At 43.8% G+C, this 126,580-nt stretch overlaps 2 protein-coding genes across 2 annotated transcripts; both read right to left on the reverse strand.

The window, feature by feature from the left end:
• Positions 1–11,489: 11,489 nt before the first annotated feature.
• On the reverse strand, positions 11,490–39,655 carry PSME1 (proteasome activator subunit 1). The gene is made up of 11 exons (XM_073575372.1): positions 39,502–39,655; positions 37,122–37,154; positions 36,953–37,015; positions 29,867–29,962; positions 27,823–27,868; positions 21,374–21,471; positions 21,167–21,235; positions 21,018–21,085; positions 20,216–20,270; positions 17,757–17,843; positions 11,490–11,718 (listed from the first exon to the last, which is right to left on the reverse strand). Exons 1-11 carry the CDS (start codon positions 39,538–39,540, stop codon positions 11,638–11,640), a joined length of 735 nt encoding a protein of 244 aa, XP_073431473.1. The 5' UTR covers positions 39,541–39,655; the 3' UTR covers positions 11,490–11,637.
• Positions 39,656–60,649: 20,994 nt separating this feature from the next.
• Positions 60,650–110,336, reverse strand: FITM1 (fat storage inducing transmembrane protein 1). Its single transcript, XM_073575373.1, has 2 exons — positions 104,979–110,336; positions 60,650–62,487 (listed from the first exon to the last, which is right to left on the reverse strand). Exons 1-2 carry the CDS (start codon positions 105,170–105,172, stop codon positions 61,869–61,871), a joined length of 813 nt encoding a protein of 270 aa, XP_073431474.1. The 5' UTR covers positions 105,173–110,336; the 3' UTR covers positions 60,650–61,868.
• Between the last annotated feature and the right edge of the window lie 16,244 nt (positions 110,337–126,580).

The following is a 126,580-nucleotide window of genomic DNA, read 5'->3' on the forward strand; positions in this document are numbered from 1 at the left end:
TTTTTTTTATAGAAAACTAGCTGAAGAGCCCGGCGTTTCCTGAGCATAGTAACCAACTGTGGTTAGTTATAACAAATTATGATTATATTGCATACAAAAACCGTGCATCTAATCCTATCCTGTGTGATGCTGACTGCTGAGCCGTGTATCTAATCCTATTCTGTGTGATACTGTCTGCTGAGCCATGTATCTAATACTATTCTGTGTGATAGTGTGCTGAGCTGTGCATCTAATCCTATCCTGTGTGATCCTGTCTGCTGAGCCGTGTATCTATTCCTATCCTGTGTGATACTGACTGCTGAGCTGTGTATCTAATCCTATCCTGTGTGATACTGACTGCTGAGCTGTGTATCTAATCCTATCCTGTGTGATACTGCCTGCTGAGCCATGTGTCTAATCCTCTCCTGTGTGATACTGACTGCTGAGCTGTGTTTCTAATCCTATCCTGTGTGTTACTGACTGCTGAGCCGTGTATCTAATGCTATCCTGTGTGATGCTGGGCTCCCCCTGCAGTCTGTGTCAGAGGGTGGTCTGTGTTGGCACGGTAATAAATTGTGTTATTTCTAGCTTTACAGAAGGACGCTAACACCATAGAAATGATAAGAATAATAGGCCTCAGTTACTACAACTGTCTACAAAGAAAACTGTTGCTGATAGCAACCAATCACAGCTAATTTTTCATCTTTTAAACAGCTCTGGGACAGTGTGGCGAGTTTTGAGTGGCGGATTTTGTGTTTCGACTTTTATATGGCGAGGTTGGTGTATGTGTGGTGAAATGTGTGCTGAGGGTGGTATATGTGTTGACGCACGTGGTAGTGTGTGGCGCATTTTGTGTGTGTGTGTTCATATCCCCATGTGTGGTGAGTATCCCATGTCAGGGCCCCACCTTAGCAATTGTTCGATATATACTCTTTGGCGCCATCGCTCTCATTCTAAGTCCCCCTTGTTCATATCTGGCAGCTGTCAATTTGCCTCCAACACTTTTCCTTTCACTTTTTCCCCATTATGTAGATAGGAGCAAAATTGTTTGGTGAATTGGAAAGTGTGGGGTTAAAATTTTGCCTCACAACATAGCCTATGACGCTCTTGGGGTCCAGACGTGTGACTGTGCAAAATTTTGTGGCTGTAGCTACGACGGTGCAGATGCCAATACATACATACACTTTTTCCCCATTATGTAGATAGGGGCAAAATTGTTTGGTGAATTGGAACGCGCGGGGTTACAATTTTGCCTCACAACATAGCCTATGACGCTCTCGGGGTCCAGACGTGTGACTCTGCCAAATTTTGTGGCTGGAGCTGCGACGGTGCGGATGCCAATCCCGGACATACACACTTACATACATACACACGCACATTGAGCTTTATATATTAGATGAAAAATTTTACTTTTTTCACAAAAAATTTACTTTAGACCCAATTTTTTTTTCACAAAGATAACCGGAAAATGGACCCAAAAATTTGTTGTACAGTTTCTCCTGAGCATGCCGATACTCTGTATGTGGAGGAAAACCACTGGGTGCATGACGGAGCTCGGAAGGGAAGGAGGGCCATTTGATTTTTTTAATTAAAAATTTGCTGGAACAGTTAGCGGATGCCATGTCGCATTTGGAGAGTCCCTGATCTGCCTAAACAGTAAAAATCCCTCACAAGTGACACCATTTTGGAAACTAGACCCCTCAGGAAACTTATCTAGATGTATGGTGAGCACATTGAACCCCCCCCAGATGTCTATAACATTGAGCCCTGAAAATTAAAAATGTTATTTTAGCCCCAATTTTTTTTATTTTCACAAGGGTAATAGGAGAGGTTGCACCATAAAATTTGTTGTGCAATTTCTCCTGAGTACACCAATACCCCATATATGGAGGAATACTACTTTTGAGGCACAATACAAAACTCAGAAGAAAAAAGGCGCCATATTGGAGTTCAGATTTTGCTGTAATGGTTTAAGGGTGCCATGTCACATTGGCAGAGTCTCTGAGGTGCCAGAACAACAGAAACCACCCATATGTGAACTCATTTTACAAACTGCACGCCTCAATGATTTCATCTAGGGGTCCAGTGATCATATTGACATCACTTGTGCCTCACAGAATTTTATACCATTGAGCTGTAAAGAAAGAATAAAGTACATTTTTACCAATAAAATTGTTTTAGTCCCAACTTTTTAATTTTTCTTAGGGCTAATAGGAAAAATGTTTACAACAATCTAAGGTCCATTTTTTCCTGACTGAATAATCTTTATATAGCGCCAGCATATTCCGCAGCGCTTTACAGTTGAACATTTTCAAACACAACAGTCATAAGTAATAACGTTAACAATACAATAATTAAAGCGAAATAAGACGACCCTGCTCGTGGGAGCTTACAATCTACAATCAGGTAGGGGAGATACAAAGCACAGGTTTGTATTTACAATGATGTATTTACAATGATGGTCCAGCCATCTTCAGGGGGTGAGGGATAGATGGAGATAGTGAATGGGCAACACACACACAAGCATAAAATGACTTTGATTACTGAATGTGATAGGCCGCTCTGAACAAATGTGTTTTGAGCGAGCGCCTAAAACTATGCAAATTGTGGATGGTCCTAATATCTTGGGGTAGAGCATTCCAGAGGATTGGCGCAGCACGGGAGAAGTCTTGGAGTCGGGAGTGGGCGGTACGAATTAGGGCAGAGGTTAGTCGAAAGTCATTTGCAGAGCGCAGTGGTCGGTTAGGCCGATAGACAGAAATGAGGGAGGAGATGTAAGGGAGTGCCGCACTGTGGATAGCTTTGTGGGTGAGAACAAGTACTTTGAATTGTATCCTGTAATGAATGGGCAGCCAGTGTAATGACTGGCGAAGAGCGGACGCGTCCGAGAAACGATTAGCCAGATGGACAACCCTGGCTGCTGCATTAAGGATGGACTGGAGAGGGGAGAGTCGAGTGAGGGGGAGGCCAATTAATAGAGCATTACAGTAGTCCAGGCGGGAGTGGATCAGGGCGACAGTGAGGGTTTTTGTTTCCATGGTGAGAAAAGGGCGGATTCTAGAGATGTTCTTTAGGTGTAAGCGGCACGAGCGGGCAAGAGATTGTATATGGGAGGTGAAGGAGAGATCAGAGTCAAACATAACGCCCAGACAGCGCGCCTGCTGTCGGGGTGTTATTATGGTGCCACCCACGGAGAGGGAAATGTCAGATTTAGGGAGGTTAGTAGATGGCGGGAGCAGAAGAAGTTCAGTTTTGGAGAGGTTGAGTTTCAGATAGAGAGCAGACATGATGTTGGAGACTGCAGACAGACAGTCAGTGGCGTTCTGTAGTACAGCGGGGATAAGGTCAGGGGATGATGTGTATAGTTGTGTGTCATCAGCATAAAGATGGTACTGAAAGCCAAATCTGCTGATGGTCTGTCCAATTGGGGCTGTGTAGAGAGAGAAGAGAAGGGGGCCAAGGACTGAGCCCTGAGGTACCCCGACAGTGAGAGGAAGAGGAGATGAAGTGGAGCCAGAGAACAGAACACTGAAGGAGCGGTCAGAAAGATAGGAGAACCAGGAGAGAGCAGTGTCCTTAATGCCTAGTGACTGGAGCCTAGAGAGTAGGAGGGTGGTCAACAGTGTCGAAAGCTGCAGAAAGGTCGAGAAGAATGAGCAGAGTGGTCACCGTTACGTTTTGCTGTCAGAATGTCATTGGTCACTTTGATGAGTGCAGTTTCTGTCGAATGTAGGGGGCGGAAACTGGACTGTGAAGGGTCTAGGAGGGAGTGAGTGGAGAGGTAACGGGTAAGGCGGGAGTATATCAGGCGCTCCAAGAGTTTAGAGATGAAGAGGAGATTGGAGACTGGTCTGTAGTTGTTTGTGCAGGATGGGTCGAGGGTGGGTTTCTTTAGTAATGGGAGTAATGATAGTGTTTGAAGGAGGAGGGGAAAATGCCAGAAGAGAGGGAGAGATTAAAGATTGTAATTAGGTGAGTTGTGACGACTGGAGAGAGAGACTGGAGGAGATGTGAGGGAATGGGGTCGGTTGTGCATGTAGTCGGACGAGAAGAGGAGAGGAGCCTGGAGACTTCTTCCGTGATGGGATCGAATGTGGAGAGTGAGCCAGGGGAAATGCAGGGAGGGATGGGAGTCACTGAACTTGGTGATTGGGAGCGGATTTCCTGGCGGATATTGTCTATTTTCTCTATAAAGTGGGAGGCCAGGTCATCAGCACAAATGTCTGTGATAGGGGCTTGTGCTTTTGGCCTGAGGAGGGAGTGAAAGGTGTCAAAAAGTTTCTTGGGGTTGTTGGATAGTGAGGAGATCAGGGTGGTGAAGTAGGTCTGTTTGGCGAGGTGAAGGGCAGAGTTATATGTCCTTAACATAAATTTGAAGTGTATGAAGTCTTCTGGTGTGCGTGTTTTCCTCCATAAGCGTTCAGCACACCTAGAGCATCACTGGAGAAATCGGGTTTGTGATGTGAGCCAGGGCTGTTTTACTCTGTTTGGAGGTTCTGAGGGTGAGGGGAGCTACTTGGCCAAGGGTGCTTCTAAGAGAGTCATTGAAGTGACGTACAGCTAGATCAGGACAGGACAAAGAAGAGATTGGGGACAATGATGAGTGTAGGGAGTCAAAGTGTATGAGGGTTAATGGCTTGTAGATTTCTGACTGAATGGTAGGTAGGAGAGTGCTGGGGTGAGCGAGGATTTGTGAGTGTAAAGGAGAGAATGTTGTGGTCAGAGAGGGGAAGCGGTGAGTTATCTAGGTAGGAGATTGACCAGAGCCGGGCGAAAACCAGGTCCAGGGTGTTACCGTCTTTGTGTGTTTCAGAGGTTGAGAGCTGTGAGAGGCCTAGAGAAGTGGTTAGTGATAGAAGCTGAGATGCAGATGTGGAAGTGGGGCTGTTAATGGGGATGTTGAAGTCTCCCAGGATAAGGGTTGGTAGTTCTGAGGACATGAAGTGCGGCAGCCAGGCAGAGAAATGGTCCAGGAAGTGGGTGGGTGAGCCTGGGGGCCGGTATATGACCGCTACTCTGAGGGAGAGGGGACGAAAGAGCCTGATGGTGTGGACTTCAAAAGAAGGGAATGAGAGTGATGGAACTGGGGGGATGACCTGGAAAGTGCATTGTGGGGACAGGAGTATGCCGACTCCACCACCAGGTCTGTTAGTCGGTCTCGGGGAATGGGAGAATTGTAAGCCACCATGGGAAATGGCAGCAGGAGAGACAGTGTCAGAATCCTGAATCCAGGTTTCCATGAGGGCAAACAGATTCAGAGTTTTTCAAAAAGTAATTGTGTAGGAAAGGAAGCTTGTTGCATACAGACCGTGGATTCCAAAGCGCACAATTAAAAGAAGGAGATGAAGGAGTGCAAATAATATTAGTAAGATTATTAAGGTTTCGATGTGAGGTAGGTTAGGGGTTGAGGTTGGGGGAGATGTCCCCTGAAATTAGTAGGAGCAGGAAGATAAAGAGCAAGTAGTTTTTGCAATTGTATGAAGATTGTGCAGTGTGTTTGGGCAAGATGGGCTGAGGTTTTTCAAGAAGGTGAGAAGTGCATGGGAGCTGTACATGGGAGAAGGAAAGAGAGAGGAGCTGATGTATATGAGTCGTGATGGAGGGGGGATTGGTCGGTGAAAGTGGATAGTAAGAGAACATAGGAGGATAGGAATAAAGCACATGGATAAAAGGGAGAGCAGAGTGTGGGTTACCTGACTCCTGCCCTGACTAACTGCCATGTAATAACTGCTGTATCACAACGCTTATCTTCGTGACGCTTTGCTTCTGTGATGCGTGCACCCCCACATGCGTGCACCCCTAAGGATCCTGACTGCGACAATACCCTACATGTAATCAGTAAATATTTTTCAGGCACAGACGTGAAGGAGCACCATACTGTAGTACAGATTTTACTGTTATGGTTTGCGGGTGCCATGACTGGGAGAGCTCCTGAGTTGCCAGAACAGCAGAAACCTCATTTTACAAACTACGCCTCTCAACGAATTCACCTAGGGGTGCAGTTTGTCATATTGACACCACGGGTGTGTCATAGAACTTCATATCATTGGGCAGTGAAGAAAAATTAACTACCGTATATAATTGAGTATAAGCCGACCCGAGTATAAGCCGAGGCACCTAATTTGACCTAAAAAAAAAAAGAGTGGGAAACCTTTTTGACTCGAGTATAAGCCGGGTATGCATTTTCCCCTCATCCCCATCCTGGTATGCACGGGTTCCTCATTCCCATCCTGGTATGCATGGGCTCCTCATCCCTATCATTGTATGCATGGCTTCTCATCCCTATCCGTGTATGTAAGGCTTCTCATCCCTGTCCTTGTATGCATGGCCTCATCCCTATCCTTGTAGGCATGGCCCCATCCCTATCCTTGAATACATGGCTCCATCCCTATTCTTGAATGTATGGCCCAAATCCATATCTTTGTATGCATGGCCCCATACCTATTCTTGTTTGCATGGCCCCATCCTTATCCTTGTAGGCATGGCCCCATCCCTATCTTTGTGTGCAAAGCTCCTCATCCCTATCATGGTATGCAAGGCTCCTCATCCCTATCCTGGTATGATTGTCACCCATCCCTATCCTTGTATGCATGGCTCCATCCCTATCCTTGTATGCATGGATCCTTCCCTATCCTGGTGTGCATGGCTCCATCCCCATCCTTGTATGCATGACTCCATCTCTATCCTTGTATGCATGGCCTCATCTCTGTCCCTGTATACATAACTCCATCCCTGTCTGTGTATGTATGACCCCAATCATATCCTGGTAAGATTGTCCCCCATCAAAAAATATAAAAAAAAATAAACCATTACACTTACCTTCCTGCGCTCCATCGCAGCGTCTTATTCTGGTGCCAGCAGCTGATTTATGCTTGTAAGCAGCGCATGGCAGGGACGTCCTGCTCTGCTTACAAGCAGAGCACAGCTACCGGAATACTCACTGCTCCCCACGCGGAACTATGTGTGTGGAGGGCAGTGAGTATTAAGTAGCTCGCAGTGTCAGCCGCTGGGTGGTCACGTGTGCCGCTACTTAAGATAAATGAATAGTCGCCTCTCTTAAGTAGCCAGCTGCTGTGGCTGACACTGTGTGCGCTATTACAGAGAAATGAATATTCATTGACAGTGCAGTGAATATTCATTTCTCTTTAGCAGCCATCACAGCTACAGCTGCTGGTTCCTGCATCCTGTGACCAGCTGCTTTTACCACCAAGTTTGTTTTAGCCCCAGGTTTTACATTCTCACACAAGAAGGTAAGAATGGCACCATAATTTGTCCCTCAATTTCTACTTAACGTGACAATACCCCATATGTGGCTGTACAGTATTGCTTGGCCATACGGAGGGACTCGGGAGGAACGGAGCTCTGCCTCCTGGAGCGCAGATTTTCCTAGATTAGTTTGAAGACTCCATATGCAGAGCCCCTAAGTGCTAGAAGAAGCGAATCCCTTCAAGTGACCCCATTTTGGAAATTATATCCCTTTGGAAATTTATCTACAGGTGTAGTGACTATTTTTATTCCACAGGTGTTTTCCGGAAACCAGTAACGATAAATGTTGCTGAGTGAAAATTGCAAATTGCCTTTGTAGTGACCAGTACGTTATGCCCAGTTCAGGCTTCTGGAGGCATGGTCCTATAAGTTAGGCAGGCTCTCATCACTACAGAAATGCCAAGCTTGTGGACGCTATATGTGGTTTAGGTACACTGTGGGGCTCAGAATGGAGGGGGGGCATTTGGATCTGTGAGCGCAGAATTTGCTGAATTTCTTTTGAGTCAAGAAGCCATTTTGCTTTTCAAGAGCCTTTGTGCTACCAGGAACGTGGAAGCACCTATATTTCCGTTAACAGATGATAGACCTGAGTGGTGACTTGCTTTTTTGTGGATTGAGTTGAAGCTTTTGTTAGGAACATTTTACATAACGTTTGGGATCACATTTATCCGGCACTCTACTCTGAGCACTTACATCGGGGTTTCCATCTACATTTTTTAATTTCGTTCCACGTGTGGTAAAATTGACAAGGCAGCTTTCTTCTTCGGGTCAGTACGATTACAGTGATACCACATTTAAATAGTTTTTTATGTTTTTGCTCTTTTACACAATCAAAACTATTTTATAGAAAAAATTGTTATTTTGCATCGCTTTATTCTGAGTGATAAAAAAATGTTAGTTTTCCACTGATGGAGCTGTAAGACGGCTTATTTTTTTGCAGGACATAATGGCACTTTCAGTGGTAATGTTTATTTATAATCGTCTTTTTGATCTAGTTTTATTCCACTTTTTGTTCGGCAGTATGATGATAAAGCATTATTTTTTCCCTTGTTTTTTAATTTTTTTATGGTGTTTACTAAAGGAGTTAACTAGTGGGACCGTTTTGTTTTATAGGTCGGGCGTTCCAGACACGGTGATACCAAATACGTGTACTTTTATTTTTTTTTTTCATCAAAATATTTATTCATGGGTACAATATATTTTTATTTATTTTTTTATATTTTTGAATTTTTTTAAAACTTTTTTACTTTGTCCCACTATGGGACTTTTGTTTTTTTGCAGACTGATCGCTTGAATAGCATGCAGGAGCATCACTGTGACAGATTTACAGCGACAGAGAGTAGCCAGAAGACCACAGCGTATGATTTCTCCTACTCCTGCACTGATTAGAAACACTTCACCTTCATATTAAATGGTGTAAGTTTCTTTTAGCAGTGCAAGGGTTAATCTTCTTGTTTGAGAGCTCCTGGAATCTTTTCTGATGGTAAGGCTCTCAGCTGTGCACTGTTAGCCTCTCCTATATAATCTGGGTTATGGCTAGCACTCATTGTCCATGCCAGCTTATGCTGCATAGCTGGAGGTTGTTGGTGGTTGTTATTAGAGAAAGCGTTTGGTGGATTTATCTGTGAGTATTGCTAGGTTTTGTGCGTGTGATAATGCCCTTTCTTCTCCTACTTTGTTTTAACCCCATCATCCACTTCCCGGTGTTTATCTCTGTTGTTTTACGTGTGTATATTTGTATGATTGGTATTTTCCTTTATCCCTGTTCGTATTACTTTGTTAGTTTTGTTGGTGTATTACGGTACACTACTACTCCCCTGTTCCCTACAGACTGAAGGCGGATATTCAGTAGGTAAGGCAAGGTTTGTGACCACGGCTTCTTCACCATGAGAAGTAATCTGGGGAACAGGGCGAGCTAGAGCACCCCAAGCGTTAGAGACAAGGAAAGAACCCCTGGTCCTCAGATACCCAACAATAGACTCATGACAGTGCCTATACTATTCAAGCTGTCAGCCCTTCACTGACTGACAAACTTGCTTATTATGCTTTGACCATGATCAAGAAACTTTGCTAGCTTCGGTGACCGAGATGTTGTCATGGCAACTTTAGGTCACCATAGCAAAGATCAGGACTCCGCGATGACGTTGTGGGGTCTCCCAATCTAAGCACAGAGGAGCTTTCTTCACTCTACTTGCTCCTGAAATGTTGCAATCGCAGCATTTAGGGAGTTAAAGTGCCGGGAGTCAGCTGACACCTGGCGGCAATTGCACGTGTACAGTCTTTGTGTGCGCAAAATCACCAGGGTGTATCCATACGTCCCAGGTCAATAAGTACCACATTACAGGGACGCATGGATACGTCTCGGGTGGGAAAGGGGACAGTAAAATGTAAAGTGAATGAACGTAAGAGAAATCTAAATCAATTTAATATTTGGAGTGACCATCCTTTACCTTCAAAACAGAATAAATTCTTCTAGGTACATGTTTCCACAGTTTCTGAAGAAACTCTGCAAGGATTTGGTTCCAAACATCTTGGAGAACTAACCACAGATCTCCACTGGATGTAGGCTGGTGCCAGTCCTATGTCTCTTCAAGTAATTCCAGACATACTGGACGATGTTGAGATCAGGGCTCAGTAGGGGCCATATAATCAATTCCTCGACTCCTTGTTCTTCTTTAGAATGAAGAAAGTTCTTAAAGAGATTATGCGGGCTTAAGGTTTTTGTTTTTTTCCTATTGGGTTAAGAATTTACAAGCGAACTACCTGCTTGTTCTGCCATGTGGATATCTATCATAGCTCTGTCGGTGATTCTCCTGCTTCTTTTGACCTCACATCAACAGAGCAGTTCTTCCTACTCTGCTCTATCGATGGGGCATCACTGCTGACTTCATGTTGATTGCTGATTCACTGCAGTTTGATAGCCGGCTGTCTGCTGCCTATCAGCATAACATCAGCAGAGACAGCTCTCAGAGTGGAAGACAAAAAGCTGCTCTGTCGAAGTGACGTCACCAGAAGGAGAATTGCAGGCAGGAGCAATCCATGACTGCATTTATCTTGAACAGATTGTTGCAGGTCAGAACAGGCAGGTAATTAGTAACTGCCTGCCTGTATTTTCTTAGTCCATTAGGAAAAAAAAACTAATTTCTGATACTGGTTGTATGTTTGGGGGGTTATAGTTCTACTCAGAATAAATTTGGAGCTAATCAGATGCCTCTCAGATTTTATTGCATGATGGAGAAATATCTGCCTGTATTATGCAGCAGATGAAAGACACATCCTGCTTACTTCTTTTTAAATTGGAAGATGTTAAGCTGACAATTGGCAGTAACCAAATACATCTATGTGCTGTTCAGAAAAATTTGAGTAGAAGTGTTCTTCACAGTAGATTTTCAGCTAAAAACCAGTTCTTCGACATGGAAATAAGGCCAAGTGACTCAACTCTACATGAAAACATAGGAACTGGGGTGCATAAAAATGTCTTCAGGTGCTATGGACTGATGAGTCAAAATGTGAAATATTTAGCTGTAACACAAGACAGTTTGTTCTCCAAAGGGATGGAGAGTAATACAATGAGTGTCTACAAACAACAGTGAAATAAGAAAACACCGTATGCACTACTTGGAGAAGTGCACAAGTAGGGTCCCACACCTTGTGTAAAGTAAGAAAAACTTGGCACTCAATTTAATACAGCTGCATTAAATACAACTGCATTCATTCAGAAGTTGAGTGCCAAGTTTCTCTCTTACAGACAACAGTGAGGCATGTTGGAGGCTTGCAAGTTTGGAGGCGCATTTAAGCAAATTGAGTTGAGGATTTGATCAAGATTAATGGAGTCAATAACGAAAAATTCGGGCAGATGCTTGTACACCATGCAGTACCATCAGGGAGGCTCAACATTTATTCTGCAGCAAAACAATGACCCCCTAACAAACATCCAATGTTATTAAGAACTATGATAGCATAGAGAGCAACAACATGCCCTGGAAATGATGATCCCCCCGAGTCCTTATCTCAACATAATCAACTCTGTGTACGATTACATGCACAGACAGAAGAATTTGTGCAACCTTCCATCCACAGAAGATCTGTGGTTAGTATTCCCAAGATATTTACAGCAACCTGCCTTTGAAAACTGTGTGCCTGTGTACCTAGGAATATTGATACTTTGATGCTGTCTTGAAGGCAGAAGGTGGTCACACAATGTGAAATTTTATCTATTGGAACGGATCATATTGACACCTCGGTTCTCAAACCATTGATGTATTTATTGATTTTTGCTTCCAAGCATTTCACTTCATATGAATTGTGAAATCAAAAAAATGCAAATCTACATCTTATGCAAATATTTTATGGGACAAATGTCATGTCTACACAGATACGCAGAAAATGTGTTTAGTAGACGAGTCTCTTGCTGTCTCCACGAGGTTTTTTAATCTTGCTGTAATTTTTGAAAATGATATCACATAGCGTAGCCTGAAAAAAAGAAAGAAATCATGTCAGTAAAAAAGAAACGTACAACACCAAGTAATCTGCCTAGGTAGTGGATTGACATTAATGCTAAGAAAATACAAGCAAAAGGGGACTGAGATTCCTCAGTGACCTGGATGCGTGGGAAAATCTTTTTTATATACATATGGAATAGGAGAATTGTGTATATTTTTATACCTGTTCTTTATTTGTGCAGCTTTCAATTTTGGAAGCGTTGTGAATGTCCATGTTGTTTGCTTGGTCAGAGGGTGCAGTAATAGATAATATGGAGGGAGGAGGAGGATTTAAAATTGTGCACTGCGAATGTATATTGTAATCTCTTTACTTTGTTGTTGGCATTGAAATGTTTCATGTAATGGTGGCGGGAGGCGAGAAGGGATAATTAACTACAGGAGAGTGTTTGCAATGGGCAGAGGAGCCCCGCTCTCAATGAGAGGAAGAAGCTTTAGATATGGAGGGGACAGGGGAGGGAGTTGGGATTTAAAAGGGTGGGGGGTAGGGGGATTAGACAGCTAGTATTAAGGGGAGAGGATATTCTGAAGAATGATGAGCGGTGTGATGGGGGACCGTATTAAAATATTGAGTTGGAATGTAAGAGGCCTATCAGATAGGACCAGACGAGCGGCGGTTTTACAGTATGCTCGAGATCAGAGGGCCTCAATGATATGCCTGCTTGAGACACACTTGGTGCACGAGAAGGTTGACGTTTTACGTAGGAACTGGATACAAAAAGCGTATCATTCTACCTTCTCTAGGTATTCGAGGGGAGTGTCAGTACTGATCTCTGCGGGGGCACAATATGAGGAAGTGGGAGTGCATGTGGACGGACAATATCTTGGGGTGAATTGTAAAGTGTTTGGTGTGCTGATGTGTGTGGCAGCCATGTACATTCCGCCTCCCTATTCCAGCAGGAAAATTAGGGAAGTGTCAGAGCTGGTCAGACGTGGGGGGGGGGGGTCGATGCCACTCTTAATTATTGGGGACCTTAGTAATATTTGTGATGATTTCTGGGACAAGAACAAAAACACTCAGAATAGGACCGAAGGTCACGCTACTGCATTTGGTACATATGTTTGGGAAATTGGCATGATTGATTTAAGGAGAGTGTGACATGTTGGAGAGAGGGGATATTTTTGTTATTCGCCTGCCCATGATGCCCTATCTAGAATAGATAAGGCGCTCGGCAACGGAATGATGGACACGTTGGTGGGGGATGTGAGGTACCTGCCACGGGCTGTTTCAGATCACAGTCCGATAGAGGTGGAGCTGCGGCCAGCGGGGACACATGCCATGTGCAGGGGAGAGTGGAAAATACACCCTAATTGGCTGCATAGTGTGGATTTAGAGAGTATACAGCGGGAGGTAGAGGAGATTTTTTAATTTAATGATGGGAGTGCAGATATATCCACTATATGGGAGGCCATAAAAGTGTATTTGAGATGTTTGCTGTTTAAGGATATCAGTAGGTGTAAGAGGCAGGTAAAACAGGCAGAGAAAGTAGTGGCGGAAAGGCTGAGAGCAGCGGAAGATGAGATGGCTTTACTTGGTACCCCAGAGGCAAGGAAACGGTTAAAGGAAGCTCAGAACAATATGGATAAAACTCTTTTGGAAAGGGCGGAGAGGAAAAGAAAGTTTCAGCAACTGGCTTATTACCAAGAAGGGGAGAAGGTGGGCCATATGCTGTCGCTGATTGCTTCTGCCCAGAGGGGTACTTCGTTTGTGCATTCATTGGTTTCAGGAAATGGCACGAAGGTGTCAGAGACCCCTGACATTTTAAAGGTCTTCACGGGTTTTTATGCGGATTTATACTCCTCTCGGGTGGGAGTGTCGGTGGGAGACACTGTGGCATTCTTGGAGGGACTTAGGCTGCCTAAACTAGGAGATGCTGACAGCTTTGAGGCAGCTATCACTGACGAGGAGCTGAGCCGGGCACTAGGGTCAATGTCAAGGGGGAAGGCGCCAGGAGTAGACGGGTTACCAGCTGAAATTTAGAAAGGTATGGAGGAAGTGTTAGTGCCCAGATTGAGAGTGGTATTGGAGGATGCTAAGTGTAGAGGGACTTTGCCAGCTTCAATGAGAGAAGCCATAATACTGGTAATACCGAAAGAGAATATAGATCTACAGCAGCCTGAGTCATATCGCCCAATCTCTTTGCTCACAACGGATGTTAAGCTTCTGGCCAAGATATTAGCGAACCGGCTGACGGATTTTGTCTCGAAGTTGATACATCCGGCTTTATGCCCGACAGATCTACGGCTGTTAACCTAAGAAGGCTTTTTATGAATGTGCAGTTGCAGGCCGACAACTGCGGTCAGAGGGTTATTACATCCTTAGATGCTCACAAGGCTTTTGATAGCGTGGAGTGGGAATATTTATGGCAGGTTCTGCGCTGTTTGGGCTTTGATCCGCAATTTCTGTAATGGATTCAACTGCTGTATGCTCAACTGTTAGCAAAAATCAGGATGAATGGGGACCTATCCCAAACTATAAAGTTGCAGAAAGGGATGAGACAGGGGTGTCCATTCTCCCCTCTTTTGTTTGCTTTGGCGGTGGAACCGCTGGCCGCAAAGATTCGACAGTCTACCGAGGTGTCTGGGTTCAGGTATGGATCAACAGAGGAAAAGATAGCGCTCTATGCAGACGATATACTATTGTTCTTGGGTGATCCACACACTTCTCTGGGAAATGCCATGTGGCTTATTGAGGAATTTGGATCCTGGTCGGGGCTGGTGATAAACTGGAATAAATCAATTCTGTTTAAGGTTGATAGGGGATGATGTGGGGTGGGACGCAATAGGCGAGGGCAGAATAAAGTGGCAGATCAATGTAAATACTTAGGGATATGGGTCTCTATGCCGGTTACAGACTATCTGCATAAGAATCTGACTCCTGCACTGGGGGTTTTCAAGGCGAAGATGGGGTGCCTGGACTAAGCTACACTTGTCGGTGGTTGGCCGGGTCAATCTCATCAAAATGATTCAGATGCCTAAGATACTATATATACTTCACAATGCACCTATTTGGATACCCCGTGGGAAATTTAAACATATCAACTCTTTATTTAGGAGTTTGGTATGGGGGAAGCAGCATCCGCGTATTAGGTTGGAGACGCTTCAGGGGGGGATTGGCTTTGCCTAATCTTGAAATTTATTTTATTGCGGCCCAGTGCCAGCATCTCAGGGGTTGGGCGGATAAGGAGACCTCCAGCGTGGTACAGCATTTGATAGAGGGGCTGACGAAGAGAAGACCAGCGGTACAGTGCTTGGAAGATGGGTCCCTGGGGGCACTTGGGAAAATCTACCCAACATTATTTCTGATACATAAAATATGGGGAAGGATCAAACAAATTTGGGGGGTCACCTCACTAGGTCCTCTCCGTTATGGCATAATAACAATCTTCCGGAGTTTATGACGTTAGGATGTTTGTTGGAATGGCTGGCCAGGGGGATACGGTATGTCTTTCAGATATTAGAGCAGCGGGAGTTGAAATTTTTTTCCAGGCTGCAGTCGGAATATGGTCTTAAGCCCTCCGGGGAATATCAATATGCTCAGATGAGGCATGCGTACAGAGCTCAAAACAGAGATGATTGCCTTAAAATCCAGGGCGACCTTGTGTTGGAGTATGTGTGTGTGTGTGGGGGGTCTACAAGGGGGGTCATCTCCGTTATATATAGAGACCTAATACATACTCATTTACTTGGATATCCGATCAATGCGAGGGCTAAGTGGGAAAGAGAGCTGGGTCACTTGGATGATGAAACGTGGGAGTCGATTCCGGAGTGGATACCAAAACTGTAACTGAGTGAGCCGTATAGGCTCTCTCAGCTTTATATTTACATAGAGCATATACTGTAGGTCTCCGGAAGTTATGTATAGGGCTGGATTATGGTCTAACTCTGAGTGTCCCCGGTGTAAGAACGAAAATGCTGGATTATTTTGTATGTTGTGGATGTGTCCAAGATTGGCTGCTTTTAGATTAGTGATCCTGAGTCGTGTGGGAGTGGCTTATAGGTATGTGGTCCCAAGAGAGCCAGTGGTTTGCTTGCTGGGATATGTGGAGGAGATAAAAGTCAAAAACAATCTGAAGGTGGCAATTGCTAGATTACTATATAAGGCTTGAAAGGTAATAGCGAGGAATTGGATAAAGGAGAATCCACCTTCAAGGGGAGAATACCTTGCCTATGTGAACCATGTCATTAAGCTGGAGAAGGGGGTCTACAAGAAAAGGGGAAAACTGGTGGTGTATGACAAACTGTGGACACCTTGGATGGAATTGGGATGAGTGGATAGGTGAATGAACAGTCTCGGGGGTATGTATATGTGGGTTGTTTGTCTACACTGCTATAACAGATGATGTTGTATAATGCAATTCTATATACATGTACAGGTGGTGTTAAAGGGATAATACGAGCTGCCTAAAGGGGGAAGGGCTGTGGGTGGGGTGAGTTTGCATTGTTGAGGGGGGGTTGTTTATGGGAAAATCAAAAATGCTTGTACCACTTGTTGTATGAATACTGTGTTGTTCTTCTTAATAAAAATCTATTTGAGTTAAAAAAAAAAGTAATCTGCCTAGGTAAAGTTTTCAGTTTTAGTTAGAGTTGAACAATTGTCACACTGGTTAAGGACAGCATAGTATATATACAAATACAAATGCTCTGTACTATTAGTGCAGCCAGTAAAAAAGAAAAAGTATCCTGCTGTTTGACTAATAGGACCTAGTAAACAGTACAGCGTTCTCAAAATTAGCTGAATTAATGAGGGACTGATGATTTGCTTGTCTACATGGCAGCCATCAAACATTAGTGAGAAGTGCATGGGGAGACAGGTGCGGCACCTACCCACTATTTCTTTGTCTCAATAGTAGAGCACACCTATCATTTATTCCTATAAATGCACTTATAGGAACGCAAAACCTAGAAACTAATGTTTATGGCATTTTCTGCATGATCTTGAAGTAGTCAATCAGGTTGAAATCCTGTAGAGTACAAAAGATTTAGGGCCCGACTGGCATTGATCACACTGGTCTTGCTCATGGGGGGAGTCAGTCGCTCCCAATTCATGAAGAGGTGCACGACTCTTCATGAATCTGGAGCATCTGCAGAGTGGCGTGCACCTCCATGGGTTGCGTCACAAATCTGACTTCAGTCAGGTAATTCAAGACGAGCTGTGGTGCCTACCCCACCACTCCCCCAGCTCCACCCATTTCAGCGAAGCTAGGAGAAGACACCAAAAGTCGCAAAATTTAGGCGCAACTCTTAAGTTGTGCCTAAATTTTGCACCTACAAAGCTTTTACATCAGAATTCTGGTCTGATAGCTTTGATGAATTGGGCACTTCTCCTGACTTCACTGGTGGAGGACTGAAGCACCACTTTCCTTAGCAATGTTTTTGTCGTAAAGCAGATAGAGCACAGACTGACAGCCGGCTCTATTATAGCCACCGCTCACTGTGCATAGAGCTGTGACTGAAGCCAGACCCCTATGACTGAAGGCCAAAGGCTGTCAAGTGGAATAAAGGTAATTTCTTCCCGGCACCAGGGTCTAAGCACCGCTGCTGGGAAGGTTCAGGATGCCATTATCCTGCGAATTAATCCCATATTTGTGTATTAATAAGAGGTTTTTACATGACAGGTTCTCTTTACGCTTTACTATGTAACGCTTTTTCTATGCAAAAAAATAAATGATTGTGTCAGTATTTATTCCTGAGAAACTATCACTAGAACCGTCAACTCTAACAAACCCAAACGTTTAAGATTTAACCATGTGTCCCACATTTATTTAAAAAAAAAATTGAGAATTCTCTTTTTTTTCGATAGACAAATAGCACTATCAATTTGTTACTTGCCCTTTTCATCTCTTTGTAGTCCATAGTTCTATTGTAGGGATATTAGGAGCAGAGAAAGCTATTAGTTGTTCATCAGCTGTTACTTTTACATGCTGCGAGCATTAGCTGCTTGGTCCCATGCCAAATTGCCAACACGTTGTCTCCTACTGACAGACAAAAACCCACCCCTGCAATACTCACATAAAAGTTCCTTATTTCCAAAGCTGTGATTCGGAGCTCAGAATACTGGGATTCATCCAGCTGCTGAACTAGAGCTCGATAATCACCCTAAAAAAGACAAAAGAATCTTCCGTCGTTATTTGGACCAAGACAACTGTTATGGTGATACAGTGCTGTGCAAATTAATTGGGACTAAGCATTTTTTAAGTAAAATCGTAAGTTGGTTACCAGTCAGTGATACAAACCAGTTTTATCTGGTTAATTTAGAATTTAAAATTACTTAGAGGGGTTCTCCATTAATAGAATCGAAATAAATAACAGTGTCAAGACCAATCATTATAAATAATTTCCATGATACCTTTAATTAGAAAATCACATTTGTTTTGTCTACGAAGGTAATCACTATAGAATTAAAATGACTGTTGTCTTTTTACACTGACAGAAATATGTCCTAGATTTGTAAAGGTGCCTGTGAGCATACAATGCTGTGATGACCTGGAGATAGCTTATGAATACATGGTATAAGTTACAGTATCTCCAAGTCAGTCATTCAGCATTCAGAAAGTCAGGGTGAACAGCCTCTCTTTAACTCACCACCTCTGGTATCTACAGTACTAAATCAGAAAGACAAGGTGGACAGCAGTGTAAGCAACTGTTTCTTACCTCAGCACCCAAGTTTCTGCAGTATTAAATCAGAAAGACAAGGTGGACAGCAGTGTGAACAGCTTCTTCTCATCTCTGCACCACTGGTATCTTCAATATTATATCAAAACAACAGGGTTGTCAGCACTGTGAACAGACTCTTCCAACCCCAGCATACCTGCTATCTCCAGTATAGGATCAGAATGACATAGTAGTATACCTGCAATCTCCATTATTAGATCAGAATGACAGAGTAGACAGCAGTGTCAGCAGTCTCTTCTTTCCTGTGCACCCCTGGTATCTTTAGTATTACATCAGACAGGGTGTGAGCAGCTTCTTCCTACCTCAGCATCCCTAGTATCTCAAGGGATCAGATCAGATTGACAGGGTAGACAGCAGTCTGAGCAGCCTCTTCTTACCTCAGCATCCCTGCCTATATCTCCACTATTAAATCATAAAGACAGTGTGAACTAGGTGTGAGCAGCTTCTTACCTCGGGACCCCTGCTTTCTTCAATATTAGACCAGATTATTTATGGTGAGCAAAAAAGAGAACACAACACAAACATAACAGAGCGGGGGGCAGAGCTCACAGGCAACTATAAACTCACAGGCACATGCTCACAGGCAACTATAAACCAGTGATCCCCCAACCTTTCTTACCTCGAAAGCCACATTCGTTTATGATGGAGGGTCATACACAACTTCCAGAAGCTCCTGAGTAATTGCCTACAGCTCCTTCTTTCACAGTAGTGACACCCAAAGCCCCAATTATCAATATAATGATAACCAAAGCTTTCCCACAGAAATCACAAAGAGTCTGTATATTTACATCTAGACTCTCATTTGGTATTCTCGCATGAAGCATTTGCAGCAAACTTCGCCTCTTGTGACTGGCAGTATCATCCCATTTTCATCCCACCGTACTTACCGTAATTTATCTCTAATCCCCCCAGACCAGCATTTGCTCATTCAGATCTGCACTTCTGTGTGGGGCTACTCACAAAAGTCACCATCTGGAGACCTGCTCTTCATAACTGTTAGAACTGGTGGTAATATAACAAGCTGGCATACATCTGTGAGTCACACATCACGGGCCTGCGAGCCACAGGTTGGGGACAGCTGTTATAAGCATTCTAGGACAGATTCCAGTCAGTGGTAACAAAACGGCGAACATTTTAATTGCTGATTAAAGGTATTAAGGAATTTATTTATAATGATATTTCCTTTAGTTATTTTTTTCTATTCCCTTTAAAAGGAAGCTATTATCAGAAAACACATTTTTATTTTGTAATTATTTTTTACAATGTTTTTTTTTCCCATTTCACAATCGGTATTAAAAAATAGAAATCATGCAGTTTTCACACTGGCCACTGTGGCGGTGTAGATGTTCATTTTTTGTTGTTTCAGGAAACAACGCATGTACATAGCTACAATCGTCAGACCCTTACCCTATACTTTGTATTCAAGCGTCTAAAGGTTATTATGAAGTGAAGGGATTGGGGACAGGTGTGACATTGCCAATTGTGAGTGGTGGATGCTTTGTTACCAGCTGTGTGATATTACCTATAATTAATTCTGCCTCTAATAATATGTAGCCTTGCTGAAAACGCTTCCTGAAAGAACAGGAAGTATGAAAATTACGTAGTGACAAGTATAAGAAAAAAAATCCCCAATAACAATTGCAAAATTACTAATTTAGTTTTTCTTCAACAAATATTGTAATGTGAAAAAAATATAGCCAGTTATTTTAAAAATGCATGAAAAGCAAAACCAGATTAAAACGTTAAAATGTTCCTATGACAGCTTCCCTTTAAGGACAAGCAATGCTTTGGCTTACCACATGAGGGCTTTTTGACGCTTTGGCCACTGCATCTCCTCGATCAGAAAGATATCTGAAGAAGGCAATAATGAAATGATTTGAAGTCTGTCATGCTTATTCTATTCGCCATAGGAGCAGTTAAGATAAAAAAAAAAAATGCACTCCTCACCGCATTCAGAAATACAAACACACACCTTGGCATGCTATCAATAAGGTTATTATTAGTGTGCAGCTATGCTGGATGTACTTGTGTGCGCAAATCATCAAGATCCTCTGTTGGCAGCTCCCTTTGCAGTTGCCAGCCAGTGATGTCACAGATGTGCTCGATTGGAGACTAGTCCTGAGCCCTGTCTATTCAGGCCAGTGGGAGGGGAGAAACCGCTGGTGACCTGCCTGTCTGGCTAGTCTCCAGTGCAACTTTTAAAATAAGTTTTTATCTGAAAACGCCGCAGCATTTTGAGTCAAGCACATATCTGGCTTAGAAAACACAGCCAAGGCAGAAAGGCAGAATGCGAAACTGCTCAGGTTTATAGCTCAATGGTAAAAATTGATATAAATGGAAGAAAAAAGTAATTTAATTTCTAGAAATAGTGTTATTCTTTATATTTTCACACGACAGCTAATCCTGAAAAGTTACCTAAAAGTGCAGTTATTCTTTAAGTCTACCAGCTAATTGAAGGGGACCCAAAGCAGGAACCCCATCTATATTATCCCCATGATCTATGACTGTATGAGGACAGGATTGTCTGCATGAGATAACCTGTATGTGATATCAAGGTTAAGTTGGTGCTTGCGCTTGCCATTTAGAAATGTCACTTACTTTGATATCTGAGTATGAGATGCATCTATCTTGGTCCTCACACTTGTCATTAGTTCAAATACTTTTTCCTAAGAACAGAAAAACACTAATTTGGTAACATTCAATATAAATTACAGTGTTACATCATGTACGAGGATCACATGGCTCACCTGAACTGCAACGCCAAAGTTATTCCCGTCCTCGATCTGTGGAATCTGAAGCTGCAGCCAAAGAGTAATCTGAGAAGGACATAACATACAGAGTATAGAAGTGCTTATCCGACTGGTTGCCATTTTTCATTTTTAGCTAATACATTTTCTCATCTTCCAGCCTATACCCTCAGTGCTATTGTGTTCCAGTTTGCCACTATCTCTTACCATAGCCAAATTTTCCTTTAATTGTTGAATTTCTATCTTGATCTTCCTTTGCAAACTTGTGATTTTGTCATTGCAGGAAATTGGACCACAGGGAGGGCCTGAAGAAAGAAGTATAATACATTGATTGGTAACTTTTAGGATGGCTCCTAATGACCAATAAACTACTATATAAAAATAGGTCATACATTTTTGGTATTTATTGTTAAATATTTATTGAATGTGATAGGTGGTACAAGGGATTTTCAGCATAAAAATGCTTTAAATGGACTTGTCAAGAGAGTCCCACATACACATAAATAGAGCTGTAAGGCCTGTTTCACACATCCGTTTGTGTCCATCAGTCAAAATCTGCCATTTTGCAAAAAAAACCGGATCCGGCATTTTTCTTGGCAGATCCGTTTTTTTTCCCATATTACCGGCGGATCTTGACGGATGGCCATCCGTTGGATCCGTTTTTTTGCGGATCCGCCAAAATTTTGACGTCCGCCGACATGCCCGAACGGACCATGCAACGTTTTTTCGGGCGGCAGGATCCGCACTTCTCACTGCGCATGCCCGAAAGACTTCACTTAGCCGGAAATTTAACCCTAAACTCTGTTCTGGCGGCTGAAAAATCTCTCTCTCTCTCTCGAATATCTGTATAATTATATTAAAATAAGTATTTTTTGAATACAGCTAAAGTGTGAAAGAGCTCATGATTCCAAGAGTATTCAACCTCCATGCATCCAGCATGACTGAAAGCTGCAGCTTGTACTGAGCACTGTGAGATGTCATCAGTAGAAGGGGGGAGGGACACTGAGGAGCTGTCAATCAGGCTGAGTGCACGTTGATTGAGTTTAAACTTTCAATTTTATTCAATTCAAACATGTAATAACATATGCAGTCTGTGTTATAAAATATTGTGACAAATCCACTTTAACCATTATATAATACAACCCCAATTTCAAAAAAGTTGGAACGCTGAGTAAAATCCCCAAAAAGCAAAACTGTAATGATTTGAAAATTTCCTATAACCATATTGTATTCACAACAGAACACAGACCAGAAGGTAAAAATTAGACATGTTTACATACATTTCATTTGAAATAAAAACGAACTTATTTAGAAATTAATGGCAGCAACACATCTAAAAAAAAGTTGGGACTGGACGAACTATGTCTACCATTTTGTAGCATCCCCTCTTCTTTTTACAACAATCTGTAAACGTCTGGGACATGAGGAGACCAATTGCTGGAGGTTTGGGAAATAATGTTGTCCCATTGTTATCTGATGTAGGATTCTTGCTGCTCTACAGTCGTGGGTCTGTTTTGCTGGAAATTTTGTTTCATAAGGCACCTAATGTTTTCTATTGGTGAACTACAGGTGGCCAGTTCATCACCTGAACTCTTCTTCTGAGAAGCCATGCTCTTGTGTTGGATGCAGTATGTGGTTTAGCATTGTCTTGCTGACATATACAAGGACTTTGCTGAAATAGACAATGTCAGCATGGGAGCATATGTAGTCCCAAAACCTATCAGGATCCTGTCAGTGCCGGCAAACTGCCACGGCTGAGCAGGGTGACTCACCCACACTGCGGAAGGGCCCGGGGTCAGATATTGCAGGGAAAGCTCAGGCAGACGGGACCTGGGATGCTGAAGGTAGTAGGAAGCACAAGGACCTACGATCATGTGACCACAGGGGGCGGGGCTTAGCATCCTGCTGCTGGAGATGAGTGCAGGATGCTACTACAGGGATCCTGGAGTAGAGGAGAGAGGAACTCAAGTCGGACAAGCGGGGGTCATACACGGAGAGGGCGGCGCGGTACCGGAGGGGCGAGCAGAGAATAGTCAGAACGTAAGCAATGAGTCATACACTGAGATAGCAGCGCAGTACAGGAGAGACAGGCAGAAATCATAACAGGGACAGAACCAGAGCAAAACCAAACAAGCATAAAGTGGCACAGGCAAGACACACCAGGGTCACACACACTCGGCCAAGGGTCAAAGTATAAGCAACGAGGAATGACCACACAATGAGGCTATAAGAAGCCTCCCAGAATCCCAGAGTGAGGCCGTCCAGATTAACCTCTGAACTATCTAATTCCACAAACTAAGCAAATCATGACAAAACCATCTCAGCATTGATAGTGCCTTTCCACATGTGTAAGATGCCCATGCCATAGGTGCTAATGCTACCCCATACCATCAGAAGTGCCTGCTTTTGATCTGTGCGCGGAACAAGCTTTATTGTCCATCTTCTCTTGAGTCACAGGAGATAGTGTCTGTGAATTCCAGGAAGGATTTCACGTTTTGCTTCATCTGATCACAAAAGTTTTTCATTTTTCTTCAGTTAATTTTAAATAAACTTTGGATCAGAGAAGACGATGTTTCTGGATGTTGATATATGGCTTCTTCTTTCCATGGTAGATCTTTAACTTGCATTTGTGGATTGCTCACAGACAGTGATTTATGGAAGTGAGCCCATGCAGTGATCTGCACAACCAAATCATGCCTGTTTTTAATGCAGTGCGATACCACCTGAGGTCCTGAAGATCAGGAGCATCTAATATTGCTTGTCAGACTTGTTCCTGTCAGACGTGTTCCTTGCCACATGGATTTCTCTAGAATCTGCAAATTTTTTAAATTATACAATGTATAAAGTCTCTGCAGTTTTATATTGAGGAATATTTGTTTTTAACCCCTTTCCTTCATTGGACGTAATATTCCGTCCATGTGCCCTAATTACCATGGACGGAATATTACGCCATAGCGATAAGCGGCGCCCACGTGGTGAGCGCCGCTTATCGCGGCCGGGTGTCAGCTAAATATCATAGCTGACACCAGGCACAATGTGTCCGCCCCCGACACGTTAACCCCTTGTACACCGCGATCAAACACGATCGCAGTGTACCAGGGGTTAAAGGGAAGCATCGGCAGGGAGGGGGCTCCCTCCGTGCTTCCCTGAGCCCCCCACGGCAGCGCAATGTGCAGCGCTGCTGCGGGGGGCTCCTTTCCTGCAGGTCCCCGAATCCAATATGGCGGCGGGGACCTCCGGGGGCCTGCAGGAAGCTGGCTTCCTCACTGCCCGCAGAGCGAAGGCATGAGGAAGCCTGCAGCAGTGCCGTGTGACAGATCGCTGATCTGTCACATGACAGTTATGTCCCCCCTGGAACATTGTAATAAAGTAAAAAAAAAAAAAAAGTGTAAAAATAATTTAAAAAAAAAAAAATCGCTAAATAAATTTAAAAAAAATAAATAAATATTCCCCAATAAATTCATTTTTGGAAATAAAAAAACCCAAAACAATAAAAGTACACATATTTGGAACGACCCGCCCTATAAAACTGTCCCATTAGTTAACCCCTTAAGCGAACCCCTTAAAAAATAAAAAACGAAGCAAAAAAATCATACTGCCGAACAAAAAGTGCAAAAACGCGCGATCAAAAAGACGCATATAAATATCCATGGTACCGCTGAAAACGTCATCTTGTCCCGCAAAAAACGAGCCATCATACAGCATCATCATCAAAAAAATAAAAAAGTTATAGCTTGCAGAATAAAGCGATGTAAAAATAATTATTTTTTATATAAAATTGTTTTCATTTTGCATAAAAGCGCCAAAACATAAAAAAAGACATAAATGAGGTATCGCTGTAACCGTACTGACCCGAAGAAGAAAACCGCTTTATCAATTTTATCGCACGCGGAACGGCGTAAACGCACCACCCAAAAGAAATTCATGAAACGCTGGTTTTTGTAAATTCAGCGTCCCAAAAAACGAAATAAAAAGCGATCACAAAATTTCACATGCCCGAAAATGGTACCAATAAAAACGTCAACTCGTCCCGCAAAAAATAAGACCTCACATGACTCGGTGGGTCAAAATATGGAAAAATTATAGCTCTCAATATGTGGTGATGCAAAACTATTTTTACAATAAAAAGCGTCTTTTAGCGTGTGACAGCTGCCAAATATAAATACCGCCATAAATAGTAAATCAAACCCCCCGTTATCACCCCCTTAGTAAGGGAAAAATAATACATTTTTTTAATTTTATTTATTTCCATTTTCCCATTAGGGTTAGGGCTAGGGTTAGGGGTGTGTTGGGGTTAGGGTTGGAGTTAGAATTGGGGGGTTTCCACTATTTGCGCACATCAGGTGCTCTCCAAACGCAACATGGCGTCTGATCTCAATTTCAGCCAATTCTGCGTTGAAAAAGTCAAATGGTGCTCCTTTCCTTCCAAGCTCTGCCATGCACCCAAACAGTGTTTTACCCCCTCATATGGGGTATCAGCCTACTCAGGACAATTTGCAAAACAACTTTTGGGGGCCAATTTCTCCTGTTGCCCTTAGGAAAATAAAAAATTGAGGGCAAAAATATCATTTTTGTGGAAAAAAAATATGATAGTTTTATTTTCACGCCTGGGCGTTATAAACTTCTGTGAAGCACTTGGGGGTTCAAAGTTCTCACCACACATCTAGATAAGTTCCTTGGGGGGGTCTAGTTTCCAAAATGGTGTCATTTGTGGGGGGATTCCACTGTTTTGGTACATCAGGGGCTTTCCAAACGCGACATGGTGTCCGATCTCAATTCCAGCCAAAAAAGTCAAATGGCGCTGCTTCCCTTCCGAGCTCTGCCATGCGCCCAAATAGTCGTTTACACCCACACATGGGGTATCAGCGTACTCAGGACAAATTGCACAATAAATTTTATGGTCCTGTTACCCTTGGGAAAATAAAAATTGGGGGTGAAAAGATCATTTTGTGGAAAAAATATGATTTTTTAATTGTACCGCTATACGTTATAAACTTCTGTGAAGCCCTTGTGGGTTCAAAGTTTTCACCACATATCTAGATAAGTTCCTTGGGGGGTCTAGTTTCCAAAATGGGGTCACTCGTGGGGGGTTTCCACTGTTTACGTACATCAGGGGCTCTCCAAACGTGACATGGCGTCCGATCTGAATTCCAGCCAATTTTGCATTGTAAAAGTCAAACGGCGCTCCTTCCCTTCTGAGCTCTGCCATGCGCCGAAACAGTGGTTCCCCCCCACATATCAGGTATCAGCGTACTCAGGACAAATTGCACAATAATTTTTGCAGTCCAATTTCTCCTGTTACCCTTGGTAAAATAAAAAAAATTGAACCTGAAGTATTTTTTTTGTGAAAAAAAGTTAAAAATTCAAAAAATTCCTGTGAAGCACCTGAAGGGTTAATTTAGCTCCTTGAATGTGGTTTTGAGCACCTTAAGGGGTGCAGTTTTTAGAATGGTGTCACTTTTGGGTATTTTCTATCATATAGACCCTTCAAAGTGACTTCAAATGTGATGTGGTCCGTAAAAATAAAATGGTGTTGCAAAAATGAGAAATCGCTGGTCAACTTTTAACCCTTATAACTTCCTAACAGAAAAAAATTTTGGTTCCAAAATTGTGCTGATGTAAAGTAAACATGTGGGAAATGTTACTTATTAAGTTTTTTGTGTGCCATATCTTTGTGATTTAAGGATTTAAGGGCATAAAAATTCAAAGTTGGAAAATTGCGAAATTTTCAAAATTTTCGCCAAATTTCCGTTTTTTTCACAAATAAACGCAAGTTATATGAATGAAATTATACATGAAGTACAATATGTCACGAGATAACAATGTCAGAATCACCGGGATCCATGGAAGCGTTCCAGAGTTATGGCCTCATAAAAGGACAGTGGTCAGATTTGTAAAAATTGGCCCGGGAGTTAACGTGCAAACCACCCTTGGTAGTGAAGGGGTTAATTGTTGCACAATTTTTACGTGCAGTAGTTCACAGATTGGTGACCTTCTGACCATCTATGCTCCTTAGAGACTCTGCCTCTCTACCATGCTTTTCGTATACACAGTCAATGTGACTTAGTTGAAAATTGACCCTCCTGCTGTTTTTCATTAATTTACTTTTTCAACATTCTAATAATTTTGTCCCAACTTTTTTTGAGGTGTGTTACTCCCATCAGTTTCTACATGACTCCTTTTTCTCAAATGAAATGTAAAAATGCCTAATGTTCAACTACTTATCAGTGTTCTATGTTCTAGTGTGAATAAAATCTGACTTCAAGAGATTTCCAAAACATTGTATTCTTGTTTTCTTTACATTTTATACAGTGTCATAAAATGTTTGCAATTGGGAGTTTTATATTTTTTAACTATCCGCTCTTTTCAAGGCACTGTAACAATATTTATCTCTCTTACATAATCAAAAGCTTTATCAATTGCATGACAGTAACTAAGAACTTGACTGTGAAGATTCGATGCCAAAGGTGGATTGTCAAAAATAGAAAATATTTTATTTTGCCAATAACCTTTATTTACTAAAGTTAGAATATCCCTTCAAGTGATTTTCGTGGACATAGTAAAACTAAATGTGTTAAACAAGATGCCATAGAATTATGGTAGTTTTTAGTCCAGCCAGCACAGTAAGTATGAATATGACATTTAAATTTCTTTACCTTTTTCCTCGTCATCATCTTTTTTTTTTTCATCCTTTTCTTTCTTCTGTATAATACAAATTTCAAGTAAACACATGTGATTATAAAAACTCAACTATCTTATTTTAAAAATATTTAGTTTTTTTTGTCTATTTAAAAGTATAATTTTATTTTATTCACTTGTATCTCACCATTAATTTCCTCAGCGCTTTACAGACATCATCATCACTCTCCCAATTAGGGCTCACAATCTAAATGCCTCATCAGTATGTCTTGTAGTGTGAAAGGAAACCCACGCAAACATGGGGAGAACATATAAACTCCACTGAGCCACCATGCTGACCATATAGTATTAGTGCTAACTGCTTAGGTAGTTACACATCAGCCTGACAAAGCTTCTTACAGGAACGGCGATGCACGTGGGACAGGGCCGAGATGTCTTTTTTTTACTGCTAACTTTGCATAAAGTTTTTATCTGTTTGATGTTGCTTATTTTTCCCCTGTACCTTATGATATTTGTTTTAGTGCTTTAATGTCCTTCTTTCTAAGATCCAAGGGGTAACGTTTCTCATTGCAGAGAGTGAAATATCAAACCTAACATGCCGATGTGAAGAGACATTTAAGACGTTAATATTATTCCCATATTATTTCCCAGAGGAGTATTGCGGCTTAAAAGTTGCGCGCCATGAGTATGGCCCCTATTATTGCGATACTCGGGACATTGTCTAGCACGACACTTCCGTAAAAGCGATCCATTGATTTCCCCGCACCCTCTGCACGCCGCCTGTATGTCCCGAGCATCGCAATAAAGGACTAATTTTAGGAAACAGTGAGTGCTGAATTCTCTTCTTAATGACTTATATAAAATTAGATTTTATGTAGACTTCCCAATATTTTACTATAAAGTTTAATTGAATATTAACCTAAAAAAAAAGCCAATCAAAAAATGCCACAAAAAAATATGCAAAATGCTGTGCATTTACACTGCACGGTTATTGTGAACGAGGGTTCCTGGGCATGCTCATTCACAAGAATTGTGCAGTCTATATTTTGCCAGATGAAATGATCTTTTGATCTGCCCTAAAGACCATCATTCTTGACCTGATCATCCTGTGTAAAATGGAAAAAAATGGTAGCCTATGTGCACTGGACAATCTGTTACTGATCGTTCAGTGCGCAACCGAAGCTTGGTCTGCTTGTGCAAACAGGCTTTTAAATGATCACCGATCTGCAGTCGTTTAATGCTGCAAATTTGGTAAATGAAAGGCTAAGGCTTTATTCATTCATCATTGTCTTCTTTGTGTCTACAAAAAATGGATGATTCTTCATCCATGTTATGGTCTATATTTTATCTGTTTGCATTTTTACCATCCGTGTATGATGTTTTCTTGTACACATCAAAAGGAGGTTTCCAGAGCTGCTAGAAGTAAGTTGGCAGTAAAAGCAGACAGCACACGGATGCCAACCATATGTTGTCCTTTTTTTTTTACTGGCTGATTCCCTAGGATGGGAAAGTTCCATTTGTAAAACAGATTCTAGTAAGACATCTGTCATGTGAAAAAAATGCTATTATTCTTCAGATTTGAATTAATCTGTGGTTATTACTATTCTGAAGCTGTGCGGTAGCCACATTAAAAGCCCAGAAAACCAAAATGAAATTAACTTTATTCCTCCCAGAATCCTCAGGCTTTCAGTCATAGGGGTGGGCCGGCGTGCCTTCAGGTACCACTTAGTACATAGTGAACAGTGGCTGAAACCACACCCGGCACTGTATGGCAACCACCTCTGTACTAATACACTGCTGAGAAAGCTGTCAGTCAGTGCCAGGGCATGGTTACAGCAGCTGCTCACTATGTACTGAGCGGTGACTGAAAGTTCAAGGCTACCAGGAAGAATAAAGTTCATTTCCTCTTGGTAGTGGGGCTTTCAGTGCGGCAACTGCAAGACCTCTGAATGCTATTAACCTGCAGATTAACCCCACATCTGCAGGTTGATAGCGTTTTTCCACGTGACAGGTTTCCTTTTATTTTATCTGTGACCAACAATAAGTGAATAATACGCTTACCTCTTTCTCCTTTTGTTTTTCTTTCTCAGGGTCTGGGATTGGTATATCTAGCTCGGCTTTTAATGTTTTCAAATCAGAAACATTCAGTTCTGGAGACTGACAATATAAAAAATACACATTAGGGTCAAAAGAACGAATAATGGGGCATATTTATGAATTAAAGTGCGCATTCAAGATTATACATGTTTATAAAGTACATATTTGCACCACAGAGAATAGTATTTTTCAACATGCTCGATTCTTTACCCCTGATTGGAACAAATTCTACCACTTTCAAACTGGAGAGGTTTGATATAGTTAGCAGAATGTTACCGTTTATACAAGACAAGCATCCAAAGAAAAGTTATTCAAGTTACAATGAACAAAAAAAAAAAATCACAATTATGTCTGATTTTTTTTATCTTTGATGAAATAATGATGACTTTAAAATAACAGAGATATGTAATAAAGTAGCTTGTGGCTCAATTGTAAAGCTTTTGCCTTCCATATCACTGATCATTGGTTTGAATCTTGGCACTGACCATAATTTATATAGTTCTATAGCAGGGGTCTCAAACTCAATTTACCCGGGGGGCCGCTGGAGGTAGAATCTGGGTGAGGCTGGGCCGCATCAGGTTTTCCACAAGAAAAGCTCTTACAAAAACATTCCAATGTTATCAAATGTCTTTATTTTTTCATCTTATTTTGTGTTAAAAAATAAAAATAAATTAACAAAATCATTTGAAAAAAATAAATCAATCAGTAATAAATAAAATGAAAATGATAATAATACAGCAGATATAGGAGACTGAAGAAACCACATATAGTTGCTGACTAGAGAAATGTAATTATTATTATTCAGATTCAGATGTCTGTATTAACAGTTCTTTAACATTTAACTTTCTGAACATGAATGGAACATTGAACATAAACTGTTTTGAACATGGCTTCTTCTGCCTACTTCTTGCTGCTAGAGATCTCGCAGCGCTTACTCTCGCATAGCCGAGCCTCATTTGGCTTAAAGGGAAGGTGCCGCAATTTTATATAATTTGCAAAAAAAGAGTAAGTAACAAAACATGTTGTTAAAGCAAATGTTGTACTAACTAGGATTTATGGTTTGTTTGTAATAATGTTTTAATGAAGCCACTGGGCGCTGACATCTTGATTTGCAGATCTGTGGAGGACTCATACAGTCTGCAAATATGGCCGTCCCTGGACATAGGAGACTGCGGTCGGCTCCCGACCCCACCATGCAGCCTCATTAGCAGTGAACTGGGCACGCCCCTGTGGGCTGCACCATTCACTGCTGTAGGTGTGGCTGGGCGCCATTTTACTGTAGCCCAGTGCTATCTGCTGAGCTCCACTTTCTGCATCGTGCTTCCTGCTCCACTGTCCTCCTGCTCTGTCTCCGTCTCCTCACTCACACACAGCCCCAGTGATCTCCGGTAATCTGACACCTTTGCTTTTATAGTGACAGTGACATATACAGCCCATAGTCTAGTGTATGGGGGGGGGGGGGCAGTTACACCAGTGTGAGCATATCTGTAATACTGTCTCCTGTGATACTGCCTGCTGAGCTGTGTATCTAATCCTCTCCTGTGATACTGCCTGCTGAACCATGTATCTAATCCTATCCTGTGTGATACTGACTGCTGAGCCGTGTATCTAATCCTCTCCTGTGTGATACTGTCTGCTGAGCCGTGTATCTAATTCTCTGCCGTGTGATACTGCTCTCCTGAAATACTCTGTGCTGCTGTCACCCTGCTGGTTTTATGTGTGATCTACATGGTGGTATTGTGTATGATCTATATGGTGGCATTGTGTGTGAAGTATATGGCGGTATTATTTGTGATCTGCTAAAAGGGGACCCATTCTAGGGTGGTTCTGACTGAGCACCTGCACACGGGTCAGGGGTAATAGGTGCTGTCAGGGGAGGGCTGGTGAGGCAGCTGAAGAGAGGGGTCTCATTTTTATCGTTACTGTATGGCTCCATTCACCCCCAGCCTGCTTCCCAGCGTCACCACGGACTGCGCCTGTCGCCTCGTTTTCACACACCGCCAGGACAGAATCTGAGGAGGGGAATGGGGTCTTTGCATGCAAAGTCTGGATCAGAACAGGCCATCAATCAGCAGAAATGTTTCCTGGATTTCTGTGCTGCTGTCTCCCTGCTCCTCCCCCATATATCTCCCTCTGTGCCCCCCATAGACCAGCGCACTGCTCTCCTGAAATAGTCTGTGCTGCTGTCACCCTGCTCCCAGAATCCTTGCTGCCTGCCATCCTCGGTGACCTAAGACCCCATTCCTCTCCTCAGATCCTGTCCTGGCGATGTGTGAAAGCGAGGCGACAGGGGCCTGATGTATGGTGGAAGGAGCAGGGTGACAGCAGCACAGAGTATTTCAGGAGAGCAGTGTGCTGGTCTATGGGGGGCGCCCTGTTCGGTGCCAGGGATTGTACATAGAGCGCTGTGTTTTATACACATGGATGGACCGTCTGCTTGTCTGCTCCACAAAAATCCAGGAAACATTTCTGCTGATTGATGACCTGTTCTGATCCAGACTTTACATGAAAAGACAGTCAGTAACTTTGCAGGCCCCATCAAAATGGCTGCTCACTGTGTTCCTAAATGTCATCCTCTCTTTTCCCTTAGCAAGCACCCAGTAGGGGAGGAGAGGAGTGACACCACCCCCATGTCAGCAGATTCCACCCATACAGTGTCCATTTTAGGGCATGATCATATATCAAAATCAAACATCATGGACACTGTACGCCCATAATTACTGCAGGGCAGTAATGTGAGCTAGTTGTACACTAGGTTTTTGTGCCAAACTTCAGTAGCTGCTCCCCCTAGTGTTAATAAGTGGAAATGCCAAACTTTTTAAAATTATTTTTCATATTTTACAAAATTAAAAACAAATGATAATATTTTTTTAAGAAAATGTAAACATTAATTCTTTACATTTTTTCAATTGCTGAAAATTTTTTTTTGGGATGGCACCTTCCCTTTAAGGGAGGAAGCAGTTGAGACCCTCAGTAGGGCTTGAAGATGCTCATCAGTAAGTCTGGACCTGTACATGGGCTTATTGAAGTTCAAGGTAGAGAAGAGCTTTTCGCACAGGTATGTGCTCCCAAAAAGACACATGGTCTGCTTGAACATTCGGGAAAGCTCAGGGAAGCTGGGGGACAATTCTCTCAAAAATTGCCGAGCTTGTCTGCTTTTCCACTCACCTCCCTGAACTTGGCTTTGAGTTCAGAGTTGCACTGCAGATCAATGAGCTCCATTTGAAGCCCTGGAAGGGCATCTTGCACATCAAAAGGAGAAGGGGTCCGCAAAAATTTGAAATGTGGCTCTGTGCATCTTGCAGTCTGCAAATCTGTTATCAAAATCCTCCTGTAGCTTCAAAATGACATCCATATACTCCTCACCACTGAATGGTGTGCCTGCTTCCATGAGTGCCTTGCATGATGGGAAAATGGCCAAGGTTTGTCTGAGAAAGCTGGGCTTTCCATAACATAAGTTTTGTAGAGAATGCTCTCACGTTGTCATAGGCAGCACTGACAAGTTGCCCCTGGCCTTGTAACTTCTTGTTCAGTACATTAAGCTCATGTGTGATATCAACAAAAAAAGCTAAGTCCATGAGCCATTTTGGATCACTTAGCACAGGAACAGCAGCCCCATCTTTCTCCATGAAGGCTTTCACTTCCGCTCTCAACTCAAAAAGTCTCTTCAATATGTTTCCCTGCTGAGCCAACGTACCTCGGTGAAGTAGAGCACATCCCCATATTTTGACTCCATTTCCTCTGAAAAAGCACGAAACCTTCTGTGGTTTAAGCCCCTGGATCTGATTTGGTTGATGCATTTCACAATGAAAGACATCACATTGTCAAACTTCAGGCATTTGCTGCAAAGGGCCTGCTGATGGGTAATGCAGTTCAGGGCAATGACCTCCTCCACACCTTCCTCTTCCAGTTTTTTAATAACAAGTGCCACCAGTCCATTTTTCCTCCCCGTTATTGATGGCGCGCCATCAGTTGTTATTCCAACAAACCTCCTCTGAGGTAAACCGGCATTCTCAATGGCATCACACAGCTGGTGAAATATCTCCTGAGCGGTGGTCTGGCCATGCATTGGAATCACTGTGAGCAACTACTCTATGACTTCAAAATTGTCATCAACACCACGAACATAGATTGTGAGCTGGGCAGCGTCAGTGATGTCTGTGGTCTCATCAAGAGCGGCTGAGTATACACTGAAACATTTTGCTTTCTCACACAGTTGATCATAAATGTCACTTGACAGGTCAGAAATGCGCTCTGCTACGGTGTTGGCAGAAAGGCTGATGTTGCTAAACTGACCTTTCTTTTCTGGACAGACAATACTTGCAGCCTGTAATATGCACATTTTTACAAATTCACCTTCTTTGGCTTTCCTGCTTTAGCAATCATCTCACTAACCACGTAGCTAGCTTTGACTGCTGCATCATTCTCTTTGGTTGCTTTCTCAAAGAAATCTTGTTGCCTCAGTAGAAATCTTTTAAGACTAGCAATCCGGTTGGCTCTTTCATCTCCCTGGTATTTTGCATACTCCTCAGCATGTCTAGTTATGTAATGACGTTTCAAATTGTATTCTTTGTGCACTGCAACTTTCTCTGTGCAAATAAGACACGTCGGGATGCCCCTGTGCTCAACAATGAAATATTGCACTTCCCACTTTTCCTGAAATTGTCTGTGCTCATCACCAACCTTTCTCTTCACTGCAGGCTTTGAAAAAGACATGTTTGGGGCTGTGTAATAGATAATTCCACTTGGTGTCACTGTTTCAGTTAGCCAATGCGTATTTTCCACTTTTTTTTCTGTCCCGCTGAGCAGCAATTTCCGCGTCCGCTTCTGAGCCCGGGGTAATGGCGCAAGTTCGCAATAAGGCCGGCTGATGTCCCGCCTCCGAGAGCAATATACCGCACCGCCCCACCGCTCATTCTGAACCCGCCGCACCTGAGTCTGTGGCACGGTCTGGTCCCTGCTCGGCTGCTCCTGCTGCATGTGTTTTGAGTGTGACTCATACGCCTTGCCTGCTGAAAGCAGGCTGCTGTGACTGTCTAGCCATCATCATACTCACCTCCTCCTGCTGCAGCTCCTATGGTCCAGCGTCAACATCTTCTTCCTGTATGAGCGCGCGGTCACACGTTACGTGGTACCGCTCATTAAGCTCATAAATATGGGCGCCACGCCTATGAGAGTAGAGTGGCGTCCATATTCATGACCTTAATGAGCGTGTGACTGGGATTTCACATGCGAGACTCGGCCGTGTTTCTCGCATGTGTGATCCCGGCCAAGGTGAGGGCCGCAAACTATTGTCCCGAGGGCCCATGAGGTGAGGGCCGCAAACTATTGTCCCAAGGGCCGCGAGTTTGAGACCCCTGTTCTATAGAAAGCTAAAAATAGAAATAAACTATATATATATATTTACAATATCATCAAAAAGTTAATTTATTTCAGTTCTTCAATACAAAAAGTGAATCTCATATATAGTCATTACACACAGAGTGATCTATTTGTTAATGTTGATGATTATGGCTTACAGCCAATGAAAACCCAAAAGTCATTATCTCAGTAAATACAAAAAACACTTGCAAAGGCTTCCTAAGTATTTAAAAAAAACAAAACATTAGTCTGTTTCAGTAGGCTCCACAATCATGGCGAAGACTGCTGACTTGACAGATGTCCAGAAGTTAGCCATTGACACACTCCACAAGGAGGGTAAGCCACAAAAGCTCATTGCTAAAGACGCTGGCTGTTCACAGAGTACTGCATCCAAGCATATTAATGGAAAATTGAGTGGAAGGAAAAAATTTTGTGAGAAGAACCTGTATATAAAATTGGCAAAGAAGGATCTGGCACATTACCAACAGACGATCTTTTTGTTCTCTAGCAAAAAAATGCCACTGCTTGCCAAAGGAGTCTGGTTGTAGTTTTCTCATAGATGAGCACTCATATGTATGGATGCATTGGGGAAACATCTGTCGGCCGAGTGTGTTTGGCGAGGATTAAGACAATTTCTGGCAATTTTGTACTGTAACTTTCATTACATGACTATCTAGTGGTTTTTCCTTCTGCAGGCACTAATCATTAAAAACTGCAGCAGTTTCTCTATGTAATGTTTCTCTAAAATTATATATTACAAAGTCTTTCATCATTGTTTGTACAGGTGATTTATTAAGTACCATATTTTTCGGATTATAAGAAGCACCCCAAATTTTGAGGAGAAAAATAGGAAAACATTTTTTAATAATAAAATGGTGATGCTTCTTATAATCCATGCATCTTATTGCTTACCGGGGGTGGTGGCTGCGGTGAAGCGGGGTCCCAGGGTCGCTGCTGGAGGAGGCAGGAGTGGGGTGATGCTGCAGGCTGGGATGAGGGGCTGTTCCGATGTGCGTTGCGCCGCTGCGGGTGTCCAGCGCTGCTGCCTGGTGCTGCGGGTGCCCGGCGGTGCTACATGGGTGTCTCCGGCCGTGCTACGGGGGTGTCCGGCCGGGTTGCATGGTGCTGCTGCGGGTGTCTTTGGTGCTGCGGGTGCCTGGCGCTGCTACGGGGGTGTCCGGCGCTGCTGCCAGGTGCTGCTGCGGGGGTCTCCGATGCTGCCGGGGCTCTGCCGACATTTTGTGAAAGGTCAGAGCGCTGAGATCTCATCTCCCGATATATTGGTGCCAAGATCTCCATCTGCGCATGCGCTGCCCCTGGTGGCCAATTTCCCGGAGTCCACCACACAGGAAACTATGGAACTGCCGTTGCTCTGGCCTTTCACAAAATGTCCCGGCAGCACCGGAGACCCCCGCATCAGCACTGGAGACTCCCGCATCAGCACCGGAGACCCCTACTGCACCGCTGGACACCCGCAGCACCGCCAGACACCCCCTCATCCCAGCCTGCGGTCTGCAGCAATGGTACCGGTAAGGTATAAGACACACTCCCATTTTCCCCAAAAATTTTGGGGGAAAAAGTGCGTCTTATAATCTGAAAATTTTGTAGGTGAAAGCAAGAACAGTAGATATTGAAGGATGTTTATAACAAATTAATTACTGTAAATGGATTAATAAATTTGTAACTTACACTGAGAAGTTTGTCTAACTCATCAATTTTCTTAGGAAATGCCACTGAGATTAGCCCGTCAGCCTAAAATATTGATAAAGAATTGAGAGTAAGAAGAACAAAGGTTATAGGGAAAACTAACATGCATCAGAAATTTACACAACCCATACCAATGACATTGATAACTTACCTCCTTGGAGAGCTGGCTTTGGAATCCATTTACCTGTCACAAGAAGCAGTAACACATGGCTTAGCATAAACAATTCTGATATGTAAACCTCTATGTGATACGTTGTTGGCAGCCTATACGGTGTAATGTCATTAAGTGTGTGAGCAAACATGCTATAATCATCACATGGCGCCATATATTGAAGTAACACTCCCAAACAGTTGCCTACATAGCATTGCCTTAAACCATGTTCACATGTAGCATTTTTTGCAGTTTTATTTTTTAAAGCAAATAAGAATCTGTGTTTTACCGTACCAGCAAAAGATATGAGACATCTGAAACCTCATGCACTATGTGGTGCAGTAACCTCTGTTAAAGCTAGGGGGCGCTGCATATGCTACTCAGAATATGCATGTGGGCATTTCCTTGATTGTGGTGGTGAAACAGTGACCAGCATGATTGTAAATGTCCAGTATGTGTTGCAGAGGTTCTCTGCGCTATAAGCCAAAATAGCGTTGTTATGCTGGGACTTGTAGTCCACGAGTTATTTACCTATAAGGGCGGCTTATAGGGCTAGTCAGAGAGCTGGGCGGGATCGGCTAGCCACACATACATCGCCCACATATGGGGGTTGTTTGGGATATATAATGTGACTGAAGTCTAATCACATGGGTTGTGTGTGTTGATCCTGATTGGTCAGAGTGAAAGGTCCTGCAACGCCTGTGTGTGTTGGAAGTGTCTGGGACTGAACTTCCTGGAGAGCACATGGAAAGGCCTGGACCTGGTAGAGGCCGGTGTGTTGGGAGATCCTGGGAGTAGGATCGGATCCCTGAATAGCACCTGGAGTGGCCATGTGTGAGCAGAGTCTGTGATGGCTCTGCGTAGGGGAGCTACTGCCCGGCTGTGGGTCTGGAACTGTGGACGGCCTAGTGAGCAAGGCATTGTCCGGAACGGTGATCCCAGCGCGGCCACTTCACTGGTAACCCGTGATGGGGTAAACAGTGAGTAATGCTGACCGACGTCAGTAATAGACTGTTTAGGATGTAAAGCTGAATGTTTAACGGACTTTGGACTGCATCCAAAGCGCTGCCTAAACGGAACGTGGAAACATACCCTTATAGCGATTCCACCACTAGATACTGCAAAAATATATATATACGGTGTCTACGTAGCAGAGCCACAAAAGTAAGTACCACCATACAGTGACTATATAAGGGTGTTTTTCAGCTGCAGGGACAGGACGACCGTTTGCAATTGAAGGAAACATGAATGCAGCCAAGTACAGAGGATATCCTGGATGGAAACCTCTTCCACAGTGCTTTGACCTCAAACTTGGCCAAAAGTTCACCTTCCAACAAGACAATGACCCTAAGCACACAGCTAAAATAGCAAAGGAGTGGCTTCAGAATAACTCTGTGACCATTCTTGATTGGCCCAGCCAGAGCCCTGACCTAAACCCAATTGCGCATCTCTGGAGAGACCTGAAAATGGCTGTCCACCAACGTTCACCATCCAACCTGATGGAACTGGAGAGGATCTGCTAGGAAGAATGGCAGAGGATCCCCAAATCCAGGTGTGAAAAACTTGTTGCATCATTCCCAAGAAGAATACTTATGACCATGTGATAATTCAGTTTTTCTTTTTTAATAAATTTGCAAAAATTTCTACATTTCTGCTTTTTTTCAGTCAAGATGAGGTACAGAGTGTACATTAATGAGAAAAAAATGAACTTTTTTGAATTTATCATCCTGTTCTGTGCAAGCCAGACAATGCTGTGTACATGGTCCTGTAGTTCCACAATCCCCATCATGCCTCAAACAGATTTCTTTCATTTCAATCATCAAACTATAGACCAAGGTATGAGTCCACAGAAGTCCCTACTAGTAAAGCTGCCTATGATATTGCTAGTGCCCACAAGGCCGCAACTCAGTAGGTTAGGAAACAGTAATACTTCGACCTTGGCCTTGTTCCTGCATGTCAGAATTCCATTTATATACCTCAGTAGAAGGCAAACTACTGGCCTCCTACCAAAAATCTGCTGTGATATTCAATCTTCAGTCTGCAGGTCACTTAATCTACAAGTTTCTTGCACTTAGACTCTTCCTGTAGCTTAATTTCAGATCAGATTTCTTCCCTATTTCCAGACTGTTAGTCTTTGTGTCATGAAGCTGCCCTGTCCGTGTAGCCCTATTGCCCTGTAGATGATATACCAATGTTATATGTGACTAGCTCTGCCCGTACATATATCAGATCTCCTAATGTTTCCTAAAAGTAATATATATTTAACCTCTATGATCAAGGATGTGTCAATACATTATTATTGAGGGCAGGAAATCTGGACAGACATGACGAGGCAGATTTCGGCTCTGCAGCCATGCAGACATACATCAGGGGAACTCACCTTTTCGATGGCTGCTGGAGACACAGTTACGGTTGCCATTCCTGACTATTTTTTACACAATAGTTCCAGTGTCTGTCCGGCTGCTTCTACTTACGATGTGGAGTCTTGAAGAGAAAGTGAAAGTAAAGAAAAAGGGACTTTTCTGAAGGAGGAGTTAGTGAAACAGGATGTGTTTGTTAGAATAGAGATGAAGGGGTTAAAGTATATACCTGAGCATGTGTATGTAGGAAAGTTGTGCGAACACAATGATTGGTAATGAAATACAGACAGTTCTGCATATCATACAGAAGCAACTGAGCTGCTAAATGTTCCCCTGGTACTGTTGTTTTCTTTTAGGCTGTGTGCCCACGATGCGATTTTTAAGCATTTTTGCTGCGATTTTCGGCGCGAAAACGTTTAAAAATTGTGTACAGAACGCCCCCCATGCATTCCTATGGCATTCCGCACATGCTGTGCTAATGCTGCGCTTTTTTCCGCAGCGGAATCGCATCGCAGAAAAAAACGCAGCATGCTCATTCTTTTGTGCGGAATCGCAAAGAATTGCCGCGATTCCGCACCCATAGGAATGCATGAGAATCGCTTACTTCCCGCATGTGGCTATGCCCACCATGCGGGAAGTTAAGCCTCTCATGTGCGGTTGGTACCCACGGTGTGGAGGAGAGGAGACTGTCCTCCAGGCCCTGGGTACCATACCCCTGTAAAAAAAAGAATAAAAAATAAAAAATCGGGGTATATCTACCTTCCGACGTCCCGTGCAGCATTCCCGGCCTAAGCGTTCCCAGTAATGCCTTGCGGCAAGGTCCTGTGATGACGTGGTCTCGCGAGATCGCTATAGCAACGCGAGACCAACGTCATCACAGGTCTCGCAAGGCATTACTGGGAACGCTGAGGCCCGGGATGGCAGCGCGGGACGCCGGAAGGTAAATATACCCCGATTTTTTATCATTTTTAACATTCTATCTTTTACTATTGATGCCGCATAGGCGGCCTCAATAGTAAAAAGCTGCTCACACTTGTCAAGCACTATGTTTGACGAGTGTGACCAACCTGTCAATCACTTTCCAAGCGATGCTTCAAATCGCTTGGAAAGTGATTGAATATCGCGGCAAAATCGCGAACAGAATCGCGGTGAAATCGTGCGGAAAAAAACGCGCGTTTTCTGGGAAGGAGTCCGGTTTTCTGTGTGCGTTTTAAAATGCTACGTGGGCCCATAGCCTAAAGGGATATTCTCATCTCCTTCAAACACCTCCTATTAGGCCTCTTTCACACGTCAGTGTCTCCGGTACATGTAGTGACAGTTTTCTAAAGTACCGGAGACACTGACTCACGTAGACCTATTCAAATGAATGGGTCTATGCACATGCCAGCGTGATTTCACAGACCGTGTGCCTGTGTGCAAAACACGGAGACATGTCCATTTTAACACGGACACACGGCCCGCAACACGTGCTGCACAAGTACACACGGAGAACAGTTCACACTGCCGTCCGTGCTCACAGACGGCCGCCGGGAAGAAGTGCTATTGTAAGCCGCTGTTCCCCTGCGGCTGGTGCTGACCGTGGCTGACATTCTTCTCTCCTGCTCTGCTCTGCCGGCAACATCGAGCAGGAGAGAAGAATGAATGAAAACCCGACGTGGGGTCCCCCTCAGTTTATGAACCGACCAGACGAAACTTACAGCTGGGGGCTGCAGCCCTCAGCTGTCAGCTTCATCAAGGTTGCTTCTAAAGAATAGAGGGGTCCCCACGCTGTTTTAGAAATTATTTAAAGAAATAATTAAAAAAACAGCGTAGGGTCTCCCCTATTTTTGACAACCAACCTGATAGCTGACAGCTGAGGGCTGATATTCTCAGGCTGGTAAGGGGCCATTGATCTTGGCCCCCCACAGCCATTAAGCCCGGATTAGTAATGGAGAGGTGTCAATAAGACACCTCTCCATTACTAATCCTATAATAAATAAAGGGATAAATAAACACACACCCAATAAGAATAAAGTATTTTAATGAAAGAATACAACACACACATTGTTTAAATCTTTATTAGGCTACTTTCACATTTCAGTTTTTTAAATCCGGCGGGCTGCGACGAAAAGTTGTCAAACCGGAACCGCTAGAAGCCGCAGCCCACCGGATCATCTGTATAGGCCGGAGGCGGTGCAGGAGAGGGAGAGAGAGTCATCGGGCATGCACTCTGCAAAAAAGCGGTCCGGCGCTGTCAAAAAACGTTGCAGGGAACGTTTTTTGCAGACGCCGGACAGGCATTTTTTGCCGTATCTGGCAAAAGCCGGACGAGCCGCATAGCCTTCAGGCGCAATGCGGCGATAATGAAACTCTATGGGAAAAATGCTGGATCCGGTGGCAACAGGGGCCGGATCCGGTTTTTGCAGATTTTGCCGCATCGCACCTGATGCTTAAAACCGGAAATGTGAAAGTAGCCTTACACTGCTAATTCTATTGCGATGCCATTGATCGCCTGTAAAAAGTTTAAGGCTACGTTCACACGTAGCGGAACTCCCGCGGAAGTTACTGTGAGAATTCCTGAATTCCATTCCGCGGGAAAATTGCATTTTAAATTCCCGCGATTTTCCCACGGAAATACTAGTGATTTGCAAGCGTAATTAGCTTGCAGAATGCTAGCGTTTTCCAAGCGATCTCGAGCATCACTTGGAGAACTGATTGACAGGTTGGTCACACTCGTCAAACATAGTGCCTATGCGGCATCAGTAGTAAAAGATAGGATGTAAAAAATAATAAAAAAATAAAAAATATTGTTATTCTCACTTTCCGGCATCCCGCGCAGCCTTCCCGCCTCTCTCTACGCTCCCGGCATCTTCTGGTCCCAGTAATCCTTTGCGCGAATGACCGCGAGACCGGGATATGGTATCCACCGCCCGGAGGACAGTCTCCTCTCCTCTGGACCGTGGGTACCATCCGCAAATGTTCTGCTTACTTTTCACATGGTGGGCACAGCCACATGCGGAAAGTAAGCAGAATAATGCATTTCTATGTGGGCGGAATCGCCGCGATTCCGCTAAATTAATGAGCATGCTGCGCTTTTTACCACAAAGCGATTCTGCTGCGGAAAAAATGTGCATTAGCACAGCATTGCAGAATCCCATAGGATTGCATGGGATGCTTATTTTTCGCGTTTTCGTGGCAAAATTGCGCGTTTAAAACCAACGCGAAAAAACCACGACGTGTGAACGCCTAAAATAATAAACCAACAATATACATTACCTGTCTGGCGTTCAGTCACGTCCCACGGCATAAATCCATCTCGGGGGTTAAAACGTTTACAGGCGTCATGCTGCTAGCACAACCGCTCCCGACTGTAAACGACTTGGGAATGAATGGAAGCAGAGCGCAGACTCAGTGATGATTACTAATTCGGGCTTAATGTCACCTTACAATAGAAAGGAGGCATTAACCCCTTATTTCCCCACTTGCCACCGCTACAGGGCAAGTGGGAAGAACCAGGCAAAGCTCCAGAATAGGCGCATCTAATGGATGCGCCTTTTATGGGCAGCTGGGGGCTGCTGTTTATAGGTTGTAGGGGGCCAAGATCAATGGCCCCTTACCAGCCTGAGGTTATCAGCCCTCAGCTGTCAGCTTTAGTCAGGTTGGTTGTCAAAAATAGGGGGGACCCCACGCCAGTTTTTTAATTATTTATTTAAATAATTAAAAAAACAGCGTGGGGACTCCTCTATTCGTGAGACCCAACCTTGATGAAGCTGACAGCTGAGGGCTGCAGCCCCCAGAGGTAAGTTTCGTCTGGCTGGTTCATAAATTGAGGTGGACCCCACGTCGGGTTTTCCTTCATTCTGCTCTACTGCTTGCTGTTGCCGGCAGAGCAGGAGAGCAGAATGTCAGCCGCGGTAAGCACCAGCCACCGAGAACAGCGCTTACTGTAGCGCAACTTCCCGGCGGCTGTCCATGTGGTCCTGATGCGGATCCATTTTTTACACCCATAGACTTACATTATTGGCGGATCCTGACTGACGATCGTCCGTCACATCCGTTATTGTACGGATCCGCCAAGATTTTAGCGACTCCCGGGTGGATGAGACAGACCCCGCAACTTTTTTTGCAGTGATGGTCCGCTATTTTCACTCCGGGAAGCATTTTAACCCTTAACTACCGTCCGCAAGCTGCTAAAATCTCTCTCACGATAATCGTGATCGCGCGAATTGGGCGGGATCGCGCACCAACTCCCGCGATGCTCCGGCGGGATCGCGCACCAACTCCCGCGATGATTGGGCGGGATCGCGCTACAATCCCGCGATGCTCCGGCTGGATCGCGCACCAACTCCCGCGATGCTCCGGCGGGATCGCGCTCCAACTCCCGCGATGCTCCGGCGGGATCGTGCACCAACTCCGGCGATTATCGGACGGAATCGTGATCCAACTCCCGCGATCATCGGGCGGGATCGCGCTCCAAATCTCGGCGCGATCTACATCCAAATCGCGATCGCCGGATCATGCCCGCGAGTTCCCCGCTCTCTTCTCGCGGCCCCGCTACATTGCCGGTAAATTTTTTTTACAGGATCGCGGTGCCTTTAACGCTCCTAGATCGGTGGATCCCGTCACACCAACGGTCCGGTGGCTCCCGTTGGTGTTTCGACGGTCACGGATCCGTTCTCCGCCTTTTTGCGGCTGGCAACTGACTGCAGAAACGTAAGTGTGAAACAGGCCTAAGAGGACGCTGCACTGTTTGTAGTGCGGTGTCTGCAGAACCTGTGATGACATCATGAAGAGGCAGGGCTTTGTGCAGTCATGTGATGGCATGGCATCAGCATAGCCAGGGCTGTGCTGCCTGTCAGGTATGCCGATCCCTCCTGCCCCCTCTTCCACCGGACACAGTTCTCCCCAGCTGCTGCAGGAATCGTGCTGGGGAAACCATGTGGGTCTGTCCTTTGCTGCTCACCGCTCACTGCTCAGCTGACAGGAGAGCGGGGAAGTCGCTCATGAATAATCACTTCACTTTAAGTATCGGGACCACGTGGTTTCCCCAGCGCTGGATTCCTGCAGCAGGCAACATTTTCCTGCCTCCTGCCATCCTAGTGCGATCCCACTCACTGCTGCACCTCCCCACATTCCGACCATAAGATGCACCCACACTTTCCTCCCAAATTTGGAGGAAAAAAAGTGCGTCTTATGGTCCGAAAAATACGGTAATTATTTGTTTGAATATCACATTACTTTCTGTGGCCGAAATCTGACCATTCTGTGTCCGTTAAATGATCACTTTCTGCATTAATGGCAATTTTTTTTCTTAACCTAAGTGACATTTCGGAGGGTTTCAGCTTTCAAAAGAATAATTTATACAACCAATGGATGAATTTAACGTCAGGTTATAAGCTTTTATTTACATAACATGGATAAGCGACATAACTTCTGTCAGGGAGTGTACACAACCGGCTGAAGATGGTGTTCATACTGCCCATGGGATTATTTGAGTTTAATAGGATGCCCTTTGGCCTGACCAATGCTCCCGGGACGTTTCAGCGGTTGATGGAAAGATGCCTGGGAGACTTGAATTTCGAAGCAACAGTCATCTATCTTGACGATATCATTGCCTAAGTGGCCATCTTTGAAGAACATCTTGGGCGGCTGGAGCACGTATTGAGTCAGCTGCAGAATTACGGCCTGAAAGTGAAGCCCCAAAAATGTCACCTTTTTTCACAAAATTTAGTACCTGGGACACATTGTATTCTGTGAAGGAGTGAGACCTGCATGTGAAAAGATAGCATCGGTGCAAGAATGGCCCACTCCGAAAACAGTGAAAGACGTTCAGGCCTTCTTGGTGCTTACCGAGTACTACCGAAGATTCGTAAAGAATTTCACTCATTTCGCTCATCCGCTGCTGGAACTACTATAAAGGGAGTGCCATCTGGTTCGAAGAATTGAGCTATTCAATGGGGAATAAGCCTTCAGAGCCTTGAAAATGGCCTTGACGGAGGCCCCAATGCTCAGCTATGCAGATTTCTCGCAACCCTTCATTCTTCACACTGATGGAAGTCTACATGGCCTGGGGCCGATCTATCACAAATGCAGGAAAGGAAGGGAAGAGTGATAGCCTATGCGAGCCGGTCTCTTCACAACTCGGAATGTTGCCCAGATAATTCAAGTTGAAACTGTTGGCGCTGGCGTGGGCAGTGACCAAAAAGTTTGCAGAATATTTGTTGGGGTCCGAAGTCCTGGTGCGCACCGATAATAATCCACACATCCACCTGGAAAATGCAAAATTGGGTGCCGTGGAACAACAATGAGTGGCCCCCATGGTGAAGTTTCAGTACAAGATCGATTATTGGGCCAGGGCTGACAATACACATGCTAATGCTCTCTCAAAAGTGAACCATGAGTGGCCTGAACACGACCGAGATGAAGAATTGGAGGCAGAAGAGATTCCTGGTTTTCGGGACTTCGCCAGGTCGTTGGTGGCGACGCAGGGACAGATCAAAGAGGCGTCTGGAGAGCAGGTGCTGGGATGACCTCGGGATGACTGGGTGCAACTCCAGCAAGCGGATAAAGAACTTTCCCAGCTGACACAGTGGGTAGCCCTGAAGCAATTCCCCAGCCGGCGAGAGAGAGACACTCTGTCCCCAGGGGCTCTGCAGATTCTGACACAGTGGGAGAGGCTCCGGTTGGAAGATGGATTGCTATACAGGAGAGTTGAGCTAGTGCGAGAATTGGGGGTCACTTGGCAATTAGTGCTCCTAGAAAAGTTGATCTGTGTGGTAGCGGCAGAGGTCCATGAGAGAGGGGCTCACTTTGGTCCAGAAAAGACATTCTAGTGGTTGCAGAAGCTGGTGTATCACCCCCGATTGAGGACTGGAGTTAAAGAGGCTTGTGTCAAAAATGCCATAGCTGCGAGCTAGCTAAACCTCCAGAGCAATGGACCCCAACGCAGACCATTGTGACTTCTGCTCCGCTGGAGTTACTGATGATCGACTACTTGACCAAAGGTCCGGCTCATCTTTTGTATGAACATTGTTTAGTGATGACTGATCACTTCACCAAGTTCACCGTAGTGACTCTGACTCAGGACCAGATGGCTGAGTCAGCTGCACAGGCCATTTGCCGAGACTTCATCCGGGTGTACGGTTGCCCGAAAAGAATCCATTCTGACCAAAGTGCTTGCTTCCAAGGTTGGGTGATGGAGAAGCTACATCGTTTGTACCAGATTGAGAAGTCAAGGACTACACCCTACCACTCGCAGGGAAATGGAGCCTGCGAACATTTCAATCGAATGTTGATTTAGATGCTCCGAGCATTGGAGGAAGATCAGAAAATACGGTGGCCTGAGTTCGTGGCTGAATTGGTCTGGATATACAAAAATCAAGTACACAGTACAACAGGATACACTCTGTATACTTTGCTGTTCCGGCGAAAGAGGTGGGAGATCACAGAGTTGGATCCGGAAGAAGACTACCCACCGACGGGGCTGTCTTCCTGATTCTGGGAGCATCGACACCGATTACAGACTTCATCAGCTGGTGCAAAGTTCCGAGAACTCCAGCATCATGAAACGATGCCTATTCGAGGGACAGCTCTAAGGGCAGAAGATCGGGTGTTGATCCGGGACAAGTGGCCCCAGGGAAACAAAGTTAAACCCGAATGAGAAGAAGGAGCGCCTACCCGAATACTTCATCGCAGTATGTTGCGGTCCTGCCTGTCACAGAGTCCTGAGGAAGGAGAAAGAGTGCCGGACATCACTGAAGCGCCCACTCCAACAGTTCTCGACTGTGATGAGGAAGAGACATTCGCCTCTGCCCCAGACTTGAATGATTCACCGTTCACCGGTCCCAGGGAAGTGTTTGGGCCTGAAGCAGCAGAATGTGAATGTCTGATGAAGGAGCTCTTGCCCGTAGTATATCAAGTTAAAAGAGGACATGAGTGTAAGGAGGAAGAACGGGCTGTGTGTACCTGCACAATGCCGGGTCCGGAACTGTCGAGGCTGTGTCCAACATTGCCGGGGGAAAGAATGGGGAACTGGACAGGATCTATGACCTGGTGAGAGGGGGCGTGGCGAGACCCGAGAGAGAGCAGGAAGCACGGGAAAAGGGCAGCGTTTGCCGCTGGCAGGGAGAGGAAGCAGGTGTGCGCTGTGCTCTGCGGGGTGAGAGAGAGTGCTGAGTTGAGACCCGGCAGAGATTACGTGAGGGCCCCGCAGAACCAGTGAGCGCGCAGAGCTTCGGGCGCTCGGACAGACAGTGTGCGGAGCTCGCATTGAGAAGCGAGTGCAGGTGCAGGTGAGTTACAAGAAAATTCCCAATCTCTGATGATCCCCCAGTCAGAGTACCATCAAATCCATTATCATTAAATGGAAAGAACATGGTTCCACAATAAACCTGCAAAGAGAGGGCCGCCCACCAAAATTCTCAGGCTCCTCTCCTCTTCTCGTCCAACTACATGCACAACCGACCCCATTCCCTCACATCTCCTCCAGTCTCTCTCCCCAGTCGTCACAACTCACCTAACTACAATCTTTAATCTCTCCCTCTCCTCTGGCATTTTCCCCTCCTCCTTCAAACACTCTATCATTACTCCATTACTAAAGAAACCCACCCTTGACCCATCCTGCACAAACAACTACAGACCAGTCTCCAATCTCCCCTTCATCTCTAAACTCTTGGAGCGCCTGATATACTCACGCCTTACCCGTTACCTCTCCACTCACTCCCTCCTAGACCCTTCACAGTCCGGTTTCCGCCCCCTACATTCGACAGAAACTGCACTCATCAAAGTGACCAATGACCTTCTGACAGCAAAACGTAATGGTGACCATTCTCTGCTCATTCTTCTCGACCTTTCTGCAGCTTTCGACACTGTTGACCATCCTCTCCTACTCTCTAGGCTCCAGTCACTAGGCATTAAGGACACTGCTCTTTCCTGGTTCTCCTCCTATCTTTCCGACCGCTCCTTCAGTGTTCTGTTTTCTGGCTCCACTTCATCTCCTCTTCCTCTCACTGTTGGGGTACCTCAGGGCTCAGTCCTTGGCCCCCTTCTCTTCTCTCTCTATACAGCCCCAATTGGACAGACCATCAGCAGATTTGGCTTTCAGTACCATCTTTATGCTGATGACACACAACTGTACACATCATCCCCTGACCTTACCTCCGCTGTACTACAGAACGCCACTGACTGTCTGTCTGCAGTCTCCAACATCATGTCTGCTCTCTATCTGAAACTCAACCTCTCCAAAACTGAACTTCTTCTGCTCCCACCATCTACTAACCTCCCTAAATCTGACATTTCCCTCTCTGTGGGTGGCACCATAATAACACCCCGACAGCAGGTGCGCTGTCTGGGTGTTATGTTCGACTCCGATCTCTCCTTCACCTCCCATATACAATCTCTTGCCCGCTCATGCCGCTTACACCTAAAGAACATCTCTAGAATCCGCCCTTTTCTCACCATGGAAACAACAAAAACTCTCACTGTCGCCCTGATCCACTCCCGCCTAGACTACTGTAATGCTCTATTAATTGGCCTCCCTCTCACTCGACTCTCCCCTCTCCAGTCTATCCTTAATGCAGCAGCCAGGGTTGTCCATCTGGCTAATCGTTTCTCAGACGCGTCCGCTCTTCGCCAGTCGTTACACTGGCTGCCAATTCATTACAGGGTACAATTCAAAGTACTTGTTCTCACCCACAAAGCTCTCCACAGTGCGGCACCCCCTTACATCTCCTCCCTCATTTCTGTCTATCGGCCTAACCGACCGCTGCGCTCTGCAAATGACTTTCGACTAACCTCTGCCCTAATCCGCACCTCCCACTCCCGACTCCAAGACTTCTCCCGTGCTGCGCCAATTCTCTGGAATGCTCTACCCCAAAATATTAGGACCATCCACAATTTGCATAGTTTTAGGCGCTCGCTCAAAACACATTTGTTCAGAGCGGCCTATCACATTCAGTAATCAAAGTCATGTTTGTGTGTGTGTAGCCCATTCACTATCTCCATCTAACCCCCACCCCCTGAAGATGGCTGGACCGTCATTGTAAATACATCATTGTAAATACAAACCTGTGCTTTGTATCCCCCCCACCTCATTGTAGATTGTAAGCTCCACGAGCAGGGTCGTCTTATTTCGCTTTAATTATTGTATTGTTAACGTTGTTACTTATGACTGTTGTGTTTGAAACTGTTCAACTGTAAAGCGCTGCGGAATATGTTGGCGCTATATAAATAAAGATTATTATTATTATTATTATTCTCAGCCTGGGCAAGGAGGGCATCAATCAGAGGCAGCACAGAGACCAAAGGTAACCCTGAAGTAGCTGCAGAGTTCTGAAGCAAAGACTGGAGTATCTGTCTCTATGACCACATTAAACTGTACACTCCATTGAGGTGGCCTTTATGGAAGAGTGGGAAGAAAAAAATCATTTACTTACAAAAAGTCTAAGGTTCGTTTTGAATTGACCAGAAGACATGTGGGAGCCTCCCCAAATGTATGGATGAAGGTACTGTGGTCAGATGAGACCAAAATTGAACTTTTTGGCCACTAAGGTAAATGCTATGTCTGGCGCAAAACTACCAAAGCTCATCACCCCAAGAACACCATCGCCACAGTAAAACATGGTGGTGGCAGCATCATGCTGTGGGGATATTTTTCAGCAGCCGGGACATGGGGAATGGTCCAAGTTGAGGGGAAGATGGAATACAGGGATATTCTAGAGCAAAACCTGTTTCAATCAATATTCATGTCCCTTGGTACCTCATAACCTGGAACATATTCTGGAGAAACCTGGAAGCATCAAGAAAGGGTTCCCTAATTTGTCCATCCCAGCCTACAAGCAGTCCTTTGAGAAGAGATGATTTATCCGGAGGAAGCCCCCCAGAGAACAAGAGAGATGGGTGGATGAAATGAAAAAATGTTTGAAACCTCCACCCAGGATGCTAACAAATTCATCCACTGACTCCTTTTCCCAGGTGAGGTGTAGACTTTCCTTCTTCCCTGCCTGGAAAGAATATCTGAAAGCAGCTTGCTCCTCAGCCTGATAAAAACAGGTTTAAGGCTGTATTTCCAGTCAATTCCACAGTGGAAATATGTTTTGACTCCCCCTCGGACTTCACAGAGGAAGCAACTGGCATTAGATGCCTAAGTCCTAGACCTGGTAAAAAAAAACTGTTCTCCTTGAAGTTCCAGTGTTGGAAAGGAAGGATGGGTTTTACTCCCCTCTCTTTTCAATAAAAAAAAATGGATGGATCTTTCAGGACTACAATAAATTTGAGAGGCTTAAACAAATCCCTGATTATTTAATCATTCAAGATGGAATCTATAAGGTCAACAATATGGATGATCTTCCTAGATTGTTTCTTGACAGTCTTAGATCTGAAAGATGCTTACTATCACATGCCCATACACAAAGAACACCAGAAGTTCCTCAGGGTGGCGATAGCCTTAGCGGGCGTAGTCAGACATTTTCAGTTCAGGGTCCTTCCATTTGGATTAGCGATAGCTCCTCGAGTCTTTATAAAGTTAATCGCAGAAGTAATAGCTCATCTCCAGGAGAAGGACATATTGATTGTCCCTTATCTGGATGACTTTCTTGTGGTGGGCAATTCAGTCCACTATTATGCAAGTCAGCTAGAGGAGGTGTTGATTACCTTTTAAAGAGTTTGTTATTAAATCTAATAAGTCAAGGTTAAAGCCCGGAAAGATACAAGAATTTTTAGGGCTCTTGTTGGACTCAGAGGAATAGGAGTGTCATCTTCCGGTGGGAAAGAAAGAAAGAGATCAGAGCCAGGTATTGCAAGCTTTGGAAGTCCCTACTATGTCCCTCAGAACAGCAATGTCCCTACTGGGTTGTTTAACCTCATGCATCCCAGTCCTGAGGGCCCAGTTACATTTCATAGTCTTGCGGTGGGATGTCCTAGAAAACAAGATATCCCTAAAAGGACACTTGGAAGGGAAGATCACAATATCCCTAAAAATAATGCAGTCCCTCCATTGGTGGTTAGATGGAAAGAACCTATCCAGGGAGGTTCCCTGGGTGAACAGTGTTATGCCTGTAGTTACCACAAACGTAAACCCCAGGGGTGGGGAGCTCATGTAGAAGATATAATCGGCTAGGAGGTCTGGTTAGTAAATGAAAGATCAGTTTCTACAAACTCAAAAGAGTTGCTAGCAGTACAGCTTGCAGTAAGTAAACTCTTTGAACCCGTTCAAGACCCTTGATGGAGGTGGCAGATCGCTTATTTCAACTTATTTCTCCCTTCTTTGACTGCTCTTCAAAAATGAAATCATCAAGGCGGACTTCCTAAGCCGCAATCGCCTAAGACAAGGGGAGTGGGAGCTAAGTCATTCCGTCTTCAGCCAGATAATACAGATGTGGTGCCTCCCGGATGTAGATCTATTTCCAATAGACAGAGCAGAAAAGTGAGCAGATTGTGTTCTCTAAATCCCAGTGTCCACAAGTGGTAGATACCTTCCTGATCTCATGGGGTTGCGACCTGGAGTACGTCTTTCCACCGATAGCCTTAATCCAATTAGTTATACTGAAGATCAAGGAAGACAGGGCAAGAATTATTCTAATAACTCCCTTTTGGCCCAGAGGACCATGGTTTTCACGGATAAGGAAAATGTCTGTCACAGAACCATGGGCGCTTCCGGAAATTTTGAATCTTCTGTCCCAGGGGCCGTTACACCATCTTCAAGTAGTCAATCTTCATTTGATGGTGTGGAATCTCAGAGGGCGCTTTTAATAGAAAAGGGATTTTCTCCTAATCTTATTTCCACTCTACTTCATAGTAGAAAAGCAGCTGTTACTAACATCTATGACAGAACTTGGATGATGTTTTTAACCAATCAAGAATAGAGGATGGAGCACCAGTTGTTCATATTCAGGAATTCCTGCAACAGTGTCTTTAACAGGGCCTGTCCACCGGTACCCTTAAAGTCCAGGTATCTGTTCTGTGGGCTCTGTATATTTGTGACTTGACAATAAATCATTGGTTCTCCAGATTTATTAGCGCTTTCTCTAGATCTAGACCCATTTCAAGAGAGAAGTTAGCGCCAAAGGGATTTAAATCGAGTCCTAACAGCCATGACGGATGTAGCATTTGAGCCTATAGAGTAATTGTGCCTTAAGATTTTAACCTGCGCAGTATACTTTGCCCAACTGTGGGCAAAGCCGAAAAACAGAAGTGTCATGCGCCAGCACATGTACTTCCGAATCATGTACCAGAACTATCTTTGTTTTTCAGCTTTGCCCGCTGTTGTGCAAAGCATACTGCGCAGGCGAAAACACGATATTTCTGAACAGGTGCGATATGTCACATGGCGATGTGGATCGTTATTTCATGTCTGGAGGATGGTGAGCAGAAGCCAGGAAGAGGGATGCAGAGGTCCAAAACCATCGGACCAGAAGGAGAAGATTACCATACATACTGGAGAAATTAAAAAAGGTTTTCTGGAGTATACAAGGGGAGTCAGGGGTTCTATAAAGATTTAGGGAATGCAGCGCAGATGTTGAATAAGGTGATATTTTTAGCTGCTATGTCGCAAAACTGGTGACAGGTTCCCTTTAAAACAGCCCTCCTAGTAGCTTTAACATCTGCTCCTAGGGTCAGTGTCATTCAAGCCATTTCTGTAGGTCCACCATTTGTGCAAATCCTAGATGACAGAATTATTTTGAATCCTCATCCAGCCTACCCATCTAAGGTAACTTCCCGATTTCACAGAACATAGCAGGTGGTGCTTCCTTCCTTTTGGTCTAGCCCAAGAATTCACAAAGAACAAAAACTTCATGCTATAGATGTTGAACGATGTTTGGTTAGATACCGGTCGGGTGTGGAGGTCTGGTGAAGGGGATAGTTCATGATTTGTATACTTCCAGAGACCCAGGAAAGGGCTTAAGGTTTCAAAGTACACAATATCAAGGTGGATTAGGGAGGCCATTACTTTAGCTTACTAAGCAAGTGGCAAAGCAGTTCCAGAAGGTTTGAAGGCTGATTCCACAAGGGCTGTGGCAGCCTCCTGGGCAGTGAGATCAGATGTATCAATCGAGCAGATTTGTAAGGTGGCAACTTGGTATTCTCCTTCCACTTTCTATAAACATTACAGCTTGGCAGAGGCGTATCTGGGGGGCAGTCGGGGCATATGCACCGGGCGCAGCCAGCAGGGGGGTGCAGTCGGGCCGCCTAATGCGGTGTTCCGCAGTCTCCCCTGGTGGCTGCATTCTGCCGTCCCCAGCCTGGGAGTCGGCTGTTCTCTGTGTCGGCTGTCAAGCTGACAGCCGGCACAGAGAAGCTGCAGTGTGCCGGCTCCCAGGGATCAATGGTACTGAAGCTCTGATCGCCGGGTCAGAGTGATGCCAGCAGCGTGATCAGGTCATGTGATCACGCTGCTGACGTCACTCGCCAGCACCCAGAGCCAGCACTGGTGGTAAGTGTGTTCCACTGTGGAGCTGAAGAACCACCGAAGATTGAGGGAGAAACTGGTACATAATGTGTGGGGGGGATTTAGAGTGGGGATGGGGGTTATTTAATGTGTGGGGGGATTTGGAGTGAGGATGGGGGGTTATTTAATGTGTGGGGGGATTTAGAGTGGGGATGGGGGTTATTTAATGTGTGGGGGGATTTGGAGTGGGGATGGGGAATACTTTGTGTGGGGGGATTTAGAGTGGGGATGGGGGATTATTTTATGTGTGGGGGGATTTCAAGTGGGGATGGAGATTTGGCATGGGGATGAGGGGATTTAATGTGTGGGGGATTTGGAGTGGGGATGGGGGGATTTAGTGTGTGGGGAAATATGAGGACAAAATGAAGAGTATGTATGTATGAGGGCATGTAACATAGTTTTGAACATAGTTTTGAAGGCTGAAGGAAGACCTTATGTACATCTAGTTCAGCCTATTTTTAGTGCTGCTGTTCTGCATTGTTGATCCTGGGGAAGGCAAAAAACCCACAGAGTAGAAGCCAATTTTCTCCATAGGGGAAAAAATTCCTTCCCCTAAGCTGGGTCAACCATCTACCTATAATATTATGTTATTCGTAACCTTCTATACTGTTACTCACAAGAAAAGCATCCATTCCTTTCTTAAATTCATTCAGTGAGTTGGCAATCACCACTTCCTCAGGAAGAGAATTCCAGAGCCTTACTGCTCTTACCGTGAAGAAGCCTCTTCTATGCTGGTGCAGAAATTGTCTTTCCTCCAAACGAAGAGAATGCCCCTTTGTTCTTGTCACAGTCCTTGGTACAAACAGTTCATTGGAGAGATCTCTGTATTGCCCTCTGATATACTTGTACATATATATTAGGTCTCCCCTAAGTCTTCTCTTTTCTAGAGTAAATAGACCTAATTTTGATAACCTTTCTGGGTATTGTAGTGAACCAACTCCATTTATCATTTTAGTAGCCCGCCTTTGAACCCTTTCAAGTTCAGTAATGTCTTTCTTGAGCACCGGCATCCAAAATTGCACACAATACTCCAAGTGTGGTCTAACGAGTGATTTGTACAGAGGGAGAATTATGTTTTCATCTCGTGTCCCCAGACCTCTTCTAATGCATCCCATGACTCTATTTGCTTTGGTGGCAGCTGCCTGACACTGGGCACTCCAATTTATCTTCTTATTGACTAAGATGTCTAAGTCTTTTTCCAGGTCTGATTTCCCCAGCAGTTTCCCATTTAGTAAGTAATTGTAGCATCTGTTTCTCCTTCCTATGTGCATAACCTTACACTTATCTGTGTTAAACCTCTTGCCATTTTTCAGCCCAATTCTCCAATTTAGTCAAATCTGTCTGTAGTTGCAAACTGTCCTCCTTTGTGTTAACTACCTTACATAGTTTTGTATCATCTGCAAATACTGATATTTTACTGTGTAAGCCATCCACTAGATCATTAATAAATATATTAAATAGTAGGGGGCCCAATACAGAACCCTGTGGTACCCCACTAGTAACCCTGGCCCAATCTGAGTATGCACCATTAATTTACCACTCTTTGTTTTCTATCACTAAGCCAGCTACCTACCCATCTACACACATTTTCCCCTAGCCCAAGCTTTCTCATCTTACTTACCAATCTTTTATGTGGGACAGTGTCAAATGCTTTAGAGAAGTCGAGATAAATGACATCCAATGATTCTCCTTGGCCATTTGAGAGCTTACATCCTCATAGAAGCTGATCAGGTTAGTTTGACAGGAGCGATCCTTCATAAATCCATGTTGATATGGAGTTAAACATTTATTAACATTGAGATATTCCATAATGGTATCCCTTAGAAACCCTTCAATAATTTTACCCACAACAGATGTTAAGCTTACCGGCCTATAGTTTCCAGGTTCCCTTTTACACCCCTTTTTGAATATTGGTACCACATTTGCTTGCTGCCAATCAAAAGGAACAGAACCTGTTTCTATAGAGTCTTTAAATATAAGGAATAAAGGCCTGTCTATCACATTACTTAACTCCCTCAATACCCGAGGGTGAATGCCATCAGGGCCTGGTGATTTGTCAATTTTAATCTTACTAAGGCGGTTCTGCACTTCTTCCTGGGTTAGGCAGGTAATACTTCATGGGGAGTTTACATTATCACTCTGCATTTCCCCTGGCAAATCCTTTTCCTGTGTGAACACTGTTGATAAAAAAGTATTTAAAACATTTGCTTTTCCCACATCGCTCTCTATGATTTCACCCTCATTGTTCTTTAAAGGGCCGACACCATCAATTTTAATAATTTTACTGTTTATATAATTAAAGAATAGTTTGGGGTTTGTTTTACTTTCCTTAGCAATGAGTCTCTCAGTTTCCACTTTTGCTAAATGTATGTTTTTTACACATTTTATTTTTTTCTCTATAACTTTTTAATGCTTCTTCATTGCCTTCTTGTTTTAGCTTCTTAAATGCCTTGTTCTTGTTATTTATTGCCCTTTTTACATCCTTATTTAGCCACATTGGTGTTCTCCTGTTCCTAGCCCTTTTATTTCTGTATGGTATGGCTAGCTCGCAGTGGGTGTGTAAAACTGATTTAAATATTTCCCATTTATTTTCTGTGCTCCTATTTTTGAGGACATTGTCCCAATCAATTTGGTGAAGGTCCTCGCTAAGCTGGTCAAACTTTGCATTCCTGAAATTCAGCATTTTTGTAACCCCTTCCAGGGCACCTTACTGAAGGACAAGCGGAATTGTTTTATATTGTGGTCACTGTTCTCTAGGTGCCCATCGACTCGTACTTCTGTTATTCTATCTGGCCTGTTGCTTAAAACTAAGTCCAGAAGGGCTGGCCCTGCACAAGTTGTGACAGATAATTATCCTTGGTCACTGACAGAAATTGGTTTCCTTTCTGAGATACGCAGGTTTCAGTTTCCCAGTCTATGTCGGGGTAGTTGAAGTCCCCCATAACAATCACCTCATTGTGATTTGCTGCTTTGTCTATTTGTTTCAATAATACATTTTCAGTGGCTTCTGTTATATTTGGTGGCTTATAACAAACCCCTATGAGGATTTTATTACTTTTCCCTCCTTGTATCTCCACCCATAGAGACTCCACCTCGTCATTTCCCTCTTGCATATCTTCTCTTAGTGTGGGCTTTAAAGTGGACTTTATATATAGACAGACTCCACCCCCTTTCCTTTTTTTACTATCCCTCCTAAACAAATCATATCCTTGCAAGTTAGCCGCCCAGACATAGCTGTCATCTAACCATGTCTCAGTTATTCCTACTATGTCTTATTTTTCCTCATACATTACCAACTCCAAATCTTCAATCTTATTGGTCAGGCTTCTTGTGTTGGTCAGCATGCAGGAAAGAAGTTTTGCTTCCTTTTTCTTAGCTTCCTAAGAGGAGGACATGTATGAGGAAACAGTATGGATGGGTGCATACAGTAAGGGGAGCGAACGGGTGAATGTATGTGGACACAGTGTGAGTAGCGATGTGAAAAATGTATGTGGACAGAGTACGGATAGTGAGGGTGATAGAATATGTGCAGACAGTGGGGGTACGTGTGAGGGGTGTGTGTGAGCAGGCAGTATAGAGAGTGAGGGGGTAAATATATGAGGAGACAGTATGGTGAATAGTTGGCATGTTAGAGGAGACAGTATGAGGAGGGAGAGGATTATTGTGAGGTGACAGTATAGTATATTGCAGATATTTTTATTTAGGAGCATTATAATGACACTTCTATCTTTAAGGGCATCGTGTGGAGATTTGCTGCAGAAGACCAGCGAAGATGGAAGTCTGCAGAGATGAGATGTGGGTGAGAAAACTCATCATGGGTTCTAGACAAGAAGAAGAAAAGGAGAACGACTCCAGGGATGATGTCATCTATAAGGTCATCTATAAGGTACCTGGATGTAAATATTATTAGTGATACTGACTACTTCTCATATTTTTGTTAGGAGCATAAAAGGGGTTTTCCAGGTTTGTGCTGAGTCTGCAGTCATTCTATGTGACTGCAGACTTCTGAATTATCACAGTGCTCACTGAACGTTGTTAGGATTCACTCCTGATGGTAATTTACATACATGTGGTCACATGCTGACTAGACATGCGTGGCCTCACTCAATGAAAATGAGCAGAGCGAGGTCGGGCACGTCTAGTCAAAATGTGGCCAGAAGTATATAATGCAGTGCATTAGTTGTAAGAATTCAGAAGCCTGCAATGTCAGGATTCAGCTCTGCAGGTTCCAGTAGTCATCACATGGACACTTCACTCATATGCGATTTTCATACTTATGGTCTGATTAATGCTTTGCGAGAAAAAAAACTGGCACTAAACAACCATCATATTCCTCCAGGTGAGCACAGGATTCATCTTGGAGAAGGTGGCAAGAAGGTGGGTGAGTATATTAGCTTACACACACTACAGTACATACTGTATATATATACACAGATGTTGTAAAAAAAAATTAATTGGAAGGCTTCTCAAAAATAAAAATAAGACAGGAACTTCACTGCAATCTTGGCGGCGTTACAGGCAGCGTAGCCAATGATCGCTGTATGCCATAACTACATCATCGTATAGTGCAAAAGGGTGGCATCACATTGCGACCTACAATGCAATTTCACCACAAAAAGCTAGTCGCAAAAAGTCAGAATCATTTGGATATTTCTGACTTGCTTGGCGGGGTACCATGCGGATTACAATGCGATATCATTCACTTGCACCGTGCTGCAATGCAACTGTGGCACACAGCGGTCAAGGGCTACCCAGAAATGTGTGTGGAGCGACTTTGAGTTTTCAGCATTGCATCGCATCTCAAAATTTCCTATCTGTGGCCTACAAAGTGTGTGACTGAGAGCCACAAATGTTTCCACATATGTTTGGTTTACGGTCAATAGTTACAAGTTGAATGTGACTTACCGCACTTGCCATAGACTTCAGTGCAAGTTGAATGTGACTTATCTGCTATTTGGTTGTGTTTTTTTCCACAGAAAAATCACAGCTATAAACTAGTCATGCAACAACGAGTCGTACACAAGTTGCACAATGCCTTTGGTCATGCCACTTGTCTGAGAATTGTTATTGCTTGACACATGTTGTTATGCAGCTCCTGTCCAAGACTTCCTTCACACATCAGATTAAAAAACCATACTTGTTTGATGGTTTGTTTTTCCTATCTGTGTGGTTTTCTTCTCGCCATCCATGTGTACGTGTGTACCATCCCATGTGATACAAACCGGAAAAGAAAGCAGAATAGAAATGACAGATTTTTAGGTGTTAAAGATGTGCAAAGATAAATAGATGATAGATAAATAGACATCTGTGAGATATATAATTAGCACCTCGTGTGTGTAGATTACTGTACATGGATTAACCACTCTGATGAGTGGTAACGTTAATGTCGTCACCGCTGTTCAGATCTGCCATAAAGTGGTGAACAATGGAAAGTGTCTGTTTTATTTCTCTGTTTTTTGTGTGTATGTTCTTTTCAGGTCTCCATTCGCTGGACTACATTGGATTCGGTGAACTATGGTGGACCTGTGTGGCTTTTTTTTTTATATAAAATACTGAACCATGAAAAGTGTCAGGAAATAAAGTATTTTTTTGTGTTTTTTTCTTATTTTTTATTACTAAGTTAATATTGGGGGCGTCTGATAGACACCTATCCATTACTAACCCCAGGGCTTGATGTCAGCTGTGTTTTAGGACAATTTACAGCTGACAACAACCCCAAACCCCATTACCCAGATTGCCATCGCACCAGGGCAATCGGGAAGAGTGAAGGCGAAACATATCTTTAACACCTAAAAGTCTTTCATTTCTATTCTCCATTCTATTCCGGAACGTGTCACAGAGACGGCACACGGATGGCACATGGATGTCATCTGTGTGCGGTTCATATGATCTGTGCTGCCTGAAAAAAACATGGACATGTGCTCAATCCCATAGATTTTAAGGGGTGTGTGTGTACATGTCTCTGGTACGTGTGAAAACGGACACCACATGGACATGTGAAGGGGGCCTGTGATGATTTCAGTTACGTACAAGCTGTGGGCAATAGGCCAAATGTCATATGTCTGGATTCGGACCCTGTGGTCGGCATCTCTTTCCATTGAACCACAACAGATACTCTTTTTTTGAGTGTTTTAGTTCTGTTGTCTTTGTTTCTGTCAGTTTTGGGTAACAAGTGTTTTTCATTTACTCTGTCTGTCCTATCACCTTTCGGGTGCAGCTTTATATACCTTCCCCTGCTGGGGTTTCCTGCCGGTGATACTACTTTGCTGTAGTTTTCATTGGTTGCAGCTGTTTCGTGAGTGATTCATTGGTTCCTTAGAATTGCTACTCTAGCGATACTATGATCTGCTAAGGACATTCAGGGTGGGCCATTGTCAAGGTGGGACGCCATTGTGTTATCTTGGGTTGTCAACCTCTGAGGTCGAGCAGGGACAGACCAGGATCAGAGAAAGGTTTTTCATAGTCTGAACAGGGATCCGTCAGGTTCAGGTATTTGTCTCCCTGGTTTGAATGCTACCCATGTGATTGTGCTTTAGCAGTCATAACACCAAGAACTGCTGTGAGATATCTGGAAGATGGCAACCAGTAGTTGAAAACATGATAACATCTGACATGATCAGTTCACTATTATATTTCCAGAACAAGAACAGTTATTTTCCAGAGAGAATTTTTTTGTTGTATAACAAAAAACTTTTGGATCATAATGGAAATAAATCAAGGGATCATTAGGGAATGACACACAACAGTAGATAACCAGGCATTTATTTCAAAACTCTGAATCACAAAGGAGCATATTACTGAATTATTGTAATATGATGCACAAAGCATTGTGCAATGGGCAAAAAGTCACTGGGCTGACATGACATATCTAAATGTTTATCTCCACCTGCAGTAGGCCATAGATAATATTAGATGCAGCAGAGAAGATAAGCAGATGCCATATACCACCATTTCCACTCATCTAATTTAAAAAAAATATCACTACCATTGGATGCCTAAAATCCAACCTGTCCAATACGTGTTTTCCACAGACCAACTAGAGACATGAACAACATTTATTAATATAATATTATTTTATTTTATTATATTTATTTAATCATATACTTCTTATAGTTTCACTGATAACTTCACCTATTAATAGGCAAAGCTGAAGTCAAACCAGATTTCTGTAAAATTTGCAAATTAAATCTGCAGCATAGTCATAACACTAAAAACCTTACTGAAGATGCCCTATATTCCAACATTCCCCAAATTTCATGCAGATTTTTCGTTGATTACGTTTTTTAACGAAAATCAAAATCAATGTATTGTGCTGTAAATTGTTGTGAATTTTCAGTGTGGAATCCGTAACAATTCTACCACATCTGAACTCACCCTAAGGTCGGATTCAGCTGGACGTACTATAACTCGGTCCAGTCAGGTGTGCATATTGCAGACGTGACTGACACTGTGCGCAGCTATGTGTACTCATCCAGTATGTGGATGAGTACATTAGCTGCCTGCTATTTACATGCACTCGTTTGGCCTGTAAATCAAAGAATAGTTTATGTTGTCATTTTTTTCATGCAGATCATTGGTCCATGTGGAAAATCGGCTATGTGCACTTGCCCACTAGCTATAAAGGGTATGTGCACTCTCCATTTGCAGTCCGTGGTGCACATGGACAGCACATGTCCGTATAGCGTGATTGTCTGAACAAGCCTCATATTTGTCTTTTATTTTACGATAATCAAATATTACAGATATGGAGGTAGCTTTTTTTTGTAGATCATCTTTATTATTCATTATTTCTTCTCATTGATAAGATTCTTCTTTATCTTCATAACTGTCCCGATGCTCTTTAATGTGTTTATCAAGAACGATATTAACTTTCCAGTTGGGCTTCCACTTTGGGTTGATAATTTTGAATTATTAAAGTTTCTAATGGTAGACTCCAGGCATGAGGCAAATAGTAATTTACTTTATTCATCCTAGTTTATTTCTTGCTCCAGCCAGTCTAGGAAACATTCCAAAACCAGGTGGTCCAGGTGAGTAGGGCGTACGGAACCAGCCGCGATAGGTGAGGTGCCAGCACAGGGTCCCAATGGCTACCCCAACCACACATTGGGTATAGCTAGGAGCGTAAAGTGCAGTGGAAACTAAAAGCAGATTGTACAACCCCAGAAGACTGGCATTCAGCAAAAAGACTAAACGCAGAGAAGTGCCAGCAGGATAGCCTCTTCGCAAATAGCGCACAAACACGGACAGTTCTTCTGCCAGAGAAAGACAACACAATGTCAGTGTGAAGGTCTGTGGAGAGACATGGTAACCCTGCCATTGGTGCCCTTCTGCTTGACAACTTTGTCTAGTTTCCAGCCGATGGATTAATAATGTACCAGGGGGCAATGGTTGGTGACAGGAGCCAGTTAGATCCTCCAAGAGTTGGAATAAATAGGGAACACCTTGGCAAATAGCTGTACTTACTCCCAACCTTAAAAGGTGCTTCAGTGAGAGCAATGGGCGTCCAGTGGGTACCAAAGAAACCAGGAGAACAAATCCAGAGAGGAGCAAAAATGTCCATCCACAGGAACAACGAACAAACTTTCTGAAAAAGGATAGAGAGTTAAAGTTTATAAAATGCTAAATCATAAGGAGAATATGCACTTTACTTTGATCAAATTTTTATTGACAATTGACAAATTTACATGCCTCCAAACAAAACAAAAGACAAAACAAAAGCCTAACGACCTGTGTCGTACATTCATCGGGATGTGGTATCGAGACAGCTTAGGAGATGAGCCTGCTCCCTACTAGGCAGATGCTGGCTGTGCTATTCAACTGCCATATGTGTCATGGGTGCATTAATCGTGGAACCCTGGCAGCTGATAATAGGGCTTCTATAGACAGGCTTAGTGTAAAGCCACTTTGTTTAATAGATCTCTTGTGGTTGCCTTCACCCTTTAATTCATGTACAGAGATCTAGACTTATACAGGGGACCACTGGCAGGGGCCAAGGAGTCAGATGCTGACTATTGTAGCAAACTGGCAGCAAGAAGGGTTGTCATGCAATACCAAGAGGCCACGTAAGGAACAAAACAAAACAGAAAGAAAACAGATGGTAAAAATACAAGCCAAGGCCAGAAAACTGGGTATACAAAGTAGTGCAACAGGAGAAAAGAATCATAGTGACCAGGTCTAGCTGAAGTATATAATGGGCAGCCAGAGACTGCCTGTTGGAATTTATACAGAAAGCCAGGTTTTGCTTGTTTTTACAAGCACTCTGCAATTTTAAACATTTAAGAACTTGAGAAAATTGGTTTAACTCCCCTCTGTCCTTCTATGTTTGTCTGTATGTGCACTCTTCATGCTAACATTATTAGTCATAAATTATTTAACTATCACAAAATCGCAAGTACAAAATCCTAAGATGCGCTCCCCCCAAATCCTACATGCAGGATATCCTATTTCTCCCTGCATCCATTACATTGTGACAACTAATAAAGTTTTGTGCAATTTATGTCGCCTATAGGAATTATATAAGGAGATCACTAATACAGGAATACGCCTTCATACCCAATATTAAGTATTGTTATGGCAATGAATGTAATAATTTTAAAAGGTTCCCCTTTGGCGAAAAAAAAAAATCCCTTTGCAATAAGTAGAATTTATTTATGGTTAAGCATGCAAACTCTATGAATAATATGGCTCATAACTAGAGTTGAGCGAAACGGGTAGGCCAAATTCAGAATCCGACGACTTTTGCTAAAGTCGGGTTTCGCCGATCGAAACCCTACCATAGCGTGAGGTCGGCCATGAGGTCACCAACTTGAGCGCCAAAGTCGCGTTTCAAATAATGCTTCCAGCGACTTTTCTCTGCCAATCATCAAGGACGCTTAGTGTGGGCAGCGCGATTACGTCGGCAGCAGCCCCCACCATGTTAGAGAAGGGCGTGCAAGTGATTGGCTGGCTTTGTGTGGCGTCACAGTGCCTATAAAAGGCCGTGACCGCCGACCGCCATCTTGCTTCTGCCGATCTTAGAATAGGGAGAGGTGCTGCTGCTGATTGTGAATAGGGAGAGTGTTAGGCAGGGAAAAAGAAAAAAAAAATTGCTTCTGCTGCTAGCGCTTTTCACTGTACAGTTAGTGTGCAGTGAAAGAGGAGGATTTTTGTTGTGTGCAGCAGCGCTTGTGGTGATTAGGCTGCCTTTTAAGGCTACCTGATAGCTGCATTTGTGTGTGCACACTTCTGTTCAAACTGCTTTTTTCAAAGCACTCCAACTTTTATTACTTTGTTCTGCTCAGTTACCGAGTGTTCATTTTTTTACACACCGTATAGCGGTGTACGCTCCTCACACACTACCGTGTACCGGCTGGTATCATGGATAAATACAAGCTATCTGTGTGTGACTCTGGAAAAACAAACCGAGGAGATTTTCCATTTTTCCAGACCTACACGGTATAGAGCTGTCCGCTTTTCAAACAGTGAAGCTATCTGTTTGTGGCTCTGGAAAAACAAACCGAGGAGATTTTCCATTTTTCCAGACCTACACCGTATAGAGCTGTCTGCTTTTCAAACAGTGAAGCTGTCTGTGTGTGACTCTGGAAAACCAAACCGAGATGTTCCATTTTTCCAGACCTACACTGTATAGAGCTGTCCACTTTTCAAACAGTATCGTATATCTGCTGTTTGATTACAGTCAAGTCTATACAGAGACAGCGTGTTACAATTTTCCATACAGACACCATATAGAGCTGTCAGATTCTCAAACAGTATTGTATATCTGCCGTTCGCATTACGGTCACATCTATACAGAGTCAGCGTGTGTGTGTGTGACACTCCATAAATACATAGACGGACATTTCCTTTTCTCCATACACTGTATTGAGCTGTCCGTTTCTCAAACAGTATTGTATATCTGCTGATCGCATTACAGTCACATATATACAGAGTCAGCGTGTGTGTGTGACACTCCTTAAATACATATACGGACATTTCCATTTCTCCATACACCGTATAGAGCTGTCCTCTTTTCAAACAGTGAAGCTATCTGTGTGTGACTCTGGAAAAACAAACAGCGGAGATTTTCCATTTTTCCATACCTAGACCGTATAGAGCTGTCCACTTTTCAAACAGTGAAGCTATCTGTGTGACTCTGGAAAAACACACTGAGGAGATTTTCCATTTTTCCAGACCTACACCGTATAGAGCTGTCCGCTTTTCAAACAGTGAAGCTATCTGTGTGTGACTCTGGAAAAACAAACCGAGGAGATTTTCCATTTTTCCAGACCTACACCGTATAGAGCTGTCCGCTTTTCAAACAGTGAAGCTATCTGTGTGTGACTCTGGTAAAAAAAACCTGAGATTTTCCATTTTTCCAGACCTACACCGTATAGAGCTGTCTGCTTTTCAAACAGTGAAGCTATCTGTGTGTGACTCTGGAAAAACAAACCGAAGAGATTTTCCATTTTTCCAGACCTACACCGTATAGAGCTGTCCACTTTTCAAACAGTATCGTATATCTGCTGTTTGATTACGGTCAAATCTATACAGAGACAGCATGTGTCACTCCGTATAAAAATAGACGGAGATTTACAATTTTCCATACAGACACCGTATAGAGCTGTCCGATTCTCAAACAGTATTGTATATCTGCCGTTCGCATTTCGGTCACATCTATACAGAGTCAGCGTGTGTGTGTGTGACACTCCGTAAATACATATACGGACATTTCCAGTTCTCCATACACCGTATTGAGCTGTCCAATTCGCAAACAGTATTGTATTTCTGCTGTTCCCATTACAGTCACATCTATACAGAGTCAGCGTGTGTGTGTGTGACACTCCGTAAATACATATACGGAGATTGTTAGTTTCACTAAAAACGTATACAGCTCTACACTTCTGATACAGTACCATATATCTGCTTGTTGGATTACGGTCCAATACATACTGTTAGAGGGTCTGTGACTAACAAAATATAGATTTAATTTTTTTAATACACCTTATACAGCTGTACGCTCCTCATACAGTACCATCTCTCTTCTGGTATTTTTGGTACATTTTCCCAAACATTAGGAAGTATGGTGGAAGAGGCCGCGGACGTGGGCAGGGGGGCGAAGCTGGTACTGATGGTGGTGGTGCATCGGCTGGTTCTGGCAAAAGCACAATAGCAGCTAAGGCAGGAGGTGATGAGCCTGCGTCATCGTCTGGCACAAGAAGGCCTTTAAGGCTCCCTTTTCTGGAAGTAGGTAAACCGCTTTTAAGGCCAGAACATCAGGAACAGGTTTTGGCTTACACTGCCTCCAGCTTTATTGCCTCCTCTTCTGAAGTTACAAAAACTGCAAGCACAGAGTCGTCAGTGCAGGCCTCTGGTCAGGAACAACACCTTTCGTTGTGTCCTTCACCCACACCAAAAGTGAAGGATGCTGCAGCACACACTTCAGATTACTCCATGGAGCTCTTTTCACATACCATTCCTGGGTTATCAAGTCAAATAATGAATTCCCCAGTCCAAGATGAATCTGACATGGAGTGCACTGATGCACAGCCACTGCTAGATGAATCTGCTGGTGCATTCACCCACAGCACTACATTGCCCTCGCAGTCTACTGAGCCCGAAGCAGACCCTGCTGAAACTCAGGTGCCCCTTCCCGCATTCTATACCACCTTACACGGTGACACAGAGGAAGGTAGAGAGGAAGGTGCAGATGACATTGAATTCAAGGTCATGGATGACCCAGTCGTTGACCCTGGATTGGCATCCATTGGGGAAGAGGGTGCTGGTGACAATAGGTCAGAACAGGAGAAGGATCCACAGCAGGCAACGTCATCGCAACAGCGGTTATCCGGCAGGCCCGTAGCTGTCAAAAAACTTGGCAAGAAAACTAAAAGAGTTGCAGAACAGCTTAGCCAGATGGTCAAAATTAGCGCAGCGTGGAAGCCCTGAAAATTTGCACCATAGTAGGAAGAGTGCAGTGTGGCACTTTTTTGAACAAAATCCTACTGATGACGCAAAGGTTATCGGTAAGAAGTGCCGAAGGACCTTTAGCAGAGGGAAAAATCTAAGAAATTTGAATACTAGTTGCATGCTTAGACATTTAACCAACATGCACTTGCAAGCGTGGACGGACTACAAAAGCTTAAGTAGCACATGTGCACCTGCTCCGACTGAAGTTAGCCGACAACGCTCCATCGCTTCCCCCAATGTAAGGCCACCGCTAAGCACACCACCATCAAGAAATGTTGAGGTGTCGTCGCTAGGCCAAACCAGTCAGGCAATCACAATATTTTCGCGAGGAAACACTGAATCGAGGCCATCAACACCCTCACCATCACCAACCCCTTCTCAGTCCGTCATGTCCACTGCTAGTTCCCTCTTATGCGGCTCTCAAGTCCAGCTCACCCTACCAGACACTCTGAGTAGGACAAGAAAGTACTCATCCTCTCATCCGCGTACACTGGCTTTGAACGCCTACATTGACAAACTGTTCTCATTAGAGATGATGCCCTTCCGTTTGGTAGAAAGCAAAGCTTTCCGAGAGCTCATGGCCTACGCTGTCGCACGCTATGACCTACCCAGTTGTCACTTCTTTTCTCAAAAAGCCATCCCTGCCCTCCACCGGCATGTGAAAGACCGCATTGTCCATGCACTAAAACAATCAATGAGTGGAAAGGTGCACCTCACAACAGATGCATGGACCAGTAGGCATGGCCAGGGCTGTTACGTGTCCATCACTGCGCACTGGGTTAATGTGGTGGATGCAGGCCCCACGGGGGAAAGCGGCGGTGGAACAGTGCTGCCTAGCCCACGGTATAGGAAACAGTAGGCTGTAGGCGTTCGACCCTCCTCCAGAAGCGAAAGCTCGTCGACAGAACGTAGTTGCAATAGCACTCCATCCACATCTCTCAGTGTTGCACATGAGGTGTCCCACTATCGAACAGCTAGTGGTAAGCGGCAGCAGGCTGTTTTAAAAATGATGTCTTTGGGCGACAGTAGACACACCGTGGAGGTACTGGCCGACTACTTGCATCGACAAACTGAGCCATGGATGGGCAGTCTACATCTTGAGCCAGGCAAGTTAGTCAGTGATAATGGGCGGAATTTTGTGGCAGCCATAGCCCTTTCAAAACTCACACATATACCTTGCCTGGCTCACACCTTGAACCTGGTGGTGCAGTGCTTCCTAAATAATTATCCGGAGTTAACAGCCCTGCTCCATAAGGTACGAAGACTGTGCTCGCATATCCGTCGCTCAAACGTCCACTCTAGTCGTATGCAGAAGCTGCAGCAATCACTCAACCTCCCCAAGCACCGCCTAATCATAGACGTTGCTACAAGATGGAACTCCACCATGCACATGATTGAGAGGCTGTGCGAACAGAGGCAGGCTGTAATGCATTTGTGGGAGGATACACGGGCAGGCAGTTTGAGGGCAGACATGGAATTGTCGGGTGTGCAGTGGTCAAAGCTGAAAGACCTCTGTAAAGTCCTTCAGTGTTTTGAGGAATGCACACGGCTGATAAGCGCAGACGATGCCATCATAAGCATGAGCATACCACTTATGCGTCTGCTCATGCAAACTTTGATGCACATCAAGGATCAGGTGTCTGCAGCTGAGGAGCAACAGGAGGTGGAGGAGGGAAGCCTTGATGACAGTCAGCCATTGTCTGGTAAGGGAACTGGCGTGGATGAGGTGGAGAAAGAAGAAGAAGGTGAGGAGGAGGATGATTATTTTGGGGAGGAGGATGCTTCTCAGGGGGCAAGAGAACATGTGGGTGTGCCAAGGTCAGGTACAGGGTTTGTGTGTGACTGGAGGGATGTGGATTTGCCAGAAGTGCTCCTCCACCCACCACTGGCAGTTCAGCATTGACACCTGGAACATTGGCCCACATGTGTGACTATGCCTTGCGGATCCTAAAAAGGGACCCCCGCATTGCCAAAATGATGAGGGATGACGACTACTGGTTGGCCAGCATCCTCAATCCACGCTATAAAGGCAAATTACACAACATCTTGCCATAGGAGAAACTAGAGCTAATATTGGCTAACAAATAAGCAACTCTGGTAAACATGTTGTTTGAGGCATTCCCAGCACACAGCAGCGAAGCTGGTTCTCCCACAAGCCGTAGTGGGCAAAATGGAAGAGGTGTTCGTGGTGCACACAGCCGAACTGGCGTTGGAGACAGGGGTTTCCCGACCATGTTGTGGTCTGATTTCTCAAGTCCCACGCACACGACAGCTAATACAGAATCGATTGCAAGTGACAGGAGACAGCAGTTGTCAACTATGGTTACAAACTACTTCGCCTCCAATATCGTGGTTCTCCCTCACAGGTCATTCCCCTTTGATTATTGGGCCTCAAAACTGGACACAAGGCCTGAATTGGCACAATATGCCTTACAGGAGCTCGCTTGCCCTGCTGGTAGTGTGCTATCTGAAAGAGTCTTCAGTGCTGCTGGATCAATCCTGACAGAAAAAAGGACCCATCTGACGACCCAAAATGTTGATGATCTAACCTTCATTAAAATGAACCATGCATGGGTTTCAAAAGATTTTGTCCCACATTCCCGATAGCACATAGGTTGGCAGAAAAAAGGCTCGCTTTTGTCCTCCTCTTCCTCTGACTTCTCCAATTCCTCCATTTGCAGCAGCTGAAAGTCCAGCTTACACATCAACATATGCCATTTTTTAAACCACCCGAAATGGGCTGCCCCCCCACCCCAGGGTCAACACCTGCCGCACTCGGGCAAGTGCTGTTGCCCTGAACAGGTGTGTGGCCCCACCCTTGGGTGATGGGACTGGCACAGGGCTTCTCATAGTACAATAAAGTGTCTCTGACGGTGAGGAGGCCCACTCGCCGTCACACACTGGCGTACTATGAGGGGCCCTGTGCCAGTACCGGCGCCCAAGAGTGGGTCCCCCCTGCTTGCTCAGGGACACAGCACTTACAATACTTACCTCTCCATGCTTCACCGCTGTGTAGTCTGGCCAGTTAAATCCGTCACAGGGACGGCCACTACAAATTTGGTGTACTGATCGATGATGGTTAAGATGTAGCTATGTCCTGTGCTGCTGGTCTCAACCTTCAGATTACCAATGGCTACCATTTGTAATGGACGTCAACTCCCAATCGGATGCAGTGGTGCTTTCTGATCACCTTTCACATTTTTCATAGTCACAGACGTGTGACATTCCTGCCACCATTTTTCAATGTCTCCTCTCATGGCAATCCAACAGAATCCCCTATGGCCTGTGGCTTGTGTGTTTTGCACTCCAAAGTGACCAGACAGATCATGATAGGCAGTGAGGACCATGTCTACAGCTCTCCCTGTGATCACAATTTGATGGAGACGAGTTACTGTGATGGGATCGACTCTACTGCGATACAGCAACCCTTTATTCACTAATTTGCGTTTTAGCTGTATCCACAGTTAAAGTTATTGAGGGTCAGCATCGCTTCTGCGAATTCTCCTGGGAGGTTTTCCCGTGATTAATAATTCAAAAACATCTAAAATCACTCGACTTTATGTCTGTACTCTTATCCATCTACCTTCCTCTAGCGGAGAGTCTGGACTGGCAAACTGACACTGAAATATAAACGAAGATTTCAAAGTACTCCAACACTGTATACTGGTGTACGTTTCGAATACATTTCCCTTTTTCTCATTTTTATATTCTGGTGTAAGCCATACTGAGCCTGTGAGAGTTTGTGTCTTACTCTGGTAAAATATAAGGAGATTTAAAATGACACCAAGACTGTATGCAGCTGAACGATTGTAAAACATTACCCTTTTTCAAGTTTTTATATTCTTGTGTAATCCATACTGAGCCTGTGAGAGGCTGTGTGTTACTCTTGAAATATATATGTAGATCGCCAAATGACCCCAACACTGTATACAGCAGTATGCTTGGGATCCATTCCCCTTTTACTGCTTTTTATATTGTTCTGTAATCCATACTGGGCCTCAGAGCGTCTGTGTCTGCCTCCTGAAATAAATATGGAGATTTTGAATGTTGAAACTATACTATATATACCTTGGATCTGGTGATACTGTACCCTTTTTTGACTTTTTAGATTGTTGTCGAATCCATACTGGCCATGACAGCGTCTGTGTATGCCTCCTCAAATATATACGTAGATTTATAATGTTGAAACTATACAATATATCCCTGTTTTCTGGTGTTAAAATGAAACACCACGCAGGGCCAGGGGTTACTCAGTACCGGGCCTTTCAGGCTCTTTTAAGGGGGAAGTATGTCACGGTAGTGATTTGGATCCGGTCCGTGGCCCTAGGTGTCCAATAAAGATGACAGTTCAGATGAGGTGGAAGATGGTATGATAATTAATTTGGAAAAGGGGGATCGTGAGGCCATCCATGGTAATCGGCTAGGGTAGCCGACACTGCAATGCAGATCCTCTGGGACGGTGTTAAAGCAGCCAAGATGATGAAGCTCTCCACTGGCAGAGCTGTATCCCAGGGCAGTTGAGATGGTGTTTGTGAGCCATTGACGGTGATGGTGAGTGTAGCAGGCGAGTTGTAAAAGCCACCAAGGACAGAGTTGGGTGCAGTTTCTGAATTTTTCCTCTAAAGTTTTGTGCACAAGATGACCCGATTGGTATCATCCGAGGGAGGGGTCCGGCGAACTCCAAGGTAGATCAGGAACACCTGTTCAAGACTCCTCCTTGTGTATCCTTTCTAGGCCGTGTTTTTGCACTATCTCCCTTCCTTCCTGCTGTGCGTCTTTGCAAACAGTGTCCCAAACCGGCAGCCACGGATCACACCGGGCAACGTGGGTCAGGCTCCGGGGTCCTTTATTCCAACAAGTATTGAATGCGACTGCGACTGAGGCACTTAAAGTTACCTCGGCCTCCGTCTTTCTAGCTGAGCCCTGTATTTCTCCACTACCTTCAGGAGCCACCTTCCCCAACGAGGCCTGGTCCTTCCTTCTCCAGAAACAGGCTTCACAGGTGGCTTATTGCACTTCCTGTGCCCCATGGACCCATTCCTTCCAGTCTATGAGCTTGGACAAGATTTTTCTCTTTTCTCTGACCCTCAGCCCTCTCACAGCAATCCTGCTCTTACTCTGTCCTGTCACCGACTGACAACTCTCTAGAAAGATCCATTTACCTCTCACTAGCTACACCCATCAACTGCCAGCTTGCTCTCTCTGATTCCATGCCCACAATCACTCCACTACCTAAGCTCCTCTCACTGTACCTACCTTCCACACTAACCCCCAACACCCTTTCCTAGTCAGTCTGGGATGAGGCCATCCTCCCGCGGGGTACACCCAGAAAGCACTGACTAACTAGTGTGTGTGTTGAATGCAGGGTTAGGAGTCCTGAGTGGTGATACCTCCTTACCTGAAGGTGGGATACCACGTCTTTGGATGAGGTGCAGTACCTCTGTGGCGACCGTACCCTCAGGGGTGCCATAGTACCCTTTCTCAACTTTCGATATTGTTGTCGGATCCATACTGGGCCTGAGAGTGTCTGTGTTTGCCTCCTGAAATGTATACAGAGATACAGTATGTTTAAACTATATTATATATACCTTGTATCTAGTGATACTGTACCCTTTTGCAAATTTTTAGATGATTGTCTAATCCATACTGAGCCTGTGACCATCTGTGTCTGACTCATTAAAAATATATAGAGATTTTCAATTATCCCTAGACTGTATAGAGCTGTCCGCTTCTGAAACAGTACCATATACCTGCTGGTATTTTTAGTCCATTTTCACAAAAATTATTATGTATGGTGGAAGAGGCTGCGGACGTGGGTGTGGGGGCCAGCTGGTACTGATGGTGGTGGTGGTGAATCTGCTGGCATTGCCAAAAGCACAATAGCAGCTAAGGCAGGAGGTGTTGAGCCTGCGTCATCAGCTGGCACAAGAAGACCTTTAAGGCTCCCTTTTCTGGGATTAGGTAAACTGCTTTTAAAGCCGGAGCATCCGGAACAGGTTTTGGCATACATTGCCGAAACAGCCTCCAACTCTATTGCCTCCTCTTCTGAAGTTACAAAAACTGCAAGCACAGAGTCGTCAGTGCAGGCTTCTGGTCAGGAACCACCCCTTTCCTTGTCTTCTTCACCCCCACCAAAAGTGAAGGATGCGGCAGCCCACACTTCAGATTACTCCATGGAGCTCTTTTCACAGGCCATGCCTGTGTTGTCAAGTGAAATTCTGAATTCCCCAGTCCAACATAAATCGGAGATGGAGTGCACTGATGCACAGCCACTGCTAGATGATTCCGCTGGTACATTCACCCACAGCACTACATTCCTCTCGCACTCTATACAGCCAGAATGTTACACTGATGAAACTCAGGTGCCCATTCCAGCATACTATACCACCTTACACGGTGACACAGAGGAAGGTGCAGATGAAAGTGCCGGTTCCCTGAGCAGGTGGGGGGGGTCCTACTCGTGGGCGACGGCAGTGGCACAGGGCCCTCATAGTACGCAAAAGTGTCTCTGCTGGTGGGAGGGCCCACTCGCCATCAGGTATACCGTCATACTATGAGGGGCACCGTGCCTGTGCCGTCGCCAATGAGTGGGCCCCCCATGCTTGCTCAGGGCCACAGCACTTGCAATACTTACCTCTCCCTGCTCCACCGCCGTGACGTCTTCCGCCTTTACTGACAGTGACATTCAGGTTACAGAGCGCGATGACATCACGTCTGTATGCCCTCTACCGAAACAGTACAAGTGCAGAGAGCTTTAAAATGGCAATGCTGAGGAGTCAAGAGTAGAGCAGTGCCCAGCGAGGAGAGGTATTTAACTTTTTTAAAATGTTAGGAGCATTTATTGGGGAGCAATATACACTGGAGAATGATATATGGGGCCCATCATACACTGAAGCATTATCCATTTGGCCCATCATATACTGGAGCATTCCAAATGGGGGACATCAGACACTGGAGCAGCATTTACGGGGCACATTATACACTGGAGCATTAGAAATGGGGCCCATTATATATGGAGCATAATTTGGGCCCATAACACACTGGAGCATCGTCCATGGGGACCAACATTTACTGGAGCATTCCAAATGGGGGACATCAGACACTGGAGCAGCATTTATGGGGCACATTATACACTGGAGCATTAGAAATGGGGCTCATTAAATATGGAGCATAATTTGGGCCCATAACACACTGGAGCATCGTCCATGGGGACCAACATATACTGAGCATTCCAAATAGGGGACATCAGACACTGGAGCAGCATTTACGGGGCCCATTATACACTGGAGCATTAGAAATGGGGCCCATTATATATGGACTCTATGGAGCATTATTTGGGCCCATCAGACATTGGAGCATCATCCATGGGGACCAACATATACTGTAGCTTTATGTGGAGCTCATCATATACTGTATGGAACATTATATGGGACCAATTATTCTGTATGGAGAAATATATGGGGCTAATTATTCTGTATGGCGCACTAGGTGGTGGCCATAATACTGTATGGAGTAATATACTGTCCATGTTTTGAGCTATTGTAGAATTTAAAATAGATAATATCAGTCATGTCATGTAAGCAGTGAAGTATTTTTCATTGTACTATACCTATATTTCTGTGCCGTATCGGAGCATTATGAATTGTGGTATGTATTAAAAGGGCGCACTGACACTCTTTGGCTCAGGGCACCCGAAAACTTGGCCCTACCCCCCCACAACTTTAGCCAAATAACCCCCAGTTTTCAATGTGTAAACTATTATAAAGTAAATTAAGGTTGCCAAGCTTAAGTAATAAGAATTGATGTCGTTGGCATTGAAATGGGCACTGTAGGTGTGTTTGCTGTCCTCCACTCTCTGCCGACTTTGCTTCCCCATTGACTTGCATTTTCGTGTTTCAGTCGGACCCCGACTTTTCCCTATAGTCGGCCGATTTCGTTCGACCCGACTTTTTAGAAAGTCGAGTTTCATGAAACCCGACTCGATCCGAAAAAAGGCAAAGTCGCTCATCTCTACTCATAACTATATCCCTGTTTGGCATCCTCCTTTTGACCAGTATGCCTCTCACAACAGAGGACGGTAACAAATGTAAGTGCAACAGCTGTAATGAAAACTACAAACCAAGTTTCATGTAAATTTGTCTAACAAAAGGAAAGATTACAGGTTCAGTTCATTATTGTCTTGGCAGCTTTTTTTTTTTTTTTTGAGTAAAAATGGTTCTAATAGTGAATTTTATGTTTGTGCTTTATTAAGTTAATTTGCACCTATTTTTCAAGTTAACTTTATTTGGCTTTGTATGTTTATTTTGCTTGGTATTATAGGCATGGTTTTAGCCTAATTTATCATTTACGACTTTGCAAAATGTGGGAAAATTTTTGTGTAATTGCAATCCATTCCAATGCCCTGCTGGAGTACGAACTTTGTCGAAATGTATTTTTGTGCACTTGAAGACTAGTGTACAACATTTTAAAGGATCCTGTGACTTTACGAGCTTTGATATTGAGCAAAAATGTAACATCTTATTACCCAGCTAACTATATTGGAGCATGTATGTAGATCAGTAAATCTTAAATGAGGACAGCAAACATTGAGGAATCATTGCAACACGTAAATGTAAAGGCGGTTTCTAAATTAGGGTGTGGAAGCTGAGAGGAGGGCATGTAGCCGAAGGTATAGAATGAAAGGTCCTGGGTGTCATCTCTGGAAGGATATTTATAAGAAGATGTATGGTTGAAACAACAGAGCAATGCCCACTGACATTTTAGTGAGGCAGAAATTACTTTGACACATTAATAGATTTTGCACTGATGGTAAAAGACAATATTAAAAATGTCCGATCCTCAAGAAGATGCAATATGAGGATTTACTGGAATACTAATAAATAGACATTATAGTACAAAGTTTTCAAGGCATACGAATAGATATTATGACATTGTATATAGCTTAATAAATAGGATCATGTTTAATATACAGCAGCTGAAATAGCTGCAAATGTGGTGGTACTCCTGTGCACTAAAATAACTGATATTATGAATCCATAAGATGTTACATGGCCACTAAATAATTCTTTTTTCTGCACTTTGCACTTTATCCAATTATATTGTGGCTTTGTAGTATAGACCATAGTAGTGCATACAATTGATCAACATATCCAGTGCATCAAAAAAATCCCTTTTCTGGTCCTGTTTTCTCCAGACTGGATTCATAATTCAGTTATTTTAGTGCACGAGTACTACCATTATTGTAATTTTACGACTCCGCTAGTGTGCTTCTTAGTGTTCCACTGCTTGATTTTTTTTATATTTTATTGTTTTTACATGTTTGATATTACAATAAAGATTAATATTTTAATCTTCACATTTGCAAATATATCGTCTTTTCCTCAGTACATCTCTTGAGGATGTGTCTTATAGTCATGTCTATGTTTGGACATTTTTTTGCCCTAATTTCCTATAAGATTGTGCTAATACAGCAGCAGAAATAAGTTTTGACCAGTCACCAATTTTCTAAGTACCCATAATTACTCGAGTATAAGCCGAGGCACCTAATTTTACCACAAAAGACTTGGAAAACTTATTTACTCGAGAATAAGCCTAGGGTGGGAAATGCAGCAGCTATTGGTAAATGCTCCATACAAAATACGCCCCATAAAGTTCACGATAGGCCCCATAAGATGCTCCATACACAATACGCCCCATATAACGCTCCATAAAGTTCAAGTTGGGTCCTACAAGATGCTCCATAAAGTTCAAGATGGGTCCCATAAGATGCTCCATAAAGTTCAAGATGGGAGCCATAAGATGTTCCATACAAAATATGCCCCATATAATGATCCATAACGTTCATGATGGGCCCCATAAGATGCCAATATAATGCACAATTCATGCTGATCATATACCCTATATTGATGCTGCAAAAAAAATGAAATACTCACCTCTCGTCGCTGACTGCTGCTCCTCAGTGTCTCCGTTTCTCTGCACTGACTGTTCAGGCAGAGGGTGCACGCTAATCACGTCATCGCGTCCTCTGATCTGAATGTCATAGTCAGAGGACACGGAAAGGTGAATATTGCAAGTATCGGGGGCCTGAGCAAGCGGTGGTACAGGTACCTGGCCCACATAGAGTGCCGGTGTCCCCACCTGCTCAGGACCCCGGCACATGCCACGGTGCTAACGCTGATCGCCGGCCCTGTCAGCAGTCACCAGAACACGGACAGAAGCTGCAGTGACCAGGCAGAACTTCTGCAACCAACAACTAACCTTATTACGGTATATAACAACCAGTGGCAAGATAGTTATAATATTCTGGGCAGATACTGGGGTATCCTGCTAAAGGAACCCAAATTGAGACCCTTTCTGTCTGATTCTCCCAGGTTAGTTGCCAGAAGGGCAAGAAATTTAAGGGATCAACTAACATCGAGTCACTTCAAGAGACCAACTACAAGGCTGGGTACAGGTAGTCGTGTGGTGGGCTCTTTTCCCTGTGGGAATTATAATGTTTGCCTTCACATGATTGCCACTGACACTGTCACCTTGTCAATCTTTCCAGGTGAAATAAGGACGAGACTCTACGCCAATTGTCAATCAAGAAACGTGATATATTTACTTATCTGTTCATGCCCCAAGTTGTATGTTGGTCAGACAGAGGCCAGGAGGTCAGACGAAGTGTTCAGCAGCACGTTTCAAATATTGGCAAAGCCAAGGAGGACAGAGAAAAGTGTAAGCCTATCTCATCGGTCGAATCTCATTTCTTAGAACATCACAATGGTAGACATCAGAGGTTGCGCGTCATGGGGATAGACCAGGTCCATGAGAGCATACGGGGGGGCAGTTTGACCAAAGAACTCCTCCATTGGGAATCCGGTTGGATATATAATCTAAAAAGTATGTCCCCAAATGGATTAAACGAGGAGCTTCTATTTTCTGGTTTCTATGGCTAATTCCTGTTTCCCAATGGTCACTTTTCTTATGTTTCCATTTTTTGATTTCTTTCTTTCTAGATCTGTGCATGAACTTAGGAGATTATACATCCATTGGAGACTAATGTCATCATATACTCATGGTTTTGGGACACCCCTTCATCGCCATCTTGGACTTTATCCGGACACTCAAGATCATCCTGTATTACCCTTATGGAATCCTCATGGAGTCCTCAGTTCATGAAATTGAAATTCTCATCCATGTGTTGGACTTTTGGCTTTTCCACTATGATCTTGTAGGCTTGTTATTTCCCAAGAACATTTTTCATTGTGTTCAATCAAAATGAACTTTTTGCACTTTTCTAGTGCAAATAACATTGTTCATCATTCTGGCTTTCAGGAACACTCTACACTGTGCTCAAGAATAGGGAATTGTTATTGTAGCCAGATTATTGTTTGCTCTTCCGGCATAGGGAACAGTTTACTATGATGTGTGATCTGGATCCCGACCAACGGGGCCCATCCAACACATTTTGAAATCAATTTCAATGATTGTTTTTTCTTTCCTCTTACAGTACCATATGGGACCCGCTTGCTCTGTCCTTCTCTCATGTGAGTTTTTGATTGATTTTTTGTGCTCTTGGATTAATAACTAATTTGAATAATAGATAAAATTAAAGTATTTTCTAAATATTACATCCTGGTTTTCGACAGTGTCGCATATTGGACCTCTCTTGAGATTTTGGTTCCACAATCATTTCCCCCAGGAACACTATAATTGGGGGTCTTTTTGGGTATCTGTCGGCATTTACTTTAATCTTTTTTGCCTAAGTCTAATATGGGATTTTTGGTCATCCTATTTGTTTTATACATTATATACTCTCTTTTGGGCATGTCATGTTTAGGTTTGGCATATCTGGCTTGGCGCTAAGAGAGAAATATCGCATATCCGATAAATTTAGACTATTCGTATATATATCTAACATATTTGCGCCATTCTCTGCAATGTTATTTGCATATGTGATTACGAATCACAATTTATTACAAATGGCGCAACACAGTTTTTATTATTGCCGTGCCTCATGCATGTGTGTGTTCATGTGTATGTGTATACTGTATATATACATGTATTAAGAGCTCAATATTACACGGGTAGACTTTTTTGATATTTTTCTCGCACTTATTCTGCTTGTGTGTGACACATGCTTTAAAAACAGCGTGTTATCTTGCCAATTGCTCTCCTGTGTCATCAGAGAGAGGCAAATATAGATAGGTGTGTCGCTTTACCTTTCTCGTTCAGGTTATGGTTAATGTGCGCTGCAGCGTAGATGCTTATGCATCGCAGGGACATTGGGCACTTGTATACTATATAACTAATGCATGAATGACGTGTGCACATCTGCTTATTGGTTTTGACATACTCCGTTCTGTCCTGTTTTGTGACATACCCTTCAGGATTAGTGCGGCATCTTTTTGATTTTGATTTTTTTGGTATGATTTTTTTTGGTATTTTTTATATATATAAAAAAATTTTCCTAGATATTTTTTGACTTTTTTTTATCTCTCTTCTCGTGCGTCTTCAGAGAAGGAAAATATGGATATATTCATTGTTATGCTCTCCTTATAGAGCCTATGTTCAATCTAAATACTTTGCGCCGCGATGTGCATATGTTTATCTATTCTTACACATTGCAAGGGCATTAGGCGTCCATACTTAATGAGCACCTGCCTTTGATATTTAATACGACTAGATGAGCTCATCTGTTTTTTATGCGTATGGGCTTCTCTTTTTATAGACAGGTACATCTAATACATTCTACCGCTTTTCCATACTCTGCACATGTGTAGTGCTGATTTTCTGAATGATTTATACTTTATAAAAAACAACCTAGAAACGCTTATATGAGCATCCTGTGTACGCAGTCATCTAAATTGCACCTTGAATGTCCAATATCTATTGTAAGCGTGCTTATAATATGCACAAGAATATGAGTGCGCCTGTGTCCGTATACTATTGCCTAGCCAGCACGCATGTGCGCGACTAATCATGGGTGTTTATGAGTGCGACTGCGTCCTTATATCATTGCCTAGCCATCGCACATGTGCGCGACTATCATGGTGGTACTATGTTTCTGAAATGTATACTAAGCCTCTGACGTTCTGCGCATGCGCAGAACACGTTTCTTTTCATTTGACTGAACTTTATTTACAATGCCTTTGCACAGACTCTGACAAGATGTCCGCACCCACACCTCTCCATGCGGCGTCTTCATGGTCTCCAGCTGTACAGATGAATAGCATATCCCAATTACATACATGTATATATAGATTACAAACGCTAAGCAAAGCATGCTATCTCTTCCCTGAGGAAGCCACTATTGTGGCGATACGCGTGGGAACCTAACCCACACCCTCTCCTCTCTCTCCCTATTTCCAGGACTTTGGCTTAGACTCTGGGTTCCGCTTCTATCTGGATGTGTGAAGCGCAATTTAGTCCAGGAATGGGTTTGCTATTTTTGTTCAATTATGTGTGCCATTAGATCACCATCTTTTGCCACTGTGAGGGACCTGTATTTTTACAGGCTAATCATTTCCCTCTCTATATGCATATTTCCCTTTTCTGGGCCCATATGGTACTATCTGCATGCTCTCCATAATCACTGAGCATTTTTGTTATTCTATATTACAAATCCGGATTATTTCAGTTCCCACTTCTAGCCATTATTGGGGACCTGTATTTTACAGGTTAATTGTATCCCTCTTCCTGTGTCCTTTTGTGTTTTTTTGGGCCCATATGACAGCACTTATGTGCACTTTATAGTCATGCAATAATATTCTGTAACTTTCTAATGTTGTCATATGTTATAATTGCTTTTTTTATGGCATAGGTATTATTTCTGGAGTATTTATCAAATCTAGTCTTTATGTGCAATACCATTTCAGGTGTTTTTTTTGTACACTCACTTTGTGTTATTGGGAGATCACGATTTTGTGTTACTGGGAGACCATTAGGTGTGGATAATCATTGCCTCTATAAAAGGCATGATTTATTATAGGTCCTTTTTGTATTTTAAATGTTTTTAACATGAATTGTGTTTTTTGCTTTTTTTTTGCTGTTGTCTTATTGTCTAAATAAAGTGTCAATATTTTTCGTATACAATTGAGGTGCTCCTTGCTGTATGGGCATGATCTTTCCTTTGTCTTCTTATACCATGTTTTTGCCAGGCCCTTAGTGAGCCCTCTTGTTTGTGATCCATAAGTGGTGCCCTCCATCTTTTCTCTTTTACAGAAGCTGCAGGCGCGCGCAGATGAGTGGAAGAGACCGCGAAACATTCGCACTGTGTGTACGAGGTGTATGGAGCGGAGCATTGTGTGTACGAGGTGTACGGAGCGGAGCCTTGTGTGTACGAGGTGTACGTAACGGAGCCCTGTGTGTACGAGGTGTACGGAACGGAGCCCTATGTCTACAAAGTGTACGGAGCTGAGCCGTGTGTTTACGGAGCGGAGCAGAGCCGGGTGTGTATGGGGTGTATCCGTGCTCCGTACACCGTGTACACACGCGGCCATGCTCTGTACCCCTTGTACACACATGGCTCCACTCCGTAAACCTCCGCATGTGTACAAGGTTTACGGAGTGGAGCCATGTGTGTACAAGGGGTACAGAGCATGGCCGCGTGTGTACACGGTGTACGGAGCAGAGTCGCATGTGTACAAGTTTTACGGAGTGGAGCCATGTGTGCGCGAGGTGTACGGAGCGGCGTCATGTGTGTACGATGCATACAAAGAGGTACCGTGTGTGTATCGGGTTTCCGGAGCCGTGCGTGTACGAGGTGTATGGTGGGGAGCATTCATACCTCCCAATCGTCCCGGAACCAGCGGGACAGTCCTGATTTTGAGAGAGAGACTGCCCCAGCCGGAAGCTTACTTTTCCTGCGGATACAGAAGTACACGGCGGAGCCCCAAGGAGCACTTTAAAACTCGCACGTGACGTTCTACCGGAAGTGACGTGCTGGAAGCTGACCGGACATGAGGTAATTTTGGGAGGAGATTGTGATGGAACCATAGAGGCATGTCAGGGAATGCTTCAGATCCATCACCGTGTCCTCCTCCGACAGCGCGGACTGTGGGATCGCCTTGGAATCGGGGATGCAGGCCATGTGAGTGGATCATGATATGTTCTGCACAGGGAGGGCTCAGGTGGGCATTACAATGGGAGCCGGGCTGCTGTAGTATCTTTATAGAATCTTTCTTTCTCTCTTTGTTTCTTTCTCTCATTGTTTTCTTTCCTTTTTTCTCTGTTTCTTTCTCTCTCTCTGTTCTTTTTTTCCTTCTTTCTCTCTGTTGTTTCTCTAATCTTTCTTTTTTCTTTCTCTCTTCTTTCTTTCCCCTCTTTCTTTCTCTCTCTGTTCTTTCTTTCTTTCCCCTCTTTCTTTCTCTCTCCCTCTCTGCTCTTTTTTCCCCTCTTTCTTTCTCTCTCTGTTCTTTATTTCTGTCCACTTTCTTTCTCTGTTCTTTTTCTTTCTTTCTCTCTCCTCTTTTTTTCTCTCTCTGTTCTTTCTTTCCCCTCTTTCTTTTTTTCTCTGTTCTTTTTTTCTGTCGACTCTTTCTTTCTCTCTCTGTTCTTTCTTTCTTTCTCTCTGTGTCTTTCTATCTCTCTGTTCTTTCTTTCTTCCCTTTCTTTGTTCTTTCTTTCTTTCTTTCTCTGTTCTTTCTTTCCACTCTTTCTTTCTCTCTCTCTGTTCTTTCTTTCCCCTCTTTTTTTCTCTCTGTTCTTTTTTTACTTTCCCTTCTTTCTTTCTATTTCTTTCATTATTTTTTCTTTCTTTCGCTGTTCTTTATTTCCCCTCTTTCTTTCTCTCTGTTCTTTCTTTCTCTCTCTGTTTTCTTTTTTCTCTCTGTTCTTTCTTTTCCTCAGTGCCAGCCACTGTGCCCATAGTACCAGCCACTGTGCCCTCAGTACCAGTCAGTCTGATCAGCAGTGCTAAATGGGTGTGGTTGGGGCGTGGACATGGGTGTTACTAGTTGTGAAATGGGTGTGATCGGGCGTGGCCTAAAATTTGTCACGACGCACTGCGCCACAGCCTTTGTCCCTCTTTCCCTTCTTCAAAAGTTGTATGTTACAAATACGGAGGTAAAATACCAAATACTGAATGTATGAACGTGGCCTTAAGGAGATAGTCTCCACAAGGATGCTGTATTAGGCCACGTTCTCTCCTTCAGTATTAGGTCAGTAATACTGATGGAAAATACTGACCAAATACTGAAGGTGGCAACATGCCTTAAAGGGAATATCTGACCAGGTTTTTGCAACCTGATCTGAGAGCAAATCAACTTAAACTTAAAAAGACCCTCCTACTTTATACAGAATTTTATTAAAGATTATCATAAAAAGGGAGGCTTATAATAAAGTCAAAGTGGGGGAGTGGGCCTGGCCCTATAGCAACCTCAAAAAATGTTCCTACCTTGAGGTTGGTACAATAGCGTTGCGATATGGCGGATCTCCATCCTTGACCCTATTATGCCTTCGATATACTAGAGGAAAGTGATAAAAGTGGTAAAGTGACAGTAATAGTGAATAAAAAAAAACAATATAATTATGCTGTCGCAAAAAAGATCATCAATAAGATGATTTTACAGCATCAGCACAAAGAGATTTACCGTATTTGTATTTTGGTCACTGTTAAATTGAGGACCAAATTAGCTCAAAAGGATAAGAAAAAATGGTCCTAATCAGATTTTATGAACAATATTAGAAATAATTGAGATAATGGTGAATATCTGACATAATTCATATCAGTTGTCTCCATATCTATAAATATACATGATACTTATCGTTTCTTCAAAGTATAATACACCATAGATCCCAGCTTCCAACGCGTTTCCCCCCTGTATTTCAAGGGGTTCATCAAGGGAAAGGGGTTCAGATTAGTTGCCCAAAGCAATCAGAACATGACTTCGGTTCCACTGGAGGATAAATATATCCGTGTCACTTGGTAGTATGGACATGTTTTAAATTGCGGTCCATGCTGATGGACATGTCTCTATTATGCCTAATATTATTCATATTCGGTCCATTTGACCTTTATATCAGATATAAAATGGAAACCTAAACTATTACTGTCAAGCAGATTACTCTATATACCAGCAATTAATCAAACAGTATATTTGTGAGATTAGGACCATTTTTTCTTATCCTTTTGAGCTAATTTGATCCTCCCTTTAATAGTGACCAAAATGCAAATAAATCTCTTTGTGCTGATACTCTAAAACCATCTTAGGCTAGTTTCACACTTGCTTTTTTTTGCAGCGCGTTTTTCCCGCAAAAAAACGCATTGAAAAAACGCATACAAAAGCATACAACTGCTGCGTTTTTTTCAAGCATTTTTATGAGCATGCATGAAAAAAACGCAGCGTTTTTAAGCGTTTGTATGCGTTTTTAGTGCGTTTTTACCGCGTTTGCGTTTTTTTACAACATTTTTAGGTGGCCCCTCACACTACCCAAACCATGACTTTACTAACCCTAACCCTGACCCTAACCCTAACCCTAACCCTGACCCTAACCCTGACCCTAACCCTTAACCAAATCATACTTAACCCTAACCCAAACCCTAAACCCTAACTAACCCTAACCCTAACCCTGACCCTAACCCTGACCCTAACCCTAACCCTAACCCTGACCCTAACCCTAACCCTGACCCTAACCCTGACCCTAACCCTGACCCTAACCCTAACCCTGACCCTAACCCTAACCCTGACCCTAACCCTGACCCTAACCCTAACCCTGACCCTAACCCTTAACCAAACCATACTTAACCCTAATCCTGACCCTAACCCTGACCCTAACCCTGACCCTAACCCTAACCCTGACCCTAACCCTTAACAAAACCATACTTAACCCTAATCCTGACCCTAACCCTGACCCTAACCCTTAACAAAACCATACTTAACCCTAACCCTGACCCTAACCCTAACCCTGACCCTAACCCTAACCCTGACCCTAACCCTAACCCTGACCCTAACCCTTAACCAAACCATACTTAACCCTAATCCTGACCCTAACCCTGACCCTAATCCTTAACAAAACCATACTTAACCCTAACCCTGACCCTAACCCTAACCCTGACCCTAACCCTGACCCTAACCCTTAACAAAACCATACTTAACCCTAATCCTGACCCTAACCCTGACCCTAACCCTTAACCAAACCATACTTAACCCTAACCCTGACCCAAAACCCAACCCTAACCCTGACCCTGACCCTGACCCTAACCCTAAACCCCCTTAACTAACCCTAACTCTAACCCAAACCCCTAAATTCCATGGTTAAAAAAAAAAAACGCATATGCAAAAAAACGCATACATGAGCATGCCAGTGCGCACATATGCGCATCCATAGGCTATAATGGCCATTTTTAGCGCAAAACGTGCGCATATGTGCGCATGCGCTTTTTTGCAGGGCCAAAAAATGCAACATGCTGCGTCTGGAAAATCAAATCGCACACCCCAAAAAAACGCAGCGCATGAAAATCGCATACATGCGCTTACAAGCGCGCAGGTATGCGCACCCATGTTAAATATAGGGGAAAAAACGCATGCGCACATGTGCGTTTTTTTACAGCGCTAAAAAACGCAAATGTGAAACCAGCCTTATTGTCCTTTTTTGCGACGGGATAATTATATTGTTTTCTGTATTCACTATTACTCTCACTTTATCACTTTTGTCTAGTATATCGAGGGCATAATAAGGTCAGCGATGGAGATCCGATGAGGAGCGGGGGCGCTATATCGCAACGCCAGGGTGCCAACCTCCGCAGCAAGGTAGGGACATTGTTTGAAGCTGTTATATGGGCAGGTCAACTCTCTCACCGTGACTTTATTATAAGTCCCCCTTTTTATAATAATCTTTAATAAAATTCTGTACATAGTAGGAGGGTCTTTTTTTTTAGTTTAAGTTGATTTAATCCGACCATCTGATTCAGTGCTTTTGGTGTTTACCTTATCTGAAAGCAGCATGATGTGGGGGCAAAGACCCTGATTCCAGTGATGTATCACTTACTTTGCTGCTTGCTTAGTGCTGAGCACTGTATAACCCCCGCCCACACCACTGATTGGCAGGTTTCTGCTTATGTACAGTTTACTTATAAGGCTGCTAATCAGTGGTGTGGGTGGGGTTACACAGGGTTCATGAATACGGAGGACTACACGGCAGCAGGTTTACAAATCAAATTTAATAGTGATACAGTTGTGGCCAAAAGTATTGACACCCCTGCAATTCTGTCAGATAATACTCAGTTTCTTCCTGAAAATGATTGCAAACACAAATTCTTTGGTATTATTATCTTCATTTAATTTGTCTTAAATGAAAAAAACACAAAAAGAATTGTCCTAAAGCCAAATTGGATATAATTTCACACCAAACATAAAAAAGAGGGTGGACAAAAGTATTGGCACTGTTCGATAAATCATGTGATGCTTCTCTAATTTGTGTAATTAACAGCACCTGTAACTTACCTGTGGCACCTAACAGGTGTTGGCAATAACTAAATCACACTTGCAGCCAGTTGACATGGATTAAAGTTGACTCAACCTCTGTCCTGTGTCCTTGTTTGTACCACATTGAGCATGGAGAAAAGAAAGAAGACCAAAGAACTGTCTGAGGACTTGAGAAACCAAATTGTGAGGAAGCATGAGCAATCTCAAGGCTACAAGTCCATCTCCAAAGACCTGAATGTTCCTGTGTCTACCGTGCGCAGTGTCATCAAGAAGTTTAAAGCCCATGGCACTGTGGCTAACCTCCCTAGATGTGGACGGCAAAGAAAAATTGACAAGAGATTTCAACGCAAGATTGTGCGGATGTTGGATAAAGAACCTCGACTAACATCCAAACAAGTTCAAGCTGCCCTGCAGTCCGAGGGTACAACAGTGTCAACCCGTACTATCCGTCAGCGTCTGAATGAAAAGGGACTGTATGGTAGGAGACGCAGGAAGACCCCACTTCTTACCCCGAGACATAAAAAAGCCAGGCTGGAGTTTGCCAAAACTTACCTGAAAAAGCCTAAAACGTTTTGGAAGAATGTTCTCTGGTCAGATGAGACAAAAGTAGAGATTTTTGGGCAAAGGCATCAACATAGAGTTTACAGGAGAAAAAAAGAGGCATTAAAAGAAAAGAACACGGTCCCTACAGTCAAACATGGCGGAGGTTCCCTGATATTTTGGGGTTGCTTTGCTGCCTCTGGCACTGGACTGCTTGACCGTGTGCATGGCATTATGAAGTCTGAAGACTACCAACAAATATTGCAGCATAATGTAGGGCCCAGTGTGAGAAAGCTGGGTCTTCCTCAGAGGTCATGGGTCTTCCAGCAGGACAGTGACCCAAAACACACTTCAAAAAGCACTAGAAAATGGTTTGAGAGAAAGCACTGGAGACTTCTAAGGTGGCCATCAGAGCATTGTAAGAAACTCATTGATGGTTACCGGAAGCGGTTGGTCGCAGTTATTTTGGCTAAAGGTTGTGCAACCAAGTATTAGGCTGAGGGTGCCAATACTTTTGTCTGGCCCATTTTTGAAGTTTTGTGTGTAATGATCAATGTTTTGCTTTTTGCTTCATTCTCTTTTGTGTTTTTTCATTTAAGACAAATTAAATGAAGATAATAATACCAAAGAATTTGTGTTTGCAATCATTTTCAGGAAGAAACTGAGTATTATCTGACAGAATTGCAGGGGTGTCAATACTTTTAGCCACAACTGTAATCTTCTGCTAATAAAACAATGATTATATTAAAACTAATACACTCCCTGACAGAAGTTATGTCGCTTATCCATGTTATGTAAATAAAAGCTTATAACCTGATGTTAAATTCATCCATTGGTTGTATAAATTATTCTTTTGAAAGCTGAAATCCTCCGAAATGTGGTTTAGGTTAAGAAAATAATTTGGCATCAATGCAGAAATATTGATCATTTAATGGACACAGAATGGTCAGATTTTGGCAAGACAAAAGTTTTGTCGCCTGGTCATATAATGCACCCAATCCTAGTTTACATCCTCACCTGTGCTCAGTAAATGATTGGTTAATTAGTGGGTGTGAATAAAAAGAAACCCAGCACCCTAGACCTTCTCTTGAGCTGCAACTTGAGCTCTGACAACATGCCAAAAATCCACCTTGCGACCAAAGCCTGGATTAGCAAGAGGCTGAAGACCAGATCCACTGCAGAGGTGGCTGGCACCTTTAATGTGCCTCAGTGTCAAGTACAAAGAATTAAAAAAAATTCGTAGAGACTGGAGATGTGTTTGACAAGCCCAGGTCCAGCAGACCCCGCAAAACAACTGCTCAGGAGGAACGTTTGTTGGTTAGAAAATCCAAAGCAATCCCCTCTTCCACTGCAGCAGAGCTCCAACAGGTCTGGTCACCTCAAGTCCATGTGTTAACTAGAACAGTTTGTAGGATTCTGTCTTGAAATGGCCTCCAAGGTCGAATCAGTGCCCAGAAGCCAGCACTAAACAAAAGGCAAATAAAAAAAGTGTGGCATTTGCAAAGTCCCACAGTCTGCTATACAGATGGACGCTGGAAAAGTGGCAGAAGGTGGATTTCTCTGATGAAACTTCAGTAGAATTACACCACAGCCACCGTAAATACTGCAGACCTACTGAAGCCCATCTGGATCCAAAATACACACAGTAAACAGTTAAATTTGGTGGTGGAAAGATCATGGTCTGGAGTTACATTCAGTATGGGGGTGTGCAAAACATTTGCAAGGTGGAAGGCAATATCAATAGCCTAAAATATCAAGAAGTATTAGCTACCTCTTATATTCCAAATCATAAAAGGGGTCAAATTCTGCAGCAGGATGGTGCTCCATCTCTACCATCCATCTCTACAACAAAGTTCCTCCAGAAAAAAAAAGATCAAGGTGCTCAAAGACTTCACCAGACATGAACATCATTGAGCATGTTGGGGTAGGATGAAAGAGGAAGCTTGGAAGACAAAACCAAAGAATCTAGATGAACTCTGGGAGGCATGTAAGACTGCAATCTTTGCTATTCCTGATGACTTCATTAATAAATTGTATGAATCATTGTTGAACCTCATGGATGCAGTCCTTCAAGCTCATGGAAGTCACACGAAATATTAAATATGATCAATAGCACCACAACTTCATTCACCAATGTTATGCAACATATATTTGTATTTTAAGTTAATTATTTGTTTGAATATCACATTACTTTCTGTGGGCGACAAAACTTTTGTCTTGCCGAAATCTGACCATTCTGTGTCCATTAGATGATCAATATTTCTGCATTGACGCCAAATTATTTTCTTAACCTAAACCACATTTCGGAGGGTTTCAGCTGTCAAAAGCATAATTTATACATCCAATGGATGAATTTTACGTCAGGTTATAAGCTTTTATTTACATACCATGGATAAGCGACATAACTTCTGTCAGGGACTGTATAAGCAGCCCAGCAAACGACACATAGCTGGAATCAGGGTCTTAACATTATGCTGCTCTCAAATTTGGTGGCAAAAACCTGGTGACTGATTTCCTTTAAGGAGATAGTGTCAACCAGAATGCTGTGTTAGAGGGGTATTCCCATCTCCAAGATTCTATCTCAATATGTAGTAGGTGTAATAATAATAAAAGCAAATACCTCTCATTGGAAATGTAGTATAGTTCTTCTGAGTTGCTATGTTGCTTACCCCAGGTGCAGGGCATTGCTTTAGATAAGGTATCTATGGTTACAATCACAAACTAGCCAACTAACTAACTGTGATTACATGAGTGATTGTAATCATGGATACTTGAGCTGCTACAATGCCCTGCATATAGGGTAAGGATCCCGTTACATTTACCGATGCACCAGCGATCCTGACAACGATACGACCCAGTCAGGATCGCTGGTGCATCGCTAAATGCAGCCGCAGCAGCGGTCGTTACTTACCTGTCACACTCAGAGATGATGTCTTCTTCCGCCTGCGTCCACGTGTCGCTTGTCGGTGCCAGAAGGAACCTGCCGACGAGAAACGGCCCAGGACGTACTCGCGCAATCAGCGATACCAGCGGGGGAGCCGGTCGGAGGTAAGTGTCACATGTAGCGATATCACTAGCAATATCGCTGCTGCGTCACAAAATCGGTGACGCTTTAGTGATATTGCTAGCGATATCGCTATGTGTGAAGCCCCCTTAAGTGACATAGTGAATCAGAAGAACTATACTACATTTCTAATTGGAGATACTGTATTTGCTAATATTTTTATATCTACTACATATTGGGATAGGTTCTTGAAGATGGGAATACCCTTAAAGAAGATATTCTCCACCATTAATTCTGTAGAAGGAACATTTGGGACTATAAGAATTTTCCGTACTGCTGTGACAGTCTCTCTGACAACACATTAGATCGTTTGTATCATAATTTATAGTCATGCTTGTGAAACATGATTGTGTTCTAGCAATAGAAGAAAATATAAATAAAGCTGTTTAACTCAGAGCCTATATGGTGTATTAAAAAGAAGTTTTAGCATATATTAGGGGCTGCTACTTGCAGCATATTGATTTATACACTTTGCTGTGACAGACACCTGGCAGCTCTTCTGCCTGGAAAGAGACATACCTAGAGATCTATGAATATATCTTGACCATGCAGAGACACTTCCTGGATGAACTCCCTTGTGTAAAAATAAAGAAACTTAAAGAAGCACTCCCATTAGAATTTTGATGGCCTAAATTGTGCTTGAATGCATATATAGTGTAGTATAGGTGTAGCACAGCAACATACAAAAAAAAAAGGGAGGAGAAAGTTCAGCTCATCCATCCGATAGGAGTCCTTTATTCAAATTCCATTAAAACGAGTGGATCCATACAAGAGCATTAAAAACGGACACGTTTCTGGCGACACAAACGCCCTTAATCATAATCATAGTATGAAGGAAAGAGTCATGGAAGTCTTGTTTTAACCTAGAAGGAACCAATTACGTGAACGCAGAGTATTCAACCAATAAGGACTACTAGGTGTGTAGTGTCACCATTATGCACCTTTGCTGTAAAGAACAAAATAATATTTCTCCTTACCACTTGGTGCGAATCGCGGGATCAATGATTTCATAAGTTTCGATCCGCACCATGTGGTGTTTTGCATTGAATGTAATACTTGTCATATGCGTTATATAGGTTGCACCACCAGTAAATTGAGGAAACGTATCGCAGGACACATTTCTAACATTAATGACAAAAAAAAAAAAAATCTTACCGAAGTACGGTAAAATATTTTGTAACCTTGCATAATGGTGACACTGCACATCTAAATTGTTATGTTATCGAAAAAGTAATATGTCCCAAGGGGGGGGGAGGGTAGTTTGCAGAAATAACTTGCCCTACGTGAAACCTTTTTGATTCTGACCCTTAATATGAGATATCTCCATGGTATGAATGATCTTTTTCTAATTTATTAGTCTCCTCCATTGATTAATTCAGCTATTTTCTTGCAGTGGTTTGTCGTCTTCCCACTCTACCAGTCTACTGTAAGTGATATTTGTATTTTGATGTGACCCCTTCTCATGTACAGCACCATGGAATTAATGGTGCTATATACAGTAAATAATAATAGTTCCTGGTTATTGGTCAAATATTCTACATTTATATGATTGTTCCTTTTAGTTTAAAACAAAACTCCCATGACCTTTTCCTTCATACAATCAAGAACTGTCACCCCACTCAGTACATCCTCACTTGCCACAATTATAGGAATATACGTGCCATTAATATTCAGAAAACTTATGAAGACTTTGCAGTCCGCATTGGCCCCAATCTCCTCCCTCTCATGTTCTGACTCTGCTCTGAAACATTATAATGAAATACTGGAAATTGGCCTGGATGAAGCTTCCCCTCCTACACATAGAACAACTCGGCACTGACGGCGGCAACCCTGGCACACGCTGCAAACACGTTTTATCCTGGGTAGCTCCAGGTGCGCCAATCTTCAGTTGAGAAAATCCAATCTGGCCAAAAATTTCAGCTATTATAAGTTTATGCCTAAAACATAACTATCTGGCCTTCACCACTTCAAACAAGCCTACTTCAAAACCCTCATCACCTCACTATCCAACAAACGACTTTTCATTTCCTCCTCAGTCTAAATGTGCAGGCTCCCACCACTAATCTCAGCGATCTGCCCATTTATTTCAAAGAAAAAATTGACCATATCGCACAGGAAATTTACTCCCAATACCCTAATATCATCCATTCTCTTCCTTCCTCCTTTCATCTAACTCACTTCAAGCCCAAGAGTTACCAGGATGCTCTCATCGTCTTGCCCTACAACCTGCACCAGTGATCCTATTCTGTCCCATCTCCTTCAGTACCTTTCCCCAGCTGTCATCACTCACCTATGTAAAATATTTAACCTCTCTCTCTCAACTGGTATCTTTCCCTCCTCCTTCAACCATGCCAGCATACACACATTACGTAAAAAAAAACCCTCGACCAGAAATGTTATGCTAACTACAGACCTGTCTCTAATGTTCCCTTCATCTCTAAACTCCTGTAACCTCTGGTCCACTCCTGTCTAATCTATCTCTCAGATAATGTTCTTCTTGACCCTTTACAATCTGGTTTCTGCTCTTTACACTCTACTGAAATTGCCCTTACTCAAGTCTCTAACGATCTAACAGCTAAATCTAATGGTCTATACTCCCTGCTGATATTCCTGGATCTCTATGTAGCATTCAACACTGTAGATTACCAGTTCATCCTCACTATGCTTCACTCTATCGGGCATAAAGATACTGGTCTCTCTTGGTTCTGCTCCTACATCTATGAATGCTCCTTCACCGTATCTTTTGCTGGCTCCCCTTCCTCTTCACTTCCCCTTACTGTCAGGGTTCCTCTGTGTTCAATTCCAGGTCCCCTCCTCTTCTCTCTATATACTACTTATATTGGACAAACCGTCAGTTGATTTAGTTTTCAGTATCATCTCTATACTGATAACTCCCAATTATACGCATCGCCCAATGACATCACCCCTGCATTACTACAAAATACCAATAATTGTCTTCCTGCTGCCTCTAACATTATGTCCTCTCTATATCTAAAACTGAATTTGTCAAAAACAGAACTCCTTGTGTTTCATCCATCTACTAACCTTCTCAAACCCAATACTGTCATTTCCGTTTGTGGTTCTTGCATTTTTCCCCAAGCCGCATCCTTGGTGTCTTGGGGTTATATTTAACTTAGATCTTTTCTTCAATCGCTTGTGAGGAGATGAGGGGGATCATAGACGATGGCTGGTATGTGTCCCCCAGGATGTGTTTGGAGTTATATGAAACCCGCTGGAGTGCCTTGTGTTTACAGCAAAAAGCTTGTGAAATACAAGGCAAAATAAAAGTACCGTAAGTGTGGATTTTGTCAAAGTACGGTAGGTGACCCAGATAGATTTTAGGAAAACCCGACATGGGCTATTATTTTTAGAGGGACTTGCAGGTTTGGTAGCGGGGTGAATCCCTCTCTCCACTCCGGGTTTTGGGAGTGGCTCTTTGTCCACGATTCCCATGTAATCTCTCAATTTTGTCTTGGGGGTGTCAGTTTTAGTTCTGCATACTGAAGAGCAGGAGGCTCTGTGCACCCAGGCCTTTGTGAAGCTAACACAGAGCCAGGGACTTCAAAGTGTCTGACGCACCCAGGAGTTACAACAGTGCCATTGGGTTGGTACATGGACTGTTTTTGGGAACCCGGCTGCGAATCAGAGGATATCATTTTCTGTTTATGTGAGTTCTTGAAATAAAGACATTTTATGCTGAACTTTCTGTGGTCCCTGCCTATCTATCGCACTGTGTGAACCCCGCTGCACTACACCTCATATCCGATTACTCCCTGGCTCATGTCACCTATACCTTAAAACATCTCTAGACTTTGACCTTTCTGTATCTTTGACTCTGGACTATTGCAACTCTGTACTAATCGATCTCCCTCATACTAAACTCTCCCATCTCCAATCCGTCCTGAATACAGCAGCCAGAATCATATTCCTCTCTAACCATTACACCGACACCACCACCATGTACCAGTCATTGCATTGGTTTTAAAATAATTAAACTAAATAGATAGGACAGCAAGAAGTCTAAAACTAGTAGCTTACACATATAAAGACTGCTATTTAGCCTAGCTCTTGATGTGAGAAGTCGGGTGGCTGTGCTTCTCTGCCACTATTAGCCTCAATTATCCTGCACAGAGCCCGAACCAGCTAATTCCTTTACCAGGATCAGATGTCTGAAGGTCCCAGGAGTCAGGGGTGAGCTTCTGCCAGACTCAGAGAGACAGACATGGGCCGCAAAAGGCAGAAAGATGCCGGAGCCTGCAGCAATGCCTCAGTCCAAGATGGTGCTGAGAGAGAGGAGGAGGCGGGAAGAAGAAACACAGCCTATGCACAGAGGCTGGAAGTCTTAGCCCGGCTGAACAGGTATGTGAGGGGCATGGAGACAGATGAAGAAGGAAATGGAGGAAGTGAGAAGCACAGAGATGAGGAGGAAGACGATGAGGAGATGCCTGTGCTGAATGCAGAGCTGGAGCAGGAGGAAGAGGGGGATGGTGACACTGTGCAGTCAGCTGAAAGTGCAGATGTAGCAGAGCCCACCCTGCGGGATGTATTCCAAGCTGTCTTATACTGCAAGACTGCTTTAACTGCTCTGACAAAACAGGTGAATTGCCTGAAAGAAGAAATGGGAGGCATAAAAACATCTATGCAGAAAGTTACAGCCAGATTAACTGAGGTGGAGGACAGAGTTGGTGTAACAGAAGATCACTTAACCTCAGTGCAAAAGACATAACAGCAGCACACTCAGAGGATCACGGTAGTAGCCAATAAAAATGATGACCTGGAAAACCGGTCACGTAGGAACAATTTGCGCATTGTGGGCATCCCTGAGAGAGCTGAGGGTGCTGACCCCACAGCCTTTATTGAAACCTGGCTGCTGGACAAGTTTGGTGCTGATAACTTGTCGAGAGTGTTTGCGGTGGAGCGTGCCCATCGCGTACCCATGAGACCTCCAGTGCCGGGAGATGGACCTCGCACGATGCTAGCCAGAATCCTGAATTGCAGAGACAGGGACACTATCTCACGAAAGGCTGGAAAGTTGACAGATCTTAACCTGGAGGGCAAACGAATCGAAATATACCCGGATTACTCAGCCGAGGTGCAAAAGTTGCGACTGCGGTATGGCGAAGTGAAGAAACAGCTCCGCTCTTTGCATTTAAAATACTCTACAATTTATCCTGCTAAATTAAGAGTGGAAGCTTTTGGAAAGGTCATTTTTTTCCCGTCACCGGTTGAGGCTGCTTCGTGGTTGGAGCGCAACAGGAGCAAATTAAGAGAAGATAATGGCAATATGACCACATGACCCTGCCAGACTGATCACTGGACAGGGTGGTGGCGCTGCTTTATTCTGCGAAACAGGAGCGCAGAGGAGGGGGAGAACTCCCCACTGGGATCTACGTATTATGGTTAATTGTTTGACTAATGGTTCGGGACTATGCATACTGTTGACAATATGGCGGAGAGGTTGCCAATGATGGAGGGGGACACGACGCATGTTGAAGTGCGGAATACTGAGAAGTTGCTCAGGTTCTTTGAGCTCCCACTCTCACGTTGGGGAGAGAGTGACAACTGCAAAAGGGGACGGGTGGGGGAGGGGAAGCGGAGAGGGATGGGGGGAGGTGGGTGGGGCGGATTTGTAGGGAGATGGGGGTTTTCATGCTGTTTGACCGGGTATGATTGGGACTACAATGTAATGATGTTACTTGATGATGATGGATTGTTCTTTCTAATGCACAATGAGTAACCGTACTGTTTGGATGTTAAGTTGGAATGTACGTGGTATATCTGATAAGGTTAAGAGGGCGGCTGTTATGAATCATATAAAATCCTGTGAACCTATGATCGCGTGCTTGCAGGAGACACATCTCACTAGAGACACTATGCACTGGTTGTCAAGAGCCTGGATGCTAAAGACATATCATTCTACTTATTCCTCGTACTCCAGGGGGGTGTCAGTCCTAATACACAAAAACACACATTATGAAGAGCTGGAAGTGCATGTAGACAGTGAAGGGCAGTATGAATGGATTGCTTGCAGATTGTTTGGACACAAAATGATTTTAGTGGCTTTATATATCACTCCACCTTACTCTAAAAAGAAACTACAAGCAGTACTGGAACTGACGGGCAGATGGGGGGAGACTCCGTTGTTGATTATGGGAGATGTTAACAACACTATGAATGATTATTGGGATAAAGTACGACCGGCAGGTACGGAAGCTGGACAGGACAGGATGACTGCCTTTGGCAAGTATGTAGGGGAACTTGGGCTGGTAGATCTGTGGAGAGTACGAAATGAGGGTAAGAGGACTTTTTCATGTCATTCGGCAACACATGGAACACTGTCGAGGATAGACCTGGCTTTGGGGGATACCGCTATGGACGGGATGGTGGGGGAGGTGGAATACTTACAGAGGACTCTCTCGGATCATGGTTCTATGGTGGTCACGCTTCTGGTGAGATCTGCTCAGGGTCAGAGGGGAGGTTGGCGTCTTCACCGGACGTGGCTTAAAGTGGTGGACATGGGTGGCATAACCAAAGAGCTTGAGCACTTCTTCCAAATGAACGAAGGGAGTACTGAGGCCACAACGGTATGGGATGCCATGAAGGCGTTTATGAGGGGACTTTTTATAAGTGAGATTGCGAGGTGTAAGACCAAAACTAAATTGGCAGATCAACAAATAAAGGATGACCTGACAAGAGCGGAGGCAGACATGATTTTGGCGCCAACGAGTGAAGCTCACTGATTAAATTTGCTGATGACACAAAGCTAGGAGGGATAGCTAATACTAGAGAAGAGAGAGAGAGGATTCAAAAAGATATAAATAAACTGGAGAAGTGGGCAGCAACTAACCGAATGGTTTTTAACAGGGAGAAATGCAAAGTACTACATCTGGGCAATAAAAATGAAAAAAGCATATATAGAATGGGAGGAATAGGGCTAAGTGACAGCACATGTGAAAAAGACTTGGGTATACTAATAGATCACAGACTGAATATGAGTAAACAGTGTGATGCAGCAGTAAAAAAGGCAAATGCAATTCTAGGATGTATTAACAGAAGCATACAGTCTAGATCACGTGAAGTCATAATTTCCCTCTACTCCTCTTTGGTCAGACCTCATCTGGAATATTGTGTCCAATTTTGGGCACCACATTTTAAAAAAGACATCAACAAACTGGAGCAAGTTCAGAAAAGAGCGACCAGAATGGTGACCGGTCTGCAAACCCTGTCTTATGAGGAAAGGTTGCAGGATTTGGGAATGTTTAGTTTGCAAAAGAGAAGACTGAGAGGAGACTTAATAGCTGTCTACAAATATCTAAAGGGCTGTCACATTGTAGAAGGATCAACTTTATTCTCATTTGCACAAGGAAAGACTAGAAGCAATGGGATGAAACTGGATGGGAGGAGACACAGATTAGATATTAGAAAAAACTTTTTGACAGTTAGAGTGATCAATGAGTGGAACAAGCTGCCACGAGAAGTGGTGAGTTCTCCTTCAATGGAAGTCTTCAAACAGAGGCTGGACAGACATCTGACTGGGATGATTTAGCGAATCCTGCTTTGAGCAGGGGGTTGGACCAGATGGCCCAGGAGGTCCCTTCCAACTCTACCATTCTATGATTCTATGATTCTATAGACTAAAATTGGCTCAGGAGGCCGTTGATAAACTGCACATGATGCAAACAGAGGAAAAGGGTATTTCAGCAAGCCCAATTCTTTGAAGAAGGAGAGAGAGTGGGTCACTTGTTGGCGGTGATATCTGCGGCACAGAGGGAGTCTTCCAGGGTGTATAAACTGAGAGATCAAACAGGGGCGACTCTGACAGACACAAAGGACATACTGGAGGTCTTCCAGGCATATTACATGGCACTGTACACTTCGAGAGCACGGGACACAGAGGGGGATGTGGATAATTTTTTGGAAGGCATTTCACTACCTAAATTGTCTGAGGAAGATAGGTTGAGGTTGGAAGAACCTGTGAGTGTGGAGGAGGTGGAATGTGCAATACTGTCTATGCCCAATAACAAATCACCGGGAGCTGATGGTCTACCTGGGGAGTTGTACAGGAGGTTAGTGGAACTGCTGGCTCCGAAATTGAAATCTGTGTTTGATGAGGCTTTAGTGACGGGGGCACTGCCGAGATCAATGGAGGAAGCGGTGATAGTGGTTCTGCCGAAGGAGGGAAAAGATCCCATGGATGCGGAGTCGTACAGGCCCATTTCGTTGTTGACAACTGATGTCAAAATACTCGCTAAGATCCTGGCCATCCGGCTCACCGTGGTTGCGCATACCATTATACACGAGGACCAGTCGGGCTTTATGCCTAACCGCTCCACGGCTGTTAACTTAAGAAGATTATTTCTTAATATGCAACTGCCTGCTGATAATGGTGGCAGGAGAATAGTGATGTCATTGGACGCTAGAAAAGCATTTGATAGCGCGGAATGGCAATACTTATGGAAAATCATGGAACTGATGGGATTCGGCCCCGTGTTCATGGCCTGGGTGAAGTTATTGTACTCATCCCCAAAGTCGGTAGTTAAGGTGAATGGAGAACAGTCCGGGATGTTTGACTTGCATAGGGGCACAAGGCAGGGGTGTCCGCTGTCCCCGCTATTGTTCGCGGTGGCAGTGGAGCCCCTGGCGGCCAAGATCAGAGCTGAGAGGGGAGTGGTCGGATTTAAATTTGGGAAGCTGGAAGAAAAAATATAATTGTATGCCGACGACATCCTGTTGTTTTTGGAAAGTGCAGGAGAGACACTGGGGTGCGCGATGGATGTAATTAAACAATTTGGGAGCATTTCGGGACTGGAGATAAATTGGCACAAGTCTTATGTCATGGCTGTGGATAGAGCAATAGAAGCGGAGGAGATAGATGAGAGGGGGAAACAACTCCAGCTAGTTTCACAGTTTAAATACCTAGGGATATGGGTAGCTCTTCCACTGTCCCGATTCACGGGTCTGAATTTGGTTCCTCTGCTAGAGAAATTTAAAGGGAAAATAGGTGCATGGTGCAAATTGGCTTTAACGGTAACGGGTAGAACTAACCTGATTAAGATGGTCCTTATGCCACAACTAATGTACGTTTTGCACAATTCGCCGATATGGCTACCAAAAAAACGGTTTCGGGACATTGATTCTATCTTCAGATCCTTGATATGGGGCAAGAAGCAGGCACGGATTAAATTTGGAACTCTGCAAAAAGGAAAGGAAGAGGGAGGACTGGCCGCACCAAGTCCATGGGTCTATTTCTTGGCAGTACAGGGCCAGCATGTCAGGGGATGGAGAGAGCTCGATTGTGGAGGAGCAGCTCACCGGGTGCTGGTACATGTGACGGGGAGACGCCCACTTATCCAGGGTCTAGAGGATGGTACCTTTAAGAAATTGGGAGCACCATATCCTACCATAGGCATGATTCAGAAGGTATGGGACAGGGGTGGATGAGCTGACTAGGTACTCACCGGTGTGGGACAATGAGCATCTGCCGGAACTTAATAAGCTGCGTCAAATGGGCAATTGGAAGGCGAAAGGAGTGAGATATGTGTGCCAGCTGCAGAGTGGAACGGACCTGAAGACCTTTGAGACATTGAGAGAGGAATTTGATTTGCCTTCGGTATGGGGGTTTCAATGCTATATGCTTCGACATGCTTGGAGGGCACAGTGTAGATTGGGAGCCATGACGGTTCAGGGCGACATTGTACTAGACTTTGTGTGTATGAAGGGAGGGACGAGGGGAGTTATATCGAGCATATATCATGATCTACTACACTCCTATCTGGGGGACAATCACCTCACTGCAAAGAGTAAATGGGAAAGGGAGGTGGGTACCCTCACAACAGAACAATGGGAGGCTATTCTTGAATATGTCCCGAAGATCTCTCTAAAGGCCCTTTTACATTTAGCGATGCACCAGCGATCCGACCAGCGATCCCACCCGGTCAGGATCGCTGGTGCATCGCTAAATGATCGCTAGTGAGCTTTCATACAGAAAGACCTCACAGCGATTCAGCAGCGACGCAGCACACAATACTTACCATTCACACACAGCGATCCTGCGTCCTCCCGCCCGCCTCCACGCGTCGCTGGACGTCACAGCAGGAAGTCTCAGCAGGAAGCGCCCGACGAGAAATGGAGCCGGACATTCTCGCGCGATCAGGGATGGACAGCGGGGGAGCCGGTCGCTGGTAAGTATCACACATAGCGATATCGCTAGCAATATCGCTATAACGTCACAAAACCAGTGACGTTTTAGCGATATTGCTAGCGATATCGCTTAGTGTAAAACCCCCTTAAGCGAGCAGGCACGACTCTCCCAATTATATGTAATACATAGAACATACAAAACACCGCTGGTCCTATTCAAGGCGGGCTTGAGGGGAGACTCTAGCTGCCCTAGATGTGGCACAGACCAGGCCGGACTGTTACATATGCTATGGTCGTGTCCACGGCTGGTGGTATACTGGCTGGTCGTTATCAACAAAATTGAGAGAGCTTATGCATGTACGCTCGACAGGAATCCAGTGCTGTGTGTTTTGGGGGAGGTGGATGGGATACCTGTCTCAGAACATTACAAAGTGGCAATAGCGAGGTTGCTGTATGTGGCAAAAAACTAATAGCACGAAAATGGAAGGATTCGGAACCCCCCACTAGGAGGGAATTTATTGCTCAGACACGTACGGTAATGCATTTAGAGGAAAGCATTTACAGGCGAAGGCATGGTGAAAGAACTTTCAAAAAAATATGGTCCGCCTGGATGGCGGTGATATGATTGCTAAGACTCTCAAGTATACCCGGCATAAGGAGTATTGGGGGAGGGGGGGATGGCTTTGATTGTATTATTACAAGATATGTGAATTGTTACATGAATATTGATATCCACTGTGTTTAAAATCTTTTGAAACCTAAATAAAAATAACTGGTTTAAAAAAAAAAAAAAGACTGCTATTTAAAATAATAAACTTTTATTATCCAACTTTGTTTAAATAGGACTAAGAACAATAAAGACACACCCTCAATAAACTTGTATACAGTTTATAATATACAGTGGGTACGGAAAGCATTTAGACCCCTTTAAATCTTTGTTTCATTGCATCCATTTGGTAAATTCAAAAAAGTACATTTTTTTTCTCATTAACGTTTACTCTGCACCCCATCTTGACTGAAAAAATAGAAATGTAGAAATTTTTGCAAATTTATTAAAAAAGAAAAACTGAAACATCACATGGTCATAAGTATCCAGACCCTTAGCTCAGACACTCATATTTAACTCACATGCTGTCGATTTCCTTGTGATGCTCCTTGAGATGGTTCTACTCTTTCATTGGAGTCCAGCTGTGTTTAATTAAACTGATAAGACTTGATTTGTAAAGGCACATACCTGTCTATACAAGACCTCACAGCTCACAGTGCATGTCAGACCAAATGAGAATCATGAGGTCAAAGGAACGGGTCAAGGAGCTCAGAGAGAAAATTGTGGCAAGGCACAGATCTGGCCAAGGTTACAAAAGAATTTCTACTCTTATATATAAAGAAAAATAATGCGGCACTCACCAGATGGATTAAATATTCCAAAGTGCTTTTATATTTCATCCAAGTGACTTTGTATGGGATTTGTGGGTTATGGAGGCATGCAGGGCGTGTGCAGGTGGACGACGGCCGTTTCGTGTGGCAAGCGCTTCAACGGGTCCAGGTGTGAAAGGGGGGGGTCTTTGCCTTTTTAAAGGATTTAGACACAATGAATAAAAACATTAACTCTCTAAGTACATAGCTTGCAGCACTGAAGCAAAATAACTCAATTTTTCATTATTCAATCCTTGAGATCGTTCTACTCCTTCATTGGAGTCCAGCTGTGTTTAATTAAATTGATAGGACTTGATTTGTAAAGGGACAGACAGGTCTATATAAGACCTCACAACTCACAGTGCATGTCAGACCAAATGAGAATCATGAGGTCAAAGGTACTGGCCAAGGAGCTCAGAGACAGAATAGTGGCAAGGCACAGATCTGGCCAAGGTTACAAAAGAATTTCTGCAGTACTCAAGGTTCCTAAGAGCAGAGTGGCCTCCTTAATTCTTAAATGGATGAAGTTTGGGACCACCAGAAGTCCTAGACCTTGCTGTCCAGCCAAACTGAGCAATCGTGGAGAAGAACCTTGGTGAGAGAGGTAAAGAAGAACCCCAAGATCATTGTGGCTGAACTTCACAGATGCAGTAGGGAGATGGGAGAAAGTTCCACAAAGTCAACTATCACTCTAGCCCTCCACCAATCGGGCCTTTATGGCAGAGTGACCCGATGGAAACATCTCAGTGCAAGACATATGAAAGCCTGCATAGAGTTTGCTAAAAAACACATGAAGGACTCCCAGACTATGAGAAATAACAATCTCTGGTCTGATAAGTCGAAGATAGAACTTTTTGGTGATAATTCTAAGGGGTATGTGTGGAGAAAACCAGGCACTGCTCATCACCTGGTGCTGTCATAAATATAGACATTTTGTAACCACAAGCATGATAAACCAATTGTATCCAAATATGTTATTTTGTACTAGTAAATAAGGGAAATTGTATACCATATCAAAACCACATAGAGCAATGAGCAAAAATGGAGACCAGGGGAATGGGTGAAAGGTAAGAGGAAATTAAAAAAGGTGTATGGCTGTGTAATACAGCTAAGATGTATAACTGGAAAGTATTGACTGCTCCCTGGTAATTCCCTAATTTCTGGATCTCTGCCTGACAGCGAAGTTTGGCACCCTAGCAATACGATAGTGGCACCCACGCTCCACGGTAGCTATTCCTAGGACACCCTACACTGCCTTAAAAAAGAGTGTACAGTGTATGGAATATGAACACATAGACTTGATACTGAATACACACATGTCCTTGATTGCAGAAAAATCACCAGGCAAAATCCTATTAAACATGTACATCAGATATATAAATGTTGATATAGGTAATCAACTAGTACTCATCCAGACACGTCTGAAATCATCAGCATTGACGCATTTCCCCTGCATGGCTCAACAGGATACCTGATACACTAGAATTAAATCATGATGTCCAGCATATTATGTCTTATGACTATGTGCCCTCGGTGAAGCTGCTACCCAACAAGTCCAAAATCCACTTAGGACGGGAGTATCCTCGAATATAGAAATATTGCGGTTTGTCTCCATGTCCCTGATGCACCTGCCCTATATTTCTGGACACTAGAGATTCAACCCGATAATGCACATGTCAAAAACCATCAGGTGATGTACTGCAGTAATGGCGTATAACTGGGAGTGTGCGTCTCACCTTGGCACGCATGACCCCAAGAAAGGGAATTATAAGGTTGAATATCAGCTATCCATCTATATTATATACACAAGTTTGTCGAGTGTGTGTCTTTAATGCTGTTAGTCATATTTTAACAAAGTTTGATAATAAAAGTTTATATAGGGGTCTATATATATGAAAGCATTGCATTGGTTTCCCATCCGCTAAAGTCCAATATAAACTTCTCATTCTCACCCTCAAAACTCTTCACAGTTCTGCACCTCCCTACTTCTCCTCCCTCATCTCTGTCTACAACTCTACCCGCCCCTCCGTTCTGCTAATGACTTGTACTAACATCCTCAATAATCCGGACCTCTCACTCCCGTCTCCAATACTTCTCGCGAGCTATGCAAATTCTCTGGAGCGCACTACCCAGGATAATTTGATTAATTCCCAATACCCACATTTTTAAGAGTGACCTAAGAATGCACTTCTTTAGACTGGCTATTTATTATATTGATCGCTGGGCCGTACTATACAAGCTCTTATTACCATATACCTTTTGTGTCCCCCCTATTTCCTCATAGATTGTAAGCTTGCGAGCACAGTCCTCACTTCTCTTGGTACCCACTGAAATGTAAAGTGCTGGGGAATATGTTGGTGCTATTGAAATAAAAATATTATTATTATTACTAAGATCCTTTTTTTAATGTTCTTGTATGGATTCACTTGTTTTAATAGAATTTGGATAATGTACTTTTGTCTGATGGATGTGTTGGGTTCTCTCTGCTCTTCTTCGTATGTTGCTGTGCTACACCAGCAGGATTTAGCACCTACAGGTCTCAAGCTTCTCAGCTACTCACATGACAGAATAGCTTAGTGAGCCCCTGCCCTATCTTTCTTTGTAGTGTAGGTGTATTAATATACTCATCAATTGCCGTCTTCCCTGGTTCCAGCGCGGCTCCGGTTCTCTCCCGAGTTATGTGACGACTATTCCGACTGGCCGGATCACACTTGGTTCTATATGTGAGCCAGAAGTCGCTTTTAGAGTGTAAGCCTATGGAGCCTTGCTATGATGTTTCATAAGCTTACAATGAAAAAGTGACTTCTGGCTCCCACACAGAGCCAAGTGTGAACTTAAAAGTCACTTAAGTCATGTGACTCAGAAGAGGATCGGAGCGGCACTGGAAACCGGAGAAAACGGCGATTGGCGAGTATATTAATACACCTACACTACATACTTATAGGTTTAGCCCATAAAAAAATAATGGAAGTGCTTTTTTAAAGCACATGTCTTCAGTACTTTTTTTTAAACAATATTCCATCACATCATCTAAGTGCCTTTGCCATGTTTGGTAGATAAAATAGTGTAGATCTGGATAATAGTTAAGAAAGCTATAGCTGACATCTGGTCAGAAAGGGACATGATTGTTTCCCTATGCAGTGATTACTTAAATGTCACAGTGTGAGTTTCTATGGGACATGATGGGAGGAAGGACACTGCTTGGCAAGAACATGGAATAAGCCTTTCAGTAGTATAAATAACTATGACATGCTGAAGAAGACAACAGTGTCGAAGGATCAGGAGATGATCAGGAGATGAAAAGATCTGCTAAACTAGCAATAAACATATTATTGACGCGCCACTACATTATGCTTTTATAATGGGTGCCATAGCTATTAGAATAGAAAAGGACCATTCAGTATTTCTGAAGGCTGCCAGTAAGCACATCAGCCAAGTAATAAGCAGATGGCATAGCTAATTACAGCATATCAATAAGAAATAGATGCAGATGAAAATGAACAAATCCTTACAGTTTTTAATTTCTTAAACATATGTAACTGGCTGAAAATTTATACTCACACATTGAAGAAGTTGTTGGAGTTGGAGAAAATGCTCCTGGGATTACTTAGTTCTTGAAGAAAGGGAGTCACACTGACGACAGCTGCCAGCCACAAGTGGTACCCTCGTCTCATACAAACGCTGCCCAATATACGGGCACATATCTCTGAGCAGAGCCCTACCAGGGCGCACATACAGTTGCTGAGCGCATCCATGTGAAAACACAAGGCAAGTTAGTAGAAAAGTAAATCAGGAGGACAAAGTGAAATAAATAGATTACAATGGGGAGAAAAGATGCAGCCGTGGAAAGAATGCAAGAAAACTTTGCATAGAAAAAAATAAAATGTGTGAAAACGGAAAAATGCAACAACGATTTCTGAGACAAACGGGAGACATAACAGCTCGCTAAAGCAGAGACATGAAGCAACAGGCGCAAATCACACAAGCAGACCCCAACTGCTCACAAACTTCTCCACAACAGCTGTTATCCTGCCCTTCACCCCCCCAGGAAGGACACCACAAGTCCCATCCCCCTGTCAGCTGCCGAGTCCCCATACACATGACACTGGGACTCTGTCCATTTCACATTGCTTAGGTCCATGAAACGCTCTCCGCTTGTAGGTATGAAGAAAACACATGTTGGAAAGTACCTCATATCATTGGTAACTCCCTGGCTTAGACAAGATGTGCTATTCTTTTTTTTTTAAAACCTAGGCATCAAAATGTTATTACAATGTTACATTTTCCATGAGAAGAAAGAGCCTTTCAGCATTACTAATATTATAAACAACCACCAATGTATCCAGGAAATGATTAGTTACTAATGTGATATGTTTGAGACCCGATTTTAGAACTTCCAAATTCCTTTATCCAATAGCTCCTGCAAGATGTATATGAAAGATCCTTTAGGAAGAGTTAAAATGGCCATACACCAGCAATGGTTATAGGCTTTATGCAAATTCACTAAACTTTCTAATATACAGTCATGGCCAAAAGTGTTGGTACCCTTGAAATTGTTCCAGAAAATAAAGTATTTATCCCAGAAAGTAATTGCAATTACACGTTTTGTTATACACATGTAACGGGGCCAAGGTGATAGTCATGGCGAGGGGCTGTAGTTTCGACACGCCCTGACACCCCGCAACATAAACACAATGTCCATTCTGATGTGTGCAGTGCGTTTCACTTACATGTGAATTAGAGTTCTCCTCAGGTGGCAGCGTTCGGATCTTCTTCTCTGACACACAATGATCAACAGAATACAAGTTCATTTTTAACATAACAACTTTACTTAGCTCATCCAGTTTGGTCACAGACACTGCATAGCAATCTTTACAAGTTACGGACATTCTTTTCCCTGAACTGTCCCTGGTTCTTCCTGTCGCCACTTGTTCACGTACCATATCCTCCAGTACCGTAGCTTCCTGAGTAGCGGAACTAGCTTTGTCCTGGTGTTCCCCGTCCATTTTCCCCTTCATGGGCGAAACCAAAGGATGCCGTTGCCAATCCTTCCCAGACCTTTGGTCTTGGACGTCAAGGGAATTTCCATAAAGCCTTGCCGCTGTCTCCCTAATGCTGCTCTGATTCGTTCGTGCCTGGACTGATGAGCTTCTGTACTAAACACAGTTTCTTTCCAAAACCTTACATTTCTCCATCCTACTTACTACTAACTACCTCAGGAACCCACTCTCCTCACCCTTCTCTAGCTCCTCCCACTAGAGGTCTCCTATTCTATTAACTAGCTCCTATCTTAACTCAATCTATTCTCCTATTCGACAGTGCCCCCGCTGTTGTAAGTACTATATCTCCCTATTTCTATCCGTAGCCTATAAAGGTATATAACTTACACAACACATGAACATAAGTACACTTCTTGACACGTCAATACACAGTAAAACAATATCACATTACATGACACTTTATATGCAAAACGTACCCGATTTTATTAAGAAGGTACACACAGGGATGCAGGGCACAAATTAGCCCCCAGCAAACCTCCCTCCTAAAAATATGGTCGTCCATGACCATACAGTGTCTGTAGAATACAAACACAATTATAAAAAACTTTTAAAGCATGTTCAACCGCAAAAATTATCATGCTCTACCTAAGAGTCCGTTTTTTTTTCCTTGTCCACCTTTGAGCCTGTTCCTGGAACACACAGTTCAAATCTTTTCAATAACATGGCCCTGTGGCCAACATTACACATTAGCCCACTGATTCATATGCACAGTTCTTAATAACCCGGCACGATCCTCGGGTTGTTCAATTAGCATTATGGGTCCATTTGACCCCGGTCCCTTTGCTTCCGGGACCCGGACACGCCACCGGTTCACTGTAGGGCACACCATGCCCATTAGTCAGTCTCTTGCCAGGTCTCCAAGTGTCCAAACAAACATCATGGCCACGTGGCCAACTCACCACAGCTCCGACAGTCCAGGAGCGCTTACAGTCCATATAGCTCCGACCCGGCTCACTCATCAGGTCCTCCTGTTCATGTTTTCCCTCTCCCTCCTATTTTCAGATCACAGTCCCTTTAAAACATGTGTGCTGCTTCTAACCCCCTAAGGATAAAAGTCAGGTTAGGTAAAATCAGTACAGGGTTAATAAAACAGTCTTTAAAGCAGCCACACACTGTCCGTTTTTCACACAGGTAGAGATTTTAGGACACAAACCCCTACCCCTACCTATCAATAAGGGAAAAGTTTAACAGCAGTAGAGTTACATTTAATTAACAAAAGTGTGATACTGGATATACCAGAATTACAAACACAAAGGGGCTTTTGCTGGATGTATGAAACATATAGAGAGGAGTGGGGGAGACACAGGATATTTGAAATGCAAGGCCACAACTTAGCCCATCTTCCAGTCACAAAGAGAGGCCTTGGTCAGGAAATACAACTTCACCCCAGTAGTGTATCGGAGAACATTCCAGATTTTACAGCAGGGATCAACTGACAGCTATACTTGTCGTGAGCACCTTGAGGACCACATTCCATCAATGGATCAGAGGGCCAATGTGGGTCATCCTGGAAATATGAGCCAGGTCTAGGCATATAAAAGATGGGTGACAAAATAAAAAAGTTGTTCACATATGTGGTCTGCCGATTCTGCTTGTGATCCATATTTAATTTTCTCCTTCCCCCAAGGAAACAGAAAGACAATAATTATTTCTCCCTTTTAATTTTATAACTGTTTTTCATATTTGTGTTTTATTTTGATCTTTTTATATCGTTTATTGTAAGCATTGTATATTTTTTATATTAAAGCTTAAAATGTTTAATAAGTTTAATCCTTATATGCTCCAAAGAATCAATAGCCTTACAGAGTGTGTGATATTTTGATTGTCTGACAGTAACGTATTTTTGGGGACTCATCAGCCTCTGTGTTTGATGAGCGGTGGCAGGGTGTTAAGAAATCGAGGTGTGCGGACTGTGTCGGGGTGTGATTTTTGCTCACTTTATAACCTAGAGCAGAGGCTGAGTGTTGGATTGAGTCAGAGGAGATAAAATAACCCTTGCAGACGCACCCCACGTCATGTGCAGAGAAGTGTGTACGTGACAACTTGGTGGCAAGCATTGGGATAGTTTTTTACATCTATTAGACCATTAGTACGTTGTTTAAGCACTTATTCACTGTACTAAAGAGCTGGTATCCTTGCAAGGAGTTGCTCTAGCTGTTTTCATTCTAACCCAAAGTCAGGCATGCCAGATCACCAGTGAGGCCAAATTAGGAGTTTACGCACCAGTCCTAAATCCGAGGAGACCGCACTTGGAAAACTTCCCTGTGATAGAGAAAGATGGAGACTTAGACACTTTTCTTCTGTGGGGGGGGGGGGGGGGGGTAGTTTGAAAAATCCTGCAGGTATTACCATCTGCCCCGTGATCAATTGGCACAGTATTTAACTCCAGGGCTTAAGGGCAAAGCCTTGGACGTTTTCACTTACCTTACTACAGAGCTAGATGGGGACCATGACTCTGTAAAAGAGTCCTTGGTCAGGAAGTGCAACTTTACCCCAGTAGTGTATCAGAGAACGTTCCAGCGTCTACAGCAGGGATCAACTGACAGCTATAAGTATGTCGTGAGCACCTTGAGAACCACGTTCCGTCAATGAATCTGAGGCCATTCTGTTACCAGTGTTCAGGTACTAGAAGATCTTATGGTCAAGGATTAATTCCGCCACGTCTGTCCTATGGCTGTATGACAACTTGTCTGTAATCGAGAGCCCAAAACTGCTGGTCAGACTGCAAAGATTGCAGAGTCTTTTATAGGTAACAGGATACAAGAAGCCTGGAAGCCATCAGGATACAACTGGGAAGTGAGCCAGTTGGGAATCCCTCTTCCAGCCAATCCTCAGGGCATTCTGCATCTACTGTCTCAGGGGCCACTCTGACCAACGTTTTGCTGATGCATGTTTTGTTGCCTATCAAGAAGACAGGACCCTCACCTTCTGTCTTATTTGTGGCTGTCACTGATGCGAGGAGGAATGAGAATTGCCAATCCATCACTGTCGGCGATAAAGTTACTGTTGGCCTCAAAGACACTGGAGCAGAAGTAATACTGGTTCGTCTACAAATGGTAACCCCTGCGGAAAGATGATGTCTTTAACCGTTGTTGGAGGGATCATCCCTGTTGTGTCCATGGCCTGTTTTTTTTCTGTGCTGGGGAGCAGGGAAAGGTTTGAGGGAAGTGGGTGTATCAGACACTATCCCTACCAATGTGTTGTTGGGCACAGACCTTAGCAGGATGGTATCCCACTGTGTCCCTGCCTTGCAAGTGATTGCCACAAAGGTGGAAGCCAGTGACCCACCTGAGAGCCTGTGTGAGGCAAGGAAATGTACAGATGTGGAGGGAGAATGTAGAATGTCCAAATGGATAGTACAATGGGTCTGCAGGGAGAAGATATGCAGGAATGTACTTATGTGGCAGCTGTGTTCCGCAGTCAGGCTGCTGCTAAGACTCAACCCCAACAATTAGAAATGAGAGATGATGATGAGTCTGAGAAAGAACTGCCAGAACAGGAGGACCCTACTGTGGCCCAGGAGCCTCCCCACATGGCAGACCTACTGCTGTTCCCAGTAGTAAACTCAACATCTGACCGGGGTCTGGCATCCCCACTAGACCGGGGCCTACAGACTGAAAGAGCTTCCAGAAAACCCTGCCAGTGGAGAGAAGCTGAGATGCATTGCAGACCAACCCCCTGCTGGGTCTGACAAGGAGAGAATATACTGGGACCAAGGAAAGCTGTATAAAGAGACCCACCTCCATGGCACAACAGAGCTTTGGAACTGTGAGAAGCATCTGGTTGTCACCTATCTATTCAGGGAACAGTTATTAAGAATTTATTATGAAATCCTTCTGGCCAAGCACCTTGGAGTACAAAAGACTAAAACCTGTTTGACACACAACTTTTATTGGCCCAATATAAGTACGGACGTAGACAATTACTGTCCATCTTTGTCAAAAAGTTGTAAACACTGGAAACATCCAAAATATCACCATTGATACCACAACCAGTGATTGATGAGCCTTGCCAAAGACTGGCTGTAGATTTCATAGGGTCTTTTGCAATGGCTAGCCGCTCCATTCTCACAGTTGTCCAGAAGTAGTGACGCTGTCCTCGATATAAGCCGATAAAGTGACAGATACACGACTGACTGTTTTCTCACGTGGGGTTCCCCAGGGAGATGTTAACTGATCAGGGGACCCAATTTATGTCCATCCTGATGAAAAGTCTCTGCAAGAAAATAAACATGCAGCATCTTGTAGCCAGCCCCTATCATCCTCAGACCAACGGGCTACGTGAACGTTTTAATGGACCTCTAAAACAAATGCTCAAGATGCTGATGGAGACTGAAAAGAAAGACTGTAGTGAAATAATAGATAGGGTGCACCAAAATGTATAATTCAATGATCTATCAATGTAAATGTCAGGGTGCTACAACTTGTATGGGAAACAAGATGCAAGCAAGGGGAGAAAGACCAATAAAAACTTAGTGTGCACACCTGATTAAAAAATGTATGACAACTATTGAACACCAACAACTTACAAAGGAGCGTAAAAACCATCTAAAAACATGTACAAAATTGGAACATAACCAATACTCCTGGATGTAATAAGATTGAGGAAAGCATAAAATACAACAGTCATGTAGAGACTGTGGGTATATGTGTAAACATACAGGAACATAAACCGATAGAACTCCAGTGGCTTAGTGGTTAGCACTGTAGCCTTGCAGCACTGGGGTCCTGGGTTCAAATCCCACGAAGGACAATATCTCCAAGGAGTTTGTATGTTCTCCCTGTGTCTGTGTTTGTGTGGGTTTCCTCCGGGTTCTCCGATTTCCTCCCAGATTCCAAAGACATACTGATAGGGAGTTTAGATTGTGAGCCCCATCGGGGACAGTGCCAATAATGTCTGTAAAGCGCTGTGGAATTAATGGCGCTATATTATTGAGTAAAATTAATAAACTCCTGATACAGATAAATGACCAATGTTCACACAGTATGTGAACCCATGAGACAATGAAAATACATGAATTGTAAATAAGCCCTCTGAACAAGAAATGCACCTCATAACATCCCTGTAGAGAGAATCATGCTGGGACATAGAATTGGAATAAACATCCGGGCCACTAATGCAGAAATAAAGAACTGTAACATGTGGGGGGTGATCTCTGATATCTCAGTCAGTTATAACTAAGATATGCTAAATGCTGATATGAATATCAATGATGAAAGGAGAAGAAGAATTGGAATCACATAAATAAATGTCTGCAGAGAGTTGTTTGTAAAGAATACTACCTACTAAAGCCTTAATGAACAATTGTTCATTTCATGTTTGAAAATCCCCACGCGTATCGCTATACAGCTTTGTCAGGGGAAGTATGTCATCAGGTATAAATATATAGAGAGAAAAATTGGTACAAGAAAGAAAATACTCTATATACTGTATTTTCTTACCTAGAGGTACCTCAGGCTTCTCCTCCTTTTGAACTTGTTTATGGGAAAAGGGTGAGGGGGCCTCTTGATTTAATTAAGGACTGTTGGGAGGATGACCCCAGAACTCCAAGAGTCTCTGTGGTGGAATATGTACTGAGACTCCGGGAGACAATGCAGACCCAGGCCCCAATCAACCAGTAGGTCTGGTATTACCGTAATGCCAGACTGTGGGCCTACGAAAAAGGGCAGAAAGTTTGGGTGTTGGTTCCTATGTTGAAGAACAAATTACAGGCCACATGGGAGGGACCATACACTGTATATAAGAGTTTAAATCATGTTAACTATGTTGTGATCCTGGATGAACATACACAGCATCAGAACATTTTTCATGTGAATATGTTGAAAGCCCATCACGACAGGGAAGCTTCTTTCTCACCTGTCTGCAGCATGCCTGAAGAGGGAAAGGGTGACCTGCTGCTGGACTTCAGGCCTGGAAGTCAGTGTGTGGAGTCAGGGGAGTCGGCAAAGAATAACCCTCAGTTATCACACAGTCAGAGTTACTTGGGGAATTCATAGAAGTCTTCACAGTGAAACCTGGGAGAAGTCATTTAGCAAGTCACCATGTAAACACTGGTACTCATTCCCTTGTGAATCAATCAGCATACCGGATCTCAGCGGAGGTGGAAGTAAACATGAAGGGACAAATATAGGAGATGCTGGAAGCCTGATTTTGCAGCAATATGATTTTACAATTCAGCATAAGAAAGGAATTGATCATGGCAATGATGATTGTTCGTCTCGCCAAGAGGGGTGGGGGGACTGCATACGTGGTTCACATGTGGGGGCTGCTGATGCTGCTTGTGAGCCATCACTTTCTCCTTTTCCCCAGGAAACAGAAGGTCAATAGGCATGTCTCCTTTTTTATTTTATAACTGTTTTGCATATTTCTGTTTTATTTTTATCTTTTTACTTCTTTTATTGTAAGTGTAAGGAGGAAGATCAGGCTGCAAGTACCTGTATTGAACCGGTTCCGGAACTGCTGAGACTGCATCCCCTGTTTCCTGGGGGAAGGAATAGGGGACTGGACAGGTCCCATGACCCAGGAAGAGGGGGCGTGTTTAGAGCGGGAACCTGGTCGGAAGCTGAGGGGGAAAGCGCGTGAAGCTGCAGAGAGGCCCCCGCCGTTAGTGTGCAAGCAGCAGGACAGGCAGAGTGCTCCATACCAGACCCGCCGGCGCTGCGATGGAAGGCAGCAGACAGACCCCGTAGCCTAAAGAGAGACTTGGCGAGAACAGACAGTGTGCAGCAGGGACCAGTGAGTGCTCCGGCCCTGGAGCATCCATACAGCGCAGGCCCGTGCCCAAACATTGCCACCACTGACAGAGACTGTGAGGAGAGATGTGCAAAGTGCCTGCTCGTCACTATGGAGCGAGGTGTTGAAAGTTATGGGCTAGAGAGTACTGGGTGCGTGCTGCCAGAGAGAGATCGGGAGCAGGACTGCCATCTGGGCCCCGATTTACCAGGGTATATCTGCCGGGCCACGTCGGGCTCAGACAGTGCCGTGGTCCACGCTCCTCCAGCCACATCAGTATATGGACCAGGAGCCCAGTGGAAGGTACCGGACACCGACCACTGCCGCCAGAAGACAGACCACAGTTGCCAGCAGTACCTTCTTGGACAAGCACCGCGCCAGCTGTTGTCGGCACTACTGACTTTCAAGGAGCTTCTATAGTCGGAGAAACTTCTGACACGATAAGTGTACAACAGAACTGCTGTTACTTTGTTCCCACGTTTAACATTTATCTCCCTGTGAGGAGTAAATCCCGTTTAATTAAAACTGTTAAAATTGTTAACCCTTGCTCTGCCTTCTGTCTGTCACTGCATCCCGCAACCTGCCCACACTTGGCGTAGTCGGGAGGATGCAGCCAATAGGCACAGAGGTAGCAGACCAAGCGGTTAGGGGAGCTGCAAGGGCCACATCTCATTGGGGGCAATGCTGAGTAACCTCCCAAAATTTACAGGGAACAGCGACCTACTATGGAACTGGACTGAACGGGTCAGGGGTATGTTGAGGGTGCACCCCATGACCGCCGCAATGCTACGGCCTCAACATGAGCGAAACACCTTTACCAAGGTGTTCTAAATCCTAGAAGAGATGCACGGGGACCCCATGGATGTTGGGGAGTTACGCATGCACTTGTTTAGTCATGTTCAAAGGGAGGGGGAGACTGTGACCCAATACATGAACGTGCTGCAAGAAATCCACGCTGCGTTTGTGAGGTGGAATGATGTAGGTGTAGGTTCCCCTGACCTAATTCTAAGAGATCATTTTGTGGCGAGCCTCAAGAGATGTGCTGCTTAAACAAGCTTTGCGGGAGCGCCTGCGTGCTAGGCCGCATATGACTTTTGCAGAAATGTGGGCGGAAGAGCGCAAAAGGGAAAAGGAGCAGTGGCAGGGATGGTCTGGAGTCGCAAAGTACCTAACCTGAACGAAGAAGACCCGGAGTGGTCCCTCGAATTATGGCAGGGAATGCGGAAAATGAGGGCAGTAATCGAGAGCCTAAAGGAAGCCCTTGCTGCTATTTTGGATTCCAATACCATACCCCGGGGTAACCTACGGCAAAAGTTAAGAGAAATCAGAGGAAAGAAACAAAGATTAAGAGCAACCCCAGCAGCAGCGCCAGAATGTAATTCCATATCCTGGTATGAAGAGCGATTACAGAGGGGATATGCCTCTCGTGGAGGACAGCGATCCCGACCGAAGTGCCCACCAGACAGGTGCATAAGTGAGTGTTGGATGTGTGGAAAAATGGGACACCTGTAAAAGAGTTGCCCTAAACGAGATAGCTGACAGCGAAGATTCGCTCACCCCTCCGAAGGTCATACTCACTGGAGAGAATGCTGCACCTGGAAGAAATGGTACGGTGAATAGAGGGGAGCCGCACTCAGAGCCAGACAGAGCTACGACGTCAGACGCCGAGAAGTGAGGGAGAAGGCGTCGTCTGCCTACAGTGAGATGTCTGCGGTATTCAGGCGCGTGGAGGCGGATCGGGTGAAACGCCGAATTGGACCCAATGGTCCTGTCTGTGAGATTCAACCCGAAGGGGAAGAAGGGGTGCCTACCCGAATAGTCCACCGAAGTATGTCGCATCCCGGCCTATCACAGGATCCCGAAGGAGGGGAGAAAGTGCCAAGTGTCCCTGAAACGGACACTCCCATGGTTACCAATGGTGATGAGGAACAATCACTTGCCTCATTCTCTGAAGTGGATAGTTCGCCGCCAGCCAGTCCAATGGAAGTACGTAGACCCGAAACTCCAGAGACAGATGTTCCATTGAACTCGGACGTACTCCCGTCCTCCAAGACCCAACTTGACTACGACACAACCTGAAGTTCTGAGTACTCCTAACGAGCAAATTCAAGAGGAGCCTCTGGTATGTGCAGAACAATTTTCTTCGGCAAAACATAGCGCAAGGCAGAAATGGGTGCGAAAATTGTGTGCATCTGACCCACCTCCGAAGAACATAAAGGAGCACAAAGAGTTCTCGCCCGTGGAATGGCGAGCTAAAGGAGAGGGGGAGAGTAAGGAGGAAGACCAGGCTGCAAGTACCTGTATTGAGCCGGGTCCGGAACTGCTGAGGCTGCATCCTGTTTCCTGGGGGAATAGGGGACTGGACAAGCCCCATGACCAACGAAGAGGGGGCGTGTTTAGAGAGGGAACCTGGCCTGAAGCTGACGAGGAAAGCACGCAAAACTACAGAGAGGCCCCCGCTGTCAGCAGTGTGCAAGCAGCAGGGCAGGCAGAGCACTCCGCACCCGACCCGTCGGTGCTGCGACGAACGGCAGCAGACAAACCCTTTGGCCTAGAGAGAGACTTGGCGGGAACAGTCAGTGCACAGTAGGGACCAGTGAGTGCTCCGACCTTAGCACTCCATCTTAGAAAAATAACAAAGTTATAGCTTTCAGAATAAAGTCATGAAAATAATTTTTTTCTATAAAATACTTTTTATTGTGTAAAAGCGCCATAACATAAAAACTACATAAATTTGGTATCGCTGTAATCATACTGACCAGAAGAATAAAGCTGCCTTACTAATTTTATCACAAGCAGAACGGTATAAAAACAAAAAAAAACAAAAAGCAAATCCTGAATTGCTGGATTTTTGTTAATTCTGTCTCCCAAAAATCGGAATAGAAAGTGATCAAAGTGTCATGTGCCAGAAAATGGTACCAATAAAAATGTCAACTCGTCCGGCAAAAAACAAGCCATAACATGACTCTGTCGGCTGAAATATGGAAAAATTAAGGCTCTCAAAATATGGTTGTGCGAAAAACTAGTTTTCGCAATTAAAAGCATCTTTTAGTGTGTGACAGCATCCAAACACAAAATCCCGATATAAATCTGGTATAGCTTTAACTGCACCGACTTAAAAGAATAAAGTCGCCATGTCACTTATAGTGCACAAGGAACGGCGTAAAAAATAAATAAAACCAAATCTTCACATGCTGTTGATTTTTTCATTCTGCCTCCCAAAGATCGCAGTGAGGCTTGGCACACATTTATCCTGTGCTCTGCGCTTACACTGGGGTTTCCGGGTAAATCTCTGAAATATGTAATTCAGACACAACCCCGGCAGAAGATTCCCTATAATGAAGCAGATGACGGCACTGTGGATGCCATAGGACCTGTGGTACGGCAGTGTCCGTCTTCTTAGGATTGCATAAAAGTGCCCTTGGCAACTGTTTTGTGCACTTCTGAAAAGAAGGACATTGCTGAATAGAGGCTAGACGGAGTCAACAGTAACTCTGCTGCCTCATGATAGTGAATAGATCCATCGAGGATTTCATCTGTCCCGTCACTCGGAGATTTAGATGGAAACCCCGATGTAAGTGCTCAGCATAGAGCGCTGGATAAATGTGATCATAAATGTTATGTAAAATCTTCAACTCAATCCACAAAAAACCCCCACTCAGGTCTGTCAAACGTTAACGGAAATATAGTGGGCTTCCACGTTGCTGGTAGTACAAAGGCTCTAGAAAAGACAAATGGCTCTTCACCCCCCCAAAAGAAATTCAGCAAATTCTCCGCTCCCAAATCCAGTGGGGGATTCTGATTTTCTAGCACTTAAGGGCTCTTTATATGGAATCCGCAAACTATTCTAGGAAAATCTGCGTTCCAGGAGGCAAATAGTGCTCCATACCTCCCGAGTCTCTCTGAATGGCTAAGAAGTACTGTACAGCCACATATGGGGGTATTGCTACGTTCAGTAGAAATTGTGGGACAAATTTTGGTGCCATTTTTACTCATTTCCCAGCATGAAAATGTAAAACTTGGGGCAAACACACAATCTTGGTGGTAAAAATGTAAATTATTTTATCCTTACTGCTCAATGATATAAAGTCTGTGACACACCTGTGGTGTTAATATAAACACTGCACCCCTAGATGAATTCATTGAGAGGTTTACTTTGTAAAATGGGGTTACTTATGGGGTATTCTGCTGTTCTGGCACCTCAGGGGCTCTGCCAATGTAACATGGAACCCTCAAACAAGTGCAGAAAAATCTGCACTGTAATATGGCGTTTCTTCCCTTCTGAGCTTTGCACTGTGCCTCAAAAGTAGTTTTCGACCACATATGGGGTATCAGTGAACTCAGGAGAAATTGTACAGCAAATTTTGGGGTACATTTCTCCTGTTACCCTTGTGAAAATACAAAATTTGGAGCTAAAAAATATTTTTGCGAGAAAATGTGTTTTTTTTATTTTCACGGCTAAACGTTATAAACTTCTGTGAAGCACCTGGGGGTTCAAGGTGTTCAATAAACATCTAGATAAGTTCCCTAACGGGTCTAGTTTCCAAAATGGTGTCACTTGTGGGGGGTTTCCACTGTTTAGGCACATCAGAGGCTCTCCAAATGCGACATGGCATCTTCTAATTATTCCAGCAAATTGTATATTCAAAAAGTCAAATGGTGCTCTTTCCCTTCCAAGCCCTGTCGTGCACCCAAACAGTTGTTTTCCTTCATATATTGGGTATTAGTGTACTCAGGAGAAATTGCACAACAAATTGTATGGAGCAATTTCTCCTGTTACCTTTATGAAAATGCAAAATTTGGAGCTAAAACTATTTATCTGGGAAAAATGGGATTTTTTTATTTTCACGGCTTAACGTTATCAACTTCTGTGAAGCACCTGTGGATTCAAGGTGCTCAATACACATCTAGATAAGTTCCCTAAGGGGTCTAGTTTCCAAAATGATGTCACTTGTTGGGGGTTTCCACTGTTTAGGCACATCAGGGGCTCTCCAAACATGACATGGCGTCCGCTAATCATGTCAGCAAATTTTACATGCAAAAATTAAGTGGCACTCCTTCCCTTCCGAGCCCTGCTGTGTGCCCAAACAGTAGATTTCCCCCACATATGGGGTATCAGCATGCTAAGGAGAAATTGGACAACAAATTGTATGGTCCATTTTCTCCTGTTACCCTTGCGAAAGTAAAAAAAAAATGAGGTCTAAAGGAAAATTTTTGTAAAAGAAAAGTACCGTACATGTTTATTTTTTCCTTCCACATTCCAAAAATTCCTGTGAAGCGTTTGAAGGATTAATAAACTTCATGAATGTGGTTTTGAGTACCTTGAGGGGTGCATTTTTTAGAATGGTGTCACTTTTGGGTATTTTCTGTCATATAGGCCCCTCAAAGTCACTTCAAATGTGAAGTCGTCCCTGAAAAAATGGTTTTGCAAATGTTGTTGTAAAAATGAGAAATCGCAGGTCAAATTTTAACCCTTCTAACTTCTTAACAAAAAAAATGTTTAAAAAATGGTGCTCATGTAAAGTAGACATGTGGGAAATGCTATTTATTAACTATTTTGTGTGACACCATTCTCTGATTTAAGGGCATAAATATTAAAAGGTCGAAAATTTCAAAATTTTCGCCAAATTTGTTTTTTTTTTTACAAATAAACGCAAGTCATATCAAAGAAATTTTACCACTATCATGAAGTACAATATGTCACAAGAAAATCTCAGAATCAGTGGTATCCATTGAAGTGTTTCAGAGTTATGACCTCATAAAGTGACAGTGGTCAGAACTGAAAAAATTGGCCTGGCAGGAAGGTGACAACAGGCTTCGGGGCAAAGGGGGTTAATGAATCAGGCACATCTGATTTCATTCAGCATGTGGGGTCACCAGGGATGTTCGCCTGCAGGGTGCTGGCGTATATTTCTGGAGTGAGGTACGCCAAATTCAAGCAAAGAGGATTGCCTATATAGGAAATTCGTAAAACATAACCTTTATATAAAATTATTGCAACCTCGGACAGTAAACATAAACATGTAAAGTGCTCGTGCTCAACAGTGCTCATTAAAAAATAGTTCAGTCTCACCCATTTGCAGTAGCCAGGTTATCGTGCCAATCACCCAGTATTGTCCAGGTAATCAGAAAACGGGAGCTATATTATTATAGTAACAAAGAAGTAAGGGGGGGGGAAGGTTCTATCACTCTGTCGTACCCCTGTAAAGCTCCCGTCCTTACAAGGACCATACTAAAATATGACCTGCTACTGACATCTCCCCAAGATATGTATATTCATAACGCTTCCCAACGCGTTTCTTCCCCAATTATGGGGATTCATCAATGGAATAAAAAAATGATGGGTGTACATGCATCCCGCAATGGCGATTATCCAGAATCACCTATGCATTAATATGCAATATAACCCATGTAGGTGGAGCATAGAATCATAGAATCGTAGAGTTGGAAGGGACCTCCTGGGCCATCTGGTCCAACCCCCTGCTCAAAGCAGGATTCACTAAATCATCCCAGTCAGATGTCTGTCCAGCCTCTGTTTGAAGACTTCCATTGAAGGAGAACTCACCACTTCTCGTGGCAGCCTGTTCCACTCATTGATCACTCTGTCAAAAAGTTTTTTCTAATATCTAATCTGTGTCTCCTCCCATTCAGTTTCATCCCATTGCTTCTAGTCTTTCCTTGTGCAAATGAGAATAAAGTTGATCCTTCTACAATGTGACAGCCCTTTAGATATTTGTAGACAGCTATTAAGTCTCCTCTCAGTCTTCTCTTTTGCAAACTAAACATTCCCAAATCCTGCAACCTTTCCTCATAAGACAGGGTTTGCAGACCGGTCACCATTCTGGTCGCTCTTTTCTGAACTTGCTCCAGTTTGTTGATGTCTTTTTTAAAATGTGGTGCCCAAAACTGGACACAATATTCCAGATGAGGTCTGACCAAAGAGGAGTAGAGGGAGATAATGACTTCACGTGATCTAGACTGTATGCTTCTGTTAATACATCCTAGAATTGCATTTGCCTTTTTTGCTGCTGCATCACACTGTTGACTCATATTCAGTCTGTGATCTATTAGTATACCAAAGTCTTTTTCACATGTGCTGTCACTTAGCCCTATTCCTCCCATTCTGTATATGCTTTTTTCATTTTTATTGCCCAGATGTAGTACTTTGCATTTCTCCCTGTTAAAAACCATTCTGTTAGTTGCTGCCCACTTCTCCAGTTTATTTATATCTTTTTGAATCCTCTCTCTCTCTTCTCTAGTATTAGCTATCCCTCCTAGCTTTGTGTCATCAGCAAATTTAATCAGTTTACCCTCAATTCCTTCATCTAAATCGTTGATAAAGATGTTGAACAATACAGGGCCCAGGACAGACCCCTGTGGTACCCCACTTGAGACATTCTTCCAACTGGATGTGCAGCCATTTACGACCACTCTTTGGGTCCGATCACTAAGCCAGTTATGAATCCACCTAACAGTTGCCTTGTCCATTCCATACTTAGTCATTTTTTCAATAAGGATTGCATGAGAGACTTTGTCAAATGCTTTGGTGAAGTCAAGATATACTATATCTACAGCATTTCCTTGATTCACCCAATCAGTGATTCCGTCATAGAAGGAAATTAAGTTAGTCTGACATGACTTATGTGACGGGAGTATTCTCCAGAGCAAGGAGGGACAACAGGCCTGGGAATAATCCAACAGATTTATTGACCAAAAAACAGGAACAACACGAAGGTAATTTGCAGAGTCCCAAAATAAGTCCACAGGAAACTGATTCGGGGCACCTCCCGACAATCCTTGTGCCAGATCACAAAACCATAGTCCTTTAAGAGTCCCAGAAATCCACCACGATCACACAGAGGCCGAAGCTTCCTCAGACAGCCTCATCCTTCTCTTTTAGCATCCAACTCACATCTGACTGAGTTGCACAGGGATCTAGTGTCTCTGCTCCTGGATCAGCCCATGTGTGTAGTGGAGGAGGGTTCCACTCCTCCTATGCAATGGTTTGGCCCACAGCAAGGCACCGCTGTGTCTACGAGGATGTGTATTGTGAGTCCTCCCCCTGCTGAGGAGAACAATGGTGATTCCCCTAGCTGTGTTGACCCAAGCCTGAATTCAATTATGGTCTAGATACACAAGTCTTGTGGAAAGGAGACAGGTTACTTACATAATTACATTATAGTCCCAGAGACACAGGCAATGGGGGAAGGAAACATATTGTTACAGGTACACACAAGACATTGCAAAGTATTGGGGAAAAATACATATCATGACAATCCCTTCCCCTCCTAATTTGTGTACGTACTAGGGACCTCTACAGGTCACTGGTTAAGTACACAAAGGCATGGCGTAACTTACATGTGGCTTCATGCAGCCACGAATTGGCATCGTAGCTTTCCCACATCATTGCCCAGGAGAACAGCTGCAGGCAGACCACCCATCACCCCAACCACACATCGCCTGACCCCAAAACCAAAGTTCAGATCCACAGTGGCTGTGGGAATAGTCCTCCATTGTCCACCAGCCAGTTCAATGACAATCCCAGGTCCTCTATGGATTGCCTCAGGCCGAACCACTCGGGGATCAGCCAGCGTGAGGAAAGCCCCTGAGTCACAAAATCCAACAAGTCTTTGTCCATCCAGCACAACCTCCTGCAAGTGCTTACCTCGATGAGCTGAAGTCGTCATAGCTGCGGGTCGCACACCATAAACTCCTAGTGGTGCAACATGGGTGGGTGAGGCACTAGGCCAGTCCTCACGTTGTGGTGACACGTCTTCCTCCATGGCACTTGGCTGTACATAATTAATAATATGATTGGGTACAGGATCAATCCTCATTTGAACAGCTGGGCAGGAGGCTTGCAGATGCCCCGGCTGCCCACATCGATAGCATCTGCGCTGTGTCTCACTCCATCCAATGCGTCCTCTTGGGCGAGGAGTAAGGGAACCTGCCGGTCGGCTCCCACCTGAAGGTGCTGTAGGGGTTTGAGGACGATTCCTCCATGAGCTGGCTGGACATGAGGCCTGCAGATGCCCCGGATGCCCACAACCATAACACCTGCGCTCTGCTACTTCCTCTCCTCGTCGTATTCCAGAAAACGCAGTGGAAGCAACAGGAGGCACATTAACACAGGTATCAACACGAGGTGGTGGCTCAGAGGAACGGGGAACAATGGGGACAGAAGAACTGGGGGCCACCGGTGTTGTGGAGCTGGTAGGCCTCTCTCCATCCTCCAACAGAACTCTACACCGAGGCTTGATGGTGAGAGCCTCATCAGCGAGAGATGCAGCTTTTTCCACTGTAGCAGGTTTCCTCTCACGCACCCATTCCCTGATCTCAGCGGGGCACTGGGCAAAAAATTGTTCTTTTAGGATAACCTGGAGACAGGTGTTCCAGGTTAAGGCCTCCTCTGCCTCCAGCCAGCGATTACATATTTGTTTGAGTCTGTGGGCATACATCTTGAAAGACACTTCCTCATTACAGGCTAAAGTACGAAACTGGGTCCTGTAAGTGTCTGGGGTCACAGCATAATGTTCTAGAACAGTCCGTTTAATCTCTGCATACTCACAGTTCCACCGAGGGTCCATAGCTCTATAGGCTGCAGCAGCTCCACCCTCTAAGAGCCCCACAAGATGTCGGACGTGCTCCCTTTCCGGGACTTCCATTAATCGACACTGATGCTCAAAGTCCAGGAAGAATCCCTCAATGTCACCGGAAGCCTCATTAAACGGCTTGAAGTCTTTGCGGGACACTCTGGGGAGTTCCCTCATGGGGGATGCTGTGGGTACAGTCTGTCTGGAGCTTCTCGCTGCCTCCAAAGCGATCTCCCTCTCCAGCATTGCCCTATCCTCCATCCTGCGCTGCCTCTCCTTGGCTGTGCGCATGACCTCCCTCTTATCTTCTATGGTAGCCTCTTCTCCCAGCAAGGCCATCTCCTCCTCGTACCACACAACCCACTGACTTTTTTGGGTATTTACCTCCGGCTGCCGTCTTTCCTCTCTTTGCTGTGAGGATCCTTCCTCAGCATCATCTTGCAGGTGAACTGCTTCCAAAGCCTCAATCAGCTGCTCCTTGGAGAGTCCCTTGTAGCTGACTCCCAGTTCACGGGCCTTTGTTTGTAGGTTCACCGCAGTCCAGTTCTTGTACTCTGCGGTGCTGGTTCCCGATGTTGATGGGCCGTTCTCCTCCATTCCTTCTGCTCCGATCCCACCGCTGCCAACCAGTTTGTGACGGGAGTATTCTCCAGAGCAAGGAGGGACAACAGGCCTGGGAATAATCCAACAGATTTATTGACCAAAAAACAGGAACAACACGAAGGTAATTTGCAGAGTCCCAAAATAAGTCCACAGGAAACTGATTCGGGGCACCTCCCGACAATCCTTGTGCCAGATCACAAAACCATAGTCCTTTAAGAGTCCCAGAAATCCACCACGATCACACAGAGGCCGAAGCTTCCTCAGACAGCCTCATCCTTCTCTTTTAGCATCCAACTCACATCTGACTGAGTTGCACAGGGATCTAGTGTCTCTGCTCCTGGATCAGCCCATGTGTGTAGTGGAGGAGGGTTCCACTCCTCCTATGCAATGGTTTGGCCCACAGCAAGGCACCGCTGTGTCTACGAGGATGTGTATTGTGAGTCCTCCCCCTGCTGAGGAGAACAATGGTGATTCCCCTAGCTGTGTTGACCCAAGCCTGAATTCAATTATGGTCTAGATACACAAGTCTTGTGGAAAGGAGACAGGTTACTTACATAATTACATTATAGTCCCAGAGACACAGGCAATGGGGGAAGGAAACATATTGTTACAGGTACACACAAGACATTGCAAAGTATTGGGGAAAAATACATATCATGACAACTTATTAGTTACAAACCCATGCTGACTCTGTTTAATCACTTCATTCTTATCCAGGTATTGACATACATGTTGTTTAATAATTTGTTCAAAGATCTTTCCTGGTATAGAAGTCAGACTCACCGGCCTATAGTTGCCTGGGTCCACCTTCTTCCCCTTTTTGAAGATAGGAACATTTGCTCTTCTCCAGTCTTCTGGCACTTCTCCTGTTCTCCAAGAATTTTCAAAGATTATGGAGAGGGGTTCAAAAATTTCTTCTGCTATCTCTTTCAGTACTCTGGGGTGTAATTCATCTGGACCTGGAGACTTGAATTCATTTAGGTTAGCTAAGTGTTTCCTCACTATCTTTCTGTTTATAGATATACTGGATTCTTCTATTCCCTTAATAGGACAGTGAAGAACAGTTGATATTACATTTCCTTTCTGAGAGAAAACAGATGCAAAATAGGAATTTAAAAGTTCAGCCTTCTTAACATCCTGTCTTACCATTTCATCATTTTCATCCTGTAAAAATCCTATACCATCTTTGACTTTTCTTTTACTTTTGACATATCCCCAAAATCCTTTATTATTGCTTTTGACATCTCTTGCAAGCCTCAATTCATTTTCAGCTTTAGCAATTCTGATTTGTGCCCTGCAGGTTCTGCAGACAGCATTATATTCTTCTTTAGATATGCCTCCCTCTTTCCATTTTATAAACATTTTTTTCTTCCTTTTTAGCATGTGCTTAAGTTCTGTGTTCATCCATCCTGGTTTCCTTAAATGCTTCCTATTCTTCCCTCTTTTCAGAATTGTTAACAACTGTACTTTGAGAATTTCATTTTTCAAGATTTCCCATCCTTCCTGGACATTTTTGTCTTTAAGGATATCCAGCCATTGGATCCCAATTCTCTTTCTGAATCCCTTAAAATCTGCCTTTCTGAAATCTAACCTTGTCGTCTGAGTCTTCACAGGTCGTCCGCCTCTAGTTTTCCAAAATTCAAAAATAGCATGGTCGCTACCTCCTAGGGTCCCAGCCAATTTTACCTCCTCAACCATTTCCTCCCTGTTTATAAGGATTAGATCCAAGGTAGCAGTTCCCCTTGTTTTCTCCCCTACCTTTTGGAAGATAAAGTTGTCAGCAAGAGAGGATAAGAATTTCCTTGACCTGTTAGTTTTGCCTGAGAGAGATTCCCAACAAATGTCTGGATAGTTGAAATCTCCCATGACATAAAGAGTTCATCCATGTCTTCAGCTTGCACAGGCGGCCTGTAGTAAATGCCTACAATGGTGTCCTTTCCATTGTTCTGTGTTGTGAGTTCATTTTCCCCTTCACCATTGAGGTCTGATGAACTCCCTCTTCTGGTGAAGGAAGGTAGTGAGGCTGATTACAAAGCACCTGAGCAGAATGATGATAACTGGGTGACTGGAATTACTGACTGGATATAAGGCAGCCGACGCCCTTCTGCCTTGCGGGTGATTTCTCTGAGGGATTCTTGGAGACCAGTCTGATTCCTGCTCCTCAAAAGCTAAGTTTTTCTGCTTTGCTTTTTGCATTTGTGTTTTGGTTTTGTTTGCCCTGTTTTTTTTAATTCTGCCTTTCCCTGCTGGGTGAGCTGAATTCCTTTTTGCTCTATCTTCAGAAAATACCTGAGTACTGATATAGTCTTTTTGAAGCCTAGCGTCTTCAGGGCTTTTTTCCCTATCAGTCTGTTGGCTCTTGTTTTTGAGAGGGTTTTGGCGGATTGCAGACAGCAGCTTTTCTATCCTGTCCTATATAGTTAGCTTGGGCCCCATCATTTGCTCAGCCTATCTTTCTATCTGTGTGTTTTTTCATCTTGCTTCACCGTCATTATATGTTGGGGGCTGCCTATTGCATTGGGGTCTGCTCTGGGGCAGTTTAGATTTCCCTTCCTGTCTTTAGGCTATGTAGTTCTCCGGCTGTGATCGAGGGGTCTAGGGCACCGTAGGAACCCCCCACGGCTACTGCTAGTTGTTGTTAGGTTCAGGGGTCTGCAATCCGATAGCTGCCAACTTATCTGGTTTTCTGGACTTAGCTAGTATTTCTGTTTTTGCCTCCTACGGTGACTCATTCATAACAGTTCTGTGCTTGTATTCTTACCCAAACAGTTTCCACAGAACTCCCAGTCTCTGAAGCTTCAATCTCTGTGCAGATATACGCGTTTCTAACATACAATGCGACACCTCCTCCTCGTTTATCAAGTCTGTTTCTTGCAAATAAGTTGTATCCTTCTAGTCTTGTATTCCAATCATGTGTATTGTCCCACCAAGTTTCAGTGATTCCAATGACATCATATTTCTTTTCCTGTGTTAGTAGTTCCATTTCTCCTTGTTTGTTGCCCATGCTTTGTGCATTAGTATAGAAACATTTTAGTTTGTGATAGGTTTCTCTTTCTCCAATATTTTTATTAATTAGATTCTTTTGTCTTTGTTCTTCCTTTCCACTTCTAATAGCAGAGTTCTCAATAGCATTTGTCAGGTGTATGGCTTTTTCTGGTCTTTTGCTTCCCTTCCC

Source organism: Dendrobates tinctorius, unplaced genomic scaffold, assembly GCF_039654945.1.
Source record: "Dendrobates tinctorius isolate UK_male_01 unplaced genomic scaffold, ASM3965494v1 ptg000044l, whole genome shotgun sequence".
NCBI lineage: Eukaryota > Metazoa > Chordata > Amphibia > Anura > Dendrobatidae > Dendrobates > Dendrobates tinctorius.

Bases quoted from the DNA above. Each gene is read 5' to 3' on its own strand.
- FITM1 (XM_073575373.1), bottom strand. From the start codon at position 105,172: ATGGATGCGCTCAGCAACTGTATGTGCGCCCTGGTAGGGCTCTGCTCA. The intron at 62,488-104,978 runs GTGAGTATAAAT...ATCCTTTTTCAG, and splicing joins TCCAACAACTTCTTCAATGT to AAAGTTTGTTCGTTGTTCCT.
- PSME1 (XM_073575372.1), bottom strand. From the start codon at position 39,540: ATGGCAACCGTAACTGTGTCTCCAGCAGCCATCGAAAAG. The intron at 20,271-21,017 runs GTAAGTGACATT...TGCCTTCTTCAG, and splicing joins TCTCATACTCAGATATCAAA to ATATCTTTCTGATCGAGGAG. The intron at 11,719-17,756 runs GTGAGTATTGCA...TCTTTTTTTCAG, and splicing joins TGGAAATAAGGAACTTTTAT to GCTACGCTATGTGATATCAT.